General features: G+C 40.7%; 1 pseudogene; it reads right to left on the bottom strand.

Annotated features, from left to right (window-relative positions):
- Window positions 1-6,542: 6,542 nt before the first annotated feature.
- LOC148015142 (uncharacterized) lies at window positions 6,543-100,316 on the bottom strand (annotated as a pseudogene).
- Between the last annotated feature and the right edge of the window lie 43,863 nt (window positions 100,317-144,179).

Below are 144,179 nucleotides of genomic sequence, written 5' to 3' on the forward strand. Positions count from 1 at the left end.
GGGTACCACACTAGGTGTGGGCAAGTACACTATAGACACTTTTTTAGTACTCACATCACAGTTTAATAGTCTAATGTACATGTAGCGTGGGATAAGTAATACACTCATTAGGAAGCTATAATGCATGCAAAGTGTTGTTTCCACACTAGGTCATGCTAGGTTTTCAATAACACAATATGGCCAATCACATAGCACACATTCACCCTAGTCATGTACATCCAATGCTACTCACACATTAGACATACTAGTTAGGGAGTGTAGCATTAGTTACAATACTCATACCTAATCAATTTATGAATGCTCACATCCTCTTGCCATCTACCATCTAGACTAAAGTTATAGTCCATGAATGAACCTCATGAGTTGATGAGGGGTCTCATGAGATGATCCTCAAGGTCTCTCAAAAGACAATACCTTGAGCTTACCGCACTTTGACTTTTGATATTCCCTCAATCTTGTATCTTGAATCCAAAGTCACCCACACGTTCTACCGAGCTCGGGATAGAGGAGTATCCATAGGGTGCATTTGAGCCATGCCATTCAAGCATTGATAAAATAATTGTGAAGAAAAATAGAAGGACCCCTCAAGATATCAATCTTTTGACAAAGTATAGCCTTTCTTGAACATCATTGGAAGGCCGCCTTTCTCATCAAGGAAAAATACCCTACCAATCATTCACCTAGTTGGGAGTCACATACAAGGGGACTCTTTTTGCAATAAAAGATAAAGTTCCCTTGAGTGCATATAGTAAGGAATAGCAACCAGGTGTCATTTAGCCACTAGGACCAAAGATAGTGCTACATTCACCCTTGTCATTGCCCATGTAGGATCATTTTTCCTCCATCATGCCTTACATAGGCATGTAACACACTCCATCACATGGAAGCATAATCATCTAATGCATTGCACCTTAGTTCCTACACAACACCCTAGCCAGTTACAACATGCACACTACATACACTCTATTCCACACATATACAAAAAAACTTCCATTGCTCCTTGTGCACTAGAATCCTTAAGCCAATATGTCTCTTTGTAAACACAAGAACAATCTCTCTGAACCTCACCCCAAAGCTTAATTGGAAGGCCTCCTCAACAATTTCCATTAGCATTCCATAAGATGAGTGCAAGCACTCTTTATGACTACTAAAGAGCAATTAATAAACCACAACTTCCTAGATAGAACCTCAATAGTTGAATTATCTCCTACCACCCAAAAAGTACTTGGTGATTGGAAAACTATTGAGGACTTATACATCAGACTGAAGAGCATTAGATAGGGTGAACATAATATAGTTTCTCACACTAGCCTAGACCTTTGCATATGATATGCTCAAGGCAACAAGACCAAAGATGAGAGTATATTCAAATGTCCTACCCTTGCACCTTAGAAAATGGGGCTAAAAATACTTTGAAATATCATAAAGAAGTTTCACATCATTGTATCTATACGTAAGAGATGAAAAGTGATAGGCTTAACCTAGAGTATGGATCACAATGCAGTCAATGATAACTTTAGGAAAAATAGCATACCTTACATTTACTTAAGCACCTTCAAGCATGGAAACACATTGGAGACACATTATTGGCACAAAAGAACTCTAATAGGAACTAGAACTCTCTTTCAATTGAAAATCAAGGGGAAGATTGCATGCACCTTGTGAATTCCACTACTTTATAAGAGATCCTCACTTAAAGCCCTACTGCCTTGGATAGCCCTACATTGAGCCCAACATTGAGCCACAAACCATGGCACAAAACCAATGCACACCTGCAAAACATTATCCACATCCACAACTAGGACATTACACTCAATCATCATGGCACCTTGATTAGCCACACCAGCCATTGGAGATATTTCATTGCATGTAGGGACCATCCAACTTTGATGAAAGGAGCCAATGAGGCCATAGGAAATGTACCCAAGATGTTAAATTATATTAAAAACTTAGCACCAACATCTACATCAAAGGAGAAGTTAGTCTTATGGAACATGAAGTGGAGAAATGAGGGGGTATGCTCAAAGAGGGCAACACACTTATATAGTGTAATTTGTTTGCCAAAGTGTCTAAAGACCAGCATAGGTGTAAATCCTAGTTTTGGTCCCACCAAGGAACAAGGCGATCTATCAAGGGCACAAACTATACTATGCACATTGAGGAATCACAAATATGCACTAACAATTGGCATTTCCTACGATGCTATCAAGCCAAGGAGAGTTATTGACCAAGGTTCACCTTATCAAAGCTACTATAGAAAATATTTTTTTTCCTTTAAATTTGAAATATTGCACTAAAATATGAAAGAGCTCTAATAATGCAAAATTATAGAAATTTCAAGTGAAGCGTGGGATGCAAAAGGCTAATGCATCAATTTCCAGCTCATTGCTTTTACGTTTGAGCCCTCTTGGGTTACAGTCTACCCCTTTTTCAATGGTGATACATTGAATCATATATTGATGTGGGGCAATTTTCAAGAATGTGAATATAAAGGAATAATATAAGGCCTACATAGGTCATCAATAGGATTCTGACTTGGTCCTAACATGGTGCCCAATGCAAAGGAGATGGCTAAAATTGTAGGCGTCATCAATAATATTTTGAATATTATTCATATATTAGTAGATGGGATGAAGGCCATGTATAGTGCTAGCATCATCCATTCAAATTTTCATGCTAACAATATGGTATTGGACCTCACTATAGATTACACCCTTAGGGCGGCTATCATGGACTAGGTCTACAACCCACTATAGATGACTATATGGGGGGTGGATGACTATAGATGAGCGTAGATGGAAAGGAGTGCTGAAAATGAAAACAAGGCCATGGATTGCACATGAGATCTTTGACCCACTATGCCAATTGTATATGGCACGGAATCAGATGGATATGTAGTTGGATGGATCATAAGGGATCGCATGTTGGTAGATGATAAGGTTGTGTGAGTGTCATTTGCAAATCTTGATGGCTTTTTTAGGGTAGATTGTGGCACTGATCCTACAAGGCACAAAGACTACTTGTAGAGATTGGCCCTATCCTAGCTCACTCTTTTTGAATATTCCATATCTTGCAATCTATTCCTATATTTTGTAAAATAACTAATCGAGTTTTATTAGTCTCTATGACTCCTGAATTAAAAATTTCCTAAAAAAGGATCGCAAGTTTTTGTAGAACTCTATGGAATAAACTTCTGGTTTGTTTGTAATATGGAATAGGGCTTGAATTTGTAATATGAAACACCATCTCATGAGCACCATAATACTATGGATTTCCTCAAGTCATTTCACTCGTACATGAAGTTTACTATTAGTAATCACATATTGATATTTAGACTATACATCCATAATCTCCCCACAATGCTTATTAAATATAATTCATCAAGATAACACTTAAAACTTTCACTTTTTCTCATTCAATTAAGATATGCTCTCGTAACAATTATCTTTTAATGTTGAATAAAATTTTTACAATTGAACAAGAAACTTTTCATTTGGATTTCATGGAATCTTTTTACAAGAGTGAAGCAATCTTGGATGATATGCAACAAGATCTACATCTTGTGATATTAAGAAAAGATGGATCTAAGCCTACATTTTCTCAAATTCATGAACAAACTCATGAATAAATTGAAGGTGATGAGCTAATAGATGGACCATTTGACTTGATTGAGAATGATTATATTATTAAAAAGCTATAAGAGGGGTTGTGGAATATTAGTGATAATCTTCAGGTTTGCATCAAGAGGTGTGGTAGTATGATGATGATGAATGAACCTTATTCTTCAAATAAGTCATATTATTTAGAACAAGTTGGAGAGGAACAAAATGAAACTTAAAGAAACCTCATTTCAAAGCTAAAAACAAAATTGTTAAGTCCAAAAATGCTCGAGACTTGAAACCATGAATATAATAGAATAAGGCTAAAGTTAAAGCAATTAAGAATCTCAAGGGATGATAGGTTTGAATTTCATAGTGATGATATCAATGGAGAACCATGAGTTTGAGTTTGAGTTTGGTGTAATGAATGTAAATCATTGTATAGGAAGGGCTTAGTGGAAGGGAAGCGTGCCACATATACTTGTCTTTCTAACTTCATAAAACCATACACTATGCAGAATAAAATCATGAAAATTTTTATCTTACATTTCAAGGGATTATAAATGTGAATATACAACATAATACTGTAGTGGATCAAGAACTAGATAATAGGAAAGAAATAGGGACTTCAATATAGAGAAGTTACATTTTTACAGGGAGAAACATGAATGTATTATTTCTTTCTTTGTTTGGGTTTATATATTCAATTTTTTCTTTTGAGAAAGATGTTGTGCATTAGATGTGGCTTTTTAATATCAAACTCATTATATAATATAAGTCTACTTTAAATGTAGGTTGGGATTTTGAGGTCATTGAAGCAACATTATATGATTTCAAAGAAAAAAGCTTTACTTATGTAAGGTACAAGTAGGATGAAACATGCCTAGATTTGTGTCCTCTAAGGTCTAATCTATTATATAATTTTGATAGAACATACAAAATCAATCTTACATATAAAGACATTTTTGAAGGAGGAGAAAAAATCCAAGCCATTACTTATACTGACTTCACCCTACTTTTTTTGGGTAATGGCATTAATTGGAATGGGTGTCACATTCTCATCATTCAACATTTCGATTACAAAGAGATTTAAGGGAATAGTGGGTACTATAGCTTTCTTGGAGCTAGCTTTCTATTTGAGGAAATCGGGTTACATGTGAGTGATTCCACATTTGAGGCACCTTTGGTTAGCTTCATTATCCTTCGGTAGTTTTTCTTTTAGAGGGTATAGTGTAGAGAGGTGACCAAAATGGCTACAAGTTTTTTTAGCAAGAAAGGGTCTCACAAGGTTGCATCATGCCACACCCTCCTTGACCTACTCCTAACATCATGATTGAGATTGGTTTATAGTCCATAAGCATTGCATTTCCTTCTTTGTCAAAACAAACAGAACTACATATGCATCTACATCATACTCATTCAGAGCTTCAATATGCACTATATCATCTGAACAATATTGCTTTGCATCAATCCTAAATGATATAGCATATATCTCCTGACTTTCAAGTCAATTTTCAAGTTTTTGAAAAACTTGATCTTCAAGTTGCTGCTGTACTTGTTGTTTTCCAGCTTGTTATAACACTTCGTGTTGCATTTCTTGTTCATTTGGCTGCTGCCACATGATATCTTGCTGTAGGAAACTAGATTGCTGGTGTAGGAATTCAAGTTGCAAAAATTTACATTGTAGGGATTCAAGTTGCTACAATCCATATTGTAATTCTAACATTACTAGCAAACCTGAACAATCCTGAGTTACTGAAATCTATTGTAAACCTGAAAATTTCAGCAAACCTAAAAAACAATCTTGTAGGCAAAGGATTTGAATACTTCATGATGGAGAAAACCACAATACACTTTTGAAACTATCATCTAACTCATCCAACATCCTCGTAGCCATGCTCAAAAACAGATTGATATGACCCATATCAACCATTCCTTTTGTAGCATCAAGTGCATAGATATCAACTATTGTAGGTACTTGCATGATTCTACTCACTTCAACCTCATCTCCAAACTAATTAGAATACTCAAAACACCATGTTATTGGGGAATATGGGAATTTTCCATAAGTTTGAGACATATGGTCAAATCTTTGGATTTGTCATAACTTGAACACTATAACTCCAAATCGAGCACGCTCTATAGCTCAAGAGATTCGATTTTTCAAGCCCTTTCCAATGATAGGTCACATCATATGGTTTTAAGAAACTTATGGGCATGTTATCTGGGTGCCACCTTTTTAGTATTCAAAAAATGGGAATTGGGAGATTCCCAAACTCACTAATATTGTGTTTCAGAAACTTCAAAAATATCAGACTAAACTGAGATATCAACGGCCTGATCATTATCTTGATCATTCACCTTTACATTGTTCATTATAGACTGAGATGCTTCCATATCCTTATCTCTAGATTTTGCTTGCTACTCAGGATAAAGTTGTATAGATTCAAAATCCTGAAATAATTTATCCAATTTAGTTCCTAAACTTCCCTGAAATTTAAGCAACTCTTGCTCAACCAAAAAGTCTTCAGGATGTTGTCATGAATTATCATAAATTGTAGAAAGAGCAATTTGCTGTGTAGGAACTTCATTTTCAGCCATGTTGGGCTGCTCCTAATTTCTCTGAATCAAGATATCCACATCCATTCAAAACATTGGCACTATGGATAAATTTTCCTGAAGAAAAAAATCCTTCTCATAACATCATATTGGGGAATATGGGAATTTTCCATAAGTTTGGAACACATGGCCAAATCTTTAGATTTGTCATAACTTGAACATTATAACTCCAAATTGAGCACTCTATAGCTCAATAGATTTCATTTTTCAAGCACTTTCCAATGATAGGTCACATCATATGGTTTTGAGAAACTTATGGGCATGTTATCTAGGTGCCACCTTTTTAGTATTTAAAAAATGGGAATTGGCCGGAGATTCCCAAACTCACCAATATTGTGTTTCATGAATACTCACTATAATAGGCTTGCCTTCTTCTTGCTCATTTAGGTTAGCCTTCCAAACTTCATCTTCAACGTCTCTTACAGATCCTCTCATATTGTGCTCATACCTATGCTCAACTTGAAGAATAACCTTTTGTCATTCCTCCTGCATATCAGAGTCATCCATCTACTTAGAATCTGTAGAATGCTAATTTTCAGGTTTCCTATTGAGTTCATTTTCAAGATAACATGTTCTTAAGTCCTAAAATAATTTATTCAACTAATTCCCTTACCTTTCTTGAAATTCATGTTGCTCCCGATCTTCAAGAAAATTGCCCGACTGTTTTTCCTGGTCTGTAGGAAAACTGCCTGAATACTGCTCTTGATCCACAGGAAAACTGCTTGCATGCTTTCCTAACAGGTTTTGGACTACAGAATGAATAGTTTGTTGTTTCAAAACTACATTTCCTTAGATTATGGGAAAACCCTGATTCTGTTGAATGATGCCCATAACATCTATCTCCAAGATAGGGACCACAGAAATATTTTCTTGCATGCATAATTCTTCCTCATCTTCTTCCACTTCATCAATCATATTGACTATTTGTGCATACCGATCCTCAAGAATAACATCTTGACTGGGAATACAGGAATAAGCCAACTGAGTATGCAAGTTAGCAATTTCATTACCCTTCAGTAAAGCAAATTTCTCAAGAGCATCAATAACCTATGAACAATGAGAAACTTGCGAATCCATTGCATTCTTGACATGAGAAACCTCTTGTTAAAGCAATGCTTTCTCTTGTTGAAGCCAAATAATGATAGATAAAGCTTCAACTGCTCCAATTTCAGTTGTATTCCTCTCCTTTTCAAACTCAGAATAAAGACATTGAATCATCTCAGTTGAAGATTGATTCATAAACTATAACTCATTTAGATCATCATGGAAACCACACGAAATTGAGTAATCTCTGCAATTCTTGACTTTCAACCTACTATTGTAAGCCTAGACATTGTTGAAAACTATTCATTTGTTGCTTGGAAACTTGTTGAAAACTGATCACTTGTTGTCCTAAAGCTTGTTGTCCTGAAAACTACTCATACGGAAAATTAACGTAAGAGTTTACAACAACAGTAGCTTGCTAAATTTCTTTAGATTGAATAGTGATATGACCTAGAATAGTATTCAGCATACTATAAATATATGTATCCTGCAAAAATGCATCCTGAAATGATGGATTTTGTCCTACAAGTAGTGGCATTTCAAGTACTTGTAAAGCCTCTTCAGTGAAATTTGACTCCGTGGTTGGCTGCATAATCTTCCTCAAAACCAGTAAAAGAATCAAGAAAAACATCCATAACAGCATCCTCATTGAGAAAAACATTAGCCTCATGCTTGTTATCCATGGTAACAACATTTTCTTAAATATGTAATTGATCTTCTTGATCAATAAACTGATCAACTTCCTTGATGATAACTTCATCAGTTCTTTCTTCTTTAGTAAAACATATTTGAGATTGATTATAACAGCTGGAAAGACTCCAAAGTATGGAAAATACCTTCAAGTTATCAATCAAGCAACGGTTGGGGAATTTTCATAATTTTTTCGTTTGCTGGAATTGAGGATAATTCTGCCCTAAAAGCATCTTAATTGAATGGTGCATCTTTGTCAATTGGAAGGAAGACAAGCAATCCTTACAGGCCTCAGTTTCCTTATTCACTCTGACATAGATCTTGGTGCTTTGATTGTGGTACTCATAGCTCCTCCAAATTCATTATGGCTTATGTGTAGCTTTGCCTTGAAATCTCTTCAACTTCATAAAACATCCTTGCAGCTCCACTTTGTTGATCATGTAGCTGCTCTCTCAATCAAAACAACTTCATAGCATTTAGAAATAGTATCACAATTTACTTGTTGGCTAAGGCTTTGGTCTTGAGCACAAAGATGCCATTTTTCAACTAATGTAGGGCACTTGGCTCTACCATGAAGTTCGACTTAAGGGGTGCACCATTCTCATCTTGTGCCACCTTGCTATTGGATCTCTGTATGAGCACATTGACTCAATTTTGCGTGTCCTTGAAGGAACAGTGTCCCCCCACATCCATCTTACCTAAAAGCCTCAGCTCTCTGTTTGGTGCCCCTCAAGAGTAGTAGAGATGCCTAACTCTCCTTCTTGACTCCATAGATTGGCCTTCCCTACTCTTCCAGCAACCTCCAGGCCCCTGTCTGCACTTGAGAAGCCATCCCCTTTTCTTCTCCAAAGAGAAATTTTATTGCCCACCCTTCTTTGTCATGCTGAGGAGAAGACAAATGGATAGTTAATAGAGAAAGAGTTGTGTGGAATCTATTCCATGAAAAATGGTGGAAGAAGGTAGGTCCTCAGAGTTGTTGCTAGATGCCTCTTCCTCATTGCACTATGTGGCTTTGCAAGAGCTAGCCTTTTGTGTGTGTGTGTGTGTGTGTGTGTGTGTGTGTGATGGAGAGAGAGAGATGGGAGTATCCCAACTCCTCTTTGAGACTTGTAGCCTATGTCACCCCTCCTTGATAGTTGCTTATTGCTCCTATCGAAAACCACTGCCCCTTGCACAATCTCTCTTTCTTCTCGCATGTAGATCTGAGAGTATCCACCTCTCCCTCCACGTGAGTGGTGCCTTTGAGGTACTCTAGTTTTGGCTCCCATCATGATACGCTCCATTTTTTCACAAACAAGAGCATTACAAGCCTTGAAGTACAATTTCCAAGTGGAAAACCTCCATCAAATAAAGCATAAAAGCCCCACCCTTTTGTTTTAACGCCTCCTTTTTTCCTTGAGTAGCTCCTCCAAAATAGGGCTCTCCACCCCCTCTCTTGTAAGCAAAGCCTAAATCCAAGATTTTTCTTACATGCAATATTAGTCTTCTTTCAAGGCTATCTTTGTCTCTCTTTCCCTAAAGCCCTCCTCCCATTGCATTGTTTCCCATACACTTTAACTTGTCTTTATCTTCAAATAATCCATGTTTTCTATATCTCTAGACCCATTAATAGTAGTGAGCTATCAACTCTAGAGCCAAGAGATGTTGTTACTCTACTCGATGTAGCTACACATTTTATTTTGAACCTATCCTCTAATATCTTTGTCACATTATTCCCATAATCTTATAGTTTCCCTTCACATGCAACATTTGAAGGTTTTACACAATGGATGTTGCTCAACACAATAGTGTCTAAACAACCTTAACAAGGATTGGCCAATGAGCCTTTTTCAGTAGCCCAATCGCCTATTGGCCTTCCAAACAATTGAACATCCTTGGAATTGGCCAATTTTAGAAGAAAGAAATTTAAAAAAAAATTCGACCTTGCTACACTTGCTACAAGGCATAGGGTACGGGGACTGGTTTGGTGATAGCTACCACCCCCATAAATCTCCCAAAAGTATCACTTAATGGGAATTTTGCCTATTAATCTTCCTTTCCAAGCTTCAATCACACTAGGGAAAAAATTTTCAAATGTTATCAATCAAGTTTTGCCCCTTCATGGCTCTTGAAGTAATTTTGCTTGTCGCAAAATTTTCTTGCAAAAGTGTGACAATAAGGAGCCTAGAGAAAAAGGTAGCAATGGCCTACTTCACTGGTAGCTTATGATGCTTTAACCCCTTCAATCATTAGTCTACATGGTTAGCCATGGCCTACTTTAGTGACAGCCTATGAAACTTCAAACCCTCCAGTCATTTATTGGATCCTCATCTCTTCTTCCTAAAAAAAGGTATGTTTTATACACTTAAATTGGCATGGCGGTGTGATAAAGAACTGTCACTAATTTGGGGGCCATCACTTCATTAGCTCCCTTACTATATATGCCTTCAGAATAGCCGATGGCCTTGAAAATGGCATTTTAAAAAAAACTCAGCCTTACCCAAGGCCTATTGGCCTTTTAAAATGTCAAATGGGAAACTAGCATGCACCCTTAGGAATTTTCCACCCTACATGCACTAAGTTGTTCTATTTTGCATCGAGGATATCTCTTGATGACCTGAGTCCTCTTGAACAATGGCTCCAAGCCATGCAACAAACTCACATGACCTTGAGCTAGTCCATTGATAGCACTTTGCACAAGTGCTCTAGGCCATGGCCTAGAGATCTCATGACAATAAAGCCAACAATAGCAACACTTAAGCGCAAAACCCCCACACCCAAATTAGGGCCATGATTACTCCACATCTAACACGAGGCCACAAAATGGCCTCTTGAGGCACTAAGCATTTGTGTCCTTCTTCTTGGGGCATCTGAGGACCATGCTTGTTAGATAGACTCTATAGGGTTGTTGCTACATGTAGATTATACAAGTCAATGAAGCATGAGACATCATAGTAGTTGCTCGAGTCCATATGATGTGGGCATGTGAAATATCTAAAGAGTCACCCCCTATAACAAATAGTCATCAAGTATCTAAGTTCTTGCTACACTGATCCAAGATACATGGGCACATGAATCATTGCACCTCGACATATTGTCATAGTGCTTTTGTACGAGGGAATAAACATGGAAGTATTTGTGTACATATGTGGACACCCTACGGACACCTATTATTGAGTACATAATGATAGGCACACATGCATAGCATTCATGATCATAAATGAGCATTCTTAGGTCTACACCAAAGTAAGTTCACCCATTGCACAACCAAGTTTAGGTACATGACTATAATGAAAACTAAGAACCACACATAAGGCATATAGGGTACCACAATAGGTGTGCACTTCTTCAGCACACACATCATAGTTTAATAGTCTAATGTACTTGCAAGGTAGGATAAGTAATACACTCACTAGGAAACTATAATGCATGTGGAACATTGGTTCCACACTAGGTCATGCTAGTTTTTTAATAACATAGCATGGCAAGTAACATAACACACTTGTACCCTAATCATGTACATAAAATGCTACTCACACATTAGACATACTAGTTAGGGAATGCATCATTATTTACAACACTCTCGTACCTAATCAATTTATGAACACTCACACCCTCTTGCCCTCTCCTAGAGGGGCTAGAGCTTGATTCCGTGAAAGAACCTTATGAGTGAGTGTATGAGGGGTTTCATGAGATGATCCTCAAGGTCTCTCAAAAGTCAATACCTTGAGCTTATTGCACTTTGACCTTCAAGATTCCCTCAATGTTGTTTCTTGAATCAATAATCACCCACGCATTCTTGTGGGCTTGGGATAGAGGAGTATCCATAGGGTGAACTTGAGCCATGTCATTCAATCTCAAGCATTGATAAAATAATTGTTAAGATAAAAAGAGGGACCCCTCAAGATGCCCATCCGTTGAAAATGATAGCCTTTCTTGCACATTATTGGAAGGTCTTGTTTCTCATCAGGGGAAAACACTCTACCAACCATTAGATAATTGTACCTAGTTCAGAGTCACATACACGGGGACTCTTTTTGCATAAAAGAAAAAGGTCCCTTAAGTGTGTGTGGTAAGGAAGCACAAGTAGGTGTCATTTTTCCTCTATGTCCAAAGCTAGTGCTACGCTGACCCTTGCCATCACCCATGTAGGATCCTTTTTCCTCCATCATGTCTTACATAGGAAACTAATACACTCTAGCACATGGAAGCACAGTTACCTAATGCATTGCACCTTAGTTGCTACACAATATTCTAGCCAACATGCACACTACATACACTCAATTGCACACACATACAACAAAACTTCCATTGCTCCTTGTGCACTAGAACCCTCAAGCCTCATTGTCTCTCTCCATAACCATAACAACAAGCTCTCCAATTCAAACCTCACCCCAAATCTTAATTGAAGTGAATCCTCAATAGTTTCCATTAGCATTCGATGAGACGAGTGCAAGCACTATTTATGACTACTCAAGAAGGATTAATAAACCCTAACTTCCTAGCTAGGACCACAATATTTGAATCATCTCCTACCACCCAACTACTTTGTAGTTGGAAACCTAGTGAGGACTCATACATCCCACTAAAGAGAATTGGATAGGGTGAACATAATGTAGTTTCTCACTAGCCTAGACTTTTGCATACGATCTACTCAAGGGAGCAAGACCAAAGATGAGAGTAAAGCCAATTTTCTTGCCCTTGCATCTTAGAAAATGGAGCTAAACACACTTGGCAATATGTAAAGGAGTCTCACATAATTGCATCCATACGTATGACATGATGAGTGATAGGCTTAAGCTTGAGGATGGATCACAATTCACTCATCAATAACTTAAGGGAAAATAGAATATCTCACATTTACCTAAGGACCTTTAAGCATGGGAACACACTAGAGACACATTATCTGTATAAAAGGACTCTAGTAGGAACTAGAACTCTCTTTCAATTGAATTTTAAGGGAAAGATTGCATGCACCTTGTGAATCCCACAACTTTATTAGAGAGCTTCACTTGAAGCCCTAGTTCCTTGGATAGCCCTACATAGAGCACAAGATTTAGTTACAAACCATAGCACAAAACTAGCACATGATCACAAAATTTTATCTTGATGCCATGAGGCATATTCCACGGTGGATTCCGTGAGGTTTTGGGGTGGATTTCATAAAACCTTATTACCGGGGCTCATACACAAGGTGGATTTTGCGGAATCACCCGCTATGGAATCACCCACTTACATATTAAATTAACAAAACACCCGAAAAGGATAGGAGTCCCCATCGATTTAAATTAATAAACGTTTATGAGTTTAGAGTGTGCACTCGTAATAAATTAAGGTTAGGATTGAGTTCTAACCAATTTATTTTTGTAGTTGAAGACTGTTAGATATTCACTTTTGTCGGTTTAATTGTATTATTTTTCTAACAATTGTGAATGCTTCAGTTGATGTGTAGAGCAAGCAACGGTGGCATTGGGAAGCATTGGAAGATAGCGAGTATTGAAATTATCATCAATTTTTTATGGGCTCATATCTTAGGCATGGCGCCCATATTTTGTCGCGCTTATTTACTAAAGCGCTTGATATTTATTTATTATTTTTGTATGTGCATGGGTGCACGATTTAAATATTTGTATTGGACATTGTATTTGGGTACCGCCTGACTTCTTGGGTGCCCAATAGCTTTAATTCTTTAGTGGCACAAAAGCAAACACAAAAGCAAAAGCGTGCTAATTGTAAATTGGGCTATTTCTTGAGCTTGAAGATGAATAATATATAAAATACATGCTTTGTGGAGTGCTCACACAAGGCATGGGGGGAGATTGCACCCAATTTGTCTCTTGCTTCATGTCGTGCAAGCTTTCTTCATTGTTTTTTGTGTAAAAAGTAGAGTTCTTTTGTTCTTGGGGACCTTCTGACGCTCAGTACGAACAGAAAGAAATTCAAAACCAAATAGAAGAATTGCTTAACAGAGGATTAATTAGACCTAGTAGTTCTCCATTTGGTGCACTTGTCTTATTTTACTGAAAAAGAAAAATAATACCTATCGCATGTGCATTGATTATCGTGCCCTAAATAAAATTACTGTTAAGAATAGATACCCAATTCTTAGGGTAGATGATCTTATGGATAAGCTACAAGGATCTGCCATATTTAGTAAGATAGATCTTAAATCTGGATATCATCAAGTAAGATTGGACAAATCTGATATATTCAAAACTGCATTTAGAACACAATTTGGACACTGTGAATTTCTGGTTATGCCTTTCGGTTTAACTAATGCACCAGCCACATTTAGTCGTATGATGAATCGCATATTCCTGAAACATTAGCATTGTGTCATTGTTTTCTTTGATGACATACTAGTTTTTAGTAAAAATGAGAATGAGCATTATGAACATTTGTCTTTAGTTTTTAAGTTATTAAAAGACAATCAAGTATATGCTAATCCAGAAAAGAGTGAATTCTTCCAAACAGAAAGTGAATTTCTAGGACATATTATTTCATCAGAATGTATTAAAGTCGACCCTAAAAAGATAGAAGCAATTTTAAATTGGCCGATACCCAAAAATGTGTATGAATTACGTTCTTTTCTAGGTCTTGCTAGTTTTTCCATCGGAAAGGATGTCTAGAAAGTTCCGCCTAGCAGTCCCATGGAATGTTACGGGGTTTGCGATCTAGGACTTTCCGCGTCTGCCATGTAGCGGAAGTATTCCGACCGTTCCCACTTAGGACTGACCTGAATTAGGGTTTTCCCTATTGGTCATTTCCTAACGGCAACTAGCGTCGAACCCAAGCGAACTACTTTATGCAGAAACGCCACGTCCGAGGTGGATTCACGTTGCACTTGGTTCAAGGAGAATGGAAAACGAGAGGGATGAGAAGCTCAACCTCTCTGCCAACCATAAGGCATAGTCCCATTCCGTTCTCCTAAAACAGTGTAAATCAAGATCAGTTATAACTCTAGGTCAACACTCTAGTAGTTCGTGTTCTTTGAACGATCTTCCTGCTGTTCATCTTGATTGAGAAAAGTCCCTAGCCAACCAAGACCACCCATCCGTAGGACGGACCTATGGCCACATCCACCGCACTTTCCTCAGGTTGTTTTAGTTATTTAATTACCTAACACATTTAGTTCAACATGTATCAATCAGCTTCCTTAATTAGCCCGTTAGGTACTGGTTCCTTCACGTCATCATAGCACTTGACATAGAAAAGCAATGTCAAACAAGTTCCTTTTTAACAGGTTATCATATTTATCTTTAAAACACATAAAGTCTAGCCCGTAGGATTATCCACAATCTGCTCGAAGGCTATCCAACAATCCACAGGGATCACTAATCCAAGATTCTGCCCGTAGACTAGTATGCGGGCCTCGAGATTCAATCATGAGTCACGTTAGCCTCTTGTCCAGGGATTGGAAGGCGAGGAATTTATGGCTAGAGCCCCCCCTGTCACCCAAGCGTCCTCCAGCTCCAAGTAGCGCTCAACAGAGAGACCTCTCGCAGCGGGTTCGGTCTACTTTCCCGACGCGGTTAACAACCCCCTTGGTTAGGGTCAGGCAGGCAGGCGGGGGTAATTGAAGCTGCCTCTCCCTTCAAGCCTTCAACCTGAAGCATTAGATATCCATTTAGCCTTTCATTCTTTGATCAAACAAAGCAAAACAATGCTCTTAAATCTGTAATCAAGCACAATCATTTCCATTGGTCGTTATTGTTGGCCAACTGCTAAGGAGTGAATCCTTCTTTCCAAATGTATCTAGCACTCGATCCAGGATTACTTCTTACTTGGCAAGATCCCTTATATCTTGGGTTAGGGCGTATCCTATTAGCTTGACTTGATCAATACCTTAAGTTCATATGTTATTCCAATTTATTGGCTTATCCTTTACTTCCAAGCAATTATCTTTACCCAAGAAAGATACTATATTAGGACCATTATTCATCCTCTTGCAAGATAACTTGCGTAAGAGTCTGCCAACCTCATTCCGAGGAATTTGGCCATTTCCTTGTGATCAATTCACAAGATCGTGCGACTCTACTACTTATCGCACAAGTGTCACATCAAGCTATGGGACTATTTACCCTTTGAATGGAGTCACGAAACACTCTATTCATGATTGCATTAGGCTGACGTTGTCAGTCCTAGGGTTCCAAGTTCCATCTTTTTATAGTGAGAGATTCCCAGGGAAAAACCCTAGATCACTTCTCAAGTATGTTCCAATGTCCCTACTTTCTGTGAATGTGGGCAACTCTTTAGGGTATAGGAGTTTCAGCCTTGGTAATACGAGCGACTAGGTCACGTGTTAAATCCTAGTTAGTTCTTTGGAATTGAATTAACTCTTCCTAAATGAGTCCCTTTGCGGTTTTTAGGTGTTTAGGTTTAAGCCAACTTGTCTATTCTTGAAGGTAATTATACTATCATTTCCATAATCACATGACTCATTGTCTACACGTAAGTTGATTTTCAAACTCTAACTTTTCGGTTTAGGATAAAGCATAGGTTAGGTTATAGCCTAATTCCAATTAATTATCGAATAAGATTCATGCTAAAACTTGCAGCCTTTTACTAATAATTATGCAGTTGAAAAACGATATTTATACCAATTGACTAGAGTTATGGAACTTAAGAATCATTTCATGCCTTGCTATTTCCTATGGATTATTAGCACTTTCCTTAATGACTTATTGCGAAGAAGATATGTCCTAATAATGCGACATGCAATTTATACTCCCATGCCTAAACGGAGTGCACTATCTTAATTCCGTTTTGTAAATATGGACACTAATCTAAGTTCAATTCATTGAAATGCACAAAAACTACTTGCTAGAAACACATACCAATCTTCTACTCACTTTATTTTGTTCGTTTTATTAAAAATACTAATCGCCGAACTCTTCCGTCGTGAGCTAATTCTTTTAAATTAACCAAAGCATTTAAGACAAAAAATACATCCTATCTCCAAAAATCATCTACGCATGATTAAATTATAACGGCATATAATAAAAATTAGGAAGAAAAACCTAGACTTGTGGTGAGATGTCCACGTGGATGCTAGGAGATGATCCTCCTGCGGTTGCGCCTTGGGCTTTCTTAGGAGCCATTTCAAATTCAGCCTTTCCACCTTGGGCGCAGAGTTACGATCTTGTCCGTCTCCTTCGTACGCAAACTCCCTTTGTGAATTGGCTCTAGAAGGCCTTAAAATCAGCTAGCGGAGGAAAAATCCACAAGAAGGCTTTGAGGACTTGTGGGAAACCTTACGGGAAGGGTATTAGGTGAAATGCGCACAGAATTTGGTGGAAAATTTCCAAAGGCTAGTGGGTATAAGAACCATGATAGGGCTTTTGGGAAAGGCTCACAAGAAAGGATAAAGGCTTTGGATTGCGGGGGTGGGGTAAACCCAGGAGGAGGGTTTTAAATCCCGGGTAGGGGGATTCACTTTGAAAGGCCTTTTGAAGACCCACAAAACAAAGGGGGAAAAAGGTGTAGAAGACCGTTTTGGATATAGGGGATTGTGTGTGGGGGAAAAGGAGCTTAAAGAGCCCTTAGGAGGGGATCTCGCATGTGGGGGGGAAAAAGGGCTTATAGGGCCCTTAGGAGGACTTTTTGTGTGGGGGGGGGAAGGGGCTTTAATAGTCCATATGAGGGGGGCTTCTTAGGATGCTTTTAGAAGCTTCCTAAGAAGCTTCTGAGCTTCTGAAAGGGGACGTGGATGCTCCACATGGCAACCTGGCAGATCGACGTGTCCATGGACAGGGCGGACTGAACGGTAGTTGCTAGCGGCATGATTGCGGGCAGGGGGTCGGACTGCAGCGGCAGCTACAATGGGACTGGGCAGCGTCTCGTGAGATGGCTCCTCCTCTGTCTCTTGACAGCAACTCAGTTTCTCCACTCCCCTCTCTCCTTCATGACCACCCTCTCTCTCTACCTCACGGTCGCCCAGCAGCAGAGTATCTCCTCTCCTCTCTCCCCTACACAGTTAGACGGCGTCTCTTCAAGCTCTAAGGCAGCACCTCCATGTAAAGTCGAAATTCTCGATTCTCCCTCCCTCACTCCTCAACAACAATATCCTATCTATCCCCTCCCTCAACGGCCCCTCTGAGGGAGGGGATTCTTCCTGCCCCCACGCGGCCATAGTGCATGGCCTCCTTTCCTCAGCAAGCTCCAGCAAGGAGCTTGCTCATACATGCTATTCCCCTCCCCTCCAACACGACTGTCGGCGGCTGGGGGGTAAGGGGAAATAATTTAAAAAAATTTCCATTATCCAATTCAATTATCCTTTATAGAGGCGGTTCACACGTGCTTTTGGAGATTCGGAATGTTACATTCTCTCCCCCTTGGAGGGATCGAGATGTCCTCATCTCGAGATAAATTGGGGATATTGGTGGTTGAGAGTGCTTTCATCTATCCAAGTGGCATCCTCTTTGGGATAATCTTTCCACTAGACGAGACATTCTCTCAAGGTTCTGGTTCTCAGTTGTCTCCACCTAACATCTAAGATCCTGTGAGGCCTTAGTTCAAGGATTCCCTGACTAGGCATTACAACTTATTGGTCATCAAGTACATGTTTAGGATTAGGTACATACTTCTAATTCAATAGGCTAATATGGAATACATTATGAACCTTTAGGTTCTCAGGAAGTTGCAATCTATAAGCATTAGGTCCTAGGCACTTGAGGATCTTGTATGGTCCACAATACCTTGGACTTAGCTTCTTGCAATCTCCTAAGGATAGGGAACTCATATTTGGACATACGCGAATGAAGACCATATCTCCTTCCTCGAAGATTCTATCTTCACGCTTCAAATCCGCATATGCCTTCTGTCTATCCTTGGCAGCTTGGATATCCTGTCTTATTGACTTTATTTGGTCATCCATCTCTTTTGAAGGACATCTTTGGAATATCTTAGTCCTTGATTCTTATCTGATAGTAGCCAGACCTAAGATCAATCTTGGAGAAGACCTTCGCACCCTAAAGACGATCAAGAAGCTCATCTATTCTAGGAATAGGGTACTTGTTTTTGACAATTGATTGATTCAACCCTATGTAATCAATACATAGTCGAAGCGTTCCATATTTCTTTTTCTGGAATAGTACTGGAGCTTCCCATGGTGAACTGCTAGGACGGATGTAGCCCTAGTCTAGCAATTGCTTGAGTTGTTCCTTCAGCTCAATTGCTTCCGATATAGACATCCTATAAGGTCTCTTTGCAATTGGCACATCTCCTAGTACTAGCTTAATCTCATGATCCACTTCTCTTTGAGGCGGGAGTTCTATCAACTCTTCAGGAAATACATCCGTGTATTCCTTTAGCCATGAAGGTCCTTCACTAGACTCATGCTTCTGATCTAACTTGTTGAGCTTAATCAAGTAGACATGTAATCCTTTTCTGACTCCTTTTATGATCCGAGATGCTTTGTCCAATTGGATTTTTGGATTTCGAGCCTCACCTTGAGTTGTGACTAATTCCCTTTCAGAGTTTCAAAAGGAAACTTTGCCCTTTCCACAATGAATGTGGGCATCATTAGGTTTAAGCCAATCCATTCCAAGTAGACACTCATGGATACCTAAATTCATGACTCTGAACTTGACCAAAGTCGTCTTTCCTCCTAGAAAGAATTCCACCTTAGCAGTTTGCCTGGTACAAGTAACCTCATGACCATTTGCCAATTCCACAAGCAAGATAGGTGCATCTACTATGGCTATTACTAATCTTTTTGCACAAGATGGTGAGATAAAGAAATGTGTACTGCCACAATCAATCAAGGTCTTGAAACTTTTACCTTGATAGTCCCACGGTGTCTGAATCATCAAGAATTGGCGATTTGGCCCTTCCTTGTGAAGAGCGGCATGGACTGTCGCCCTTTCAAACTCTACTTCCATGTCGAATCTTCTTCTTCTTCGCACATTTGCCTATTGGCAATGCAGGCAGTTATACCTCTGCCTCAGGTAGCGGCTCCCTGACCACGGCCAGTTCCTTGGAAAGGTGCTTGGCGATGTTCCCCTCCAAGCTCGGGACATTGCATCTTGAAATGACTGGGCTCGTTGCAGTGAAACAGTGGAGATTTCGGCCATTGCTTTAAGTAGGAACAAAGTTGTTGACATTATTATTTTTTGCTTTCTTTCTTTGTCCCCAATTCTGACCTTGAACTCTCTTCATCTGAAGCCTGAATGCTCCTCTGTTCGGGTCATTATAAGACCAAGTTTTATTATCCCTTGGTCTAGCCTGCACCTCCTGAATTATAGGCGCAGCTTGAATGAGAGCGTCTTGAAGATCTGATGGATGCATAGATTCGAGACGGGTATTTACTGGTGGATTTAAACCAGCACAAAATTTTGATACCTGTTGTGTCATGTCCATCTGTGGCGCATACTTAAGAAGTGGGACAAATTTGGAATAGTATGTGTCAAGAGTGAGTCCCAGCTGTTTTAGCTCGTAGAACTCATTCATTTTCTGCGTGCGATACGCTGGTGGTAAGTATCTTCCCTGCACGGCTTTCTTCAGCTTCTCCCAAGTAATGGATCCTTCTGCGATCCCTTGATCCCTGCACCATTGCTTCCACCAAAGCCTGGCTTCGCCAGTGAGCTTCAGCTTGGCGAGCATAGCCTGATTGGCAGGGGTAGTACCGGCTGCTTCAAAGTAATCCTCCATGGATTCAATCCAAATTTTAGCATCTGCTTGAATGGATCTGCCTCTCCCGTCAAATTCACGTGACTTAATTTTTTTGAGAAGAAACTTCTTCTCCTGGATTACAGCAGTACTTGATGTAGGAGGCGAACTGGGATTCTGTGCCTGGGGTTGTGCCTGGATAAAGGTTTCTTTATTAATCAATAATCATTACAATTTATATTTCATTTCGATTTCCACTATCAATCAAGCAATCTAACCACTTAACTTTTATCAATTCTCATGCACAAATAGACATTGATAAAAGGAAGTCTTATTGTATTTATATGGGCATAGCCCTTTCGGAATACAACATTTCTTGCGATGATAAGCCAACTGTTTACATTTAGTTTGGGGAGAATAATGTTGTATTACATTTATCTATAGGAACTAGATAATAGTATGGTTTTGGGTCATGGATCTTTAGGAATCGGTAATTCATTGGAAGATCAGGATATCCTTTCCTTTGGACATTCTTCTCATGGCGCCCCAACACCTTGATCCTGTCGGTGGGGATTACACGAGTCACTTCCTCATATACATATGAGTTCAGATCAACCCTCCGACCTTAAATATGTAAAATTGAATTTACTTGAGCTTCCACAAAAATAGCTTCACAACTTTTAGGTCTTTCAACCACTTGATCCTCTTTAGGTTGGTCTGTAGGTATGCAAACCGGTGGGCAGCTATATAGTAGATTCCTGAGGTACCCATCCATCTTTGTTCCATGTACAAAGGCGATGGATTAAAGATACGTTCTAGGATGTTCATCATCTCAACCCTTTGTCGATAATGCGGGGAATGCATCATAGTCATAAACATGACTCAAAATACCAAGAACCTGTTCCATGCTTCATAGTTCTGCAAGACAGCATTGAAAGTAAGGAAATGTTTGGACAGCAACATTTGCTTTACTTTATCTTATTAAGATTTCATAAAAACAAATCCTTTGTTGGCTCGCTCTCATACCAACTGTAACGTGCCCACTTGTTATCTTCAGGAGACGTCTTAGCATTCCATTAGAAAGGATGTCTAGAAAGTTCCGCCCGGCACTCCCATGGAATGTTACGGGGTTTGCGATCTAAGACTTTCTACGTCTGCCATGTAGCCGAAGTATTCCGGCCATTCCCACTTAGGACCGACCTGAATTAGGGTTTTCCCTATTGGTCATTTCCTAACAGCAATTAGCATCGAACCCAAGCGAACTACTTTACGCAGAAACGCCAGGTCCGATGCGGATTAAAGCTGCACTTGGTTTAAGGAGAATGGGAAAGGGGAGGGATGCGAAGCTCAACCTCTCTGCCATAAGGCATAGTCCCATTCCGTTGTCGTATTGCTGCGCATTCGAGGTGTGTAAACCACCCAAAAGTTGTGCGTGTGATTTGATACTTTGTACATACTTAGTTGTTATGTTTGCTCTTTCATTCTATGCTGAAGACAGAGAAGAACAGGGATTTTTTTTTATATTTTAAGATATGCCGATTATGGGTTTTGTGAGGAAGTACTAAACTATTTCCAAGAGATGCAAATCGAAGTACATTGGAGGATAAATATGCCAAATGTGGGAGTTTGCCTGATGTTCAGCACATGTTTGACTGCATACCATAATGTAATGAGTATTTTTTGGAGTTTCCTCATCCTTGGCTATGTTGACAAGGGAATTCAGCTATTTGCATCCATGACGAGGGTACATGACACTATGGTGGACTTACTAGGATTTTGGCTTGGCAAATGGGAACAACATTAAGCCTATTCCTTTTCATTTGTGTGCAATACACCACATGTAGAGTATTGTAGCAAATACTGAAGGCAAACAAGCTGATGCACGTGCGAGTTATCCTGCTTTAGGTGAAAGAATTAAAAGGTTGCAGAGGATGGTAAACATATACTTGGTAACACTGTTTCTACTAGTTGTAACGGAACTGCAAAAGAATTGCCAAGGATAGAGTCTTTAGAACAAGGGGATAAAGAAGATGTGGATCAGGCTGGAAAGAAAAAGCTTTTGAGCTATTTTTTAAAAGGAGGTATTTTGGGCGGGACGAACAGGCTGAAACAGGAGAGAGAGGGAAAATAGAGAAAGGAGGAAAGAAAATAGACAAGGAGAAAAATAGACGAGGGAAAGCAGAACAGAGTATAGGGGAGAAGGGGAATATGCAGGTTTTACTATTTTTTTTTATGAACTTCATGAAGAAAGAAAAGCACATGGCAATTGAGGTCTGAAAGCCGCAGCCTCTCCGTAACCGATGGCATCCCAACATTCCCCCTGTGGCTCAAGTGGCAGCCGGCGAGGTCTTCCGCGTAGAGATACTTGATTGGACTGGAGGTCAAATTGCAGACAATGATTCTGCTGAAGATGTCAAACACATAGATCTCTCCCAGGAGACGAATGGGGATTTACAGGCACTTTTGACCGAGGGAATGGTGGTGGTTTCTTGACTGACCACTTTCCTCATGCTACCAAGGCAATTTGGTATTTTGAGGGAATTTACGCACATTCTCGCCATATCCCTGGTGTTCGCTTCCCAGGTCTGATGGCGTTTTGACACGAGGGACGGAGACGCAGAATCGAAGACGTCGTGATGAAGAATAGTGCCTACGAGTGATGACCGCTCCTGCTGGATTCTCAATAGTATGGAGTGGAGAAGACAGCAGCACAGAAGGTGAAGCTGATTTGGAAGACAGCAACAAATTCGTCGAAGCCTTCTGAGGTGGACAACTGCAGGCAGAGGAGTGAGCCCGAATTGCATGTTTCAAGCCTTTATTAGAGAAATTCACTTGTCAGGTGGAGGAAGTCGTGAACTGCGGAGAGGAGGACTTATTAATCGATGACGGATTGCATTGCCAGAGCGACACACCACAATAGTCCACGAAGAGGAAAGAGTACTCCTACTCCTTGCAGCCATAACCGCCACAAAAATGACAGGAGATTAAGTTTCTTATCGCATACAGGAAGAAGAAACACCAGGGTTTGATCGAAGGCACCATATGTGGTCATCGTTTACAGATTTTGATATACTACTGTAGTCTGCACTTGATATTGCCATCAAGCCCTTGACCCATTTGTTACAGAGCTGCACGATAGTTCAGATATTCACTTTCAGAATTTTGGACCAGTTGGATCGATTAGACATTTGAATATGATTGCAATGCCCATGTTATTCTGGTTGCAGTCTCCTATGGCTACTCAGAAAATGCTCTCTATCTTTAAGAAAATTTGGACCTCGTGAGATGAGGCTGAAGGAAGGGTACATTAGAGGAATGAGAATATTGTCATGATTATACTTCCTACGGTGCCTGTCTCTACTGATTGTCAGTGGGAAAGATATCTTCTTCCAACGATGATGGATGGGATTATTTTGAGATGTCTATCAGACCCCACAGCATTAATTCATATCCTGATTTGAAGCTAAGATCAACCGCAATATGTCACCTTGAAGTACCAACATTACTGTCGCTGACCAGAGTATAGTGGCCAAGTTTTTTATCCTTAACAACATCACATCATCATAATTGGTTCTTGAACTTCGCTCCCTTGATCCTGAAGACCCAGCTAACAGCCTTTAATGAAGACACAGAGTGTATTACAGAAACTGAGCCTATTTTGGCCTGCAAGTTACAGGACTACTTATGATACTCAAGGGAGGACACCATCAACGGAGGTTCAGGACCACTTTCCATCTCTATTATGATGAGCTGAAGATGAATATATGGAGGCAAATAATATAGATCTACTAGAATTATGGAGAATTATGAGAAATAAAATTTTCCACATATCATTAGGTAATGACAGAAATTGACATGCTAGTCTATCTTGAAGAGTAAAGCCACATCCTCTCTTGAAAGTAATGACCAATAAAAGAGTTCTACCACAAAAAGGCTGCAAAAGAAAAAGTTAAGGACATGTCTATTACATTTGAAGGACTGAATACAAGTGTTCTTCTAGATGTAAAGAATGGATTCAGAATTTTCAAAAATTACATGCATCTTCTAAAGAGTTGTTGGAATGTAAATATGATCCTTTGTGAAGACTGTCACTGTTGACCTTCTATCCTGAAATTGTTTAAGGTCGTCTGTGGATGCGACATTGTTTTCACAAACCCTTCGACACCGTTCTCCTAAAACAGTGTAAATCGGGATCAGTTATAACTCTAGGTCAATGCTCTTGTAGTTCGTGTTCTTTGAACGATCTTCCTACTGTCCATCTTGATTAAGAAAAGTTCATGGCCAACCAGGACCACCCATCCGTAGAATAGACCTATGTCCACATCCACTGCACTTTCCTCTGGTTGTTTTAGTTATTTAATTACCTAACACATTTAGTTCAATCAGCTTCCTTAATTAGCTCGTTAGGTATTGGTTCCTTCACATAATCATAGCACTTGATATAGAAAAGCAATGTCAAACAAGTTTCTTTTTAACAGGTTATCATATTTATCTTTAAAATACATAAAGTCCAGTCCGTAGGCTTATCCACAATCTTCCCAAAGGCTATCTAGCAATCCACAGGGATCACTAATCCAAGATTCCACCTGTAGACTAGTATGCGGGCCTCGAGATCCAATCCCGAGTCACGTTAGCCTCTTGTGCAGGGCTCAGAAGGCGAGGGATTTATGGCCAGAGCCCCCCTGGCACCCAAGCGTCCTCCTGCTCCAAGTAGCGCTCAACAGAGAGACCTCTCGCAGCGGGTTCGGTCTACTTTCCCAGTGTGGTTAACAACCCCCTTGGTTAGGGTCAAGCAAGCAGTCGGGGGTAACTGAAGCTGCCTCTCCCTTCAGGACTTCAACCTGAAGCATTGGATATCCATTTATCCTTTCATTCTTTGATCAAACAAAGCAAAACAATGCTCTTAAATATGTAATCAAGCACAATCATTTCCATTGGTCGTTATTGTTGGCCAACTGCTAAGGAGTGAATCCTTCTTTCTAAATGTATCCAGCACTCGATCCGGGATTACTTTCGACTTGGCAAGATCCCCTATATCCTGGGTTAGGACGTATCCTATTAGCTCGACTTGATCAATACCTTAAGTTCATATGTTATTCCAATTTATTGGCTTATCCTTTGCTTCCAAGCAATTATCTTTACCCAAGAAAGATACTATATTAGGACGATTACTCATTCTCTTGCAAGATAGCTTGCGTAAGAGTCTACCAACCTCATTCCGAGGAATTTGGCCGTTTCCTTGTGATCAATTCACAAGATCGTGCGACTCTACTACTTGTCGCACAAGTGTCACATCAAGCTATGGAACTATTTACCCTTCGAATGGCGTCACGAAACACTCTATTCATGATTACATTAGGCTGACGTTGTCAGTCCTAGGGTTCCAAGTTCCATCTTTTTATAGCGAGAGATTCCTAGGGAAAAACCCAAGATCACTTCTCAAGTATGTTCCAATGCCCCTACTTTCCATGAATGTGGGTAAGTCTTTAGGGTATAGGAGTTTCAGCCTTGGCAATACGAGCGACTAGGTCACGTGTTAAATCCTAGTTAGTTCTTTGGAATTGAATTAACTCTTCCTAAACGAGTCCCTTCGTAGTTTTTAGGTGTTTAGGTTTAAGCCAACTTGTCTATTCTTGAAGGTAATTACACTATCATTTTCATAATCACATGACTCATTGTCTACGCGTAAGTTGATTTTCAAACTCTAACTTTTCGGTTTAAGATCAAGCATAGGTTAGGTTATAGCCTAATTCCAATTAATCATCGAACAAGATTCATGCTAAAACGTGCAACCTTTTACTAATAAATATGCAATTGAAAAACGATATTTATACCAATTGACTAGAGTTATGCAACTTAAGAATCATTTCATGCCTTGCTATTTCCTATGGATTATTAGCACTTTCCTTAATGACTCATTGCGAAGAAGATATGTCCTAATAATGTGACGTGCAATTTATACTCCCATGCCTAAACAGAGTCCACTATCTTAATTCCGTTTTGTAAATATGGACACTAATCTAAGTTCAATTCATTGAAATGCACAAAAACTACTTGCTAGAAACACATACCAATCTTCTACTCACTTTATTTTGTTCGTTTTATTAAAAATACTAATCGCCGAACTCTTCCGTCGTGAGCTAATTCTTTTAAATTAACCAAAGCATTTAAGACAAAAAATACATCCTATCTCCAAAAATCATCTACGCATGATTAAATTATAACGGCATATAATAAAAATTAGGAAGAAAAACCTGGACTTGTGGTGAGATGTCCACGTGGATGCTAGGAGATGATCCTCCTGCGGTTGCGCCTTGGGCTTTCTTAGGAGCCATTTCAAATTCAGCCTTTCCGCCTTGGGCGCAGAGTTACGATCTTGTCCGTCTCCTTCGTACGTGAACTCCCTTTGTGAATTGGCTTTAGAAGGCCTTAAAATCGGCTAGGGGAGGAAAAATCCATAAGAAGGCTTTGAGGACTTGTGGGAAACCTTACGGGAAGGGTATTAGGTGGAATTCGCATGGAATTGGGTGGAAAAATTCCGAAGGCTGGGGGGTATAAGAACCATGATAGGGCTTTTGGGAAAGGCTCACAAGAAAGGATTAAGACTTTGGATTGCGGGGGTGGGATAAACCCAGGAGGAGGGTGTTAAATCCCGGTTAGGGGGATTCACTTTGAAAGGCCTTTTGAAGACCCACAAAACAAAGGGGGAAAAAGGTTTAGAAGACCGTTTTGGATATAGGAGATTGTGTATGGGGGAAAAGGGGCTTAAAGAGCCCTTAGGAGGAGATCTCGCATGTGGGGGGGAAAAAGGGCTTATAGAGCCCTGAGGAGGACTTTTGTGTGGGGGAGGGAAAGGGGCTTTAATACTCCATATGAGGGGTTGAAAGGGGACATGGAAGCTCCATGTGGCAACCTACGGCGGTAGATCGATGTGTCAATGGACAGGGCAGACTGAACGGCAGCTGCTGGCGGCGTGATTGCGGGCAGGGGGTCGGACTGCAGCGGCAGCTACAATGGGACTGGGTGGCGTCTTGTGACGGCTCCTCCTCTGTCTCTTGACAGGAACTCAGTTTCTCCACTCCCCTCTCTCCTTCACGACCACCCTCTCTCCTACCTCATGGCCGCCCAGCAGTAGAGTATCTCCTCTCCTCTCTCCCCTACGCAATTAGACGGCACCTCTTCAGGCTCCAAGGCAGCACCTCAATGTAGCGTCAAAATTCTCGATTCTCCCTCCCTCACTTATCAAGAGTAGTATCCTATCTATCCCCTCCCTCGACGGCCCCTCTTATGTCTTTATAGCTGAGGGAGAGGACTCTTACCACCCCCACACGGCCATAGTGCATGGCCTCCTTTCCTTAGCAAGCTCCAACAAGGAGCTTCTTGTTGGAGCTTGCTCATACATGCTATTCCCCTCCCCTCCAGCACGACTGTCGACTGTGTGGTAAGGGGAAATAATTAAAAAAAATTGCCATTATCCAATTCAATTATCCTTTATAAAGGTGGTTCACGCGTGCTTTTGGAGGTTTGGAATGTTACAAATGGATTTTATCACTAGTCTACCTAACACTAAAGCTAATCATGATATGATTTGGACTGTTGTAGACAGGTTTAGCAAACAAGCATATTTTATTCCATGCAAGAAAACTTTAACTGCATTTCAAGCTGCTCAATTGTTTTTCAAAATTGTTTTCACTAACCATGGTTTACCAAAAGTCATTATTTCTGATCGTGATTCTAGATTCTGCAATAATTTTTGGATTACTTTGTTTGCTAACTTAGGAATAAAGATTGATTTTTCATTTGCATTTCATCCTGAAACAAATGGTCAAACAGAAGCTACTAACATTACTATTTTAGATCTTTTGCATGCCTACACAATTTCAAAACCACACACCTGGGATACATATCTACATTTACTTCAGTTTGCATATAATAACACAACACATACAGCTACAAAGAAAGCACAATTTGAAATTATATATGGATATCAATTGCCTACACCTGTTACATCATTATCAAACAAAATTCAAACTACTGATGATATTGCTAACATGCACGATACTATTTTTTATGAAGTTAAAGATATGATTGCCAAAGCCCAGCAATCATACACAAAACAAGCAAACAAGAAAAGACAAGCTATGAATTTTCAAGTTGATGATTATGTTTGGTTATGAATTGAAAAACAAAGATTACAAAGTGTAGATAAACATCCCGTTGTAAAATTAGCACCTAGATTTTATGGACCATTCAAGATCATACACAAAATCAACGACAATGCCTTTAAACTAGAATTACCACAACATTGGAAAATTCACAACACCTTCCATATCAGTTTATTACGATCCTTTAGAGGACAATTACCTGTACACCCTATCTATGAAAACCCTCATTTTCTAGATGATGAAACTGAAATCCTTGAGCTTGAAACTATTATAGATACTGACTTTATGACCACTAGAACTGGCTGTAGATATTCTAGATATTTGGTCAAGTTTAAAAATCATCCCGTTGAAGAGGCCCAATGGATGTGCACTAGAGACCTAAGTGCTTTCCCCACACTGTTAGCTCCACATTGAGCTAATAGCAATTGAGAACAATTGCTATCCCATCCCGGGGGTATGATGCTAGGAGGCATATTCCACGGTGGATTCTGTGAGGTTTCGCAGTGGATTCCGTAAAATTTTATTACCGGGGCTCATACACAAGGTGGATTCTTTGTGCCAAAAGTCAATGGGGATGCCTATCCTTTTCCGGTGTTTTGTTAATTTAATGTGTAAGTGGGTGATTCCATAGCGGGAGTCCGCAAAATACATATTTAAATTAGTAAATGTTTATGAGTTTAGAGTGCGCACTTGTAATAAATTAAGGTTAGGATTGAGTTCTAACCAATTTATTTTTGTAGCTGAAAACTGCTAGGTATTCACTTTTGTCGGTTTAATTGTATTATTTTTCTAACAATTGTGAATGCTTCAGTTGATGTGTAGAGCAAGCAGCGGTGGCATTGGGAAGCATTGGAGGATAGCGTGTATTCAAATTATCATCAATTTTTGATGGGCGCGTATCTTAGGCATGGCACCCATATTTTGTCGTGCTTATTTACTAAAGCGCTTGATATTTATTTATTATTTTTGTATGTGCATGGGTGCACAATTTAAATATTTGTATTGTGTTACAACTATATATATCATCTTTGACTTGACTTGGGTCTCATCTATATATACTAACTCTACATCAATATGAATCATTCTTTGGGAGCATGTCTTGTGTATCTCTCTCGTACTCTCTCTCTCTCTCAACATGGTATCAGAGCTATGGATGCGTAGCAACAACAAGGAAGATAAGTTGTTTATACTTGATTGAATTCTTTGCACAAGTGATGATTTGATACATGAACTTGTTTAAATTAGAAGTATTAGTTAATTTTATCTTTAAAAACTGCTTGTTGTCAATCGGAGTTCTGGATCAAAAGTTATGACAGTTCAAGATTCAAAACAACAATTCTGCTCAAATCTACGATTCTTTATTTAAAACTGTAATTCTAATTACAGTTCGTTAATCCCCAATTACAGTTCGTTAATTGCTTGTCTTCATTAATGACATTGATTATGACATGCAAACATCTTGCTATTTTTAGCGATGTTTTATTATCGTTCACGTTCTTTGCTCGACCGAAATAGCACTTTTCTTATACGCGTCATCTCGTCTTGCACGTTACGTCTCTCTATTTCGGGCTTCTTTTTAGTCACTCAATACTTTTCATCGTTCTTACGTGCATCTCCCTATTTTGATTGTCATGCGTCTCAACTACGCTCGTCTTGATCATGGTTTGCAGATTCTGCGATCTCATCTTATTTGTTTTCTCTCGACATATAGGCATGGCCAATTGCATAATTGTTAACGGATATCCGTCTAGCCAACGTTCGGTTCCCTTCTTCCAAGGACAAGGCTTTCCTGGGTGGAAAGCAAAGATGATGCTAATTCTTGAAGGTGACAAATTATTTGATATTGTTTTGGGCGACCTGTCTTGCCCAGTTCAACCTATTGATGTGATGAATAACAATTCTGTGATTACTCATGGCCCATTATTTGAATAATGGAAAATTGATCATACTGATTGGATTCGTCGTGACAAAGCGGCTCGTTGTTATATATTGTCCGCACTTCCTGACTCACTTATGTTGGATGTCTTTCATCTGGAAACCTCTCATGCTGTTTGGGAGTATCTTATCTCAACGTTTGAGAAAAAATCGGTCACCGAAATTTTATATCTCCAAACTTGTTTGAAGAATCTTCAATATAAGGTTGGTACTTCTATGCACTCTCATATCAAGGCTTTTAAAGATATTATCAATCAGCTTGGTGCTGCCAGCGCTCCTGTTGCTAAAAATCAAATTGTTACTCAACTTCTTCATACTATCAAAGATCCTTTATATGACAATATGATCACTATTTTGTCTAACAAGGATGATATCCACTTTGACAAAGCATGTATATCTCTTATTGAATATTCTCAACGTCATGAGCATCATTTGGAACAATCTTATGTTGTTTTGGTCACTCGTGAACAAAGGGTTTTTGATGTTGCTTTTGTTGCTCGCAAGCATCCCGCTTCACGTTTTCAGCAGGGTGGACGCTCTAGTCAAGGTAGTAAATCTTCTCGTCTTGCTTATCCTAACAAACATTGTTTTTATTGTGATAAGAAAGGCCATGTGGCTTCTGATTGCTGGGCACGTCAATATGATGAGGAGCATGGAGTTACTACAAAGCAACCTCGCTTGTTCAAAAGTTTTCCTCCTTGTGATTATTGTGCATATACAGATCATCCATCTCGTCGTTGTTATAAATGTAGATATGATGAAGAACGTTCTCGAGCTTATATTGTTCAACAAACTACAATTGATGATAATCATACTCATCAAGAGCTCAATTTCTTCCATCATGATATCTCTCTAGAAAAGGTACTTCATGTTCATGATGGTTCTCTATTCATTGTTGATTCAGGTGCCACCGGAAGCATGACATACCAATCGCGACTTCAAAATTATCATTCTCTTCCTGTCAAGAAGTTTGTTTACCTTGCGGATGATACGACTTGTCAAGTCAAAGGAGTGGGTGATTTATATCTGGGGACTGTTTCATCCACTAGAATATTAAGAGGAGTTCTTCATGTTCCAGATTTCTTTGCAAATCTGGAACATGAAGAACTCCTCTTAATATTCTAGTGGATGAAGAACTCCTCGACATGGTAATCTATAGTGGATGAACTAGTTGATCTTGGTTTGTTTGTTGGCTTTGATCATAATCAATGTCTTATAGAGAAAGGCGAACATACTATAGTAGTGGCTCCTCAACATGGTAATCTATTTTAGCTATCATTGAATGATACAGTTGCAAATGTTGTTACTACCCCTGGAGATGCAGATTGCAAATTATGGTATCAACGATTTGCACACTCCGATTTTGCCAAAATTCTTGATCTTCATGGTCATGGTCTTGTGCAAGGTATGGATCTTAAATCTCATCCACGTATGGGAATATGTGAGTACTGTGCACTTGGAAAACACCATCATTCGCCTTTCCACACTTCTACTTCATCACATTCCTGTGCTCTCTTGGATTTGGTTCATATCGATATTTGCGGTCCTTTTCCTACCTCAAAGTCTCAATATCGATATTTTATAACTTTCATTGTTGATTTCTCACGGTACACACATGTCTATCTTCTTCGACATAAGTCTGAGGCTTTATCTATATTTAAACAATACAGATAAGTGTGGAGCTTCAAATTGCATTCTCTATAAAGACGCTTCGCAGTGACAATGGCGATGAATATGTATCCAATCTATTTGATGACTTCTGTAAGGATCAAGGTATTCATCATGAGTTTACACTTCCTTATTCTCCTCTGCAAAATGGTGTTGCTGAGCGCAAAAATCGCACTATTCTTAATGCTATACGTTGCATGCTTATACACTCTGGCTTGTCTCAAAAGTTTTGGACTGAAGCACTTCTAATAGACGTTTTTATTCAAAATCATCTTCCAACAAATGCACCTGCTGGTAAAATTCCTATAACAATCTGAGGGAAGACACCTTCAGTCTCTCACTTTCGCACATTTGGCTGCATTGCTTATATTCATGTCCCCAAGGACACTCGAAATAAGTTGGATCCTCCAAGTTTGAAGGTTATTTTTCTTGGTTATTCAGATCATTCCAAAGGTTACAAATTTTATGATCCTTCTACTCAAAAGGTTATCATTGGTCGTGATGCTATATTTGATGAGAAGACTATGGGTGGCACATGGTTGTCAGATGTTTCACATGATACATAGTCTTTGCTTAGTGCATTTTCTTACTTGCTTTGTGAGTCTACTAATTTTGATGATCATAAACCTCCTTCACCTCCAAAGAAGATTGATGAAAATTTGGAGATCTATGTCGATCTTCCTATTGAGATAGAGCATAGATTCTATTCTATTGAATATGATGTAGTTGATGATGTTATGTCTGTCCAAGAGGATCCAATATCGTATATGGAAGCTATCAATTCGTCTCAAAGGGATCAATGGTAAGAAGCTATGCAAGCTGAGTACGATTCTTTAATCTCCAAAGGTACATGGATTCTTACTGAACTCCCGCCAAATCGTGTTCCTATCAAATGTAAATGGGTTTATAAAACCAAGACCAAAGCTGATGCCTCGTTTGATAAGTTCAAAGCACAACTTGTTGCAAAAGGTTACTTGCAAATTGGAGGAGTAGATTATCAAGAAACATTTTCTCCCGTTGTGCGCTCCACAACTGTTCGTATGATTTTGGCTTTTGCAATACTATTTGATCTAGAAATTCACCAAATGGATGTTAAAACGGCTTTTCTCAATGGAGATCTTGAAGAAGAAATCTATATGGAGCAACCTGAAGGTTTTATGATTGCAGGAAAGGAGCATCTTGTATGCCAACTTCATCGTGCATTATATGGATTGAAGCAAGCCTCTCGTGCTTGGTATATTAAGATTGATCAGTTCCTCACACCTAAAGGTTTTGTTGCATGTTTTGCTGACCCAAATCTTTACATCAAAAGGGAGGACAAATTTTTTATTGTTCTTGCTCTATATGTTGATGATACTATTCTTGTGTCAAATAATATTGCTTTCTTGGATGCAATGAAGAAGCTTTTATCGATTGCATTTGAAATGGTGGATCTTGGTGAGATACATTCTTGTTTGGGTATTCAAGTTCAACAACACCGACAACAAGGCATTCTTCTTCTTCGCTTGACAAAGTTTATTAATGATATTGTTAAGAAGTTTGGGTTGACAAATGCGCATTCTGCCAACACTCCCATTCTTTGGAGCTCTACCGAGGGTACATCTACAACACACAATGAAGAATCAACCATTCATCAACCTTTTGCTAATCTTGTTGGTTGTCTTCAATTTATTGGTTTAAACACAAGACCAGATATTTTATTTGCAGCTAACTTTTTGGGACAATATCTTTCTTCCCCTTCCACTATTCATTGGAGTGCTGCAAAACGTATTCTTAAGTACCTCAAGGGTACTAAGGAATTTGGTCTTATTTATCGTCGTCGAGAGGATTCTTCTTTATCTTCTTCAACTTCTCTTGACCTTATTGGATATACAGATGCTGATTGGGCAAGTTCACACTTATCCATGCAATCTACAAGTGGGAATTTTTTCTTTGTAAATGGATGTTTGGTTTCTTGGTCCAACAAGAAACAACGATATGTTGCGGTTTCTACAACTGAGGCTGAATATGTTGCTGCATCTTAGCAGCTCGCGAGCTAGTTTGGCTTCGACAACTACTTGCAGATTTGGGACATCCTTCATCATCTAGTACACCTCTTCGATGCAATAACCAAAGTTCTATTAGTCTTACCAAAGACTATATACAACATAGTAAATCAAAGCATATTGCTATTCATTATCATTATGTTCGACATGAAATCAAGAAAGGTTCTATTATGGTGGAGCATTGTCCCAGTGATCAAATGGTTGCAGACATCTTCACAAAAGCTCTTAGTGAAGCTCGCTTTAGTTCATTAAGATATGCACTTGGTATTGTTCCAAATTCTTGTCTCACTGATTGAGGCATGTATCATTGTATTCAAGAAAACTTTATAGTAAATCATTTTTGTATTGTAGGTATGTGTAGGGGCTCAGTTTTTTCCCTTGTTCTCCCGAAGGGTTTTTTCACTCGCAGCCAGAGACCTTTATTTGAGTGGGGATGTTACAACTATATATATCATCTCTTACTTGACTTAGCTCTCACCTATATATACTAACTCTACATCAATATGAATCATTCTTTGGGAGCATGTCTTATGTATCTCTCTCGTACTCTCTCTCTCTCAACATATTGGACATTGTATTTGGGTACTGCCTAACTTCTTGGGCGCCCAATAGCTTTAATTCTTTAGTCGCACAAAAGCAAACACAAAAGCAAAAGCATGCTACTTGTAAATTGGGCTATTTCTTGAGCTTGAAGATGAATAATATATAAAATACATGCTTTTTAGAGCACTCACACAAGGCATGGGGGGAGATTGCACCCAATTTGTCTCTTGTTTCATGTCATGCAAGCTTTCTTCATTGTTTTTTGTGTAAAAAGTAGAGTTCTTTTGTTCTTGGTGACCTTCTGACGCTCACTACGCGCGCATACGACGTCCGATCTGTGCACCATATCTACATTCACAACTTTGACATTGCACTTAATCACATCGTAGCACCTTGATTAGCCACACTAGCCATTAGAGGTATTTCATTGCATGTAGGGACCATCCACCTATGAGGAAAGGACCAAAGGAGACCATAGGAAATGTACCCAAGATGTTTGAAGATCTTAAAGAGTTAGCACCAACATTTACATTAAAGGAGAAGTTAGTCTTATGAAATATGAAGTGAAGAGACGAGGTGGTATACTATAGAAGAGCAAAGGACTTGTTTGGTGCAATTTCTTTCCTAAGGCCTCTTCTAACCACCATAAGTGTAAGTCCTAGTTTCAGTCCCACCAAGAAGCAAGGTGATTTATCAAGGGCAAGAACTATATTGTGTAGATTGAGCAATCAGCAATGTGTACCAGCAATTGGCATTCCTTTTTATGCGATCAAGCTAGGGAGAGTTATTGACCAAGGTACCAATGGATAGTGTGTTGAAGCTACCTTAGACAATATTAGTTGTTTTCATTTGGGCTTAAAATATTTCACTAAAACATCCAAGAGCTCCAGTAATTCCAAACCATAGAAATTTCAAGTGGAGCATGGGATGGAAAAGGTTAATGCATCAATTGTGCAATGCATTGCCTTTACTTTTAAGCGCCCTTGGGTTATAATCATTCCCTTTTTCAAGGGTCGTACATTGAATGATATATTGATTAGGGTCCCTTTTCAAGAATATAAATATAAAGAATAACCTTTCGCATACATAAGCCATCAATGGGATTATGACCTAGTCTTGGCATCTCACCCAATGCAAAGGAGATGGACAAAATTGTGGATGTCATCAATAATATGTTGAACATTATTCATATATTGGTAGATGGGGTGAAGGCCATGCATAGTGTTGGCATCATCCATTCAGATTCGCATGCTAATAGTATGGTATTAAACTTCAATAGAGATAATACCTCTAGAGTGGGTATCATGGAATAGGATCTAATGCTTATTTTTGGCATGACAAGACTAGCCCTCAATTGGAAATGTGGGGTGGGGGAGATGAGCCCATGCACATTATAGATGAGCTTAGATGGAAAGGAAAAGAAGGTCATGGATTGCACCCAAGATCTATGACCCACTATGCCAGTTTGTATATGGAAAGGAGTTTGATGTGTATGCAATTAACTAGCTCATAATTTGGCTTGTTGAGTTTTGGCACTTAGGCCAATGCTTCTAGTTACATAGTAAGCCAAAGGATGCTCTAGATAAAGTGATCATGCACCTAATAGAGTTTAAGGCAAGGGATCGTATGTTGGTAGATGATAGGGCCATACAAGTGTCATTTGTAGATCTTAATGACTTTTTGAGGGTGAAGTATGGCATTGATCCTACAAAGTTATGAAAGACCTCTCATAGAGCTTAGCATCCATATCATGTAATCTCTTCTTATATTTTGTAAAACAACTAATCTAGTTTTACTAATCTCTATGACTCGTGAATCCAAAGATGCCTAAAAAAGGATAACATTTTTTTGTAGAGCTCTATGCAATAGACTTTTGGTTTGTAATATGAAATATGACTTGTAATTTCTAATATGGAATATCATCTTAGGAGTGCCATACACCATCCTCACACCATCATGCAAAATACAAATTCTCCACATGCTTGAGCAATATTAGTATGGCTTGCTTCACGTCATTTAACTCGTATATGAAGTTTATCATTATTAATCAAATATTGATATTTAGATATGTAGATCCACAATCTTCCCACAATGCTGATTATGATAACATTGAAATGGATCATACTTAAAAATACCAGGTTTTCTAATTTAATTAAGATATGCTCTTGTAAAAAACTTGGAATGTTAAATGCCAGTTTTACAATTGAATAAGGGACTTATCATTTGGATTTCATGGGATCTTTTTACAAGGTTCAAGTAATCTTGGATGATACTCAACAAAATCTATGTCTTGTGAGATTAAGAAAAGATGTGAATCCAAACGTATGTTTGCTCAAATTTGTGAAAAAACTTGAGGGAATGACTCATGAATATATATTGTATCATGTTAGTTCAAAATAAGAAATTTTTAAAATAATATTTTTATACATTTTCTACTTATAGAAGGGTTTCATATTAAGGGGTTCTTGATACATTGAATAGCAAAAGTTTATGTTTTTTTCAAGGAAAATTCATAGATAAAGGTATCAGTGAAGGTAGCTCTACAATAGTGAGCTCCACTTTACGCTTGCAAACTTCTATGACCTTTTGCTTTGTGTGAGATCATGCATATCCTCTATAGCTAGTCCTAAATAATATTGTTCACACCTAAAATAGCAAGCCTCAATTCATGCATATGTAGAGCTGCATCATCAAGGTAGAACAACTAATACTAGTAGCCCATCCCTACAATTCTAGCATATTTTTACTTGGAAAGTAGTTTATTTCATGACCTCTTTTATGGGCAAAATCTTCTAAACAAAGAGAAATATGAAATGTAAAGAGTTGTGTAATATATGATCAATGCCTCTAACTTTGGCTTTCATTAGCCTGGTTTGTAAGATAACTAAATGTTGAGTTGGCAGCTTATCAAACGTCTTGTGCTTTTGCAAGCAAGCTAAGTTCAATGCATATATCTACCAATACAATTCCACAACTACTATATCATGTGTATTTCTTAGCCCTTCTATGCCACTTCTATGCATCCACATGCCTTGAAGATGCAACCAAAATTGACTAATAAGCCCTAGCTTATGTACCTTGGTATGTATCTTTTTCCCCTTCTTTGATACAAGATTTCATAATGCAAGTATGGGTGACCAAATTTGTAGAAAATATCCTCTAAGATGTTGCCAAAACATCTCAAAGCTTCAGCACCATGCCCATGCTTTGCATATCTCTAGTGATCAAGGGACTCCAAGAGACTCTCTTTGGTACTGGGAACTTGTCAAACACTTATTTTCCTTTCGCAAGTGTAACACACTTGGAATACACATAGAGTTGGGCAATACCAACACAGATGTCCTTTTTAAAAAACCTTATCTTGATGATATCTATATGCATCTTGCTACCTCAATGGAGGTCCTACAAAGCTTCTTTGGCTTCATAGCTAAATAGGTAGAAAACATGCAAAACCCTACTAGCCATTTGTAAAACCTCTTCTTCCACACTGTCTTTCATGTGCTTATTCTTCTAATCCCCACTGAAATCAATAGATTGCATGGTATATCTTTTCCTATAACATTTGCTACTGTGAAGGGTTCCTAATCTATAAGAGAGCTATATCATATTCAAAAAACCACATACAAGCTTGAAGAAGAATTCAAATAAAATAAAAGTGTGTTCTACACAATGCATACCATATGTTCTACACAAATGTACTCGTGTGTCCACACTCGCACAGAGTTTCTTTAGACATGATATGTACAAGTGGACTAATGTATTGTGTCTTACTCTCACACATATACAAAGTGCTCCAAAGGTGTTGTACCCTAGTTCTTATCCTAAGGTACTTGAAAGTGTGTGTACAAATGCATCTACAATAATGTGTGAAAGTGCTTACACTCTTCTCCAAGTAGCATGAAAATTTGGCCTTATACCCGGGGGGTTCACTATAGATGTTTTATGGTATCACGTGAGTGTAAGGGAGGGGGGGTTTTGGAAGGGGACACTTAAGCGTATACATTAGAGGTAGACCCCTCTTAATTTCCTATATTGAGCTTAAATTTAAGTAGGGATAGAGGGAAAAAACAAGGGGGGGATGCATTTGATCACCTCTCTCCAAATATTGGTTTATCCATGGTATACAAGAGACCTTGACAAGTAAGGTTAAAAACCTAAACCCTCACATAGTAGGGTTATTGAATTAATAGTGTGGGAGGGGGGGAGTTAGCACTCTCCCATGGTTTTGGTAGAGAGATTCAACTCCCCTTCTTTCAAAGAGAGCTTGGTGTCCGCTTGGTGTAGTCACTTTAAGTATAAAGGGGTTCGATTCCCCTACTCTCTCTCCTCATGTGATAAGGGGACAGGGGAATTCAAAAACATTGCAACAAATACTTCAATGGTATCCAAGTGCCACTACATAAATCACTTTGTGATATGACCATTTTGATACTTTTAATTGCTTAGGATAATTCCAACTTTTAAAAAGAAAGTTAGTATATGTTCTATGAAGACTTACATTTAAGAAATGGGACACATAAAAAGTCATACGTGTATATATCTTATAATCTTAAATAGGGGGATATATTAGTCTTACAAGCTTCATAAATAGGGGGTTTTTAGAATTCCTTGCACATAGGTGACATGTCTTCTTTACTACGAGTGAACCACCCGTGGCCTTATATATTATCGAAGTGCATAAGATAATCATCTGCTTAAATATGTCTAAGTAATGGAGTGGCTATATTGTTCTTTTAGTAAAATGCTATGAGCCATTATGACATGGGATGGCCATTTTCTAGCTTGCCATTCTAGTCCTAGCTTATCCTCAAACCAACCGACATCCCAATCCTATCCACTTATAAGATCCCTCTCTAATGGTGACAAAGGAGGGCAATTCTAGTCTGCATCCCCATTCCCAAAACCATCCACATCACTATGCTATGAGCACTAAGCAGTAGAGTGTGATGGTGTTATAGTGTCTAAGTATTGTATAATCATGTGCTAAGGCTACCTAATGTGATTCATGAGTGCCTAATGTGGTATAAATTGTTGAGTGAGGCTATTGTGATCAGAAAAACAAAGATCTAGATGTGGTCACAGGGTGCCTCATGATCAAGGGTAAGAGAGTGAAGATAGTCAAGTGATTTGAAATAAAGTGCATGATTGTGCAACTACATGACTATGTGATTGAGAATGTGCATGTGGAAGAGTGTGCTTGATTTTTTGCCTAATTAAACATGTGGCCAAAGTGCTCCAAGGAGCTAAGATGTGTTTCAAGTGATCGAGTGCTCCAATGTGGCTAAACAATCATGTGGCCTATCTGCATAGTAGTTGAGTGGACTAAGGTGCTTAAGTGGTTGGGTGAAAAAGGCAATGTGTGATTTGCATGATGAAGAGGGAAAAGACAGTGTGGTTCGGGGGTATTAACCAATGTAGTGAATGCTCATGCATAGCCATGGTTGATGCAAATATATACCTATACAATAATGATAGCTTGTAGATATGCTACAAGGGGAGACTCATGTAGGTACTTATGATATAGGGGAGATGCCATGTACACCTCAACCTATAGCCAAGTGAGAAAAATTCTACTTGATGCAATGGCAACAATAGGCCATTTGTCAATAAGCTAGTTACTTGTGCACAAGTGAGAGATCAACTTCTTCAACTAATCTTGCTAATGCTCAATCTCCTAAGATAATCTCTGGAGTATGTGGTGTAATATTTTAGTGGTTCACTATCAATAATTCAACCATTACTTTGCTGCTCTGATCATAGGCCATATGTAAGAATCAACTCGATGGTATCAGAGCGATCATTACAATGGAAAATTGAGCCTAATTAATTACAAAAGCATACAACTAGAAAATAGTGTAAATGAGGATGACTCAATTGCACTCAAAACGATTAGTTCTAACATAAGCCTCAACTTAGCTTATATATTTTATTTTTAATATCATAATTATAATTAATTAATCAAAAATTTAATGAATATGAATAACATAAAAGAAAATAGAGACAACAATATACTCTAAATAGATTAGTACAATCACTTTAAAGCTAAAGTATATAAATAGCTTCGTGTGATAATAGTCTCCATAATAATAATAATTTCACATTGCACTCCACTAGTGATCAATATTGCAATCATTACATCTCCGTATTTGTCTAGTTATTTGCTCACCAAAAGTACAAAATAAATTAATTGCCTATTATCATCTCTTTAGCACAATACGATCATCATCACACATATAAAAAGTTAGAATTGTACTACAAATAGGCCAAAATTAATGAGAATCCACAAAATAACTAAATACAACTTATTCTTAAAAATGTAACACATAATGTGTAAGCCTATCTTACTCTCTATATTCTTTACCTTAAATTAGAATTAGACTCAATATATACTAGGCTTAGACTATATTAAAGGTTGGTGTTAGGGGTAGGCTTGTAGTAAGGTAGAGCTTAAGCTTAGGCTTAGGCTTAGATTGGATTAGTGATATAGGCAAGGTATATGCATAGGCTCCTCATATGAATAAACTAATAGAGGTTATAGAGTGGCTAGACATAGATATACCTAAGATACACAAAGGGTAGGCATAGGGTACACATATAGCAAGTTGAGGCAATAACTTGGCATACCATATTAAGTCAATCCTATGCTTATACATAGTCTAAGCTTATTCTAGAAAGAGGTTAAGACTATCCTATGTTTATGAATAATCTAGACATATTTTAGACATAGGGCAAGCATATGCTAGGAGCCAACACCTACACAACCCTATCCTATTCTATGCTTACCTTGTGCCTATAAAATTTCTTATATAAGTTATATTATAATGCATAGCATATCGAGCCAATGCCTAACCTAGCATATGCTTATCCTATGCATAATGTATAAGCTAGGCTAGGTATAAGCTATGGATAGGATAGACTACACACACTCATGAGTATAGCTATAAGCTATGGATAGGATATACTACACACACTCATGCGTATAGCTATAAGTGTGGAATCAAAAGCTTAGCTCATAGTGACTAATATACAAATGTAATTTTCTAATCAACTAATATTTATTTTCTAGTTACACTTAGCAAAGTCGCGAGTCTAAGTTAACTTGAAAAACTATCCATAATTTCCTAGTTAGATAATAGTACTTGCAAGTTATATTGATATTGTTACTGGATATACAAAGTTAGAAAGTAGGTGGGGGGGCCCTTATACTACCCCTTCCCGGGAGGTCATCCATTCCAATATTTTTCACCCCAATGCGTGCTTAACTAGAAGTTTTCCATAATTGAGCTAGCCATCTAGCCCCCAAAACCTTGAGGTGATGTGCATCGATAGTGAGCTAGTTTTCTCTAACAAGTGCGGATTGCATTTCAAACACCTTCCATAACTGAGCTAGCCTCGTAAGTTGCACCTAGACAATGCCCTAACCCTCAAATCAAAAGTAGATATGAGCATAATGGCAACTTCAGTGGTGGGTGGACTACGAAGAAAGAAGGGGAAGATGAAGATGACGAAGAGGAAGAGGGGATGATGAAATCATTTCAAAGAAACTCTGAGACTCCATTGTAGCAATGCTACTGGTAGAGGTGTGGATGTCTTTTCCACCTTCTTATATATATATATCTCTATGTTTGTGTGTCCCTCTCTTTCTTTGACTCTGCGTGTGTTAAGAAGGTTTTGTCTTCTACATTTGACATGGTGGATCTTGAAGGCATACACTCATGTCTTGGTATTTAGATTCAATGTTATCAAGAAAAGAGTGTTTTATTACTACATCAAACAAAGTTCATTGGAGATATTATTTAGGATTTTTGTTTGGAATTTGCACATCTTGCTACTACTCCTTGGAGATATTATTTAGAAGTTTTGTTTCGATTCTCCACATCCTGTTACTACTCCTTGTTTTGTGAGCTCTACAAAAAACTCTCACTTCTCGCAGAATGATGGAGATTTAGCATTACATAAACCTTATTCTAATCTTTCTAAATGTCTTCAATTTGTTGGCTTAAAACCTTTCCCTGACATTCCTTTTGTTGCAAATTTTATTGGACAACATCTTAGATCTCTATGCCTTAAAAATTGCACTAGAACTAAATGAGTTTTGAAGTATTTGAAAGGTACTAAAGATTTTGGGTTGGTTTATCATTGCCAACAAAACTGTGATTATCTGCATTCACTTTAACTTTTAAATTATACATATGCAAATTGGGCAAGTTTTCACTTATCTTTACCTTCTATAAGTGAAAATTATTTCTTTCACAATGGTTGTCTTGTTACTTGGACTAGCAAGAAACAACATTTTGTTGTTATTTCCACTACAGAGAGGCTAAATGTGTAGATGCATCTTTAATAGCTCGAGTTAGTATGGCTTTGACAAGTTCTATTAGATATTGGCCATCCTCCTCTCTCTGGCATACTACTTTGATGTGATAACCAAAATGCTATTAGTTTTGCTAAAGTCTACACTCAACATAATGAGTCTAAACATATTGCAATGCATTATCATTATGTTTGATATGAAGTAAAGAGAGGCATAATCATGATTGAACATTGTCCAAGTGATCAAATGACTACATATATATTCACCAAAGAACTCCTATTGGCGCCCGACTGTTTGCCTTTACTTCCGTCCGAAGCCGCACCATGATATGGCAAAAGCGTGATGGTTACTCTGTTGCACTCATAACTTGAAGTGGTTTCAACTTCAATCTTTGGGAATTAATCTACTACTATGACATTATAGTGCCATTCTATTAGATATTGGCCATCCTCCTCTCTCTGGCATACTACTTTGATGTGATAACCAAAATGCTATTAGTTTTGCTAAAGTCTACATTCAACATAATGAGTCTAAACATATTGCAATGCATTATCATTATGTTTGATATGAAGTAAAGAGAGGCATAATCATGATTGAACATTGTCCAAGTGATCAAATGACTACATATATATTCACCAAAGAACTCGGTGAAGCATGCTTTACTCTGTTGCACTCATAACTTGAAGTTGTTTCAACTTCAATCTTTGGGAATTAATCTACTACTATGACATTATAGTGTGATTGTACACACTCCTTGTGCACTATACACTTCACACATGCACATACACCGTAGACATCTTGGTCATCTTTGTACAGGCATATTCAGTTTCACTTCACATGCATTGATTCAATTTACATACACATAATAAACCTTCTTGATCATGTTTGTACATTTGTATATAGAAGCTTCGGTTTTTCAATTGTGCTCCTCGAGGACTTTTTCATCCGCAGCTAGAGACATGTATTTGAGTTGGAGTGTTAAAGCTATATATAGTTCACCCTATCTAGACTAGGTCTCACCTATATATATGTAGATTGTGATCAATATGAAATAGTCTTTGGAAGTGTACATGGTGTGTCTCTTCTCTCTCTCACTCACTCACTTGCTCACTTTACATATTTTCTCTCTTTACATCTCAACATGGTATCAAAGCTATCATGATTGACTACAACCATTTTCTTAAAGAAAACAATCAAAAAGTATACCTATGTAGTATCTTCTCACTTCTTGATTCATGTTCTTTTCATGCTTATATTTGATGTATTATGTATATTATGAATTTTAAGCATAGAAGAAGTTTACGTGATCATCATTTAGATTGCAAAGCTCTTGATTTATAGATATGCCTTGCTTGAACACCCTAAAAGTTTCTATTTGGGAAACTCTTTAGGAAACACCTTTCTCAAGAAAATCACTATTTGTGATGTGCTAGGACTCACAAGCTTTCTTAATATCAAATCTATGCTCAATTTCGAGTTCTATGTCAAAAGTTATGTCAATTGAGGTAAATTGGACTTGAAACAGAAAAACAAACAGGACAATAGCTTTTTGTGCAGACTTCCACGACATATGTTTCATCAAAATTACTCACTCTTGCATTTCTGTGTTTCTGCCAAAGTTAGCTAGATCTTCATCTATTCTTGGCCAAAAAATAAAGTGATAACATTTTGAGTGTTGTCCATTTTTCTCGTCTATATTGGACCAATTTCTTCTCCCACACATTTTTTCTATTTCGGGTAACTTTATTCTTGTCTAGGTTTCATCTATCTTGGGTCTCTTTCTTTTGGAGTATGCTTGTTGAACTAAACATCTTTCCTTATAGCATAGCTTTTGTGTACGATTTCTTGTGCTAACTACACTTTTATCTCATTTTTTCGTATATGGTGTATAGATTCTTTGATCTCATATTATATGTATTCTCTTAGACAGCTATGACAAATTCTATAATCATCAATGGATTTCCTTCCCGAAAACGTTCTATTCCTCACTTCGAAGGACAAGGATTCCTTGGGTGGAAACTAGTAAAGATGCTGCTAATTTTTGAAGGCGACTACTTGCATGATATTTTTCTTGGTAACTATGAATGTCCACCTCAACCAATCAATCACGCTCATGATAATACCCTTGTAGCTGAAGGACTTGTCTTTGAAAAACGGCAACCTATTTATAATGAGTGGGTGATCATACGTGACAAAGTAGCTAGTCGGTATATTCTTTCTACTCTTCAAGAATCTCTTATGCTTGATGTTTATAATCTTTCAATCTCACAAGCTATAAGAAAGTATTTGATAGCAAATTTTGAGAATAAATCTATTACATAAATACTTCATTTTTGTAGTCAGCTCACTGAGTTACAATATAACATTGGAACTTATATGACAACACATATCACATCATTCAAGAACATTATCAATCACTCAACACACATTGAATCATTCAAGAACTTTATTAATCAACTTGCTATTGTTGGTGATGCTATTCCATGAAAGCAATTGGTAACATAGCTTCTTGATATTGTAAAGGATCCTGCTTATGATAATATTATTACCATATTATCTAACAATGTTGAGATCAATTTTCATTAAGCTTGTATATGTTTGATTGAATATTCACAATGATACACAAATGAAGAAACAATTATAAACTCACAAGAGCATACACAATTAGAACAAATCAACCAATCTTTACTTGCTCGAAGGTTTCCTTTTCCACGCTCTACATGTAGTAGGAGTCATTGTAGTGGTAACTTCTCTCATCTCAAGTTTCCTAATAGACATTGTTCTTATTGCAATAGAAATGGTCACACTACAGATGATTGTGCTAGGCAAAATAATATGATGAAGAACATGGTATTACAAATAAACAACCATGTTTATCCAAATATTATTCTCCTTTTGACTTGCAAAAAGTGTGATCATCCAACCCGTCTATGTTTCAAGAGGCATTTTGATTTTGATCATAATAGAGTAAATGCTACTACACATGACAACACTGCTAAAGAAGTAAAATTTGTAAGTTGTTTTATCTCTCCAAAAAACATACTTCATATTTGTGATGGATCTCTTTTTATTATTGATTTTGGTGCTATGAGAAACATGGCATATGAATCCCAATGGTTATATAATTATGTAACATGCCTATTGGTTATCCAGGCATGTTTTAGCAGTCCATTGAGAAATGAATCTAAGTGCCACCGCCCGGCACTCCCATGGAATGTTTTGGGGTTTGTTGCCTAGGATCTCTTGATTTTTCCTCGCAACGGAATGTTCGTAGCCAACAAACCCACTAGGATCGACCTGAAACTTGAGTCCGTGGGGGTCAAGCTCTCCTGACAATATTCTAGCATCAGATTTTGGTCGTTCCATTTTACATAGAGATACCCAGTCTGAAGCAGACCCATGCCGCATTTAGTTCAAAGAGAATGGAAAATGAGAGGGATGCACCGCTCAACCTCTCTGCTCGTAGGCCATAGTCCCATTCCGATCCCCTAAAATGGCATGAATTGGGTTCTAACCTAACCTTAGCCAAGGGTCAAACGATGGTAAAACATTGTGAGAAGCCTCCCAGTTCTCCTGGACCACATTGCCGTAGCATAGACCCGTCGAGGTTCTGGCCACCTGCTTCCCTTGATAGGTTTAGTTTTCTAATTAGGTCCTATCACATTTATGTGTGACATTCAAAATCAGCTTCCATAATTAGGCCTTTTAGGGAACAGGGTTCATTTGCGTAATTTACAGAACTAACACGAAAACAAAACAAGCAATCCTTTCGACAAACAAGTTCCTTAACTTATCTTCGAGTTAATCTTTGTCTCTTGCCCATATAAGAGAAATTATGTATCCCTTCTGTCCAACAGAATTACCCGGTCCAAATCACATGGCACCATAATTTTTGAGCTCTATCTAGAATAGGATCTTCCAAAGCCCTGGATGTTGGGCTCAGGGCAATCTACAACTCCGTTCCACACTCGGCAAGGGGTGTCGAGAGCTCCTTTGACACCAAGTGATCTAGGATTGAAACACTTTCGGTGGTTGGCCTTTTCACCACTCGAACTTCAGCCCGTGAATCAAGCAGTGCCCTTTCGGGTTGAGATGCCACGTGCCCTTGGAGATGATCCACCAGCATAAAATATCCTTCTTTAATTAATACATTTAAGCATCAAGCACGATTAAGGCAATCAGACTAATATCATCTTCCAAAGAAAAATTCCCTAATTTCTCATGGTAACTTGCCATTATTGACCCCTGCCATGCATTTAATCAAACACAAGCACTTGGAATAATCATCCAGATCACATCCCAACAATGAGTCTAATGCAAAAGCATTTAGAGCAATATTCGATCAATCAACAAAAAACAATGCTATCCTTTTCTAAACATTGCATGAATAGTTACGTTAACCTTCCACTGCGTGTTTGCTCTCCCCATTGGGATCTAAGAAATTCCATGCAAAAGTTACTTAACACTTCCTCCATTTGGCTAGGACATATGTCGAAGTTTCAACATTGTTGAAGACATGAGTTCTATTAATCCCTTACTTTGATTGATAACCAAACCTTCTTGAGTAGAAAAGCATGTGTTTCCTTTGACTTAGGGTTTCCTAAGTCTTGAGCCCTTCATTTGCCTTTGAGGCCTAGAGTTGTTTGTATCCATTCCAATCCCTAAATAGTATTGATAACATTGTAGCTATCAGATGGATCTCAAGGCATCTCAGTTTTAGCCCTTATGATCACTGTTTGTGTTAATTACGCATAGCTTTAAGATCCCAATGGACTAATAGTTCAGGATATTAACAATACTTTTAATGTAAGTTCAACTTGTGTACCATCGATGCATGTGTCATATAACCTTTCCATACATGTATTGTCTATGTGTATACCCCTTAAGTAACCTTTATGCTCTTTATGCCATGTATGACTTTGTCGCGTAGCACAAGGATGTAAAGTAATTCACTACATGAGTTTGTCTAAACCTCAATGCGCCAAATGCATAAATCTATGCGAGGCCATCTATGGTCGTGGAAATAGTTAACTTATGATTCCCTATGAGTTGTTTAATTATCAAAAAGGATAAATTCAAGCTACTTGTTGAATTTGAATTCACGTGCATACCTATGCCTCAATGAATAGCAGAGATGGAAATTTGTACCTAGATATTCGAATATGAATTATCCATACCCAACGTTGTATTCATATTTGTAGAAATGCCTTGGGCGGTGGCTCCATTGTTGGGGATGCAGGATTACTGCTAATGCGTGTCTCTCTTTGTTTGGGGGCCATACTTCTAGCCTATAAATCACTCTTTTCTTTGGTTGGAGAGATGGTGTGCTGGGGTGATTCTTCTCGAAAGGATTAGAGTCGCAAGGAGATGTGGATTAGACTTGCGAGGAGATGAGGAGAAGAGCAATGTGTGTGGTCACCCTCTAAGGAGGGGAAGGGCTTCTTCTTCCTCTTCTTCTTCTTATTCTTCTTCTTCTTCTTTTCTCTTTCTCCCTCTCTCTTCCTCTCCCTATCTCTCTGTCTTCTTCTTCTTCTCTCTCTCCCTCTCTCTTCCTTTCCCTATCTCCCTCTCTTCTTCTTCTTCTTCTTCTTCTCATTTTCTCCTCTCCCTCTTTTTCTCTTCTTCTCTTCTTCTTCTCCTCTTCTTGTCCTCCCTCTCTCCCTCTCTCCCTCTTCTTTACAATAGTAGAGGAGCCTAGAGGTGGTCTCCCTTTGGCAATTCGACAATGAAGGGAGGTGGGGGGAAAGAAGGAATTAACGCATGTTCTTTAGGGAGGGGGGAGGTGGGGTTCATAAGGGTTTGGGAGGGGGAAATGTGGAGTGGTGATGTGGTCTTCCCACCCACCACCTACTGCACTACATGGCGGACTGATTGAGGAGTCATGGGGGGTGTGTGACCACGTGGCCTCCCCCTTGAAATCATTGCCATGACATCCCCATCACAGGTGTTGTCACATTCTTCCTTCACCATGTCATTGCATGGTCCTTCCTTTGTCGACATCTCCTTCTCCTCCACGTCACATCGTCTTCCCATCGATGCCACTCCTCTTCTTGTTGGCAATTGACATGGGGGATGGTAACAAATTTTTTTTTCAATTAATCATAATAATAAGGGCGGGCTCCTATGTCCGTGGTGGGACATTACATCCTCTCTCCCTTAGAGAACTCAAGATGACCTCATCTTAGAAGAACAGGGGAAGACAAGCAATGGGGCTAGAGGCTTGTGGTTAGGACCCACCATGTGTCCGCTACTGCGCTACTCTAATCACTCATAAGCATGCGGTGTTCTAAAACACAACTTATTGTATTGGATATATCCAAGTCTAGATTACAAGAGAAACGTTTATTGTAGTTACATCTCATGAATATCCTCTAGGTCTTTCTTAAGTATCTGGTATATTTTGGATCACTGGAACTTATATAATTTCATTCCTTGTAGGTTCAAGTTCTCTTTGAGTCTTGTTGGGACAATGGGTGTGGTTATGTTCAATTTTGTTGTGCTCAGAGCGTTGGTGTTTAGGGTGCTTTGGACATTCCCTTTTGAAATGACTTACCTCCTTGCAATAGAAACAATACAAAGCTTTATCTCTTGGAGTCACAAGATTTCTGCTAGTTCTTGGTAGGATTTTCTTCTTTAGGCCAAATTGTCCTAGGATTCTTTCAGCAGACTGAAGTGGTCCTTTACCGTGAAAACTTTGTTTCCAAATTGTTCTCTTCTTAGATCTGGACTAAGGTTTAGATCAACTTTGCTTAAGTATTAAAGAATACTCCCAAACTTTGACATTCTGGCAAGACCCAATCTATATTTTTTTATAAGAACACTTAGGGAAAATTAATTGCAAGTTATAAGTGTCATTTCTTGCTAGAGTATCTCTAATCATTTGCAAGTTGTAGGCCCAAAATAGATGCAACTCATAGTACTTAGGTTAACTATAGTTACAAGAGTAAAGTTTATTCCAATACAAGTTGTATTTCATGTTGATAAAATTTCTAGGACTTCTAATCATCCTAAAGAGGTGTTGTAGATTCTAGGTCTTCGTCTTCATCTGATCCCTCTATAGCTTTGTTTCCTTGGAGGCTCCATATCTTCTAGTCTTAAGTCCGAGCAGTCTATTTGGATGTGCCCTAGGTCATTGCAGTGGAAACATCACTGGTTTGGACATCTCCTACAGATATGCCCTATCTCTCCACACATGTGGCATTTCTTATCCTGGTCTTGGGAAACATCTTTGCCTGATACAAGTTCTTGGATGATTGGCTTTGCTTGAACTAATGCATCTTGCATGTCCGTTGGATGCATTTCTTCAAGACGGTGGTTTGGAGGAGTGTTCATGTCATGACAAAACTTGGATACTTGTCGTGCAATGCTCATAGGTAGTGCGTATTTTAGTAGGGTTACAAACTTCAAGTATTAAGCTTCCAGGGTTAATTCCACTTGCTTGAGCTTGAAGAATTCATTCATCCTCAAAGTCTAGTAGGTTGGTAGAAGGTATCATTCACATACAACATCTTTCAATTGAGCCCAAGTGACAGCGGCTTCAAAAATACCTCTGTCTTTGCACCATTTCTTCCACCACATCCGAGCATGGCCAACTAATTTGAGTTTGGCTATCTTTCAATTGAGCCCAAGTGACAACAGCTTCAAAAATACCTCTGTCTTTGCACCATTTCTTTCACCACATCCGAGCATGGCCAACTAACTTGAGTTTGGCTATCATTGCTTGTTTTGTACCAACAATTCTCAAAGTAGAGAAATAATCATCCATCGACTCAATCCATATCTCTGCCTTTGCTGTGATGTCTATTCCCTCTCCATCAAACTTAGGTGCCTTAATTTACTTGAGAAGGAATTTCTTCTCTTACATGTTAACATTCGTGGTTGTAAAAGGTGCTTGATAACTCAATCCATACTACTCAAGTTATTTCTATTTAGGATATGCGTATGAAACAAACATTAATCAATCACTTGTCATTATGAATTTTTGCTATGATACCACTGTAACGTGCCCACCTATCGGCTATCCCGACATGTTTTAGTGGTCCATCAAGAAATGAAACTAAGTATCACTACCCAACACTTCCATGGAATGTTTTGGGATTTGTCACCTAGGGTTTCCTGAGTCTGCCTCGCAATGGAATGTTTGTAGCTGAACCCACTAGGATCGACCTGAAACTTGAGTCCGTAGGGTCAAGCTCTCCTGATAATATTCTAGTGTCGAATTCTAGACGTCCCACTTTACGTAGAGATACGCAGTCCGAAGAAGACCCATGCCACACTTGGTTCAAGGAGAATGGGAATTGAGAGGGATGCACCACTCAACCTCTCTACCCATAGGGCATAGTCCCATTTCGGTCCCCTAAAATGGCATGAATCAGATTACCTAACCTTATCCGAGGATCAAACAACGATAAAACCTTGTGAGAAGCCTCCCAATTCTCTGGGACCACCTTGTCGTAGGACAAACCCATCCCGGTTGTGCCCACCCGCTTCCCTTGATAGCTTTAGTTTTCTAATTAGGTCCTATCACATTTATGTGTGACATTCAAAATCAGCTTCCATAATTAGGCCTTTTAGGAAACATGGTTAGTTTGTGTAATTTACAGCACTGACACAAAAACAAAACAAGCAGTCCTTTTGACAAACAAGTTCCCGAACTTATCTTCAAGTTAATCTTTGTCTCCTGCCCATACAAGAGAAATTATGTGTCCCTTATGTTCAACATAAGTAGCTGGTCCAAATCACATGGCACCATAATTTCTATCCTTTATCTAGAATAGGATCTTCCAATGCCCTAAACGTTGGGCTCACGGTAGTCTATAGCTCCATTCCACATTCGACAAGGGGTGTCCAGAGCTCCATTGACCCCAAGTGACCTAGGAGTGAGACACACTTTTCGTGGTTGGCCTTTCCACCACTTGACCTTCGGCCTGTGAATCGAGCACTGCCCTTTTCGAGTTGAGATGTGCCCTGATCATGGAGATGATTCACCCATGTAAAATATCCTTCCTTAATTAATCCAATTAATCATCAAGCACAATCAAGGAAATCAACCTAATATCATTTTCCAAAGAAACATTTCCTTATTTCCCATGGCAAATTGTCATTACTGACCCCTGCCATGCATTTACCATCAAACACAAGCACTTGGAATAATCATCCATATCACATCCCAACAATGAGTCTAATGCAAAAGCATTTAGAACGTTATTCGATCGATCAACAAAAAAATGCTATCCTTTTCCAAACATTGTAGGAATAGTTGCGATAACCTTCAACTGCGTAATTGATGTCCCCCTTGGGATCTAAGTGATTCCATGCAAAACATACTTAACACTTCCTCCATTTTGCTAGGACATCTGTCGAAGTTTCAACATTGTTCAAGACATGAGTTCTAATAATCCCTTACTTTGATTGATAACCGAACCTTCTTGAGTAGAAAAGCATCGGTCTTTCCTTTGACTTGGGGTTTCCTAACTCTTAAGCCCTTCATTTGCCTTTGAGGCCTAGAGTTGTTTGTATCCATTCGAGTCTTGAATAGGATTGATAACATCGTAGTTATTGAATGGATTTCAAGGCATCTCAATTTTAGTCCTTACGTTTGCCATTTGTGTTGACTACGCATAACTTCAAGATCCCAAATGGAATAATAGTTTAGGATATTAGCAAAACCTTTAATGCAAGTTCAACTTAAGTACCATTGACACATGTGTCATATAACCTTTTCATACATGTACTATCAATGTGTATACCACTTAAGTAACCTTTATGTTCTTTATACCACGTGTGACCTCCTCGTGTAGCACTAGGATGAAAAGTATTTGAGTACATGGGTTTGTGCAAACCTCAATGTGCCATATGCATAAATCTATACGAGGCCATCTATGGTCAAAGGAAGAGTTAACCTATGACTTCCTATGAGTTTGTTAATGATAAAAAAGGATAAATTCAAGCTACTTGTTGAATTTGAATTCACGCATATACCTATGCCTCAATGAATAGCGGAGATGGCAATTTGTACCTGGACATTCTGATAGATATGAATTATCCATAGCCAATGTTGTATTCGTATTTGTAGAAACGCCTTGAGCAGTGGCTCCATTGTTGGATGCGGGATTGATGATGCGTGTCTCTCTTCCTTTAGGGGCCATACTTCCGGCCCATAAATCACTATTTTCTCTGGTTGGAGAGATGGTGTGCCAGGGTGATTCTTCTCGAGAGGACTAGACTCGTGGGGAGATGAGGATTAGACTTGCGGGGAGATGAGGAGAAGAGTAATGTGCGTGATCACTCTCTAAGGAGGGGGAAGGGCTCCTTCTTCTTCTTCTTCTTCTTCTTCTTCTTCTTCTTTTCTCTTTCTCCCTCTCTCTTCCTCTCCCTATCTCTCTGTCTTCTTTTTCTTCTTCTTCTCGCTCTCCCTCTCTCTTCCTTTCCCTATCTCCCTCTCTTTTTCTTCTTCTTCTTCTTCTCTTGTTCTCCTCTCCCTCTCCTTCTCTTCTTCTCTTCTTCTTCTCCTACTCTTCTTGCCCTCCCTCTCTTCCTCTCTCTCTCTCTCCCTCTTCTTTACAATAGTAAGGGGGGGCTAGAGGTGGTCTCCCTTTGGCAATTCGACAGCGGGGGGAGGTGGGGGGGAAAGAAGGAATTAACGCATGTTCTTTAAGGAGGGGGAGGGGGGGGTTTGTAGGGGTTTGTGAGGGAAAAATGTGGAGTGGTGATGTGGTCTTCCCACCCACCACCTACCGCATTGCATGGCGGACTGATCGAGGAGTCAGGGGGAGTGTGTGACCACATTGCCTCCCCCTTGACATCATTGCCAAGACTTCTCCTTCTTCCACGCATCGTCCCTTCCATCACCATCGACTTCATCATTGTCTTCCTCCACGTTATTAGCGGCATTGTCACATTCTTCCTTCACCATGTCATCCCGTTCTCCCCCGTCGTCGATGTCTCCTTCTCCTCCACGTCGCATCATCTTCCCATCGACGCCACTCCTCTTCTTGTCGGTGATTGACATGGGGTGGTAACAAAAAATAATAATTCAATTAATCATATTAATAAGGGGGCAACCTATCAAGTCCAAGGTGTAGATGATTTATATCTTGGTACTCTTTCTTTAACAAGAATTCTACGTGGAGTTTTGCACATTCTAGATCTACAAATGAATCTTCTTTCACTTGCAAGACTTGTGGATCTTGGTCTCTTTGTTGGTCACATCATTCAAAAAGACGACCAAAGCATAGTTGTTGCTCCTCGAAATGGTATTTTTTAAATTTATCTTTAAATGAAGATGTTGCAAATATTGATATAGCTCCTAGTGATATGAACAGCAAAATATGGCATCATCGCTTTGTTCACTCTGATTTTTCTAAGCTTGTCGATCTTTATCGGTGTGATCTTGTTCAAGGTATGGAAAGGTCATCCTCATATGGGTATTTGTGAATATTTTGTACTTAGAAAGTATTTTCGCAAACCCTTTTCCATTTTCCACCACAACTCATTCTAGAGATTTGTGTGTTCTTATTCACACCAATATTAATGGACCTTTTCCTCCATCGAAATCTTAATATCAGTATTTCATGACATTTATTAATGACTTGCCATGATACACCACTAGTTCTCTCTTGTGACACAAATTAGAAGCTTATTTATCTTTTAAGAAATATAAAAAAGGTGCAGAACTTCATACTTCTCATCGCATTAAGAAACTTTGCAGTGATAATGGTGCAAAATTGATGCCAGGAGGCATATTCCATGGTGGATTCGATGAGACCATGGTGGATTCCGTGAGTTTTTTATTCCACGGTGGATTCCGTGAGGTTTTGCAATGGATTCCATAAAACTATATTTATTTTCCAAGGCTCGTACACAACATGGATTCCTTGTGCAAGAAGTTGACAGGGACACCTATCCTTTTCAGCATCCTGTTAATTTAATGTGCACATGGGTGATCCCGCAAAATAAATATTTGAATTAATGGACATTTATGAGTTTAAAGTGCACTTGTATTAAATTAAGGTTATGACAGAGTACCAACCTATTTATTTATTTTGTAGCTGAAGACTACTAGGTATTCACTTTTCTCGATTTTTTTTTATTATTTTTAAAAAAATTTGAATGCTTCAGTTGATGTGTAGAGCAGGTAGCAGTGGCATTGGGAAGCACTTGGCGATAGCGTGTATTTAGATCACCTCGAAGAAATTATCATTTTTGATGGGTGTGTGCCTTATCATTAAAGGCATGGCGCTAATATTTCTTTAGGCACGCTTATTTATTGAAGCGCTTGACAAATATTTATTATTTTGTATATGCATGGGCGCTCAATTTAAATATGTCATTGTTGGACATTGTATTTGGGCACAACCAGATTGTCCAACTACTTTATTCTTTATTTGGATAAAAGTAAACACACAAGCCAAAGCATGCTAATGGTAAAATTGGGCTATTTTTTAGCTTTAAAATGAATAAATTTATAAATGCATGCCTTGTGAAGCGCTCACAGAAGGTATGGGGGGTGATTGTACCCAATTTGTCTCTTTTCTTCATGTCGTGCAAATCTTCCTTATTGTTTTATGAGCTTTAGTAGAGTTCTTTTGTTCTTGGGGACCTTTTGACGCTTGCTATGTATGCATCCAACATCCGATTTGCACACGAGTGGTATCAGAGGGAAGATGAGAGCAAGGGCTTCCAATCACTTATCATCTTGCATGAAGGTGGAGCTCCTGGAATGAACGGGCTATACAGTCTCGCGAGGAACTATCAATACTAGCGTATTCTTGGCGATGAAGAGCTCCCTGTTGTGCTGTTGGATCGCGAAGGACCACTCTTTGGCGATGAAGGACCACTTCCAAAGCTCATTTATCAAGACATTTTTCTTTCTAGTGAGCAAAGAAGGAAGATTATGAATTTCATAATCAATATGCTTAATAAGCTTAAAAGAGCTTAAGCTCTTCTAAATTTGACAAATTGTCCTAAATCTTGGAATAAAGTAGAGCCTTGTGCCTCTCTCGATGACTGGAAAAGATGCCTTAAGGAAGCATGGAAAGCTAACCCTTCCTATAAGGTTAATGCTATCCTTTAGAAGAGGATTGTTCCTAACAAACTAGTTCCTCGAGATAAGATCTCCAAGTTTATTAGGGTTTCCCCTCTTTGTACCTTTTGTGGAAGGCATAATGTAACATTCAAGCACATATTTTGGGAATGCAATGAATTCTAGCCTCTTTGGCGGAAAACGAGAGTCTATGTGGATAGGGTTAACCCACACCAATTTTCTAGTCAGAAGTAGATTCTCCTTGAAGATTGTGGGAACTTCAATGAGTCTCGCAGAAATTTTGGTCCATTGTGCATAGTGTATCTCTTCTAAACTTATGGTCCCTTAGGAACATCCTTGTCTTTGGAAGATTAAAAGTTATCTATGCCTTGCCCATCAATCTACATGCCTCTATCATATTAGGTAGCTACCATTTTGCAAAACGAAAGCTGAAAATTAGATAGTGATCTCAATCCCATTTCCAAGATCTCCAAAACCATGTCACCTTAAGGGTGGATTTTACAGTTGTGTGGTCTTGTACACATTCAACTATCATCAAAATATTTTGTGCATTTAAAAAATGGGCTTAGGATTAAGGTTTAAAAGCCTATAGAAAGGCAAGGTAGTCGAGAGGCCTTGGCATAAGGCCAATTTAAGGGCCCATTGACATGTTTCAACTGACCTTAAGGCCATAAATAAGGCAAGGACCCTTGGGTGTTGACACTTGGCCAATCAAGTCAAATTGGTTTTTAAATTAGAAAAAAAGCATCGGCAAAATGTGCTCAACAACCCCCAATTGGTAGTTATTGAGGTAGTGCCCCCAACTTGTAGATTGGGCAAGGAAAAATCAATTAGATGCTTAATACAAAGAAGATTAGGGAAATTCTACCAAATTAGGGCTCCATCCAACCCTATAAATGGATGAAGTGGAAAGTACATGCCTCGCATGAGGTGATAGCTCACTGTCGGGAGCACAACTAGAATTTGAAAGTACACCAATAGGACCGAGTTATATTGGAGAGTCATGTTAGAATTAGTCTTAACATGCCAAGTTTAGGAAAAGAGGAACTACAAATGGTTTATGCAGTTGTGGCTTAGAAGAGTCACTAGAACATCTCTTTTGAAATGGGTGTGTAGTCAATTATCTTTGGCTCACTACAGGTCATCAACCCTATGGAAAAAATTGGAGGAGATGACAACATGAACAAATATAGCTATATCTTTGGGTTTTCAGAGGGTATGAACAGCTTAGAGGAGATTACTTTTCACTCGGTTAGAGTTTTAACCCTTTAATCTATTTGGCATGCTAGAGTGGAGGTACTTTGAATTCTTGCCAAAATAGTGCTGACTTCGCATCAAATTTTATCCCAAGTGATGTGCTTTTGGAAAGTTGCAATTAAATTGGAAAAAGTCACGGAAAATTAACTTGCTTATATCCTTAGAATGCTATGCAGTAAGATTTTGTATATCTAATCTCATTTTTCAATTAATATATATTGTTATGTCTAAACAACCTTAACAAGGCTTGGCCATTGAGCCTTTGTTAGTAGCCAAATGGCCTATTGGGCTTCCAAACAATTAGACAACAATAGACTTGGCCATTCAACAAGAAAGTAAGAAAGAAAAAATTAAGCCTTACTACATTTTCTACAAGGAAAAGGGTAAGGGGAGCGATTTATTGACACCTATAGCCCCCCCCCTTTAAATCTTAGAAAAATCTCACTTAATGGGGATTCTACCTTTTAATCTTCCTTTACAAGCTTCAATTGCACTACATGAAAAAATGTTAGATTCTACCAATCAGATTTTTGCCCTCTTAATGGATCTTGAAGTAATTTTACTTGTTGCAAAATTTATCTGCAAAAGTGTGACCGTTTAGGTCCTTTAAAAAAATGTAGCCATAGCCTATGTAGCACGGGTAGCCATGGCCTACTTCAGTGATAGCCTATGATGCTTTAACCCCTCCAATAATTTGTATGTTTGTGATATCTTCTTCCCATAAGGATGTCTTAATTTGCACTCTTAAGTTGGCATGGGGGTGTGACAAAGAATTGTCACTAATTTGTATGTTTGTGATATCTTCTTCCCATAAGGATATCTTAATTTGCACTCTTAAGTGATGGCCTTTTAAAAACATTTAGCATTGCCTTAAGCCCTACTAGCCTTTTAAAATGTCAAATGGGTAACTATCATGCACACTTAAGATTGGCTTTGTGGCCTTAAGAATCTCAAAGTCACTTAGCTACATGAGGACACACTACTATGATTCACTTACTTGAGGTTTTTTCCACCCTTCATGCCTTAAGTTGTTCTATTCATTGCTTTGAGTACACACTACTATGATTCACTTACTTGAGGTGTTTTGCCACCCTTCACGCCATAAGTTGTTCTATTCATTTCTTTGAGGGTATCTCATGATGACCTCAGTCCTCAATGATGGCTCCAATCCATGCAACAAACTCACATGAACTCAAGCTAGTCCTTTGACAACACTTTATTTCTTAAGTGCTCTAGTCCACCACCTAGAGATTTGTCACAATAAAAGCCAATCGTAATAGTTAAGAACAAAACCCCCACAACCAATTAGGGCCATGATTTCTACACTACTCAAGAAGCCATGATAATCATCTGACATTAGGACACACAATGCCCTCTTGAGGTAGTAAGCATCTATGTCCTTATTCTTGGGGCATGTGAGGACCATGCTTGTTGTATATACTCTAAGCAACTATTGTTGCATGGAGATCACACATGTCAAAGTATGAGACATCATAGTAGTTGTTCAAGTCCTTATTATGTGGGCATGTGAAATAGATGAAGAGTCACTCCCTATAACAAATAGTCTTCAAGTTTCTGTCCTTGCTACAATATTTCAAGATTCAAGAGCACATCAATTGGTGCACCTGGATAGATTGTCATAGTGCTTTTCTACAAGGGAACAAATCTTGAAGCATTTGGGTACGTATGTTGACACCGTGCAGACACCTTTCAATACATAATGATGGGCTACATCAAAGTAGGTTCACACATTGCACAACCAAGTTTAGGTACATGATTATGGGATAAGGTAGCTAGTATGCATATAGAAAACTACAACCACACATAAGGCATATAGGGCACCACACTATAGGTGTGGGCACATACACTATAGACACTTCTTTAGCACTCACATACTAGTTTAATAGTCTAATGTACATGTAGGGTAGGATAAGTAATACACTCATTAGAAAGAAATAATGCATGTGATGTGTTGTTTCCACACTAAGTCATGCTAGGTTTTTCAATAACACAATATGGCCAATCACATAGCACACATGCACCCTAGTCATGTACATCCAATGCTACTCACACATTAGACATACTAGTTAGGGAATGTAGCATTAGTTATAATACTCATACCTAATCAATTTATGGATGGTCACATATGTTCACCCTATCCAATGCTCTTCAATGGGCTGTATGAGTTTTCATTAGGTTTCCAACTACAAAGTAGTTGGGTGGTAGGAGATGATTCAACTATTGAGGTCCTAGCTAGGAAGTTAGGGTTTATTAATCCTTCCTAAGTAGTCATAAATAGTGCTTGCACTCATCTCATCGAATGCTAATGGCAATTATTGAGGATGCATTTCAATTAAGCTTTGGGGTGATGTTTGGAGAGCTTGTTGTTATGGTTATGGAGAGAGACGATGAGGCTTGAGGGTTCTAGTGCACAAGGAGCAATGGGAATTTTGTTGTATGTGTGTACAATTGAGTGTATGTAGTGTGCATGTTGCAGCTAGCTAGGATATTGTGTAGCAACTAAGGTGCAATGCATTATGTGATTATGCTTCCATGTGCTAGAGTGTGTTAGTTGCCTATGTAAGACATGATGGAGGAAAAAGGATCCTACATGGGTGATGGCAAGGGTCAGCGTAGCACTAGCTTTGGACATAGAGAAAAAATGACACCTAGTTGTGCTTCCTTACCACACACACTTAAGGGACCTTTTTCTTTGATGCAAAAAGAGTCCCCCTATATGTGACTCTGAACTAGGTACAATTATCTAATGGTTTGTAGGGTGTTTTCCCTTGATGAGAAACAAGACCTTCCAATAATGTGCAAGAAAGGCTATCATTTTCAATGGATTGACATCTTGAGGGGTCCATCTTTTTATCTTAATAATTATTTTATCAGTGCTTGGGATTGAATGACATCGCTCAAGTTCACCCTATGGATACTCCTCTATCCCAAGCCCACAAGAATGCGTGGGTGATTATTGATTCAAGAAACAACATTGAGGGAATCTTGAAGGTCGAAGTGCAAGAAGCTCAAGGTATTGACTTTCGAGAGACCTTGAGGATCATCTCATGAGACCCCTCTTCAATTGACTCATAAGGTTCATTCACGGAATCAAGCTCTAGCCCCTCTAGGAGAGGGAAAGAGGATGTGAGTGTTCATAAATTGATTAGGTACGAGGGTGTTGTAAATAATGATGCATTCCCTAACTAGTATGTCTAATGTGTGAGTAGCATTTGATGTACATGATTAGGGTACAAATGTGTTATGTTACTTGCCATGCTATGTTATTAAAAAACTAGCATGACCTAGTGTGGAAATAATGTTCCACATGCATTATAGTTTCCTAATGAGTGTATTACTTATCCTATCTTGCAAGTACATTAGACTATTAAACTATGATGTGTGTGTTGAAGAAGTTCACACCTATTGTGCTAGTATTGTGGTTCTTAATTCTAAGCATGCGCATGACCTTTATAGGGTAAGAAAATGGCTCTTGTCGATATGAATGAGTGGGCATTGTTTGCTTGGGAAGCCCAACACATGTACAACCTTGAGAATACCCTTAAGCACACAAAGGAGGAGGGCCTTGTGGACCCATCACAGTGTGGTTCATGACTTGCAATAATTGAGATGTGTTACAATATAGGCATGGAAATTCACCCTAAACAAGGGTATATGAGGGCATATGGATGTGAATGGCCTTAAGAGGCAGGAAAAACCCTAACCCTAGCTTGGCAAAGGCTATATAAATAGCCTATGGGTCACTATTAAGAGCGAGATAGAGTGTACCCAAGTTGTACCTTGAGCAACTTAGTAAACAAGATTTTGTTCTTGTACTCTCATCTCCCTCTTGTGCACATTCTTCTTGTTGCAACTCTACTTTTCTGCATGGTATCAAAGCCTCCTATAATCCTTTCATCTTCCTCTAACCTCAGCTTCACTAAGTGAGCTTCATTCTCTCATCTTGGACCTTCAACCTTCATAGCCAGCTTGACCCCCTGACCTTGGAGGACCTGGGGAAGCCAAAGGAGAGCATTTCAGCTCCTCACTTCAACTAAGAACTTCTTCCCCAACACAAGGTGACTAGTCCTGGCACATTAGAACTAGTAGTGGTCTTAGAAGGTTTGGCTCTCATGTGAGAAGCATGATTGTGGCATTCAGTGGATTGGAGGTGGTGGTTGAGCATTGGTCCTCATAGGCCATTGGTCTTGAGCTTGCACAATTAACCACTACAAGAGGGCCATTTTGATTATTGGACTAGTTTGTTAGGGCAATACATAGGAGTACTCATTATGGTGGGCCATAGAGTTAGTTTCCCATGGCTAAAGTCAGAGATGATGCTTTCATGATCTCTTGAGTGCTCCATGAGCTAGTTTGCCTCACACACTTAATCAAAATACTCTATAAAGCTATAAAGATCATCCCTCACTCTATATTTTTCCAACTTGGCTACCAAAGGAATATTATCTTACTCTTTGGTTACAAGCATGATACCAATTATGCAAGGATTGTGTTAGTTACATGTCTTCCAACCTATAGAGCACTTCACTTATGGAGAAATTTTCTTTGTACAAGGTCAATTATGGAATCATTTAATGATCTTGCTAGACATGTGTTAACTATGAGGTTCCTTCTATATGTTGCATGTCTTCTCTCCCCTATTGAGCTAATATAGCCAAATTCATAAGCTTGTTTAGGGTGTCCTTACTCTCATCAACTAACATTTGGTACTAGCATCCCAAATGCAAATGTGTCAGTTGGCTTCATCCCATTTCTATTATAGCACAACACTACCCAAATGACTTGCACATGTCCTTTGCGACATTTTGCAAAAGTTTTTCCTTCTTTGTACTATGAGTTGTGTCTTTCTCTTTGTCTTGTTCTACCAATCAAATTACTCTCTTGATAAGAAGAGATATGGGTATATGTGTGAAATCTACCTCCCTTAAGATTTATGGGTGTATGTGTGACTGTGAATCCATTCAGATGTATAGATGTATGTGTGAGATCTACCTCTCTTGATTAGAAGAGGTATCGATATATGCTCCATATATGTGTGAGCTCTACCAGCCTTAATATGTGCTTCGGAGGTATTATCTTGCTATCATTAGGAGCTAAGTTTTCATGACTAGTGTGCAAGTAAATACACTTGTGTCTTCGTGGTCCTTAATCACCTCATTTTACATTTCAACTTGTCTCCCTTATGAGGTTCCCATTTTCTATGATTTACTTTGTTATTATCTTATGCATTCTCTCAATTCTGTGTCAAAATTTTCTAGTTTCCAAAGTTCTATTATTGAGATCTTTGTTCCTCTCTAGTTGGTCTTTATTTGTCTCTATACTTTCTTTGGTTTTAGCATGATCACTTTGATTTGAATATCCTGTGTATGCGTACCCATGCATAAATGTATTTTACTAGTTTTTGAAATAAATCAGAGATGTGCACAAACAATTCATTTCAATAATTTTCAATTTTGTCTCTAAGGGATAGTGGTTGGTTTAAGTTACTCTTTTTATTTGCTTGTTTGATCCTTGGAATTCAAGTCACATGCTGCTTTTTTCCCCCAAAGCTTTATAGAGACATTTTTGCCTCTAAAGTTTTTTGAAGTCTTTCCATTTCTTTCTGTCAAAATAAGCTTTGAAAATTGCATCCAAACTCTTATTAAAAATGGAGAAAAAAAATTTATTGTATTCAATGCCTATTTTTATATTCAACAATCATATAGAAGAGTGAAATAGTGAGAAATTTTTAAGAAGCCTTGATTGGAACTTCTCTCCCACACTCCTTAATACTATTGTATCTCTTTTAGCTTTCTCACCTTTCCCACATGAGCTTCTTTTGCTTTTAAATAGTTGAAGACTTTCCATTGCTAGATGTGTCAAAATAAGCACTGGAAATTGAACCAAAAATCTCATTAAAAATAGAGCAAAAAAAGGCTTGTCATGTTTTTAATGCTTGTTTTGACCTTCAACAATCATATAGAAGAGTGAAAAAGAGAGTAAATTTTAAGAAGCTTCATTAGATCTTCTATCCCACCTCTCTCATAGTGCTCTCTGCATCTCTTTTAGCTCTCTCAACTCTCCCACACCTTTTTGAGCTCACCTACCACTTTTGATCAAGTCTTCAAGAAAACATGCTTGATATATTTTGACTTTTATGTCTTGTCACACTTATCTAGACTCAATTTTCTTGTGCATGATTGGTTATGGATGAGCATGTATTTGTATTTATTGATTTTATAAGCATCCCCTTCATCCTGCTCTCGATTCTATGACATAAGTGATGTTCATGTCTTCTACCATTTTAAAAAAATATATATCTACGTTTGTTTTTGGTGTGTACTAGTTGCATAGATTGATGAGTCATACCCCTCTTCCAACATAGATCTCCCTATCTCTCAAGAGCTGAGTCACACACATCTAGGGCATTTTCTAGCCCATGCATTGCCCCATCTAAGTCCACATCACAACTCAGGGCCATGAGACACATACTTTCTAAGACTCTATACAGTCCTACCACAAGAATAAATGAAAATAAGAATATGTTCTAACATATTTTGGTAATGTTTTGGTGCATGTGGTTAACCCACCAATATGCCTCCATCTTTTGATAATGTGATGTATGTTTTTGAGCCTTGTATACAATGACCATCTTATAATTATGTGGGGGGGAAATCTTTCTCTCAATTCCCTAGGCAATATGATGCATGTAAGTGTGAAGGTAAAGCGGGGAAGTGGAGAAAGGATATTGATGTAGCAAAGGCAGTGGGTTAGATTAGGAAGCTAAATGGATAATCATGTAGCAAAGGCAATGAGAAAGTGTAAGACTTGAAGAATATCTTCAAGAAGGTTCAAGAATGGATATTGAATGAAAAGCAAGAGGCACAGTAGGGAGCTCTATTATGTGCCTTCATGAATGAGGTCATAGCAAGCTCTAAGAACCTTCAAACAAGGAAGAAAGATTGTGTCACTGAAAAATTTCAGGTTTAAAGCAATGATCAGGAGTGAGGTGGTTCAATGAAAGTGTATTTTTCTATATTAGTTGCAACAACATGCACTTTGTTATTCTACAACTGATCAAGAGATAGCATACACACCACATCTTGAGAAAGGAGGTGAGCAACAAGGAGGACGAGGATAAGGATGAGGAGTAATGATTACACATATAAGTAATGAATCAACAATTTAGTGTACATATGCACATTAATCATGGAATCATAGTATAGTTTCAAGTGTAAATTTTCCCCTAGTAGCATAGAATGACACTAAAAAGAAACTCTATATCCATTGAAAATATCTTGCAACTATTTTTGGCTAGTATATCTCGAAAGATATAATTGTACCATGTTTGCTAAATATAAGTATTATTTTATTAAGTAAAATTGATAAGATATACATTTATAGAGTGGTACTTTTAAGTTACATTTGGAAAAGAAACGATAAGTTTCTTAAGGAAAAGAGGTCATTTCAATACATTAAAACATGTAAGTAAAGGGTATTTCCTAACACCCTTTGAATGCACATTATATGGATGATTTATTATGGATGCATCTCCTAAGCGACTATTAGATTAAGTGAAAAAATTATCATATAATTATTTAAATGAGCATAGGAAATAGTACACATTTTCATGCTTAATTTTAAGCTTTTTTTGATGGATCTATTTGAATAATTATTTTAATAATAAATTTGGAAATTTAGACCTACACTATATAAGCTCCTTGCTGGAGCTCGCAAGGGGGTGGAGGCCATGCGTAATGGCGCGTGGAGGGAGGGAGGTACCTCTCCCTCTCCCTATAAAACCCATTGCCATGGGAGCTTTGGGAAGGAAGGAGGAAACTGTCACACTACCTAATCGCTGCCGTAGAAAGGAGCTGACACACTCTTGATGCTACCGTTGAGAAAGGGTGTAAGGCTGGTCGTGAAGGAGGAGGGAAATTTGCACTGCAATCTAGAGCCGCCGCCTGAAGCCGCGTACGATGTCCCAAGTCACTGATTCGGTCTGCCTCCTGGCCGCCATCATTTCTCCAATAATCATCCCCTTTTTTTCCCCACCTGGTTATTGAAACCCTCAAAAGCTTCCAAGAAGCTTCTTGGAAGCTTCTAAGGGGAGGAGCTAAGTCCCCCCTTCATGTGGCTTCCTTAAAGCCTTCCTTTAGAAGGTCTTTTACACCCCTTGCTTTTCCCCCCCCCGGAATCCAAAAGCCCCCTATTGTGGTTCTTATTGTTGAGAGAGAGAGAGAGTATGAGAGTGATACATAAGACATGCTCCCAAAGAATGATTCATATTGATGTAGAGTTAGTATATATAGGTGAGACCCAAGTCAAGTGAGAGATGATATATATAGTTGTAACATCCCCACTCAAACAAAGGTCTCTGGCTGCGAGTAAAAAAACCTTGGGGAGAACAAGGGAAAAACCCGAGCCCCTATACATACCTACGATACAAAAATGATTTACTATAAAGTTTTCTTAAATACAATGATACATGCCTCAATCAGTGAGACAAGAACTTGGAACAATACCAAGTGCATGTCTTAATGAACTAAAGCGAGCTTCACTAAGAGCTTTTGTGAAGATGTCTGCAACCATTTGACAACTGGGACAATGCTCCACCATAATGGAACCTTTCTTGACTTCATGTCGAACATAATGATAATGAATAGCAATATGATTTGATTTACTATGTTGTATATAGTCTTTGGTAAGACTAATAGCACTTTGGTTATCGCATCGAATAGGTGTACTAGATGATGAAGGATGTCCCAAATCTGCAAGTAGTTGTAGAAGCCAAACTAGCTGGCGAGCTGCTAATGATGCAGCAACATATTCGGCCTCAGTGGTAGAAACCGCAACACATCGTTGTTTCTTGCTGGACCAAGAAACCAAACATCCATTTACAAAGAAACAATTCCCACTTGTAGATCACATGGATAAGTGTGAACTTGCCCAATCAGCATCTGTATATCCAATAAGGTCAAGAGAAGTTGAAGAAGATAAAGAAGAATCCTCTGGACGACGATAAATAAGACCAAATTCCTTAGTACCCTTGAGGTACTTAAGAATACATTTTGCAGCACTCCAATGAATAGTGGAAGGGGAAGAAAGATACTGTCCCAAAAATTTAGCTGCAAATAAAATATCTGGTATTGTGTTTAAACCAATAAATATAAGACAACTAACAAGATTAGCAAAAGGTTGATGAATGGCTGATTCTTCATTGCATGTTGTAGATGTACCCTTGGTAGAGCTCGAAAGAATGGGAGTGTTGGCAGAGTGCGCATTTGTCAACCCAAACTTCTTAACAATATCATTAATAAACTTTGTCTTGCAAAGAAGAAGAATACCTTGTTATCGGTGTCGTTGAACTTGAATACCCAAACAAGAATGTATCTCACCAAGATCCACCATTTCAAATGCAGTCGATAAAAGCTTTTTCATAGCATCCAAGAAAGCAATATTATAGGACACAAGAATAGTATCATCAACATATAGAGCAAGAATAATAAAACATTTGTCCTCCCTTTTGATGCAAAGATTTGGGTCAGCAAAACATGCAACAAAACCTTTAGATGTGAGGAACTGATCAATCTTAATATACCAAGCACGAGAGGCTTGCTTCAATCCATATGATGCACGATGAAGCTAGCATACAAGATGCTCCTTTCCTGCAATCATAGAACCTTCAGATTGCTCCATATAGATTTCTTCTTCAAGATCTCCATTGATAAAAGTCATTTTAACATCCATTTGGTGAATTTCTAGATCAAATAGTGTTGCAAAAGCCAAAATCATACGAACAGTTGTGGAGCGCACAATAGGAGAAAATGTTTCTTGATAATCTACTCCTGCAATCTGCAAGTAACCTTTTGCAACAAGTCATGCTTTGAACTTATCAAATGAGCCATCAGCTTTGGTCTTGGTTTTATAAACCCATTTACATTTGATAGAAACACGATTTGGGGGGAGTTCAGTAAGAATCCATGTACCTTTGGAGATTAAAGAATCGTACTCAGCTTGCATAGCTTCTTGCCATTGATCCCTTTGAGACGAATTGATAGCTTCCATATACGATATTGGATCCTTGTAATATTTCAGCTGAAAATATTACAAGGCCGTGTGAAGTCTCGAGCAAATGACAATGCCGGCATTGTGGTCACGGACGGTGCGGTCTTTAAATGGTACACTTTCCACTAGCCAATCGAGACTTAGGACTAAGAAACCCGCATATCTTCATAAGAACCACCTCTTGGGAGGAGGTCAAGAGATTAATGTCATAATTAGTGCAAATTTTTTTTATTATTTCCTTTTCCCAGCCGAAGCGTGGCTGAGGGAAGGGGATGACTGAAATGGAAAGGAGAGAGGTGGCAGGGAGGGGATAACCACGCAAGGCAATTACGTGGTAGGAAAGCCTTACCCCCCCTCTTCCTATAAAAACCCTTGATGATGCCGTGAGGAAAAGGGGAGGTGGAAAGGCCGACGGGAAAGAAATTGTCGTGAAGAGGAGGACGCAGAGGGCCACGCTGCGTGATGAGAGAGGGGGAAGACTGTGATGTCGCAGTGTTGCGAAGGTGGAAGGTGCCACTGATGCCGTGAGGAAAAGGGGAGGTGGGAAGGCTGACAAATTGAGATTGTCGTGAAGAGGAGGACGCAGAAGCCATGCTGCGTGATGACGCCGTGTTGCCATACTACATGGAGAAGGACTGGGAAGCCAGTGGCATGTTGCGCCGTGAGAAAAAGGGAGGTGGAAGGCGCCGCTGATGCCGCTGCCAAGACCACTGCCAGCTGATCATTCACACTCCTCCCCATTTGACATGTACGCCATGTTAGAAGCTTCTTTAAGAAGATTCTAAGGAGACTTCTATAAGGCCCTTTCACACAAGCCGCCTTAAGCCCATTTCCCATAGACTTTTCCCGCAGCTTCATTCACAAGAGGCCTTTTTCGCAATTAGGCTTCAAAGCCCACAAGCCATCCGTAAGCCCATTCCTAGCCACCCCAGTTTCCCCTAAAGAAGCTCATAAAGCTTCCTTTCCCACAAGCACCATTCGTAAGATCCTTTCCGAAAACCCCTCGAATCCATACATCCAAATCCCATAAGCCCAAGTCTCACAAGACCAATCTTTTAAAGATCCGAAGTTCCGCGAAGGTATCTCCTACATACGAGGGAGAAAGGCGAAGATCTTGAGGCTGCGTACCAAGGTGAGAAAATTCACCGATCATGTGAGGGCAACGACAACCCAGAAGTCCGAAATTATGTCCACAATGGCCCAAGAAGTTGCAAGTCGCGCCTGCGTCGTGGGAGGTTCTTCTCCTAACATTCACGTGGATATATCCCTGAGCCCACAAGTCCAGGTTTTTACTATTTTTGATTCATCGCAAAAGTAAGGCATTATGCACGATAAATTCATGGACTAGGAAGCACCTACGCATGTCAAATTCACCTAGCCTAGTTAAATGCAATTGGAAATAGATTGACTATTTGAATAATTAGCTCATGACATGAAGTGGTCATTGGTATTTCCAACATGATGAACAAAATAACGTAAATTATCTATGCATCTCACGACCTCATTAGTAGTTTTCCTTGCATGCATATCAAAGTGACGGCCTAGAACACCTATTGCCTATCCTTATAAGGTCAAAAATTATTAAAGTGCACCTTTGATTAGACATGGAAAGATTAATCCCATGTTGCATTTTTTAGAAAATCTTCATTGAATGATTCATTAGGGAAAGTCATTAATCCCGTAGAAAATAGAAGAGCCTAGAAATGATTCTAGAAATTTGTGTGTGGCATGGATTGTAAATTGGAATAAGTTAACTCTAGTTTTTTTTTGGCATAAATCTCAATCAATTACGTAAGTAGTTACGAAAGTTGGTGTAATGCTCATTTAGCCTACGAATAATTCATTCAGAAATAAAATTAGGAAAAGGCTGCATGGTCCATTTTAACATAAACCCCCAAAGCCTAGCAACATAAATCATGAAATGCATGTTTTAGAAGGGTCAATGAAAATTATGCCGTAACTTAACCTACGCTTTGATCTTAACCCGAAAAGTTAGAGTTGGTAAATCTAATCATATGTAGGCAATGAATCATGTGATTATGAGAATGGTATCGTAAATATCTTCAAGAATAAAAAAGTTAATTGGTTCACCCTAAACACCTAAAACGCGAGGGACTCGCTTAGAAATGGTTAAATCAAAGCAACATATCCCAAGTGCTAACTAGGATTTAGAACGCTGAGGACGTAACCTAGTTGTTCTTATTGCCAAGTTGAAACTCTCATACCCTAAAGACCTGCCCACATTCACAGAATGTAGCGACAATAGGACATACTTGTGAGAAACGATCTAGGGTTTGTTACCCTAAGGGTCGCTCACTAAAAGGATGAAACTCGGTTTGAATTGGAACCCTAGGACTGACAAGGTCGGCCTAGTAAAATCAGGAATGGATTGGATATGAAGACACCCTAACCCTAAATCTATTAATCATGATTTCATGACTAGAAGACGACATTCGATGGGAAAAATAGTCCCATGGATTAGATGCGACATTTGTGCAACAAATTACAGAGTTGCATGACCTTGTGGGTTGACCACAAGGGAGTGGCCAATTCCTCGAAATGAGATTGGCAGATTCTTGCGCAAGTTTATCTTGCAAGAGGATGAGTGGTCATCCTGATATAACACCTTTCTTGGGAAAGGTGACCAAGATAAGTGGATTAGATAATTGCTTGGAAGCAAAAGACCAATTAGTAAATGGGAACAACATATTTACTGCCAATAGAACTTAAGGTATTCGTTAAGCTGGGTTAATAGGGTACGGCCGTAACCCAAGGACATAAGGGTTAACAAACATACCCTTGGGGATCTGGCCAAGTCGCAATTGATCTCGGATCGAGTGCTGGATGCATTTGGAGAGAAGGATTCACTCCTTAGCAGTTGGTCAAATAAATGACCACTGGAATTGATTGTGCTTGTAACAGTTTAGGAAGCACTGTTTGCATTGTTTACTCAAGGAACTAAAGGATGAAAAGATATCTAATGCTTCAAGTTTAAGGCCTGAAGGGAGAGGCAGCTTCAGTCACCCCCGACTGCCTACCTGACCCTATCCAAGGGGGTTGTTGACCGCGCCGGGGATGTGGACTGAACCCGCCGCGAGAGGTCTCTCTGTTGAGCACTACTTGGAGTAGGAGGACACTTGGGTGCCAGGGGGCTCTGGCCGTAAATCCCTCGCCTTTCGGGTCCTGCACAAGAGGCTAACGTGACTCAGGATTGGATCTCGAGGCCCGCATACTAGTCTACGGGCAGAATCTTGGATTAGTGATCCCTCTTGATTGCTGGATAGCATTCGGGCGGATTGTGGATAAGCCTACGGGCTGGACTTTATGTATTTTAAAGATAAATATGATAACCTGTTCAAAAAGAACTTGTTTCATATTGCTTTTCTATGTCAAGTGATATGATTACGTGAAGGAACCTGTGCCTAACAGGTTAATTAAGGAAGCTAATTGATACATGTCCAACTAAATGTGTTAGGTAATTAAATAACTAAAACAACCTGAGGAAAGTGCGGTGGATGTGGCCATAGGTCCGTCCTATGGATGGGTGGTCCCGGTTGGCTAGGAACTTTTCTCAAATCTCGAAGAACAGCGGGATGATCGTCAAAGGATACGAACAACGAAAGCATTGACCTAGAGTTATGTCTTACCCGATTTACGTTGTTTTAGGGGAATGGAATGGGACTATGCCTTATGGCAGAGAGGTTGAGCTTTGCATCCCTCTCGTTTTCCATTCTCCTTGAACCAAAGTGCAGCGTGAATCCACTTCGAACCTGGCGTTTCTGCGTAAAGTAGTTCACTTGGGTCCGACGCTAGTTGCCGTTAGGAAATAACCAATTAGGAAAACCCTAATTCCGGTCGATCCTAAGTGGGAACGGCCAGAATACTTCCGCTACGTGGCAGACTCGGAAAGCCTAGATTGCAAATCTCGTAACATTCCATGGGAGTGCCGGGCGGAGTTTTCTAGACATCCTTTTCGATGGACTGCTAAGACGTGTCCTGGATGATACTAGTGGACACGTTACAATCCTCTTGGACAGACATAGCATCATCAAAGACATCATATTCAATAGAATAGAATCCATGCTCTATCTCAATAGGAAGATCAACATAGATCTCCAAATTTTCATCAATCTTCTTTGGAGGTGAAGGAGATTTATGATCATCAGAATTAGTAGACTCACAAAGCAAGTAAGGAAATGCACTAAGCAAAGACTGTGTATCATCTGAAACATCTGACGATCATGTGCCACCCATAGTCTTCTCATCAAATATAGCATCACAACTAATGATAACCTTTTGAGTAGAAGGATCATAAAATTTATAACCTTTGGAATGATCTGAATAACCAAGAAAAATAATCTTCAAACCTGGGGGATCAACTTATGTCGAGTGTCCTTGCGCACATGAATATAAGCAATGCAGCCAAATATGCGAAAGTGAGAGACTGAAAGTGTCTTCCCTATCCAGATTGTTATAGGAATTTTACCAACAGGTGCAGTTGTTGGAAGATGATTTTGAATAAAAACGGTTGTTAGAAGTGCTTCAGTCCAAAACTTTTGAGACAAACCAGAGTGTATAAGCATGCAATGTGTAGCATTAAGAATAGTGCGATTTTTGCACTCAACAACACCATTTTGCTAAGGAGAATAAGGAACTGTAAACTCATGATGAATACCTTGATCCTTACAGAAGTCATCAAATAGATTGGATACATATTCACCGCCATTGTCACTGCGAAGGGTCTTTATAGAGAATCCAATTTGAAGCTCCACACTTATCTTGTATTGCTTAAATATAGATAAAGCCTCAGACTTATGTCAAAGAAGATAGATATGTGTACCATGAGCAATCATCAATGAAAGTTATAAAATATCAATATTGAGACTTTGAGGCAGGAAAAGGACCGCAAATATCGGTATGAACCAAATCCAAGAGAGCACAGGAATGTGATGAAGTAGAAGTGTGGAAAGGCGAACGATGGTGTTTTCCAAGTGCATAGTACTCACATATTCCCATACGTGGATGAGATTTAAGATCCATACCTTGCACAGGACCATGACGATGAAGATCAAGAATTTTGGCAAAATCGGAGTGTGCAAATCATTGATGCCATAATTTGCAATCTGCATCTCCAGGGGCAGTAACAACATTTGCACCTGTATCGTTCAATGATAGCTCAAATAGATTACCATGTCGAGGAGCTACTGCTATAGTATGTCCGTCTTTATCTATACGACATTGATTATGATCAAAGCCAACAAATAAACCAATATCAACAAGACGAGCAACAAAAAGAAGATTTCTTTGCAAATCTCGAACATGAAGAACTCCTCTTAATATTCTAGTGAATGAAACAATCCCCAGATATAAATCACCCACTCCTTTGATCTGACAAGTCGTATCATCCGCAAGGTAAACAAACTTCTTGACAGGAAGAGAATGATAATTGTGAAGCCACTGCAATTGGTATGTCATGTTTCCAGTGGCACCTAAATCAACGATGAATAGAGAACCATCATGAACATGAAGTACCTTTTCTGGAGAGATATCATGATGGATGAAATTGAGCTCCTGATGAGTATGATCATCATCAGTTGTAGCTTGTTGAACAATATAAGCTCGAGAACGTTCTTCATCATATTTGCGTTTATAACAACAATGAGATGGATGATCTGTATGTGCACAATAATCACAAGGAGGAAAACTATTGGACGAGCGAGGTTGCTTTGTAGTAACTCCATGCTCCTCATCATTTTTGGCGTGCCAGCAATCAAAAGCCACATGGCCTTTCTTATCACAATAAGAACAATGTTTGTTAGGATAAGCAAGACGAGAAGATTTACTACCTTGATTAGAGCGTCCACCCTGCTAAAAACATGAAGCGGGATGCTTGTGAGCAACAAAAGCAGCATCAAAATCCCTTTGTTTGCGAGTGACCAAAGCAACATCAGATTTTTCCAAATGATGCTCATGATGTTGAGAATATTCAATAAGAGATATACATGCTTTGTCAAAGTGGATATCATCCTTGTTAGACAAAATAGTGATGATATTTTCATATAAAGGATCTTTGATGGTATGAAGAAGTTGAGTAACAATCTGATTTTTAGCAACAGGAGTGCCGACAGCACCAAGCTGATTGATAATGTCTTTAAAAGCCTCGATATGAGAGTGTATAGAAGTACCAACCTTATATTGAAGATTCTTCAAACAAGTTTGGAGATATAAAATTTCGTTGACCGATTTCTTCTCAAACATTGAGATAAGATACTCCCAAATAGCATGAGAGGTTTCCAGATGAAAGACATCCAACATAAGTGAGTCAGGAAGTGCGGACAATATATAACGATGAGCCGCTTTGTTACGACAAATCCAATTAGTATGATCAATTTTCCATTGTTCAAATAACGGGCCATCAGTAATCACAGAATTGTTTTTCATCACATCAATAGGTTGAACTGTGCAAGTCAATCGCCTAAAACAATATCAAATAATTCGTGAGCTTCAAGAATTAGCATCATCTTTGCTTTCCACCCAGGAAAGCCTTGTCCTTGGAAGAAGGGAACAAAATGTTCGCCAGATGAATATCCGTTAACAATTACGCAATTGGCCATGCCTGTATGTCAAGAGAAAAAAAATAAGATGAGATCACAGAATCTGCAAACCATGATCAAGACGAGCGTAGTTGAGATGCATGACAATCCAAATAGGGAGATACATGTAAGAACAACGAAAAGTATTGAGTGACTAAAAAAAAAGCCCAAAATAGAGAGACGTAACGTGCAAGTCGAGGTGACGCATATAAGAAAAGTGTTGTTTCGGTCGAGCAAAGGACATGAACGATAATAAAACATCTCTAAAAATAGCAAGATGTTTGCTTGTCGTAATCAACACCATTAACAAAGACGAGTGATTAACAATTGTAATTGGGGATTAATAAACTGTAATTAGAATTACAGTTTTAAATAAAGAATCACAGATTCGAGCAGAATTGTTGTCTTGAATCCTGAACTGTCATAACTTTTGATCCAGAACTCCGATTGACAAGCAGTTTTGACAGCATTCGAGAGCATGACGAGAGCTACACAATAATTAACTAATACTTATAATTTGAACAAGTTCATGTATCAAATCATCACTTGTGCAAAGAATTCAATCAAGTATAAACAACTTATCTTCCTTGTTGTTGCTACACATCCATAGCTCTGATACCATGTTGAGAGAGAGAGAGAGAGTACGAGAGAGATACACAAGACATGCTCCTAAAGAATGATTCATATTGATGTAGAGTTTGTATATATAGGTGAGACCCAAGTCAAGTGAGAGATGATATATATAGTTGTAATACTTATACCCCCCCTGCTCCCCGAGATTTTTCCACCCATTTCCTTGCAAATTCCACCTAACCCCCTTTCCATGAGGTTTCCCACAAGTCCTCAAATCCCTTCTTGTGGATTTTCCCTCCCCTAGCCGGTTTTAAGGCCTTTCATAGCATTCCCCTAAGGCTATTTAACTCGGGTTCCTTTTAAATCCTCCCCACACAAATAGCCATTTTAGCAATTCCCGTGGATTTTCCCCCCCTCACACATCATCTTAAAGGTCCTTCCCAAGGACTTTTATAAACCCTTTCAAAAGGGGTCTTTATAACCCAGATTTCTAAGCTACCTTTTCCCCTATTTTGTATACCACAAAGCTATTTCCTTTTCCCCCTTTCCGTGTAGACAATTTCCACCCCCAAAGCTTCTCCCTAAGGAAGGGAAATTTCATAAGTTCCATTTCTAAGGTTCGATTCTGAAGGATAGTGGAATCACAAAGGGAGTTTTGCGTGCAAAGGAAATGGCCAACATCATAAATCTGCATCCAAGGCGGAAAGGCCGCATTCGCGATGGCTCCTAAGAAAGCACAAGGCGCAACCGCAAGAGGATTGTCTCCTAACATCCATGTGGACATTTCACCACAAGTCCAGGTTCTTTTTCCTAAATTTGATTAATGTCATAATATTTCAATTATGCATGGATCATTTGAGGAATAAGGATGTATGTTTTTTCGATTGAAAATACTTTGGCTAATAGATCACAATTGAGAGATTCAGCCGTTAGTATTTTTCAATAAAACGAACAAAAGAAAATGAGCATAAGATTTCTATGCATTTATAGCAAGTTGTTTTTATGCATTGCAAAGTAATGAAATTAGATTAATTAATGTCCATTTTTTCAAAACGGAATTATGATAGTACACTTTGATTAAGCATGGAAGGAATAAACCGCATATCGCATTATTGAACATCTTTTTCGAAATGATTCTTAAAGAAAGTTACTAGCAACGGTAGGAAATTACTAAGGCTGCATGAAGAAGATTTAACTCTAGGCAAGTGTCCTAAAAACTCAAATCAAAGAAAGGTTATGTAAGTTCAGCATACGACAAATTCATTCAAAAATGAAAGTAGAAAAAGGCTGCTTGTTTAAACATAAAATCCTAAAGCTTAGTAGCATGAATCTTGTTGCATGTTATAGGATGATAAATTGGAATTATGCTATAACTTAACCTATGCTTTGATCTTAACCCAAAAAGTTAGGGTTTGTAAATCAACTTATACGTAGGCAATGAATCATGTGGTTACGAAAATGGTAGCGTAATTATATTCAAGAATAGACAAGTTAAATTGGTTTAAACCTAAATACCTAAAAACCATGAGGGACTCGTTTAGAAAGGGTTAATTCAATGCAACATATCCCAAAGAGCTAACTAGGATTTAACACGTTGAAGACGTGATCTAGTCGCTCTTATGGCCAAAGCTAAAACTCCAATACCCTAAAGACTTGCCCACATTCACGGAATGTAGAGATAGTAGGACATACTTGCAAGAAATGATCTAGGGTTTTTACCCTAAGAATCTCTCGCTAAAAAGATGAAACTCGGTTTGAACTTGGAACCCTAGGACCGACAATGTCGGCCTAATGCAATCAGGAATGGATTGTCATATCTAATCATGATATTGTGACTCCATTCGATGGGTAAATAGTCCCATAGTTTGATGCGACACTTGTGCAACAAGTTGTAGAGTCGCACGATCTTGTGATTTGATCACAAGGGAATGGCAAATTCCTTGGAATGAGATTGGCAGATTCTTACACAAGTTTATCTTACAAGAGGATAAATAATTGTCGTGATATAGTACATTTCTTGGGTAAAGTGACCAAGATACGGGGATTAGATATTTGCTTGGAAGCAAAAGACCAATCAATGAATTGGAATAACATATTCACTGCTAATAGAACTTAAGATTTTGATTAAGTCTGGTTAATAGGGTATGGCCCTAACCCAAGGATATAGAGTTAACAAACAAACCCTTGGGGATCTTACCAAGTCGCAATTGATCCCAGATCAAGTGCTAGATGCATTCGGAAAGAAGGATTCACTCCTTAGCAGTTGGCCAAATAACGACCAATGGAAATGTTGTGCTTGTAACAGTTTTTAGAGCACTATTTTGCTTTGTTTGCTCAAAGAATTAAAGGATAAATGGATATCTAATGCTTCAAGTTGAAGGCCTTAAGGGAGAGGCAGTTTCAATTATCCCTAACTGCCTGCCTGACCCTAACCAAGGGGGTTGTTAACTGTGCCGGGAAGGTGGACTGAACCCATCGCGAGAGGTCTCTCCCTTGAGTGCTACTTGGAGCAGGAGGACGCTTGGGTGCTAGAGGGGGCTCTGATCATAAATCCCTTGCCTTTCGGGCCCTGCACAAGAGGCCAACATGACTAGGGATTGGATCTCAAGGCCCACATACTAGTTTAAGTCGGAATCTTGGATTAGTAATCCCTATGGATTGCTGGATAGCCTTCGGGCGGATTATGGATAAGCCTAGGGGCTAGATTTTATGTATTTCAAAGATAAGTATGATAACCTGTTGAAAAGAAAATTGTTTGACATTGCTTTTCTATGTCAAGTGCTATGATTACGTGAAGGAACCAGTGCCTAACGAGCTAATTAAGGAAGCTGATTGATACATGTCTAACTAAATGTGGTAGGTAATTAGATAACTAAAACAACTTGAGGAAAGTGCGGTGGATGTTGCCATGGGTCCGTCCTACGGATGGGTGGTCCCGGTTGGCCGGAAACTTTTCTCAATCATGATGGATAGCAAGAAGATCGTTCAAAAGACACGAACAGCAAGGGCGCTGACGTAGAATCTAAGTTATAATAATCCCGATTTACGCTGTTTTAGGGGAACAGAATGGGACTATGCCTTATGGCAAAGAGGTCGAGCCTTGCATCCCTCTCGTTTCCCATTCTCGTTGAACCAAGTGCAGCATGAATCTGCTTCGGACCTGGCGTTTCTGCGTAAAGTAGTTCGCTTAGGGTTCAACGCTAGTTGCCGTTTAGGAAATGACCATTAGGGAAAAACCCTGATTCGGGTCGGTTCTAAGTGGGAACGGCCAGAATACTTCCGCTACATGGCAAACACGAAAAGGCCTAGATCGCAAACCCCATGATATTCCATGGGAGTGCCGGGTGGAGCTTTCTAGATATCCTTTCCGATGGACTGCTAAGATGTGTCCTGAAGATTACAGGTGGACACGTTACAGTTGGTACCAACAAAGGATTTGTTTTTATGAAATCTTAATAAGATAAAGTAAAGCAAATGTTATTGTTCCAAACATTTCCTTACTTTTGATGCTGTCTTGCAGATTTATGAAGCATGGAACAGGCTCTTAGTGTTCGGAGTCATGTTTATGACTGCAATGCATTCCACGGATTATCAAAAAAGGGTTGGGATGATGAACATCCTAGAGCGTATTTATAATCCATCATCTTTGTACATGGAACGAAGATGGACAGGTGCATCAAGAATCTACTATATAGTTGCCCACCGGTTTGCATACCTTCAAACAAACCTAAAGAGGATCAAGTGGTTGGAAGACCTGAAAGTCGTGAAGCTGTTCATTTTTGTGGAGGCTCACGTAAATTCAACTTTACATATTCCAGGTCGGAGGGTTGAGCTAAACTCATATGTATATGAGGAAGTGACCCGTGTAATGCCCGCTAACAGGATCAAGGTGTTGGGGCGCCATGAGAAGAATGGGTTCCAAAGGAAAGGATACCCTGATCTTTCAATGACTTACCGATTCCTGAAGATCCATGACCCGAAACCATACTATTATCCAGTTCCCATAGATAAATGTAATACAACATTATTCTCCCCAAACTAAATGTAAATAGTTGCCCTATCATCCCAACAAATGTTGTATTCCGAAAGGGCTATGTCCATATAAATACAATAAGACTTCTTTTTTTCAATGTCTGTTTGTTCATGAGAATTGATAAGAAGTTAAGTGGTTAGATTGCTTGGTTGATAGCTAAACGGAGATGAAATATAAATCGTAATGATTAACGAGTAATAACGTTAAGAAACCTTTATCCAAGCACAACCCCATGTACAGAATCCCAGTTCACCTCCTACATCAAGTACTGTTGTAATCCAGGAGAAGAAGTTTCTTCTCAAGAAGATTAAGCTGCCTGAATTTGACGAGACCGGTAGGTCCGTCCAAGCAGATGCTAAAATTTTGATTGAATCCATGGAGGATTACTTTAAAGCAGCCGGTACTGCACCCGCCAACTAGGCTATGCTCGCCAAGCTGAAGCTCACCTACGAAGCCAGGCTTTGGTGGAAGCAATGGTGCAGAGATCAAGGGATCGCAGAAGGATCCATTACTTGGGAAAAACTAAAGAAAGCTGTGCAGGGAAGACACTTACCACCTGTGTAACGCATGCAGAAAATGAATGAGTTCTACAAGCTAAAACAGCTGGGACTCACTCTTGACGCAACCTATTCTAAATTCGTCTCACTTCTTAAGTATGTGCCACAGATGGACATGACACAGCAGGTGTCAAAATTTTGTCTGGTTTAAATCCACCAATAAATACCCGTCTCGAATCTATGCGCCCATCAGATCTTCAGGACACACTCATTCAAGCTACATCTATAATTCAGGAGGTGCAGGCTAGACCAAGAGGTAACAAAACTTGGTCTTATAATGACCCGAACAGAGGAGCATTTAGGCCTCAATTGAAGAGAGTTCAAGGTCAGAATCAGGGACAAAGAAAGAAACCAAGGACTAATAATGTCAACAACTTTGTCCCTACTCAAAGCAATGGCCGGAACTTCCGTTGTTTCCATTGCAACGAGCCCGGTCATTTCAAGAGGCAATGTCCCAAGCTTGGAGGAGGACATCGCAAAGCACCTTTCCAAGGAACTGGTCGTGGCTAGAGAGCCGCTACCCGAGGTAGAGGAAGAACCGCCTGCATTGCCAACAGGGAAATGTGCGAAGAAGAAGGAGATCTGACTATGGAAGCAGAGTTTGAAAGGGCGATAGTCTATGCTACTCTTCACAAGAAAGGGCCGAATCGCCAGTTCTCAGTGATTCAAACATCGTCGGACTATCAAGGTAAAGGTTTCAAGACCTTGATTGATTGTGGCAATACACATTCCTTTATCTCACTAGCGTGTGCAAAAAGATTAGGAATAGCCACAGGAGAAGCACCTATCTTACTTGTGGAATTGGCAAATGGTCGTGAGGTTACTTGTACCAAGAAAACTGCTAAGGTGGAATTCTTTTTGGGAGGAAAGATGACTTCGGTCAAATTCAGAGTCATGAGCCTAGGTATCCATGAGTGTCTACTCGGAATGGATTGGCTTAAACCTAATGATGCCCACATTCATTATGGAAAGGGCCAAATTTCATTTCGAAACTTTGAAGGGGAATTGGTCACAACTCAAGGGGAAGCTGGGAAGCCAAAAATTCAATTGGCCAAAGCATCACAGATTATAAAGGGAGTCAGGAAGGGACTACCTTTCTACTTGATTAAGCTCAGCAAGTTAGATTAGAAGCATGAGTCTAGTGAATGACCTTCTTGGCTAAAGGAATACACGGATGTATTTCCTGAAGAGTTGACAGAACTCCCGCCTCAAAGAGAAGTGGATCATGAGATCAAGCTAGTACCAGGAGCTGCACCAATTGCAAAGAGACCTTATAGAATGTCCATACCAGAAGCAATTGAGCTAAATGAACAACTCAAGCAACTGCTAGATCAGGGCTACATCCGTCCTAGCAGTTCAACATGGGGAGCTCCAATACTATTCCAGAAAAAGAAAGATGGAATGCTTCCACTATGTATTGATTACCGAGGGTTGAATCAATCAATTGTCAAGAACAAGTACCCTATTCCTAAAAATAGATGAGCTTCTTGATCATATTCAGGGTGCAAAGATCTTCTCCAAGATTGATCTCAGGTCTTGTTACTATCAGATAAGAATCAAGGACGAAGATATCCCAAAGACAGCCTTCAACACAAGATATGGGCACTTTGAGTTCCTAGTTATGTCATTCGGGCTTACGAATGCGCTTGCCACCTTCAATAGGTTAATGCATGATATCTTTAGGCCATATCTTGATGACTTCGTACTTGTCTTCTTCGACGACACTTTAGTCTATTCCAAACAGGAGGAAGATCATGAGACCAACTTCGGATTGTCCTTGAGACAATGAGATCACATAAGTTGTATGCTAAGATGAAGAAGTGTGCATTCTTCAAATGTCAGATTGAGTATCTGGGATTCATCGTATCAGCGAAAGGAATCTCAGTAGACCCAGCCAAGGTCAGAGATGTGCTAGAATGGCCAATACCAACAACCGTCAAGGAAATACACAGTTTTCTTGGATTAACAGGATGGTATAGGGTCTTCATAAAAAATTATGCTTTGATTGCAGCACCTCTGACAGACTTATGAAGAAGCAAACATCCATTGCATGGTCAACTCCCGAACAAACCAGCTTTGATAGATTAAAGAAAAGTTTGGTATCAACACCTATCCTAAAACTCCAGACCTCAGTAAGGAGTTCGAGGTAATAAATGATGCTAGCACACTTGCCTTAGGATGTGTGCTCATGCAAGAAGGTCATCCTATAGCATACTCTTCAAGGAAATTGAAGAGTCATGAGAAGAATTATGCTACCCATGATCTAGAATTGTTAGCTGTCATCCATGCTCTAAAGCTTTGGAGACACTACCTGCTCGGTATAACAAGTTTACTCTAGTGACTGATCATAAGAGTCTCAAGTGGATCTTTACCCAGAACGAGCTCAACATGAGGCAACGTCGGTGGATTGAAGTACTGGAGGAGTATGACTTTGAAATCAAGTACCGACCAGGGAAAGAGAATGTAGTTGCCGATGCACTTAGTCTCGCAAGGCATTCCTTAATTCTCTAATCTTGAAAAATCCATCAACAGCTAGATCTCTAGCCACAAAGGTATCCATACCAAACAACCCAATACTTGAGTTAGCTAGAGAGGAAGCATGCCATGATCCAGCCTATCAAAAGATGCTAAGGGAGATCTCTATCAAGGATCAGGACCAAAAGCTGTAGGCTAAGTATCATGAATTCTCTATCAATAGTGGACTTGCCTACTATAGAACGAGGCTATGTATACCGGCAAGCCAATCACTTAAGCAGAAGATATTGTAGGAAGCTCATGATTCCCCTTTCTCAGGACATCCTGGCTATGCCAAGACTCTCAATGCAGTTAGGAAGAGCTACTATTGGGAGAGGCTTAAAGGTGATGTTCTTAAATATGTCACTGAATGTTTGTCTTGTCAACGTATCAAAGCCAAACATGTCAAAATGAAATGGGAATTCATCACTATGGACTTTGTTGTTGGCCTATCCCAAGTTCAAGGAGGATACAACTCCATCATGGTTGTGGTTGACATGCTAACTAAGGTTTCTCACCTTATTCCAGTAAAGACAAACTATAAAGCCTCAGACATTGCAAGATTATTTATCAAGGAGATATTCAAGCTACATGGGCTACCCAGAAGAATCGTTAGTGATCGTGATTCTCTCTTCACATCACACTTCTGGAGAGCCATCTTTGAAGCCATTGGGACTCAACTCTGTTTTAGCATAGCTTACCATCCCCAAATGGATGTCCAAAAAAAGCGAGTCAATCAAGTCATCGAGGATATGCTTAGGGCATACTGTTGTCGTGAACCAAAAAGGTGGATTTAATACTTGCCTTTGGTTGAATTTGCCTACAATGCTTCTTACCAGCAGAGCATTCAGATGACCCCTTTTCAAGCATTGTATGGTCATGACTGTCAAAGTCCCCTAAGCTTCTCAGATCCAACCTTGAGGGTTGAAGCTTCAAGACAGATGTTGGAAGAGATGGATGACCAAATAAAGTCAATAAGACGGGGCATCCAAGCTGCCAAGGATAGATAGAAGGCATACGCAGATTTGAAGCGTCAAGATAGAATCTTCGAGGAAGGAGATATGGTCTTCATTCGCATACATCCAAAGAAGAGTTCTCTATCCTTAGGGAATTGCAAGAAGCTAAGTCCAAGATATTGTGGACCATACAAGATCCTTAAGTGCTTAGGACCTAATGCTTATAGACTGTAACTCCCTGAGAACCTAAAGGTTCATAATGTATTCCATATCAGCCTATTGAAGAAGTATGTACCTAATCCTAACCATGTACTTGATGACCAACAAGTTGTAATGCCTAGTCAAGGAGTCCTTGAACTAAGGCCTGACAGGATCTTAGATGTTAGGGAGAGACAACTGAGATTGAGAACCTTGAGAGAATGCCTTTATCCAGTTGAAAGATTATCCCGAAAAGGATGCCACTTGGGTAGATGAAAGCACTCTCAACCATCAATATTCCCAATTTATCTCGAGATGAGAACATCTCGATTCCTCTAAGGGGGAGAGAATGTAACATTCTCGATTTTCTAAAACACGCATTCTTCATATGAACCTCCTCTTAGAAGGCCAAAAGGATAATTCATGGGGGAATAATGGCAAATTTTTTTAGTTAATTATCCCTCTCTCCTCTAGGCGACTGTCGTGCTGGAGGAGAGGGGAATAGAAAGGGAAATTAAGCTCCTTGCTGGAGCTCGCAAGGGGGTAGAGGCCATGCGTAATGGCGCGTGGAGGGAGGAGGTACCTGTCCCTCTCCCTATAAAACCCATTGCCATGGGAGCTTTGGGAAGGAAGGAGGAAATCGTCACACTGCCTAATTGCTTCCGTAGAAAGGAGATGACATAATGCTGATGCTGCCGTTGAGAAAGGGCGTAAGGCTGGCCGTGAAGGAGGAGGGAACTTCGGGCTCAAGTCTAGAGCCGCCGCTTGAAGCCGCGTACGCTGTCCCAAGTCACTGATTCGGTCTACCTCCTGGCCACCATCATTTCTCCAATAATCATCCCCTTTTCTTTCCCAGGTGGTTACTGAAACCCCCAGAAGCTTCCAAGAAGCTTCTTGGAAGCTTCTAAGGGGAGGAGCTAAGCCCTCCTTCATGTGGCTTCGTTAAATCCTTCCTTTAGAAGGTCTTTTACACCCCTTGCTTTTCCCCCCCCAGAATCCAAAAGCCCCCTATTGTGGTTCTTATACACCCCTGCCCCTTGGGATTTTTCTACCCATTTCCTTGAAAATTCCACCTAACCCCCTTTCCGTGAGGTTTCCCACAAGTCCTCAAATCCCTTCTTGTGGATTTTCCCTCCCCTAGCCGGTTTTAAGGCCTTTCATAGCATTCCCCTAAGGCTATTTAACTCGGGTTCCTTTTAAATCCTCCCCACACAAATAGCCATTTTAGCAATTCCCATGGATTTTTCCCCCCCTCACACGTCATCTTAAAGGCCCTTCCTAGGGACTTTTATAAACCCTTTCAAAAGGGGTCTTTATAACCTGGATTTCTAAGCTACCTTTTCCTCCCTTTTGCATACCATAAATCTATTTTCTTTTCCCCCTTTTTGTGTAGACAATTTGCACCCCCGAAGCTTCTACGTAAGGAAGGGAAATTTCATAAGTTCCATTTCTAAGGTTCGATTTTAAAGGACAGTGGAATCACAAAGCGAGTTTCGCGTGCGAAGGAGATGGCCAACATCATAAATCTGCGTCCAAGGCGGAAAGGCAGCATTCGCGATGGCTCCTAAGAAAGCACAAGGCACAACCGCAGGAGGATAGTCTCCTAACATCCATGTGGACATTTCCCCACAAGTCCAGGTTCTTTTTTCTAAATTTGATTAACGTCATAATATTTCAATTATGCATGGATCATTTGAGGAATAAGGATGCATTTTTTCTCGATTGAAAATACTTTGGCTAATAGATCACAATTGAGAGATTTGGTCATTAGTATTTTTCAATAAAACGAAGAAAATAAAGTGAGCATAAGATTTCTATGCATTTCTAGCAAGTCGTTTTTATGCATTGCAAAGTAATGAAATTAGATTAATTAATGTCCATTTTTTCAAAACTGAATTATGATAGTACACTTCGATTAAGCATGGAAGGAATAAACATCATACCGCATTATTGAACATCTTTTTTGAAATGATTCTTAAAGAAAGTTACTAGCAACCGTAGGAAATTACTAGGGCTACATGAAGAAGATTTAACTCTAGGCAAGTGGCCTAAAAACTCAAATCAACGAAAGGTTATGTAAGTTCAGCATATGGCAAATTCATTCGAAAATGAAAGTAGAAAAAGGCTGCTTGTTTAAACATAAAATCCTAAAGCTTAGTAGCATGAATCTTGTTGCATGTTATAGGATGATAAATTGGAATTATGCTATAACTTAATCTATGCTTTGATCTTCACCCAAAAAGTTAGGGTTTGTAAATCAACTTATACGTAGGCAATGAATCATGTGGTTACAGAAATGGTAGCATAATTATCTTCAAGAATAGACAAGTTAAATTGGTTTAAACCTAAACACCTAAAAACCATGAGGGACTCGTTTAGAAAGGGTTAATTCAATGTAACATATCCCAAAGAGCTAACTAGGATTTAACATGTTGAGGACGTGACCTAGTCACTCTTATTGCCAAAGCTGAAACTCCAATACCCTACAGACTTACCCACATTCACGGAATGTAGGGATAGTAGGACATACTTGCAAGAAATGATCTAGGGTTTTTACCCTAAGAATCTCTCGCTAAAAAGATGAAACTCGGTTTGAACTTGGAACCCTAGGACCGACAATGTCGGCCTAATGCAATCAGGAACAGATTGTTATATCTAATCATGATTTCATGACTCCATTCGATGGGTAAATAGTCCCATTGTTTGATGCGACACTTGTGCAACAAGTTGTAGAGTCGCACGATCTTGTGATTTGATCACAAGGGAATGGCCAATTCCTTGGAATGAGATTGGCAGATTCTTACGCAAGTTTATCTTGCAAGAGGATGACTAATTGTCGTGATATAGTACCTTTCTTGGGTAAAGTGACCAAGATACGGGGATTAGATATTTGCTTGAAAGCAAAAGACCAATCAGTGAATTGGAATAATATATTCACTGCTAATAGAGCTTAAGATTTTGATTAAGTCAGGTTAATAGGATACGGCCCTAACCCAAGGATATAGGGTTAACAAACAAACCCTTGGGGATCTTGCCAAGTCGCAATTGATCCCGGATTGAGTGCTAGATGCATTCAGAAAGAAGGATTCACTCCTTAGCAGTTGGCCAAATAATGACCAATGGAAATGATTGTGCTTGTAACAATTTTTAGAGCACTGTTTTGCTTTGTTTACTCAAAGAATTAAAGGATAAAAGGATATCTAATGCTTTAGGTTGCAGGCCTGAAGGGAGAGGCAGTTTTAGTTACCCCCAACTGCGTGCTTGACCCTAACCAAGGGGGTTGTTAACTGCGCCGGGAAGGTGGACCGAACCCGCCGCGAGAGGTCTCTCCGTTGAGTGCTACTTGGAGCAGGAGGACGCTTGGTGCCAGAGGGGGCTCTGGCTGTAAATCCCTCGCCTTTTAGGCCCTACAGAAGAGGCCAACGTGACTCGGGATTGGTTCTCAATGCCCGCATACTAGTCTAAGGGCGGAATCCTGGATTAGTAATCCCTGTGGATTGCTGGATAGCCTTCGAGCGGATTATGGATAAGCCTACGGGCTGGACTTTATGTATTTCAAAGATAAGTATGATAACCTATTGAAAAGGAACTTGTTTGGCATTGCTTTTCTATGTCAAGTGCTATGATTACGTGAAGGAACCAGTGCCTAACGAGCTAATTAAGGAAGCTGATTGATACATGTCCAACTAAATGTGGTAGGTAATTAGATAACTAAAACAACTTGAGAAAAGTGCAATGGATGTGGCCATGGGTCCGACCATCCTACGAATAGGTGGTCCCGGTTGGCCGGGAACTTTCCTCAATCATGATGGATAGCAAGAAGATCATTCAAAAGACACGAACAACAAGGGCGCTGACCTAGAATATAAGTTATAATAATCCCGATTTACGTTGTTTTAGGGAAACGGAATGGGACTATGCCTTATGGCAGAGAGGTCGAGCCTTGCATCCCTCTTGTTTCCCATTCTCCTTGAACCAAGTGCAGCGTGAATCTGCTAGTTGCCATTTAGGAAATGGCCATTAGGAAAAAACCCTGATTCAAGTCAGTCCTAAGTGGGAACGGCCAGAATACTTGTGCTATATAGAAGATGCGGAAAGGCCTAGATCGCAAACCTCGTGACATTCCATGGGAGTGCCGGGCGGAGCTTTCTAGACATCCTTTCTGATGAACTGCTAGGACGTGTCCTAAAGATTACAAGTGGACACGTTACAATATAGGTGAGACCCAAGTCAAGTGAGAGATGATATATATAGTTGTAACATCCCCACTTAAACAAAGGTCTCTTGCTGCGAGTGAAAAAACCCTTGGGGAGAACAAGGGAAAAACCCGAGCCCCTACACATACCTACGATACAAAAATGATTTACTATAAAGTTTTCTTGAATACAATGATACATGGCTCAATCAGTGAGACAAGAACTTGGAACAATACCAAGTGCATGTCTTAATGAACTAAAGCAAGCTTAACTAAGAGCTTTTGTGAAGATGTCTGCAACCATTTGATCACTGGGACAATGCTCCACCATAATGGAACCTTTCTTGACTTCATGTGGAACAAAATGATAATAAATAGCAATATGCTTTGATTTACTATGTTGTATATAGTCTTTGGTAAGACTAATAGTGCTTTGGTTGTCGCATCGAAGAGGTGTACTAGATGATGAAGGATGTCCCAAATCTGCAAGTAGTTGTGAAAGCCAAACTAGCTGGCGAGCTGCTAATGATGCAGCAACATATTCGGCCTCAATTGTAGAAACCACAACACATCATTGTTTCTTGCTGGACCAAAAAACCAAACATCCATTTACAAAGAAATAATTTCCACTTGTAGATCGCATGGATAAATGTGAACTTGCCCAATCAGCATCTGTATATCCAATAAGGTCAAGAGAAGTTGAAGAAGATAAAGAAGAATCCTCTCGACGATGATAAATAAGACCAAACTCCTTAGTACCCTTGAGGTACTTAAGAATACGTTTTGCAGCACTCCAATGAATAGTGGAAGGGGAAGAAAGATACTGTCGCAAAAAGTTAGCTGCAAATAAAATATCTGCTCTTGTGTTTAAACCAATAAATTGAAGACAACCAACAAGATTAGCAAAAGGTTGATGAATGGCTGATTCTTCATTGTGTGTTGTAGATGTACCCTTGGTAGAGCTCGAAAGAATGGGAGTGTTGGCAGAGTGCGCATTTGTCAACCCAAACTTCTTAACAATATCATTAATAAACTTTGTCTGACGAAGAAGAAGAATGCCTTGTTGTCGGTGTCGTTGAACTTGAATACCCAAACAAGAATGTATCTCACCAAGATCCACCATTTCAAATGCAGTCGATAAAAGCTTTTTCATAGCATCGAAGAAAGCAATATTATTTGACACAAGAATAGTATCATCAACATATAGAGTAAGAATAATAAAACATTTGTCCTCCCTTTTGATGTAAAGATTTGGGTCAGCAAAACATGCAACAAAACCTTTAGATGTGAGGAACTGATCAATCTTAATATACCAAGCACGAGAGGCTTGCTTCAATCCATATAATGCACGATGAAGCTGGCATACAAGATGCTCCTTTCCTGCAATCATAAAACCTTCAGGTTGCTCCATATAGATTTCTTCTTCAAGATCTCCATTGAGAAAAGCCGTTTTAACATCCATTTGGTGAATTTCTAGATCAAATAGTGTTGCACAAGCTAAAAACATACAAAATTGTGGAGCGCACAACAGGAGAAAATGTTTCTTGATAATCTACTCCTGCAATCTGCGAGTAACCTTTTGCAACAAGTCGTGCTTTGAACTTATCAAACGAGCCATCAGCTTTGGTCTTGGTTTTATAAACCCCTTTACATTTGATAGGAACACGATTTGGGGGGAGTTCAGTAAGAATCCATGTACCTTTGGAGATTAAAGAATCGTACACAGCTTGCATAGCTTCTTGCCATTGATCCCTTTGAGACGAATTGATAGCTTCCTTATACGATATTGGATCCTCTTGGACAGACATAGCATCATCAAAGACATCATATTCAATAGAATAGAATCCATGCTCTATCTCAATAGGAATATGGACATATATCTCCAAATTTTCATCAATCTTCTTTGGAGGTGAAGGAGGTTTATGATCATCAAAATTAGTAGACTCACAAAGCAAATAAGGAAATGCACTAAGCAAAGAGTGTGAATCATCTAAAACATCTGACGACCATGTGCCACCCATAGTCTTTTCATCAAATATAGCATCACGATGAATGATAACCTTTTGAGTAGAAGGATCATAAAATTTGTAACCTTTGGAATGATCTGAATAACCAAGAAAAATAACCTTCAAACCTGGAGGATCCAACTTATGTCAAGTGCCCTTGGGCACATGAATATAAGCAATCCAGCCAAATGTGCGAAAGTGAGAGACTGAAGGTGTCTTCCCTGTCTAGATTGTTATAGGAATTTTACTAGTAGGTGCAGTTGTTGGAAGATGATTTTGAATAAAAACGGCTGTTAGAAGTGCTTCAATCCAAAACTTTTGAGACAAACCAGAGTGTATAAGCATGCAACATATAGCATTAAGAATAGTGCGATTTTTGCACTCAGCAACACCATTTTGCTAAGGAGAATAAGGAACTGTAAACTCATGATGAATACCTTGATCCTTACAGAAGTCATCAAATAGATTGGATACATCTTCACCGCCATTGTCACTGCAAAGAGTCTTTATAGAGAATCCAGTTTGAAGCTCCACACTTATCTTGTATTGTTTAAATATAGATAAAGCCTTAAACTTATGTCAAAGAAGATAGACATGTGTGTACCGTGAGAAATCATCAATGAAAGTTATAAAATATGGATATTGAGACTTTGAGGCAGGAAAAGGACCGCAAATATCGATATGAACCAAATCCAAGAGAGCATAGGAATGTGATGAAGTAGAAGTGTGGAAAGGCGAATGATGGTGTTTTCCAAGTGCACAGTACTCACATATTCCCATACGTGGATGAGATTTAAGATCCATACCTTGCACAAGACCATGACGATGAAGATCAAGACTTTTGGCAAAATCAGAGTGTGCAAATCGTTAATGCCATAATTTGTAATCTGTATCTCCAGGGGCAGTAACAACATTTGCAACTATATTGTTCAATGATAGCTCAAATAGATTACCATGTCGAGGAGCCATTGCTATAGTATGTCCGTCTTTCTCTATATGACATTGATTATGATCAAAGCCAACAAACAAACCAAGATCAACAAGACGAGCAACAAAAAGAAGATTTCTTTGCAAATCTGAAACATGAAGAACTCCTCTTAATATTCTAGTGGATGAAACAGTCCCCAGATATAAATCACCCACTCCTTTGACTTGACAAGTCGTATCATCCACAAGGAAAACAAACCTCTTGACAGGAAGAGAATGATAATTGTGAAGCCACTATGATTGGTATGTCATGTTTCTAGTGGCACCTGAATCAACGATGAATAGAGAACCATCATGAACATGAAGTACCTTTTCTAGAGAGATATCATGATGGACGAAATTGAGCTCCTGATGAGTATGATCATCATCAGTTGTAGTTTGTTGAACAATATAAGCTCGAGAACGTTCTTCATCATATCTGTGTTTATAACAACGACGAGATGGATGATCTGTATGTGCACAATAATCACAAGGAGGAAAACTTTTGGATGAGCAAGGTTGCTTTGCTTTGTAGTAACTCCATGATCCTCATCATATTGACGTGCCCAAAAATCAGAAGTCACATGGCCTTTCTTATCACAATAAGAACAATGTTTGTTAGGATAAGCAAGACGAGAAGATTTACCACCTTGATTAGGGCATCCACCCTGCTGAAAACGTGAAGCGGGACACTTGTGAGCAACAAAAGCAGCGTCAAAATCCCTTTGTTCATGAGTGACCGAAATAGCATCAGATTTTTCCAAGTGATGCCCATGACATTGAGAATATTCAATAAGAGATATACATGCTTTGTCAAAGTGGATATCATCCTTGTTAGACAAAATAATGATGATATTGTCATATAAAGGATCTTTGATGGTATGAAGAAGTTGAGTAACAATCTGATTTTTAGCAACAGGAGCACTGGCAGCACCAAGCTCATTGATAATGTCTTTAAAAGCCTCGATATGAGAGTGCATAGAAGTACCAACCTTATATTGAAGATTCTTCAAACAAGTTTGGAGATATAAAATTTCGGTGACCGATTTCTTCTCAAACGTTGAGATAATATACTCCCAAACAGCATGAGAGGTTTCCAGATGAAAGACATCCAACATAAGTGAGTCAGGAAGTGCAGACAATATATAACGATGAGCCACATTGTCACGACGAATCCAATCACTACGATCAATTTTTCATTGTTCAAATAATAGGCCATCAGTAATCAGAGAATTGTCATTCATCACATCAATAGGTTGAACTGAGCAAGACAGGTCACCCAAAACAATATCAAACAATTCGTCACCTTCAAGAATTAGCATCATCTTTGCTTTCCACCCAAGAAATCCTTGTCCTTGGAAGAAGGGAACCGAATGTTTGCTAGAGGGATATCCGTTAACAATTATGCAATTGGCCATGCCTGTATGTCGAGAGAAAACAAATAAGATGAGATTGCAGAATCTGCAAACCATGAACAAGACGAGCGTAGTTGAGACGCGTGACAATCAAAATAGGGAGATGCACATAAGAACGATGAAAAGTATTGAGTGACTAAAAAGAAAGCCTGAAACAGAGAGATGTAACGTGTAAGACGAGATGACGTGCATAAGAAAAGTGCTATTTCGATCGAATAAAACATCGCAAAAAGTAGCAAGATGTTTGCTTGTCGTAATCAACATCATTAACGAAGACAAGTGATTAACGAATTGTAATTGGGGATTAACGAACTATAATTAGAATTACAGTTTTAAATAAAGAATCGCAGATTCGAGCAGAATTGTTGTCTTGAATCCTAAACTGTCATAACTTTTAATCCAGAACTCCGATTGACAAGCGGTTTTTAAAGACAAAATTAACTAATACTTCTAATTTGAACAAGTTCATGTATCAAATCATCACTTGTGCAAAGAATTCAATCAAGTATAAACAATGAAACAACTTATCTTCCTTGTTGTTGCTATGCATCCATAGCTCTGATACCATGTTGAGAGAGAGAGAGAGAGAGAGAAAGAAAGAAAGAAAGAAAGTTATATTAACGTCTTCTAAAGACCAAAACTGGCCTATGAGACAAACTGTGATACAACTGATGAGGTCTAGCTATCCAAAATAAAAGTGCTGAATGAAAAGCTAAAAACTGGAAACTGAAAATACGGTGCTGTGAGTGTGATAAGTGTCGTGTATGTGTATGTGCATATGTAGCTCTGGTACTCCAGATAATGGCTACAAGAGGGGAACAAATGTCGGCTGTGATAGGGGAACAACTGTCGGCTGTGATAAAGTGGTGCGATGTGTATATGTAACAAATGCAGGGAGATATACTATCCTGGGATGTAGTAGCAGTCGTCGAAGTCGCTAATAGCAGGTGATCCCTCCTGGATGTAGGATGTGGTACATCGGTGGTGGAGAAAGAGCAAACTGGAGATGTGAGATCCAATGTGTCGAGTGTCGTCGAATCTCAGTCTGCTGTCGATGTAGATCAAGAATCCTCCGCATCTCCTGTCGGTGTGGTTGTGGGGTCCGAAACCCACGGATCCTCGTGCGACATCGGGTACGTTGGTCCTCAGCCTGCTGTAGTGTGAGCCCGGAGGTCTGGCTGGAGGCTGGTACAGTAGCTCTCACTCTGTCTGTCTGAAAGAACTGTGTAATAGTCATCTGGGTGGGCCCCTCTCTGACTGGGACCCGCTGTGTGCTCTGCTCTCTGATGTGCCATGCCTCTCCCAGAAAACGGCCAAATGATCTCTAATCCATATCAGTCATACATCCCTGAAGTGAGTTGCTCAATGTGTATCTAGATCTCAACTCTGAGTATGCCTGGCATCTGAGAACAAAATGCTCCTCACTCTCCACCTCTGATCTGCAAAGGGGGCATATCCTCTCCTCCCGTGGGATGCCACTAGCTTTGCCACTCTCAATCATAAGCTGATGTGATGATACCCTGAGCTGTCCAATAAGAACTCTCAATCGATGTGGCATATAGATCTGCATATATCTCGGAATCTCTATGAATCCCTGCTCTGATATGCTCAAGAACTGTGTATAATAATGTGCCATCTTCGATGGCAGTGGCTGTGTAGGGCTGACCCATGTCCTCTGTATATAAATATGCCATATTTCCTGTCTGATGACTCTGTTCCTCTCAGAGAGAGAGAGGGTGTAAGTGGGAGCCTGAGTATCATATAGAAGAGATGGGAGTCTATCAATGTCCAGCCCATGTCTGTCAAACCAAGCTCTAGTCTGTGCATACCATGATGTGGTATCCCCCGCCCGAGCCATCTCCTGAGATGCCATATATGCTCTGTATGCAATGCGATCTCTGTCCATATCCTGAAATCTGTGTAGGAAGCAGACTGTCTGAAATAATGCCTCGACTAGCATGGCCGGTGTGGCAAGCTCTGCTCCCACAATGTCATGTGGGACTGAGGCCTTGTTGCGAATCAATCTAGATATCATGATCACCTGAGGTCTCTCCATCAATGTCCATACATAATCGGCAAGGCCTGGCCCCCATATAGCTACTCCATACATTAGTGCTGGAGTGACCAGAGTATCAAAGAGCCACCCCTTGGTGCGGGGCTCCTGGAAATGTGCCTGATGACACTGTCGCTCCATAAGAGCCAATGCTGAGTATCCTCTAGTGAGGCAGTCACAAGCTGCCTGTGTCATCGAGAAAATCCCTGAAGCTGCTGTAAAGGTGACTCCCAAATATACATATGATCCAGTGACCTCAATACTCCCTCCTGTTGCCATGAAAATACTCTGTCTGCGTATCTGAGCTGATGTATGGAATATAAGAACCTTGGTTTTACCAAGGTTCACTGTCATGCCTCTCTGTATGCAAAAATCATCCAATGCTAATAGATGCTGTTGTAATCCCTGAGCTGAATCTGAGACCAACACAATGTCATCTGCATATAGTAAGATATGAACTGTGGTTCCACTGAGATCTATACCTCCACCGGCTCGCTGTTGAATAAACTCTGCTATCTCATCAACGTATAGCCCAAATAGAGTCGGTGAGAGTGGGCATCCTTTTTTCACACCAATGGTGCTCACAAGGAGATCTGATATACCTTCCGGACATCTGACTCTGCCAGTAACCCGCTCATATAGTGCATAAATACCCCACATCATGTCATCGTCCACCCCCAGATTGTAACATTCCCAATTACCAAGTACGCGTTCTTCGCATGAACCTCTACTTAATAGGAGATCATTAATTGAATAAAGATAAAAAAAAATTAATTATCCCTCTCTCCTCCAGCCGATTGTCGTGCTGGAGGAGAAGGGAATAGCAAGAGCTATTAAGCTCCTTTTTGCTGGAGCTCGCAGGGGGGGCCGAGGGCATGCATGATGCCACGAGAGTGGGGGGGGATCCCCCTCCCCTCACCTATAAGAGCCCTGTGCCCTGGTCGTAAGGGGTAGGGGGGTAAGGCTGCCGTGGAGAGCCGCGCCACTCTGCTGGCCGTGAAGGAGGAGGCGGCCGTAGAAGAGGAGAGGGCTATGAGAGAGGAAGAGCTTAAAGACATGCTAGCTGCCGTGAAGGAGGAGGCCGTCAGACTGTCGACACTACCATCGAGGGGGAGGAGCCAAGACACAGCTGCTGTCGAGCAGGACGCTGCCGCTGCTGCCATCGAATTTCACCTGTGCCTCCATTCCCTCATCCACCTAGGCTCCCATGCCCTCCAGAAGCTTCCTGGAAGCTTCTTGGAAGCTTCTAAGGGAACTCTCCAAGCACCCCTTCCCATGGAAATTCCCAGCCAAGTTCATATTGCCCCCGGGTTTTTTTAAAAACCCCTTTTTCATTGCATCTTTACACAAGGGGTTTTACCCCCGGGAATTGAGCCTTCCCCTTGCATCCCCCAAAATTCATTTACCCAATCATAAACCCTTTTCATGGATTCACTTAAAGCCACACTAGCAGGTTTTAAACCCCTTTTTCCTCCCCGGGTTCCAAAGCCCCTTTCCCGTGGGCTTTTCCTTTTTCCCTTTCAAGTGGGTTTAATAACCCTTTTCCCCCTCGGATTTAACCCTTCTCAAGCAGTCTTTTACACCCCCTTTTCCCCTTTTTTTTTTCAAATCCACTAAGTCCATTTAGAACCCCCTTTTTCGTGGGATTCCATCCAATCCCCTCTAAAAGCCCAAGTCTCACAAGTCCAACCTTTTAAAGATCCGAAGTTCCACGAAGGCATCTCCTACATACGAGGGAGAAAGGTAAAGATCTTGAGGCTGCGTACCAAGGTGAGTAAATTCACCAAATCGTGTGAAGACAAAGGCAACCTGGAAGTCCGAAATTATGCCCACAATGGCCAAGAGGTTGCAATTCGGGCCTACACGGGAGGTTCTTCTCCTAACATTCATGTGGATATCTCCCTGAGCCCACAAGTCCAGGTATTTACTATTTTTTTTGATTCGTCGCAAAAGTAAGGCATTATGCACGATAAATTCATGGACTAGGAAGCACCTACGCATGTCAAATTCACCTAGCCTAGTTAGATGCAATTGAAAATAGATGGACTATTGAAATAATTAGCTCATGGCATGAAGTGGTCATTGGTATTTCCAACATGATGAACAAAATAATGTAAATTATCTATGCATCTCACGACCTTATTAGTTGTTTCCCTTGCGTGCATGTCAAAGTGACGGCCTAGAACACATATTGCCTATCATTATAAGGTTGAGATTATTAAAGTGCACCTTTGACTAGGCATGGGAAGATTAATTGCATGTCGCATTTTTAGACAAATCTTCATTGAATGATTCATTAGGGAAGTCCTTAACCCCGTAGGAAATAGAGGAGTGCGGAAATGATTTTAGGAATTTGCATGTGGCATGTGATTGTAAAATGGAATAGGTCAACTCTAGTTTTTTTTTGCATGAATTTCACTACGTTGTAGTCAGGAAAGGAGTGCATGTTGCACATTTTTCATATGAAAAAATTCATTCATCAAGAGTTGTATTTAGGGAAAGGCTGCATGGTTTAGTGAAGCATGAAATCTTAAAAGCTTAGAAAAAGAATTGTGGGTATGATTCTTGAATGCAAGTCCTAGTAGGATCAATGGAAGTTATGCCGCAATTTAACATGCATTTTGATCTTAACAAGAAAAGTTAGGGTTATTGCGAATTTAGGGGTACGTAAAAGCAATGAATCACGCGTTTAGGTGAATTGTGAGATGTTACAACTAGCTTTCTCCTTTAAGATCAAGTTAACATCTCTAGGGATGGTTCATCCTTGTCTCAAGACAAGTAGATCGAATTATCTAAATCGCCTAACCCACAAGGGATTCGCATAGGATGGCTCAACCGATATGATAAATAACTCAAGTGCTAACTAGGGTTTAGCACGTTAAGGACTTGACCTAGTTTCACGCACTTGTTACCAAGACGAACCCTTGAACCAAAGGTCCTACCCACATTCACGGAATGTAGGGACAATTGGACGCTCAAGCATAAAACGATCTAAGGTTTCTACCCTAAGGATCACTCGTTCAAATGATGAAACTCGGATTGAGTTGGAATTCCTAGAACCGAACGTTGTCAGCCTACTGTAATTAGGAATGGGTTGGGTAAGAAGACACCCTAAACCCTCCTTCTCGTCTGGAGATAATTCCGCGACCAGAAAATGCCGTTCAATGGGTGAAATGATCCCATGGAATAGGTGCGACACTTTGCAATAAGTTGCAACGTCGCATAGACTTGTGGTTTGTTCACAAGAGAGTTTTGCCATTTCTTGAAATGAGGTTGGCAAGTTCTTGCGCAAGTTTAACTTGCAAGAGGATGAGTAGTCATCCTGTTACATCACCTTTCTTAGGGAAAATTTGCCAAGTAAAGGGAAGTTAGGTATTTACTTGGAAGCAAATGATCAATCAATAAATCGGAGCGACATGGTCGCCACGATTTACTGTTAATGAAACCTAAGGTATTGGTTAAGTTGGGTTAACAGGGTATGACCCTAACCCAAGGACAAAAGGGTGAACAAACAAACCCTTGGGGATCTTGCCAAGTCGCAATTGATCCCGGATCGAATGCTGGATGCATTCGGAGAGAAGGATTCACTCCTTAATAGTTGGCCAAATAAACGACCACTGGAATTGATTGTGCTTGTAACAGTTTAGAAAGCACTGTTTGCATTGTTTGCTCAAAGAACTAAAGGATGAAATGATATCTAATGCTTCAGGTTGAAAGCCTGAAGGGAGAGGCAGCTTCAGTTACCCCTGACTGCCTGCCTGACCCTAACCAAGCGAGTTGTTGACCGCGCCGAGAATGTGGAGCGAACCCGCCGCGAGAGGTCTCTCCGTTGAGCTCTACTTGGAGTAGGAGGACGCTTGGGTGCCAGGGGGGGCTCTGGCTGTAAATCCCTCGCTTTCCGGGTCCTGCACAAGAGGCTAACGTGACTCGGGATTGGATCTCGAGGCCCGCATACTAGTCTACGGGTGGAAGCTTGGAATAGTGATCCCTGGCGGATTATTGGATAGCCTTCGGGCGGATTATGGAGAAGCCTACAGGTGGAACTCCTTGTATTTCAAAGATAAAATGATGAAATGATAATAAAGAATTTGTCTGATATTGTTTTTCTATGTCACGTGATAAGATTACGTGAAGGAACCAGTGCTTAACAGGAGTAATTAAAGAAGCTGATTGTTATATGTCAAATTAATGTGTTAGATAATTACATAACTAAAACAAACCGAGGAAAGTGCGGAGGATGGGCCATGGGTCCGGTGGGTGGTCCCGGTTAGCCGAAAACTTTTCTCGAAAATCTTGAAGAATAGCGGAATGATCATCATCATCAAAACGAATAACGAGAGCGATGACCTAGAGTTACGTCTTACCCGATTTATGTTGTTTTAGAGGAACGGAATGGGACTATGCCTTATGGCAGAGAGGTTGAGCCTTGCATCCCTCTCGTTTCCCATTCTCCTTGAACCAAGTGCAGCGTGAATCCGCTTCGAACCTGGCATTTCTGCGTAAAGTAGTTCGCTCGGGTCTGATGCTAGTTGCTGTTAGCTAATGACCAAATCAGGAAAAACCCTAATTCAGGTCGATCCTAAGTGGGAACGGCCAGGATACTTCCGCTACGTGGCAGACACGGGAAGACCTAGATGGCGAATCCCGTAACATTCCATGGGAATGCCGGGCAGAGCTTTCTAGACATCCTTTCCGATGGACTGCTAAGACGTGTCCTGGATGATTCTAGTGGACACATTACACAGATCAAGTAGGCGTCTCAAAAGCCTCTCTCTCGGAACCATGTCAAAGGCTTTGCGGAAATCCACAAAGTAATAATACAATCTCTGTTTCTTCACTCATGTCTGGTCGATCAGACAACGGAGAGTAAAGATGTGGTCTATGGTAGAAAATGCCCGTCTGAACCCTACCTGTCCGGGTGTGCGCATGCACTCTCTCTCTGCCAGCGTGCTGAGCTCCTCCTCCATCACCGTGCCATAAAGTTTGGCCAAAACTGGCCCAATCATGATGGTCCTATATGTGTTAGGATCCATAGGATCCCCTGACTTGTGGATAGGTACAATGGTGTGCTCTGTCCACTAGTCAAGGAACCCCTCAGACAATGCACAGTTGAAGAGGTGAGCAATGAGTGGAGCCAATGTGTCTCTTCCATATATAATATGCTCTGTCTGAAGATCTAACTGGTCTCGATTGCGGCCATGCTGTAACCGTGAGATAGCATGTTTCACCATACTAGTGGTGAAAAAGGATGGAATACCCGGTCTCAGTGTACATGGTGTGGGTATCAGCGGCTGTTTGGGTACATGATATAAACTCTGTGCGTATCCATGCCATACTGCAGGGTCATGTATCGGTATGGGTGAGCGTGGTTCTCTGATCTGCCTCCATGCCTCTGCACAATCTCTGCTCATAAGAAGGTGGTATATATCCCAATATCTCTCCTCCTCCCATTCCCGCTTTTTACGGCGGGTCAAGCAGTGCATGCGTCTCTGCGCTTGTCTGTGTGTGATCTCTCCTCTGGCCTCCAAATCACGTAGCTGTCGACGTAGATCTCTGCACTCATCATCATACCGCCTGTTCTGTGGCATGGTACCGGTCAGAGGGGGGTGCGTGTATGTGTGATGTGGAAAACTAAGTGTAGCAGAATCATGCAGAATGCGTGTGATATCAGTGGTCAGTGTATCAAGGGGTGCATATGGATCAAGTGACGTGATGTGCTCCTCCAGATGTTGTGAGTAAACATGTGAAAGCTCATGAGTGAAGTGTATGGCAGTATGCATGTGGGGTATGATATCTGCAGGTGGTGATGGTAATGAGGTGAGGAGTGAGAAACTGAGAAAGGTGTAATCGGCACCAAGTGGAAGTCTCCCAAGGTCGAAGGACTCGATAGTATGCATCCCATCGATCGGTCTGAGCAGATAATCTATAGTACTCTCGCCCCTCCCATGTGGAAGCATGTAAGACCTCCTGAATATGGCCATCGTGCCATCCCGTTATAAATAACGAGATGATGTCTACTACCAAGCTCAAGTAAATGCCCTCCATACCCTGTGGCGTCTGGCCCAGTATCTGCTGACTCCCGACTAATCCCCAACTAATACTCTCATGATCTCTGGCTGCTCCATATCAAAACTCTCACACTGTCGGCTCTGTGTGCGCCCGTTGAAGTCCCCCATAAGGAAGACCTCACCCAAACTAGAATACAGAATAATGTCCTCTAAGAGCTGTGAATAAGGGGAGGGGGAATCTCTGGCCTGAATATCACCCTGCGTAGTAGCATATCTGGACCCTCGTGGTGAAAAGTAGCATACTGCCATATAGATCCATCTCTCATCTGATATCTGCACTCTGATCCATATGTAATTGGCCTCCTCATCTCGTCTCACTAACTGGATATGTCTCTGTATCCCCTGACGGAATAGAACTGCCACCCCTCCTGAGCCCCTAGATGTACTCTGCCTAGTAGTAGCCCTGTATGCAGATACCCACTCAAATCCTATAATGCGTGGAAGCCCTCTCTCTGGGCTCTCATGTGTCTCTGTGAGGCATATAACATCATGGTCGGGTAAAATCTCCTCAAGTCTGTCCGGTCGTGACCATAGGGAGCCGTTGCACTTCCAAACTGCCACACGTATCGGGGTCTCCTGTACAGTCCTCTGCCCTATCTCATAGGCCATGCCCCCCTATTTGGTGGGGCGTCCATCTATAAAAATCCGGCTATCTCGATAGAAGGCCTTATGGCCTTCTCTACGTGCTTGGAGTATCTGTGGCATGCATGCTCGTCTGTGTGCAATCTGCATCTGAGTCAGGTCCTCATCCATGAAGATGGGAGCCCCAGTCATCCCTCGGAGCGAAATCCGCTTCCGAAAGAAAGCGGCTCTGTCCTCCAGTGTGCTCATATGTAATATCAGAGCTCCGACCCTGGTAGTATCTCGTTCTGCATGCCATGCCTGAGTAAAGGGCATGCTCGTGTACCCTAGTCGGGTGCATAGCCCGCGTGCGTCCTCCTCCGAAGAGGCCCCTTCAGGGAGCCCGGTAATACGCACGTTCAATCTATGCGCGTTCGTGAGCCTCTCCTCCTCTAAGGTCTCCTAAACCTGGACTACCTCCTCCTTTTTATTTTCTTCCTGGACCTCCTTCTTAATGTTCTTCTTCACTACCTCAATCCACCCCTCCTTATTCCCTTCTAATTCTTCCTTCATGTTTGCTTTGATTTTTTCCTCCCATCCCTCTCTCGAAGGCTCAACTTCGGTTTTAATGCATACCTGGAGGTCCTCTCGGCATTCCTTTGTGATAGCCTCTCGGAGGTCCGCTTTGAAATCTGCGTCCTCTCTTGCCTCCCGTAGATGTGACACTTCTGTTTGTAGCTTGTCCAAGTCATTTTTGAGATCCCTCTTCTCTTCCGTGAGTGTCTTCGCCATCTCCCCTAGTCGCCGGATCCTCTCATGGAGCCGGCGGGTTTCTTGGTTCAAGGCATTATCCGCATCCTTCTTGAAATCTTTCTTCGCCTCCTTGATAGCCTGGCTGATTAGAAGCTCCACGTTATGGAGCTCGAGCGGCATGTAACCTCACTGGGAAAAAGCCCCCTCCTGGTTCGAGGATCGTGGGCATTTTGTGGGATTGGGGGGACTGTGGCAGCGGGTCTGTGGGGGGTTGCGAGCAGAGCAAGCGTAGGGGGGGAAGGGTCACAGGCAGCGGGGTAGGCGAGAGAGAGAGAGAGGTTCAAAATTTCAAAATTATGTTTAAGGTAGATACCTTAGCTTTTGTTTGTTCGCAGGGCAAGGAAAAGTTCCTCCCTCTCGGCTTCCACCTCTGCGAACCGAAGGCTCATCTGCGAGTAGCGGTCTTGTATGTCCCGCAGCTCCTCCTCCAGCTCGATGCTTCTTGCCCTCAGCCACGTCAGCTCCCCCACCACATTTGCGAGAGAGAGAGAGAGAGAGAGAGAGAGAGAGAGAGAGAGAGAGAGAGAGAGAGAGAGAGAGAGAGAGAGAGAGAGAGAGAGAGAGAGAGAGAGAGAGAGAGAGAGAGAGAGAGAGAGAGAGAGAGAGAGAGAGAGAGAGAGAGCACGAGAGAGATACACAAGACATTCTCCCAAAGAATGATTCATATTGATGTAGAGTTAGTATACATAGGTGAGATCCAAGTCAAGTGAGAGATGATATATATAGTTGTAACAGGGTGAACATTATGTAGTTTCTCACTAGCCTAGAATTTTGCATATGATGTACTCAAGGAAGCAAGACCAAAGATGAGAGTACAGCCATTTGTCCTGGCCTTGCATATTATAAAATGGGGCTAAAAAATCTTAGAAGCATCATAAAGAAGTGTCACATCATTGCATCTATACCTAGGAGATGACCAATGATAGGCTTAATCTAGAGGATGGATCACAATGCGATCCTTAAGGAAAACTAGAATGCCTTGCATTTACTTATGGACCTTTGAGCATGGGAACAAAGTTGGAGACACATTATTTGAATAGGAGGACTCTAATAAGAACTAGAACTCTCTTTTAAATTTAATTTCAAGGGGAAGATTTCATGCGCCTTGTGAATCCCACAACTTTATTAGAGTGCCTCACTTGAAGCCCTAGTGCCTTAGATAGCCCTACAAAGAGCCCAACATTTAGCTACAAACCATAGCACAAAACCAATACATGACCACAAAACATTATCCACATTCCAAATTTGATGTTGCACTTAATCACATCATAGCACCTTGATTAGCCACACTAGCCATTAGAGATATTTCGCTGCACATAGGGACCATCCACCTATGATGAAAGGAGCCAAAGGGGCCATAGGAAATGTACCCAAGATGCTAGAAGATGTTAAAGAGTTAGCACCAACATCTACATCAAAGGAGAAGTTAGCCTTATGGAACATAAAGTGGATAGAGGAGGTTGTATGCTCAAAGAGGGTGAAGGACTTATCTAGTATAAAATTTATTTACCAAAGCATCTTAAGAGCACCATAGTTGTAAGTCATAGTTCCAATCCCATCAAGGAGCAAGGTGATGTATCAAGGGCACAAACTATACTACGCACTTAGAGGAATCACCAATGTGCACCAAGAATTGGCATTCTCTTTGATTCTATCAAGCTAATGAGAGTTATTGGCCAAGGTGCACCTTATCATCGAAGCTACTATAGAAAATATTAGTTGGTTTCCTTTAGATTTAAAATATTGCAGTAAACATTGCAATATTGTTTATCAAGGAGATATTCAAGCTACATGGGTTGTCCAAAAGAATCATTAGTGATCGTGATTCTCTCTTCACATCACACTTCTGGAGAGCTATATTTGAAGCCATTGGACTCAACTCTATTTCAGTACAGCTTACCATCCCCAAACTGATGGTCAAACGGAGCGAGTCAACCAAGTCATTGAGGATATGCTAAGGGCACACTGCTGCCGTGAACCAAAAAGGTGGATTCAATACTTGCCTTTGGTTGAATTTTCCTACAATGCTTCTTACCAACAAAGCATTCCGATGACCCCTTTTCAAGCATTGTATGGGCACGATTGTCGAAGTCCTTTAAACTTCTCAGATCCAACCTTGAGGGTTGAAGCTTCAAGACAAATGCTAGAAGAGATGGATGATCAAATAAAGTCAATAAGACAGGACATCCAAGCCGCCAAGGATAGATAGAAGGCATACGCAGATTTGAAACATCAAGATAGAACCTTCGAGGAAGGAGACATGGTCTTCATTTGCGTACACCCAAGGAAGAGTTCCCTATCCTTAGGAGATTGCAAGGAGCTAAGTCCAAGGTATTGTGGACCATACAAGATCCTCAAGTGCCTAGGACCCAATGCTTATAGACTGCAACTCCCTGAGAACCTAAAGGTTCATAATGTATTCCATATCAGCCTATTGAAGAAGTATGTACCTAACCCTATCCATGTACTTGATGACCAGCAAGTTGTAATGCCTAGCCAAGGAGTCCTTGAGCTACGGCTTGACAGGATCTTAGATGTTAGGGAGAGACAATTGAGATCCAGAACCTTGAGAGAATGCCTCGTCCAGTGGAAAGATTATCTTGAGAAGGATGTGACTTGGATGGGAGAAAGCACTCTCAATCGACAATACCCCTAGTTCTTCTCGAGATGAGGACATCTCGATTCCTCCAAGGGGGAGAGAATGTAATATTCCTGCTTGTAAATATTGACTCCACGCACGCTGCGTAAACCCTGTGCAAGGTTATCTTCCGCATTGTAATTGCTAGCAGTTTAATCTGGAACCTGCACATGAGAAATCGAGACCTCCGCATTGGCAAAGCGATCCCGAGGATTCAAATCCGCATAACCGTGGGGAAACACCCTCTTGGGAGGGGATTAAGTGGATAATGTTCAATTAATTGCAACTTTTTTTTGCTAATTTCCCCCAGTCGATTCGTGGCTGGAGGGAAGGGGATGGGCTAGGTGGGAGAGATGGGTTACATGAGAGAGCCGTGGGCTGCATGCATAGCCCACGTGGTGGAGGCCCCCTCTCCCCCCTTGGGCTATATAAACTCCCCCTTAGCCTTGTGGGGGGGTAAGAAGGAGGAAGCAGAGGACGCCGTGCTGAGTTCATGGAGAGAGAGAGGGAAGCTACTATTGACGCCGTACTGCACAAGGAGAGGTCGCCGCCCAGTCCAGTCCACCAGCACTATTGCCTTGGGCCGCCATAAGCCGACATGCGCATGTCGTCGCCATTTCCCTAACAAAGGCAGTCTCCCCCAATCAACATCATCTTCTACCCCATTATTACCCCCTCCCTCTTCCAGTGGGGTGTGACCATAGCTAGAAGCTTCTAAGGGGGCTTCCTTAAACCCTATTCCCATAAGGCCCCCATAAGCCCATTCCTAGCCATCCTGGGATTTTAAAGGAAGGAGAAGAAGCTCATAAAGTCTCCATTCCTGCAAGCCCCATTCGCAAGAGCCCCTTTCTGCGAACAAGCTTCAAATCCCACAAGCCTGCTCGTGAAAACCCCAATTCCCGCAAGCTCTCATAAAGTTCCATTCCCGTAGCTCTGTCGTAAAAGGCCCATCTCCACAATCCAAGCTCCAAAGGCCTCCCATAAGCCCAAATCCCGCAAGCCGGTATTCTCAAGGATCCGCACTTCGGAAAAGATCGCCTGCGTACGAGGGGGAAGGGCAAGATCTTGAGGCTGCTTACGAAGGCTGAGGAGTTTCACCGATCGCGTAAGGGAAAAGGCAAACCGAAAGTCCATAATCACACCTACGATGGCCCCCAAGAAGTCGCAAGTCATGCCGGCGGGAGGTTCTTCACCTAACATTCATGTGGATATTTCCCTGAGCCCACAAGTCCAAGTTTTTACTATTTTTGATTCCATGCAAAAGTAACGCATTATGCACGATAAATTCATGGACTAAGAAGCACCTACGCATGTCAAATTCACCTAGCCTAGTTAAATGCAACTGGAAATAAATTGACTATTTGAACAATTAGTTCATGACATGAATTTGGTCATTGGTATTTTCAATATGATGAACGAAAAAATGTAAGTTGTCTATGCATCTTACGACCTTATTAGTAAGTGGCCTTTTCGAGCATTTCAAAGTGACGAGCCTAGAACAACTGTTGCCTATCATTATAAGGCTGAATTGTTAAGTGCACCTTTGACTAGGCATGGAAAGATTAAGCGCATGTCACATTTTTAGGCAATGTCTTCATTGTAATGATTCATTAAGGAAAGTCGTTATCACCCGTAGGAAATAGAAAAGCATGGAAATGACTCTATGAGCTTGCATGGAATAGGTTAACTCTAGCTTTATTTGGCATGAATTTCACTACGTTGTAGTTAGGAAAGGATTGCATGTTGCACATTCATCGTATGAAAAATTTCATTCATCAAGAGTTGTATTTAGGGAAAGGCTGCATGGTTTATTAAAGCATGAAATCTTAAAAGCTTAGAAAAGGAATCATGGGTATGATTCTTGAATGTGAGCCCTGGTAGGTTCAATGGAAGTTATTATGAAACTTATCATGCGTTTTGATCTTAACAAGAAAAGTTAGGGTTATTGCGAATCTAGTGATACATAGAAGCAATGAATCGCATGTTTATGTGGATTGTGACCTGTTGCAACTAGTTTTCTCCTTTAGATCAAGTTAACATCTCTAGGAATGGTTCGTCCTTGTCGCAAGACAAGTAGATCGAATTATCTAAATCACCTAACCCACAAGGGATTCGCGTAGGATGGTTCAATCGATATGATAAATACCCCAAGTGCTAACTAGGGTTTAGCACGTTAAAGACTCGACCTAGTTTCGCACTTGTTGCCAAGTCGAAACCCTCATACCCAAAGGTCCTACCCACATTCACGGAATGTAGGGACGATTGGACGCTCATGCATGAAACGATCTAGGGTTTCTACCCTAAGGATCACTCGTTCAAATGCTAAAACTCGGATTGAGTTGGAATCCCTAGGACCAATTGTTGTCGACCTAGGACTGATCGTTGTCGGCCTAGTGCCATTAGGAATGGATTGGGTAAGAAGACACCCTAAACCCTGCTTCTTGTCTAATCAAAATTCCTTGACCCAAAAACACCATTCAATGGGTGAAATGATCCCTTGGAATAGATGCGACACTTGTGCAACAAATTGCAACGTCGCATGATCTTGTGGTTTGATCACAAGAGAGTTGCCATTCCTTGGAATGAGGTTGGCAGGTTCTTGTGCAAGTTTAACTTGCAAGAGGATGAGTAGTCATCCTGTTATATCACCTTTCTTGGGAGATTTGCCAAGTTAAGGGAAGTTAGGTATTTGCTTGGAAGCACTTGGAAGCAAAGGATCAATAAATAATTTGGAGTGACATGGTGAACAAACAAACCCTTGGGGATCTTGCCAAACAAACCCTTGGGGATCTTGCCAAGTCGCAATTGATCCCGGATCGAATGCTAGATACATTCGACGAAGAGAAGGATTCACTCCTTAACAGTTGGCCAAATAAACAACCACTGGAAATGATTGTGCATGTAATAGTTTAGGAGCACTGTTTGCATTGTTTGCTCAAGGAACTAAAGGACGAAAATATATTTAATACTTTAGGTTGAAGGCCTGAAGGGAGAGGCAGCTTCAGTTACCCCCGACTATCTGCCTGACCCTAACCAAGGGGGTTGTTAGCCGCGCCGGGAACGTGGACCGAACCCGCCGTGTGAGGTCTCTCTGTTGGGCACTACTTGGAGTAGGAGGACACTTGGGTGCCAGGGGGCTCTGGCCGCTGTAAATCCCTCGCCTTCCGTGCCCTGCACAAGAGGCCAATGTTACTTGGGATTGGATCTTGAGGCCCGCATACTAGTCTACGGGTGGAATCTTGGATTAGTAATCCCTGTGGATTATGGATAGCCATCGGGGAGATTATGGAATAACCTGCGGGCTGGACTTTATGGATGTATTCCAAAGGTAAATAAGATAATCTATTGTAAAGGAACTTGTTTGACACAGTTTTTCTATGTCAAGTGCTAAGATTACGTGAAGAAACCAGTGTCTAACTGGCTAATTAATGAAGCTGCTTGATGCATGTCCACAACTAATTGTGGTAGGTAATTAGACAACTAAAGCAACCTTGAGGAAAGTGTCGTGGATGTGGCCATGGGTTCGTCCTACGGATGGGTGGTCCCGGTTGGCCGGAAACTTTTCTCAATCAAAATGGACAGCAAGGAGATCTTCTCAAAGGACATGAACAGCAAAGGCGCTGACCTAGAGTTTAGGTTACTAGAATCCCGATTTATGCTGTTTTAGGGGAACGGAATGGGACTATGCCTTATGGGCAGGGAGGTCGAGCCTTGTATCCCTCTCATTTCCCATTCTCCTTGAACCAAGTGCAGCATGAATCTGCTTCGTCCCCAGTATCTCTGCGTAAAGTAGTTCGCTTGGGGTTCGAGACTAGCTGCCATTTAGGAAAATTACCATTAGAGGAAACCCTCATTCAGGTCTGTCCTAAGTGGGAATGGCCGGAATACATCCGCTACATGGCAAAGGCGGGAAGTCCTAGATCGCAAACCCTGTAACATTCCATGGGAGTGTCGGGCGGAGCTTTGTAGACTCTCTTTCCGATGGACTGCTAAGACATTGTTAGCTATATATAGTCTGTCTATATATAGCACCCCAGGTCCCCTCTATATATTCCTATCATGTGTGCTCAGTTGACACACTTCTGGGGTTCCACTTCCGGTGTCTCATATCTCTCTTCTCTCCTCTCCTCCTTTCGTCTCTCTCATCCAACATGGTATCAGAGTGCACAAATACGCCCAAGCTGGAGGAGAAGGAATGGGTGCTCTCCATCAAGGGCATGCTTGACACCTGCTTCTGCGGGCCTTGGGACTCCTCCCCCTCCATCTTCATGGCCTCCAGCCCCCTTCGTAGCCTCAAGCACGATGCCTTCGTTCCCTAGGTTGTCGCCATTGCACTCTCCTTCACAATCACGGTCAAAGTCACAGTCTGTGTCCCCTATAAGGTATTAGAGTAGACACTCTATCTCTCCAATTCGCTAGTGGCATGACTATCATTCACCATCACGGTCCATGTCCCCTATAAGGTATTGGCGTGGACGCTCTGTCTCTCCAATTTGCTACAGGCGTGACTATCATCCACCATCTCAAGCAATAGATTATCACGGGTATAGAAGTCGTGGCTACATGAACTATTACAGGGGAAGTCATTTTGATTATGCATGCTACAGGTATGGAAGGGACAGAGATTTTTACTACCGCAGGTGGAGTAGGAGTAGTCCAAGAAGACAGTCAAGAACCAACTCTAGATCTCCTGTGCAGAGCAAGAGTAGAGGTAGGAGGAGGTCCCATAGTGTTTCTACGTTCCCCAAGAGGAGATCTCACTCTCCATCCCCTAACCATCGAAGAGAGAGAAATAATTCTCCAAAGCAGGAAAGGGATCAAAATAAAAGGCACATGGCAATCAGAGGATCTGCGTCCAGAGAGAAAGCAAGAAGTCCTTCACAAAGTAGTGCAAGTATTAGTCTTGGGAAAATGGAAAGTGATAGTCCTGGCATTAAGAAAGCAAGGTAGAGCAATGATTATATTGATAATTTCTCAGAAGAGGGAAAAATAAGACCATCTATGGAGCACAGTAATCAAGGCAGGAATCATAGCAGTCCATCAAAAGGAGAATTACAAATGAAAATTTCAATCAAAGAACCGGTTTCAAAGCTCACTGAAGCATGCGATGGCTAGAAGAAGAATGACTACCCCATGTTCAAATGCGAAATACAGTTTTCTCTCAAGCAAAACAGGGCTAGATAGCCTGCTGTTCTTCCTAATTCCTTTTTGGATGAGGAAAGTGAAAGTGATACAGTTTTGGATGACTGGCGAAATGATTTGAGACGTATCAAAGGGAAAAAGGAGTCTCTGCCCGTAGAAGCAGTGAGCTTGACAAGAAAGAAGACAAGCTTGATAGGAAAGGAGACAAATTGGAAGATATAGTGATTAATGTACATATGACTGATTTGCACGGTACGGATTACCACTTAGGTGATTCTACTACAGGGCACAATTTGAAACAGGGAATTACAATTGTGGTATCAAATTCCAACCTGTAGCACCAGGTTACATGAACTCAGTCAGTTTCGATGCTAAGAAGGGCATTCTGTATTTGCCCAAAATAAGAGTGGGAGATGATACAAAGAGGTTGTTTAGAAACCTGGTAGCTTACAAGAGCCATTTAGCAGATAAGCTTCCTCTCTCTCTCTCTCTCTCTCTCTCTCTCTCTCTATGTTGATATTGCCATGCTTCATGATGATTGTCCTCGTTCGTTATTCCATTGATGAGCGTCTATATTCTAGCTGATGATACATTATTTCGTTTATATACTTTCCAGCTGATGAGGGTCTATATTCTAGCTGATGACACATTATTTCATTTATATTATTTCCAGCTGATGAGCATCAATATTCCAACTGATGACAAATTGTTTTATTTATATTCTATTCATGGGGACCCACATGTGTTATGTTATCTATAGAGTGGCGTCGCGAACCGTCTCTATAGACCTTGTGTTGTTCTAATGTCACTGTAACATTTTTCTTTAAGTTTTGATGTGACAGATATACTGCTTAGATCCCAAGTTCAGTTGAAGGAATTTCTTGGAGATTTTATCTTTTGCAGTGATGTTGCTTATTGAAGGAATTTCTTGGAGATTTTATCTTTTGCAGTGATGTTGCTTATTGAAGGAATTTCTTGGAGATTTTATCTTTTGCAGTGATGTCGCTTATCCTTATTTTACATGTTGTATATTTAGGAGTGATAAAGCTCTTTTGATGTGGCTGTTGTAATTCAAGAGTGATGTAACTCCTTCTCCGTTGATGTTGTAATTCACGAGTGATGTAGCTCCTTTGATGCCTATGAATAGGCTCTTGTAAGTTCAACTTTGTAATTTTATATTTTGAATATTAATATAACGGTAGGCCTATATAGAGCTGTGGGTTTTTCCCTTGAGCCCCCAAGGGTTTTTTCATCCATTAGTAAGGGACATTTATTTGAGCGGGGGTGTTAGCTATATATAGTCTGTCTATATATAGCGCCCCAGGTCCCCTCTATTAATTCCTATTATGTGTGCTCAGTTGACACACTTCTAGGGTTCCACTTCCGGTGTCTCATATCTCTCTTCTCTCCTCTCTTCCTTTGTCTCTCTTGTCTTCCTCGCAGTTTCCAACAGACGTGTCCTCAAAGGGAACAGGTGGACACGTTACACAAGCTCAAGCCATTCCTCATCTGGCATAGTTGCAAGCGGATGCCCGGTTAACCTCAAAGGTTTGATCTGCGATTTTTGCACCAACACCTGCCAAATCTGGCTTTTTCAATAAGAGTAATTCGTACCATCAAGCTTAGTAATGTTGAAAATAGCATGATCAGTGGACGAACTCGCCATAATGCAGGTTGGAAGATTGTAGACAATTCAAAACTGCTTGCTGTTTACTGCAGAAAATGACAAAAAAATCACCAAAATCAAGGGAAAATGGCAAGGAAAGTGGAACCAAAGCTGCTGCCCACCAAGTACTAATGAAAATACATCATTTCAGAGTGTTTCAGCATGAAAAATCCATGTCAGTCCATACATATATGCTTGGTATAATAAATTTCATATTGCAGTAAAAGAGAGCTAACAGTGCCAAAATCAGATCCCAAGGCAATCAGATACTACCAAGACCAAAGCCGGCATCATGTGGGGATAGCATAAGCATATGACAGTTGATAAGCATGAATCCAACACCCAAGTATGTCATACAAACATTTGCCAGTGAGTAGGCACACCCCCCAGTCAACGGGGCAAAGTGTTCCTGCCACTACCAAAAGTTGACACAAGTAGGTGTCAGTTCACAAAGATACGGATCCAAAACTGAGACTTAGCTCATAAGCATACAGTGAACCAAGACATATAATGTATCATCCCAAAAGGTAAGAAGTCCCAAAGTCTCAAGTGTCTGTAACTGCTCAATAACATGTAACGGCTCAATGCATAAAAGTACCACCTGCTCAATGTCTGATAAGCATTCAAGAATGCTCCACTGGCACAAAAGCCATATGTATGAGCTCAAGAACTCAAATCAAGGCAAGACACAGTGCCAATGACATAAGTCCAAGATAGTACATCCCAATCCAAACTCTCACAAGCCAAGTAACATCCAAGACAATTCCAGATAATCCAAAATGCATCCAAGGTGGAGCTTCAATGAGCACTCAAGCTCAATGTATGCATAGGGTAATCAACCGTGACATTTGCATCAAGTCGTAGGCAACGGGTATGCATAAACCCAAGGAGCATCACTGTCAAAGCTTGTACCATTGTCAAGCACGAACCATGTCAATAAGTGCATAATTATCTTTAACCAAATTGATTACATTCTTCATATTCATCTTATAATCCATTAAAAAACTACAAAAATACAAAATAACACTCCAGTTTGGATGGAATTTCATCATATATTATTCATCTTCAAAGTCTTCAAAGTCTTCTCTCAATCTAATCTTACTTCGACAGGTAGTAGCTAAATGGCCAAACTTTCCACAAATATCACATTTGACATTCTGAAAAATCCTGGGAAATGTTGGCTACCACACCACTTACAGCTGAATCTTGAGGGGGTACGCTCTTTAAGGCATCGACTCCCTATCAAATTCTGCTACTTCTTAAGAAAATTGACATCCACAGCTATTTGTCTATATTATTTAGAAATCATACTAGTGTAGTGCTTCATCATGTCCTTAACTTTGCCTGGGACATTAGAATTACTTGACTCATAGTTGTAATCATCCGTCTGTCGTCCCATCCGCCTAACCACTTGATTAGGAATTGGCCATTGATCTACTGGGGCAACATTAGGATTCATTGTTTGGTCCCCACTATTTAGTGAGGCCACCTGACTAGCCATAGGCATAGTCATACTACTGGGAGGAGCTGGTAACATAGGCAGATTTGGCATGATACTCCCTTTGCCATTCACATTCGACATGGGGTCCCCTTGACTCTCGTTGGTTAGTGCCAAATTATTACCATTCCAATTTATCATTGCTGCATAAGCCGCTTGCAAGCACGACTCTACTCCTTTTGCTTGGGTAATAGCAGTGTCAATGTCAGCCAAAGTGACACTACTCAGCTGCACTTGGATATTGAAATCTAATCCATGTAGGAAATATTGGAACTCTGCAGCACATGGAATGGGAATATAAGTATTAAGTTTGCGAAGAACTTGCTTTAGCTTCTTGGCATAGGCCTGGACATTCTCATTTGGCTCTTGGCGTATTACATTCAAGACATGCAACCAATATTGTCAACCCCTCTCAGGAGCAAACTCTCTACAGAATGCCATGAAGAATTGGTCAGTGCTAGTTATGGTTCCGACCTCTAGACCATGATACCATACTACTTCCCTTCCTTTTAATGTCATATTGAAGAATATCATTAGGTGTCCTTCGTCTTGGATTCCATAGTTGAACATGAGCGTTTGAAACTCCTTAATATGGAATTCTCCATCTTCTTCTGCTAACCCATGGAAGATGGGCAAAGGTGCTCCTAATGCTGGTAAATTCGGTGTCCCTGCTGGAATTGCGATGGGTTGTGCAATGGCTATGATCAGATTGACAACAAGGGTTTGTGCAAGTAAAACTACACCCCCACTTGAAGTGGGTTGACTGACTAGAAGTGGGGAAGTACTAAGACTTCCGCTTGTGGTCAAAGGGCTACTTATGACACTTAGGTTATTAGAACCATTTCCGCTTATGCATAGTGGGTTGTTTCTTTGAGGAGAATAGTGCCTTACAATCTCCAACCATTGTCTAGCCCTCTCAGCACATTCCGCTTTTTGTATTTCGACTTGATAGTTCTTATAAGAGGACATAAACCAACTATTTGGTCCCTAAAAACCCTAGATTCAGAACCACCACTTTTTGGTGGCTCCCAACACGGCGCACCACTAATGGGACCTAAAATGGGCTGGCATTATCTATGGCACTAGCCGGACCTCACAACAGATAACCCCACCACACTGCCTCGCAGGCCAGGAGCATCTGTAATACACTAATGTACACTAGATAGACTTATTTATGAATTTGTAGCTGATATGTAGTCCAACATTTACCTTTTCTTCTCCTCAGAGGGAGATCCCATAACATATAGGCATACTGCCTCCTAACACAAACATCAGGAAGCTCCTCTCGATTGATTGCTGCGGCTCCATTGTTACTCTCCTGCACCTCGGGGATTGGCCCCAAGATGCGTCGCTTCAACATATAAAATAACACACAAACTCCACTCTTTCTTGTTTTGTACAATCCAAGAATATATAGATCCTCAACCAACAGTCCCAAGGAAAGTGTTCAACTGCCCTATAGTAAAGACTCCTTTCCATTCAACATATAAATCATATCCTAGGAAGACAATTGCTATGCAATCCAGGACTGATACCATGTCATGTGTCATGCATAGTGCATATGATCCTGGTGCACAAACAATATTTATCAAATCAACATTTTATGATGTGGAAAAAAGAGCTCTTTCATGATTTTCACTAAACGTATGCTTTGATGTATGGAGACTAGCACCGATTTCTCGTGCTACTAGCCGCTTAGACTAAAATATAGCAGTTCTAAATGCAATGCACAATCAAATATTTCAAATATTTAAAACCTCCCAGTCCTCTCAATCTCTTAACATGACCCTTTCCCTCTAACGTTTAGGTTATGCGATATTGAATAGGTGTAGGGTAGTATTTTGTATGTATTTTTCGCTTAAAACGGAAAAACCATGAACTATAACACATAAAAAAAGCTTAACTAAAACCAAAACTCATGCCTTAGCTTTTTTATACAGCCACAATCACGAATCATAATTTTCTAGATTTTTATAATGCAAAAATCCTTTTTTTTTTCTATTTTTAGCTATTTTTCTCTATTTATTTGTGAATAAAAATAGATAAATTTCTGATTTATGATTAATGACTGATTATGAAAGATGAAATATATTTCTTCTCAGAATTTTATCCCATGCGCATCTATTTTTTCCACCTGAAACTAATAAAACCTTCATTTTTACACTTAAAAGGTGCTTTTTGGGCTATAATTTAATTATTGTGACTATTTATTATTATGGATCTGCGTTTCTTTTATGCACAACCCTCAATCATAATGCAAACAAGCTTCCAATTTTTTTTCCCCATATGAATTCCATTTCAACCATCAAACATAAAAAAGAAGCAAATTTCTTTGTAAAAATGACGCATACCGCTTACTTGCGTGTTGTGGGTTTTTTTATTATTTTTTCGGGTTACCAATGGACCAACTAGTAGAAATCTTCAATGTTGAGGATCTCCCGTCAGCCTCCTCTTGATCTTGGAGCAATCAGGTTTATGCCGGACAAGACAAGCATCTGTCATCGCATTCACTTCTTGATTCTTGCCATGTGAAGCACCATTTGGAGGAGAGAGGTGGAGGAGAGAGAAAGATTGAAACTGGTTCTTCATGTTAGGGCAACCATTGGATATGTGAAGAATGGCGATGGAGAGCATGGAAAGAGTGCACATCAGGGATATAATTAAAATGGGGGGTTGTTCTCAGCCATAGCCCCCTCTCCCTCAAGATCACGTTGCTTGCAACAATGGTGTTTCTTTTCTTTCATCCACAAACCCCCCCCCCCCCCCCCCCCACCCCCCCACACAAATTCAAAAATTTTAGGGATCCCCAAAGGGAGCCCCCAAGGGTCACACCCTTTCTCCCCTAAAGTCCATTTATACTTGGCCTTCTTTGGTCTTTGGACCCCAAGCACTCCCATTTGATTGTCGGGCATCGTAATCGAAAGTTGAAAATTTTTGCACACTCATCTTGAAGTCCCACACTATTCGACATCTCCCAGAGTCTCATCTGACATGCCAAGAAATTATGAAAATTCCCCAACCATCACTCGGTGGGTCTTTAAATCACTTTAGGGGCTTGCCGCTTAAAACCGTACTCATTATAGCTGTCGCCTTCAACGAAGTCTATTTTTCCCTTGAAATTCAGATTTTTTGGCTATTTTTAAGCACTTCTCAGAATCAAAAAATGAGTTGTCACCACTTGGCTACATGAGGGCACATTGCTACATCTCACTTACTTGAGGTATTTTGCCACCCTACACACACTAACCTATTTTCTTGACTGATTTGAGGATATCTCATGATGACCTCAATCTTGAACAATGGTTCCAATCGATGCAAGAGACTCACATGACCTCAAGCTAGTCCATTGACAACACTTTGCACAAGTGCTCTTGGCCATGGCTAACAGATCTCATGACAATAAAGCCAACAACAGTAGTTAAGCACAAAACTCCCAAACCCAAGTTAGGGCCATGATTGCCACACTACTCAAGAGGCCATGATAATCATGTAACATGAGGCCACACAATGGCCTCTTGAGGCATTAACCATTTATCTCCTTCTTGGGGCATGTGAGCACCATGCTTGTTGGATAGAATCTACAATGACTCTTGCTCCATGGAGATCATAGAAGTCAAAGCACAAGACATCGTAGTAGTTTCTCTAGTCCTTACTATGTGGGCATGTGAAATAGGTGAAGAGTCACCCCCTATAACAAATAGTCTTCAAGCTTCTTATTCTTTGCTACAGTAATCCAAGATACATATGCACATTAATTAGTGCACTTGGACATATTTTCATAGTGATTTTGTACAAGGGAACAATTGTGAAAGCATTTGGGTATGTATGTGGACACCATGCAGACACCTATGAGTACATAATGATGAGCACTCATGTGTAGAATACATGATCATAAATAAGCATTCTTAGGGCTACACTAAACTAGGTTCACCCATTGCTTTTATTGACTTTATAAGCATTCTATTGATTGATTTTATAGCATCCCCTTCATACTTCTCTGGATTCCATGACATAAGTGATGTTCATGTCTTCTACCATTTTTCTTTTTAAATGTATGTTTGGATTTATTTGTTGGTTGGTATGCACTTGCATAGATTTCTTTGGGAAGTTACTATATGCATATCCTCTGTATCATGTGCGTTCAAGGCCTATCTATAAATATCCTTATCTATGAATTTTTCTTGAGTAAAACATAACCCTTTTCTATTCAATCTATAGATAACCCCTTTATATTACACCCTTCTGTTGTATGTAAACATGTATACAAATGGTATTTTAAGAATACCTTATTTTGAACCCACATGATGCACACATATACTCATCAGTAACTTACCTAAGTAGATTGACGAGTCATGCCCCTCTTCCAACATAGATCTCTCTATCTCTCAAGAAGTGAGTCACACACATCTAGGGCCTTGTTTGTTAGCCAATCTATTTCCCCATGTAAGTCCACATTACAACTCACCACCAAAGGAAACATACTTTCTAAGACTCTTATGTACTCCTACCACAAGAATAAATGAAAAGAAGAATATGGATTAACATATTTTGGTAATGTTTTGGTGTATATGGTCAACCCACCAATAGATCTCCATTCCTTGATAATATGATGCATGTGTTTGCGCCTTGCATAAATTGTCCATTTGTGAATTAGGTGGGGGCATCATCTCTGTATCAAACGGGATACATACAAACTAGGGGTTAGATGCCCAATCACACTGACCAGGGTATATAAGGTGTAAGAGTCCCATATTAGAGCAACTAGTTATTATTCTCTTCACCTTCATCTTCAGCTTCCATGGCTTCCTCCTCCCTTATTCTCTCTTTTCTATCTTTCTCTCTTCTCTTCTAGTCTTCTTCCCTCTTCTTCTTGCTCTCTTAAACTCTCCTCTCAACTTCATTCATTACAAGTGGTATCAGAGCTTTAGGCTTTGTTCCTTTTCTTCTTTCCCCAATTAGTTTAGAGCTCCAAGTTTAGAGTTCCAAGAGTTGGAAGAAGGCAAAACCCCAATTATTTTTTGCTTGAGCTTTCCCTTTCTCTCTCCTCTTAGTTGGAAGGCAAGTTGCCATAGCCACACAGTAGATATGAACCATTCTTTTCCCTCGGAGCAGCCATGGAAGTGCCCATTTGAAGTCCCAGGAGCCTTCCCCACTTGCCCCTGACCAAGGGCAATACCCTTGTGGAGGGTCATAGCTAGGAAGAGAGCCCAAGGAATAGCCTGCAAATTGTGATGCATTCTACGCTAGTGTTCCTTGCTCTGCCTACCCTTCCCCAACTCAAATCTCATCCCTCGTGGCCTTCCCCATGGCATTGAGAGCTCCCCCTGCTCCTCTTGGCCAAGTTTGGGCCTTCTTTCCCAAGATTTGATCCCCCTCCCCTCTAGCAAGGTTCAATTTGTTGTTGTACCTTGCCATGAACATCCATTGAAGCTCCACCCTAGCCCTGATCAACTGAGCTCGACACAAGATTACCATGGGGATATGCAGGAGGAAATTCCTGACATGGACCCATACACCACCCTACTCAATCATACCCTATGTTAGCATGGAACAACATAATGAGATGGTCACCAAGCACTGTGAAATGATGTTCAAGGTTAAGGAAGTAATTGAGCACATGGCCCTCTCAAACTCGAGGACTCAATAGAGCTTGGAGCACCTTACTACTCTTATTGCTCAATCAGCTACCACTTCATCCCAAGAGAAGGTCAATGACTCTAGGCATGAATCTAGATGTCCACTACATCAGGAGCCATTCCATAGTCCACAGGGAATACTTGTTGCTAAGGGAATCCTCCCTTCTACCTACAAGATTGGTGAACCCTCTCATGCACCTGAAGAGCCCCTATTGAACTCCCGTGTCAACCATGTAGCCAACACCCCATTGAGGCCCTCTCCCACCCTTGGTCAAAAATCACCCAATCTCCCTTGGAGCCCCCATGCACCCTATATGAATTAGCCTCATCATGGAAAATATGGTACCAATGGCCAGCATGGCAATCATGGGAAGCCTGGCTATGATGGACAGCATGGGATAAATGCACCACATGGGATATATGGATAGCAAGTTATGTATGGCCACCACGAGATATATGAGAAGCAAGGGTTTCATAGGCAACATGGCCCTCATGATCTCTGTGACAAGATCATCCTAACGAAGTACAAGGGCAATCTCCCTCACCATCTGACTTGGAGGAATGGATATCTAAGTTGGAGTTCTACTTCAATATCTACCCCTGCATTGATGATCAAAAAATTCTTTTGCTTCTCTCCACTGGGAAGGATATTCCCACACATGGTGGTGCTCTGTCAATTTTAAGAATCATCAGTTCATTGATTGGGAAGATTTTAAAATGCATATGGTCCAATTGATTGTGTCTCCTATGGAACAAGAGTGGTTGGCAAGAAGATGGTACACTCTTGACCAACATAACCTCAGTGTACGTGAGTACACAAATTAGTTCATGAACTTGACCATGTATGTGGAGAGCATTAGCGATGATGCTAAATTTCACAAGTATATCTATGGGATAGAACCGAGCCTATCAATAGATGTCATGGCCCAAAAACCTACCAAACTATTTGATACAATTGAACTAGTTAAGAGATATGCACAAAAGTACCGTAAGAATAAACATTTTCAGTAAGGTTCTGGACAGCCTAGCATCCCTTCATAATTGGCCCCATACAGAGGTGGTTTCTGAGGCACTTCTATGCCTTATAACAATCCCAAAGTACCCACTTACCCTGGCTTCCATGCTAAAAGAAAAATGACCACTTTTGGGACAACATTTGGCTCTAATGCTAAGAATAAGTATGCTGAAAATAAATAGTCCATTGCATCACCTTCCCATGGATCTAGTGGCCAATGCTTCATTTCTATGGATGTTGTGAAGAAACGGAAGGAAAAGGGCCTATGCTTTAAATGTGGGGATAATTACACTACTAATCATGCCTCCAAGTGTGCCTAAAAGGTAGCTAAGGTCAACATTCATAGTATGTATGTCATGGAAGATTGGCACAATGATGAGGATGACCTACTGCCATGGACCAAGCTGAGCTTGTGTAGGATGTTGATCATGAGCAATTCTATGACCCGGAGGATGGGTTTCCTTTTGACGCGAGTGGTGATGCATCATGGATACTTGACCTAACATCCCACCCACCTACCACTTCCATTTGCTCTATCTCCTTGGATGCTTGGATGTGTTCCCAAAGCCCTATACATTCAAGGAAGTACCATGTAAAGCATGTCTTCATCCTTATGGATAGTGGTAGGACCCATAGTTTTGTCAATAAATCATTCACTGATCAGTTGAAATGCACCCCAATGGAATTACACTACCCCTTGAAGGTCCAAGTAGCAAATGGAGAAGAAGAAATCAGCACACATGTATGTCCCGCAATCCCTTATGCTTGGCTAAAAATTACACTAGTTGATCTAATTGCACTAGATATGGGCCCCATTGATGTTTTCTTGGGTTGTGATTGGCTGAAACAATTGGGAAAAATTACTATGGACTTCTCTCAGCTCTACATGGAGTTTATGATACATGGACAGCCCATCTGCCTAGAGGGAGTTCAAGATCATGCTAATTATCAGCTCATTATAGCAAAGCAACTCAAACGAGAGTTTAAGAAATGCTCACAAATCTTTGTTTTGCAATTGAATATGGGCAATTGAAATGAGACATGAGTTCAAAATGGCCTTGAGGACTGATCATGGACTTTATCATTTTCTAGTGATGCCTTTTGGGTTGACAAATATTCCCGCCACATTTCAAAGCCTTATGAACAAAATCCTACAATCCTTTTTGTTCAAGTTTATGCTTGTTTTCTTTGATGATATCCTCCTTTATAGCAAGTCATCCAAGGAGCACTTGACATATGTCAAAAGGGTGTTTGACATATTGAGAGAGCATTGACTCTTTCCTAAGGAGAGCAAATGCACCTTCATGCAGACATCTGTGGAGTACTTGGGACACATTATGAGAAAAAATGGCATACATGCTAACCCGAAGAAGGTGCAATGTGTTAGGGACTCGCCCATTCCTTCCACCACAACCTCTTTGCATGGCTTCCTAGGTCTCTCTTTATTCTATAGATGCTTCATTAAGCACTATGCCACCATTGCAGCACCTTTGACTGATTACTTAAGAAATGAGTCATTCTTTTGGGATGCTAGTGGTAGGGGTATTGGTGCAATATTGTTAGAAGAGCATGGTGTGATTGCATTTGAGAGCTATAATCTTGATTAAAAGGAGATGCAAATGAATGTATATGACTAGGAGATATTGGCTATCCTCCATCCCATCAAGAAATGGTACCACTATTTGTATGGCAGCTGCTTCTAAGTAAGAAGGGACCATCAAGTCCTTCAGTACTTCTTGACTCATTCTACTTTGATTACTAAGCAAAGGAGATGGGTAGCAACCTTACAAAACCATGACTTTGACATTTCACACACTCGGGGCAAGGATAATATTGTGGCTTATTCACTCTCTCCGATGTGGGCATGCAGAGTATCCTCTACCTCAGAATTGCACAATGATTGGGTTGAAGAGCTTCAAGAGGCTTACTTGTTAGATGACCACTTCAAACACATATTCTAGAAATTATAGTATGGGGTCATGGCTGAAAACTCCCAATATCAGCTCAAGCATGGCCTTATTTGGTCCCATGGCAAGATTGTCATCCCACACACTTCCCCCTTCACATAGAAGATCATGGAAGAGATGTATTCTTGCCCCACTACTGGTAACTTGGGTGTTTTTAAAAAATATGATAGGATTGCCAAGATCTTTCATTGGAAAGGCTTATGGAGGGATGTAAAGGACTTTGTGACCAAATGTGTTCCATGCCAACAAAACAAGGACACTACACTCAGGTGCCCGCTGGCCTCTTATAGCCCCTCTCTATCCCTGAAGGGAAATGAACTCATATCACAATGGACTTCATCACTGGCCTTATCGCGACCAAAAAAGGGTGGAATAGTATCTGTGTGCTAGTTGATTGCCTCATCACAGCTGCCCACTTTATCCCCACTAAGACCCCCAATACACTACCTCTCAGGTGGCCGCTCAATTTAATATTGAAAATGTCTTCAAATTGCATGGGTTACCACAAGTCATAGTACATGATTGGGATGCAAAGTTTATGAGAAAATTTTGGTAGACAATTTTCACATCTATATCCACTGCATACCACCCTTAGACTGATGTCCAAAGTGAAAGAGTGAATAAATGCTGAGGCACTTTTGCCATGATGTACAACACAGTTGGGATACGTGTGGCTCCACTTGGTTAAGTTTGCATATAATAACTCCACACACTCTAGCATTGGATTTTCCCCTTTTTTGGCTTTATATAGGTATCAGGTCCCCCCCCCCCCCCCACAGTCTTATTTAATGATAAGATAAACCCTCAGAGTCAGGTTGAGTTGGATCACATGCAAGCCTTACTTCAGCAATGTAAAGTGAACTTTCAAAAGGCCCAAACACACATGAAACTCTATGTTGATGAGAAAAGAAGGCATTTGGAATTCCACGAAGGGGAATTGGTCCTTTTGAAAGTGCCTAAGTCTTGCTACTCCTCTCAAAAAGAGGGAAGCAATAACAAGCTAGCCCACCTCTTCTATGGCCCATATTGGATTCTAAAGAGAGTTGGTGACTTGGCCTACCACTTAGAACTTCCCCCTACCACCAAAATCCACAATGTCTTTCATGTCAACTAGCTAAAACCCTTCATGGGCTCCTCAGTGGACTATTTGGAAGAACTTTCCCCCATAGATGAAAAAGGCATCACTCAATATATCCTTGAGGCAATCATTGGGCAACAAGATAAGAACTCAAGGTCTCAATCCATTAAAGAATACCTCATCAAATGGCAAGGCCTACCCCTAGAAGAAGCCTCTTGGCACTCGGAAACCATTGTCAATGAATTCCCCCACCTCCAAGAGACCCAACGGACTAAAGACTAGCCGGTTATGCCCCATTTCATCACCCTCTACCTCTCGAGAGACTACACAATATTTTAGAATAGTTTTGTGCATATCCAATTCTCAAACATATGCATCCTACATAGACTGAAAGTACTCATCATAAGGTTCATTTTGACATGTGGCACGCGCCATTTGGAGTAGCCTATCAAAATTATGACCTGTTTACCTCAGCAGACCGGCCCTGGACATCATGCTATCCCTACTCTTTACCCACCCATTTCTCATTGTAAAAGGACTCAGAGTAGTACTCTGCAACCCTCCCTTAGCTCACCCATCACTCCCCTCAAGTTCTCTTTGTTTTTTAGGGCTAAAACCTTCAGGTTGGGGATGGATTGCAACAAGCCGGATACATACAAACTAGGGGTTAGACACCTAGTCACATTGACCAGGGTATATAAGGTGTAAGAGTCCCAGATTAGGGAAACGATTTATTATCAAGAACATACTCTTCACCTTCATCTTTAGCTTCCATGGCTTCCTCCTCTCTTCTTCTCTCTTTTTTGTCTTTCTCTCTCTCCTCTTCTAGTCTTCTTCCCTCTTCTTCTTGGTCTCTTTCTCTCTCTTCAACTCCTCTCCTCTCTCCTCTCAGCTTCATTCATTACAATCTCTCTCGCAATTCCCTAGTCACTATGATGCATGTAAGTGTGAAGGTAAAGTGGGGAAGTTGACAATGGATATTGATGTAGCAAATGCAATGAGAAAGTTTAAGACTTTAAGAACAGCTTCAAGAGGGTTCAAGAATCCATATTTATTTGAAGAGGCAGACTAGGGAGCACTATCATGTGCCTTCATGAATGAGGTCATAACAAGCTTTAAGAACCTTCGAACCAAGAAGAAGGATTGTGTCATTGATAAATTTTGAGTTTGAAGCAATGATCAAGAGTGAGGTGGTTCAATGAAAGTGTAATTTTTAAATATAAGCTCAAAAAATATGTAGTTTCTAATGGTACAATTGATCAAGAGATACCTTAAAAGTTGCAAAATGGGACCTAAAAGCTCATCATGGAACATGAGAGTTAAGAAGTTTATGTAAGTTGGTCAAAGAACATCACAAAGTGAACACACCACATTTTGAGAAAGAAGGTGAGCAATAAGAAGGAGGACCAGAGGCCAAGGATGAGAAGCAATGATTGAACATATAAGCAATGAATCAATAATGTAGTGTACATATCACATTAATCATGCCATAATGATATAGTTTCAAGTGTAGATTTTCACCTAGTAGTACCAAATGACACAAAAAAGAAACTCTGTATCCAAAAGAAAAAATATTGCAACTATTCTTGGCAAGTGTATCTCAAAAGATGTAATGATGCCATGTTTGCTCAATAGAAGTGTTATTTTTATTTAGTAAAGTAAATAATATAACATTTATAGGGTGGGATTTTTTAATAAAAATTTGAAAAATAAACATTAAGATTACATTTTTCAATGCTGCAAGAGTTCTCTAGTATACAATACTAGTTCTTCCACTAATGTGATTGGTTCCTCTTACCATTGAGTCATGGTTAACTCCCAAAAGAAAAGTCAAGTAGAAAGCATAGAAGTCCAATGCCAAAATTCAATTAAAAAATAAATAAACATATTGAGTGCTATCCATTCATAATGCACAATTCAAAACTATCACAATAAATATTAATATTATTTTTGTAAATATCTATGTGAGAGCTAGTTTTACCCTCATACAAATTTTAAAATCCTCCTAAAATTTATCCCATTGTTGAATAGGTGATTCCATCACTTTAGTCGGTTTTGGATAGGATTAACTTTAGAAGCATGCATTGAATATTAAAAGGGACCAACCAAAAATCCTCAAAAGTAGATAGGATGCCCAACAACGTTGGGTAAAAATGCTAATTCTATTCCCTATGTTTAAAAACTGAAAAGTGAATGGAAGAGTTGATTTTTATGTTTACCATTTGTGAATTCAAGCTCTCTTCATTCTTTGCTTCTTGTTTCTTTATTACTATTGAGAGAAAGAAGAAGGAAATAAAGACTATAAAAGGAAAATGTTTCCTATAAGATAAAACCAAAATATATTTATGCATAATATCATCTCATCACGAAAGTGAAAAGAATGTATCCTACTACAAGGTTAATATATAATAATATAAAGTTCTCAAAGCTTGACAACTGTATGTACAATATATGTAGATAGAGTAAGTGCTCTCTAAATCTCAAAGCAAATACATGATCTAGCCATGATTTGCTTTGTGGAAGAAATTTTTCGTTGCTAGGTTTCTCTGGGTGACTTGATCACTACAAGAGATTAGGGGATTTTGTGATTGGGGGAGGACTAGAGAAATTGGTGGGTGTTGCACTATGTAACTAACATTATGAGTGTCACATATGCGATCAATTTTGATATCATGTATATACTAAAAGGTTGAAAATACATAAAGATGGGTCATGCAATGTTCACAACAATATTTGCAAACTAGAATGCATCCCTTTTGAAATGTTTATGAATTTCATCACATAAGCGAGACTCAAAGTCAACAAATTTTTTATGTGACTATCCTATGGTGGGACTGGTTTAGTGACAACTATTGACACCCCCTTCAATCTCACAAAAATCTTGCTTAATGGGGATTCTACCTTCTTAATCTTCCTTTACAAGCTTCACTAGCACTATGGGAAAAAAAGCTGGATGCTACTTGTCAAGTTTTTCCCTTTTGATGGCTATTGAATTCATTTTTCTTGTTGCAAAATTTACCCACAAAACTATGACATTAAGAAGCCTTGAAAAAAAATTAGCCATGTTCTACTTTAGTGAAAGCCTATGATGCTTTAACGCCTCCAATAATTAGTCTACATGTCATCACTTCTTTGCAAAACGACATCTTCATACATTCATAAATTGGCACATGTGTGTGATAAAGAATTGTCGTTAATTTGGGGGCTGTCATTTTATCGGCCCCCTTGCCCTATATGCCTTCAAAGTAGTCAATGGCAATGAAAATGGCTTTTTAAATAGAAATTCAATCTTTTCTTAAGGCTTATCGGCCATTTAAAATGTTAAATGGGAAACTATCATGCACCCTCAAGATTGGCCTTGTGGCCTTACGAAGCTTCTAAGTTCCACCAGATTTTCCTAATACATAGGCTTCTATTATATTATTACAAAATCTCTTTACATATGCTGCTAGCGAAAGCTTATATTTGCATAATTTAAAAGTGAGTTCTCTTATACACTTTTTGATAACAAGTATTGTCTATCTAAGCTCTTCTCTAGTGAGATAATCTACTCTTCTACCATATCCAATTTTTGTATTCCCTCTCTTTGCTTGGGCTAACGTCTCCCTATATACTCTCATCCTAACAGTTGAGAGCTTAGATATATCTTTGCAATGAGTATAAGAGAATTTTGTAAATGGTCTCCCATTATTTAAAATACATGGATAGTCAATGTGATGAAAACAACCATATATTTGAAAGCATGCATTTCCACCATTTTGATTTGCCCTAGTAAAAGGCTTTGAAAACCAAAGTTTACCATTACATTGATCATCTAATAAAATTTTCACATTGATACTCTTCTTGTTCACCTCAATTTTGTGACTCCATAAACCCCAACATAACAAGTTTAAACTTACCAATGAATTTTCATTAACTTCATGGCCATTTAGAGATGACATCAATGGATCACCCTAAGCTGTGAATTACCAGCCTTCGTAGAGACCATGAACTTGCTAATAAATGTTTGCTTTGAATCATGCACCATACCCTTTCTAGGACTTCCATGTAATCCTATAAGCAATGGCTTGGATTTTTCCTCCTCTTTCAAAAATGCCTTTATGTGCAAGATTGGTTTTGTATGTTCTATCATAATTGTATATATATCATTGTACTTGTACCTTACAGAGAGCAAAGATCTTGTCTTTAAAGTCATGTAATGTAGCTTCAATGACCTCAAAATCCCAACCTACATAAAAATTAGACTTATATTATATAATGAGTTTGATATTTAAAATCTATATCTGCTTTTTTTTTTAAATTCAAAAGAGAAAATTGCATCTATACTCTCAAACAAAGAAAGAAATAATACCTTCATGTTAATCCATGTAAGAATATAACTTCTCTATTGAAGTCTCTATTTCTTTCTATCATCTAGTTCTTGATCCACTACAATATGTTGTATATTCACTTTTCTAAGCCCTTGAAATGTAAGATAAAACTTTTCATGATGTATGTTCTCATGAAGTTTGAAAGACAAGTATATACATCCTTCCCTTCCACTACACCCTCCCTATACAATGAGCTACATTCATCACACCAAACTCAAACTCAAGGTTCTTTGTTGATACCATCATTGTGTAATTCAATATCCCTTGAGATTGTTGATTGCTTCAACTTTAGCCTTACTCTATTACATTCATGTTTCCAAGTCTCGAGAGTGCTTGGACTTAACAATTTTCTTTTTGGCTTTGAAATGAGGTTGCTTAAAGTTTCATTTTGTTCCTCCCCAATTTGATCTAAAAATTGATGCTTATTTGAGGAATGAGGCTCATTGGTCAAACTAGAATACCTCTTGATGCAAACATGAAGATTATCACTGAGAGTCCACCACTCCTCTTGCCACATTTTAATAATATAATTGTTCAATGGAGTCAAAAGATCCATCTATGCTCATCACCTTCAATTTGTTCATGAGTTTGTTTAGGAATTTGAGGAAACCTAGGTTCGGATCCATCTTTTCTTAATCTCACAAGATATAAGTTTTGTTGAGTATCATCCAAGATTACTCGAATCTTGTAAAAAGATCCCATGAAATCCAAATGAAACATCCCTTATTCAATTGTAAAACTTGCATTGAACATTAAAAGATTGTTACAAGAGCATATCTTAATTGAATGAGAAAAAGTGAAAGTTTAAAGTGTTATCTTTATGAATTATAATGTAATAAGCATTATGGGAAGATTATGAATCTAGAATCTAAATAGCAAGATGTCATTACTAATAGTAAATTTCACGTATGAGTCAAATGACTTGAAGTAAATCCATACTAATATTTCTCAAGCACATGGAGCATTTACATTTTGCATGATGACATGGGGATTGAGTATGGTGTTCATGAGATGGTGTCCCATATTACAAATTACAAGTCATATTCCAAATTACAAACCACAAGTCTATTCCATAGAGTTCTACAAAACATTAGGATCCTTTTTAAGGCATCTTTAGATTCACAAGTCATAGAGACTACCAAAATTGGATTAATTGTTTTATAATATGTAGGAAGAGATTGTGAGATGTGGACTATTCAAAAAGGGTGAGCTGGGACAATCTCTACAAATAGTCTTTGTGAATTTGTAGGATTAGTGTGAGACTTTACGCTAAAAAATTCATCAAGATTTGCAAATGACACTTACATAGTCCTATCATCTACTAACATGTGATCCCTTGACTTAAACTATATTAGGTTCATGATCACTTTATCTGGAGCATCCTTTGGCTCCCTATGTAACTAGAAGCATTGGTCTAAGTGAAAAAATCAACAAGATAGATGATGAGCCAGTCAACTTCATATCCATCTAACTCTTTGCTATATACAAATTAGCATAGTGGGTCATAGATCTTGGGTGCAATCCATGGTCGTGTTTTCCTTTCCATCACTCCTTTACATCAATGCTCATCTATAGTATGCATGGGCTCATCTATCCCACCCCCCCCCCCCCCCAAATTACTAGTTGAGGGCTAGTCTTATCATGCTGAAAATAAGCATTAGAACCCAATACCATATTGTAAGCATGTAAATCTGAATGACCATGTGATAGCCACCCTAGGGGTGTTATCTGTAGTGAAGTCCAATACCATATTGTAAGCATGTAAATTTGAATGACCATGCCGGCATTATGCATGACCTTCATCCCATCTACCAATATATGAATAATATTTGAGATATTATTGATGGCACCCACAATTTCGCTACATTGGGCACTATGTTAGGACTAATTCTAAATCCCATTGATGGCTTGTGTAGGCGCTAGGTTATTATTTTATATTTACATTCTTGAAAATGAACCCACATCAATATATCATTCAATGTACCACCATTGAAAAAGAGAAAGACTGTAATCCAAGGGGGCTCAAAAGCAAAGGCAATGAATCGGATGACAGCTAACAATTCTAGATCATGGGTAGCATAATTCTTCTCATGGCTCTTCAGTTTTCTTGAAGAGTATGCTACAGGATGGCCTTCTTGCATAAGCACACATCCTAAGGCAAGCGTGCTAGCATCAGTTACTACTTCGAACTCCTTACTGAGGTCCGGAAGTTTCAGGATAGGTGTTGATACCAAACTTTTCTTTAATCTATCAAAGCTAGATTGTTCAGCAGTTGACCATGTAATCGATGTTTGCTTCTTCAGTAAATTCGTCAGAGGTGATGCAATCAAAGCATAGTTTTTTATGAAGACCCTATACCATCCTATAAATCGAAGAAAACTATGTATTTATTTGACAATTGTTGGTATTGGCCATTCTAGAACATCTCTAACTTTGGCCAGATCCACTGAGATTCCTTCCGCTGATACGATGAATCCGAGATATTCAATCTGATGCTTGAAGAATGCACACTTCTTCATCTTAGCATAAAGCTTGTGTGCCCTCATTGTCTTAAGGATGATGTGAAGCTGGGGTTCATGATCTTCTTTCTATTTGGAATAGACTAGGGTATCGTTGAAGAAGACGAGTATAAGGTCATCAAGATATGGCCTTAAGATATCCTGCATTAACCTGTTGAAGGTGGCAGGTACATTCCTCAGCCGGAATGACATGAGTAGGAACTCAAAGTGTCCATATCTTGTGTTGAAGGCCATCTTTGGGATATCTTCTTCCTTGATCCTTATCTAATAGTATCCAAACCTGAGATCAATCTTGGAGAAGATCTTCACACCTTGAAGACGGTCAAGAAGTTCATCTATTCTAGGAATAGGGTACTTGTTCTTAATCGTTGATTGATTCAATCCTCTGTAATCAATACATAGTCGAAGTGTTCCATCTTTCTTCTTTTGGAACAGCACTGGAGCTCCCCATGAAAAACTGTTGGGATGGATGTAGCCCTGATCTAACAGTTGTTTGAGTTGCTCCTTCAGCTCAATTGCTTCCGGGATTGATGCCAGGAGGCATATTCCACGGTGGATTCCGTGAGGTTTTACGATGGATTCCATAAACTTAGATGACCGAGGCTCATACACAAAGAGGATTCTTTGTGCGAGAAGTTGATGGGGACGCCTGTCCTTTTCGAGCGTTTCATTAATTTAGTGTGTACATGGGTGATTCCATAGCGGGTGATTCCGCAAAATGCATATTAAATTAATAAACGTTTATGAGTTTAGAGTGCGCACTCGTAATAAATTAAGGTTAGGATTTATTTTTAACCAGTTGATTTATTTATGTAGCTGAAGACTGCTAGGTATTCACTTTTGTCGGTTTAATTGTATTATTTTACTAACGATTGTGAATGCTTCAGTTGATGTGTAGAGATAGCAGCAGTGGCGGAGGAAAGCATTGGAGTCTAGCGAGTATTCGACCTTTGGATTATATTTTGATAGGCGCCACGCCTATATTTTGTTATGTCTATTGAGACATTGATTATTGATTATTATTTTGTATGCGCCTATGCGCACGGATATGTTATTTCTATTTGGACATTGAGATTGGGCGTGCCAAACTCTATGGGCACCGTCCATTAGCTTTACTTTCCTATTTTTGTAGAAAGCAAACTCAAAAGCTAAAAGCTTGTCATATTTTTGTAAATTGGGCTATTATTGAGCATGAAGATGGAAATATACATAAAATACATGCTTTGTGAAGCGCTCACATAAGGCATGGGGGGAGATTGAACCCAATTGGTCTCTTGCTTCTTGTCGTTCATGCTTTTACATTGTTTTTTGTGCAAAAAGGTAGAGTTCATTGTTCTTGGGGACCTTCCGGGATTCACTACGTGAGCATTCTGCGACCAATCTGCGCACCAGGGATGGACATTCTATAAGGCCTCTTTGCGATTGGCGCAGCTCCCGGCACTAGCTTGATCTCATGATCCACTTCCTTTTGATGCAGAAGTTCTGTCAGCTCTTCAGGAGAAATACATCCGTGTACTCCTTTAGCCATGAAGGTTCTTCACTAGACTCCTACTTCTGATCTAGCTTATTAAGCTTAATCAAGTAAATGGGTAGTCCCTTTCTAACTCCCTTTATAATCCGAGATGCTTTGGCCATTTGAATTTTTGGCTTTCCAGCCTCTCCTTGAGTTGTAACCAATTCCCCTTCAGAGTTTCAAAAGGAAACTTGGCCCTTTCCACAATGAATGTGGGTGTCATTAGGTTTAAGCCAATCCTTTCCGAGCAAACACTCATGAATACCTAGGTTCATGACCCCGAATCTGACCGAAGTTGACTTTCCTCCCGGGAAGAATTCCACCTTAGTAGTTTGCCTGGTACAAGTGACCTCACGACCATTTGCTAATTCCACAAGCAAGGTAGGTGCTTCTACTATGGCTATTCCTAATTTTCTTGCACAAGCTGATGAGATAAAGGAATGCATACTACCACAATCAATCAAGGTTTTGAAGCCTTTACCTTGATAGTCCAATGGTGTCTAAATACCCGAAAACTAGCGATTCGGGCCTTTCTTATGAAGGGTGGCATGGACTATTGCCCTTTCAAAGTCTGCTTCCATGGTCGGGTCCTCTTATTCGCACATTTCCCTGTTGGCAATACAGGTGGTTCTTCCTTTGCCTCGAGTGGCGGCTCCTTGGCCACAGGCGATTCCTTGGAAAGGAGCTTGACGTTGTCCTCCGCCAAGCTTGGGACATTGCCTTTTGAAATGACCGGACTCGTTGCAGTGGAAACAACGGAGATTGTGGCCATTACCTTGGGTAGGGACAAAGTTATTGACATTGTTGGTCCTTGCTTTCTTTCTTTGTCCCCGGTTTTGACCTTGAACACTCTTCACTTGGGGCCTATATGCTCCTCTGTTCTGATCATTATAAGACCAAGTTTTGTTACTTCTTGGCCTGGCCTGCACCTCCTGAATTATGGGCGCACCTCGAATGAGTGCAACGTGTAGATCTGTTGGGTGCATAGATTCGAGGCAGGTATTCACTGGTGGGTTTAAACCGGCACAAAATTTCGACACTTGTTGTGTCATATCCATTTGTGGCGCATCCTTTATAAGTGAGACAAATTTTAAGTAGTATGCGTCAAGAGTCAGACCCAACTATTTTAGCTCATAAAACTCATTCATTTTCTACGTGCGATATGCAGGTGGTAAGTATCTTCCTTGCACAGCTTTTTTCAGCTTTTTCCAGGTAACGGATCCTTCCGAGATCCCTAGATCTCTGCACCATTGATTCCACCAAAGCTTGGCTTCACCAATGAGCTTTAGCTTGGCGAGCATTGCCTGGTTGGCAGGTGTAGTACTGACCGTTTCAAAGTAATCTTCCATGGACTCTATCCAAATCTCAGCATCAGCTTGGACAATCCTTCTTTTCCCATCAAATTCTGGCGGCTTGATCTGCTTGAGAAGAAACTTCTTCTCCTGAATCACGGCCGTACTTGATGTAGGGGTCGGACTGGGAATCTGTTCCTGGGTTTGTGCCTCGGTAGAGGATTCTTAATGTTAACATCTCGCTAATCGTTATGATTATATTTCATATCCAATTTAGCTTTTAGCCAAGAACCTAGCCACTTAACTTTTTAATATTCAAGATAAACATTGATAAAAAGAAGTCTTACTTCATTCATATGGGCATATCCCTTTCGAAGTACAATATTTCTTGGGATGCTAGAGCAACTGGTACATTAGTTCGGGGAGAATGATGTTGTGTTACATTTAGCTACGGGAACTGGATAATAGTATAGATTTGGATCATGGATCTTTAGGAATCGATAAGTCATCGCAAGATTAGGGTATCCTTTCCTTTGGTACCCATTCTTCTCGTAGCGTCCCAACACCTTGATCCTGTCAGCGGGGATTATGCGGGTCACTTCCTCGTATACATATAAGTTCAGCTCGACCCTCTGGCCTTCGACATGTAAAGTTGTGTTTACATGAGCCTCAACAAAAATGAACAGCTTCACGATCTTCAGGTCCTCCAACCACTTGATTCTCTTTAGTTGGTTCGAAGATACGCAAACCGGTGGGCAGCTATGTAGTAGATTCCTAAGTCACACATCCATCTCCGTTCCACGTACAAAGGTGATGGATTATAAATATGGTCTAGGATGTTCATCATATCGATCCTTTGTCGATAATCTGAGAAATGCATCGCGGTCATAAACATGACTTGGAATACTAAGAATCTGTTCCATGCTTCATAATTCTGCAAGATAGCATCGAAAGTAAGGAAATGTTCTTAACAGCAACATTTGCTTTACTTCTTCTTTATTAAGATTTCTTATAAAGATAGATCCTTCGTTGGTTCGCTCTGATACCAACTTTAATGTGTCCACCTGTTCCCTTTGAGGACATGTCTTAGCATTCCATCGGAAAGAGAGTCTAGAAAGCTCCGCTCGCTGGCACTCCCATGGAATGTTATGGGGTTTGAGATCTAGGACTTCCCACGTCTGCCATGTAGCGGAAGTATTCTGGCCATTTCCACTTAGGACCTGAATCAAGGTTTCCCCTAATGGTCATTTTCCTAGACGGCAGCTAGCATCGAACCCCAAGCAAACTGTTTTACGCAGAGACGCCAGGGACGAAGTGGATTCATGCTGCACTTGGTTCAAGGAGAATGGGAAACGAGAGGGATACAAGGCTCGACCTCCCTGCCCATAAGGCATAGTCCCATTCTGTTCCCCTAAAACAGCATAAATCGGGATTCTAGTAACCTAAACTCTAAGTCATCACCTTTGTTGTTCATGTCCTTTGAGAAGATCTCCTTGCTGTCCATTTTGATTGAGAAAAGTTCCCGGCCAACTGGGACCACCCAACCGTAGGACGGACCCATGGCCACATCCACCGCACTTTCCTCAAGGTTGCTTTAGTTGTCTAATTACCTACCACAATTAGTTGGACATGTTTCAACAGCTTCATTAATTAGCCAGTTAGACATTGGTTCCTTCACGTAATCTTAGCACTTGACATAGAAAAACAGTATCAAACAAGTTCCTTTACAATAGATTATCTTATTTATCTTTGAAATACATCCATAAAGTCCAACCCGCAGGCTATTCCATAATCTTCCCGAAGGCTATCCATAATCCACAGGGATTACTAATCCAAAATTCCACCTATAGACTAGTATGCAGACCTTGAGATCCAATCCCAAGTCACGTTGGCCTCTTGTGCAGGGCCCGGAAGGAGGGAATTTATGGCCAGAGCCCCCTTGGCACCCAAGCGTCCTTCTCCAAGTAGTGCCCAATGGAGAGAGCTCACGTGGCGGGTTTGGTCCACGTTCCCAGTGCAGCTAACAACCCCTTTGGTTAGGGTCATGCAGACACTCGGGGATAACTGAAGCTGCCTCTCCCTTCATGTCTTCAACCTGAAGCATTAAATATCTTTCCGTCCTTTAGTTCCTTGAGAAAACAATGCAAACAATGCTCCTAAACTGTTACATGCACAATTATTTCCAGTGGTCGTTTATTTGGCCAACTGCTAAAGGAGTGAATCCTTCTCTCCATCGAATGCATCCAACATTCGATCCGGGATCAATTGCGACTTGGCAAGATCCCCAAGGGTTTGTTTGTTCACCCTTTTGTCCTTGGATTAGGACCATACCCTATTAACCCAACTTAACTAATACCTTAGGTTTTATTAACAGTAAATCCTAACGACTATGTCGCTCCAAATTATTGATTGATCCTTTGCTTCCAAGCAAATACCTAACTTCCCTTAACTTGGCAATTCTCCCAAGAAAGGTGATATAATAGGATAACTACTTATCCTCTTGCAAGTTAAACTTGTGCAAGAACCTATGTGGGAGCTTTCGCTCAACTGCCAAGACCCACGGACCGCTTATTGTTTCAAGCGTTCCAAGCCGAGCACTAATGGCTACCTCTCACATAGCCAATGCACCATCCATATCTACGAGTGTAGTGAGCTTACCTCCATGCCGTTCGAGTTACCTTCTCTCCCGCACACTCCGGTAGCTCCACGATCCAAATGCAAGCTTCAAGCAAGCTCCATCCCCAAGCTCCACACTCCAAGCTCCATCACCACGAGCAAGAGAAGAGAAGAGAAGAGAAGAGAAGAAGAGAGGAGAAGATGGAGAGCTTCTCCACCCCACGGTCCCTCACCCTCACACACTCACTCCCTCACACTCCCACACTCCCTCTCTCAAGCACAAGCTCAAGCAAGCAAGAACAAGAAGAAGAAGAAGAAAGCCACTTTTTGCCACACACAAGAATGATCTCTTATTCACTTTTTGAACTTTATATATACAAACCCTAAAATCGCATGGGCACCCATCCCTTTTTTACATGATCGGCCATTGTGGCAAGGTCCTTTTTCCATCTCCCTCTTCTAGCCTTGTGCCTCTAGCCTACACCCATCTAATATTTTACAATTGGCACAGGAGGGAGCCTGGCGCTCTTTTACAAGAGTATTTCGAGTTTTTTGAGGCGCCTTTTCATTTAAGGTTGCACTTTTTGCCCTGGTTCATCTTTAGAGGCCGCCTGCATGTCTTTGCTCTTTTTCTATCTTCCTTTTGCTTTTTCCTCCATTTTTCCACCATCTCGACTTGGGGTTAACATTACCCCCCTCCTAGACAGGTGTCAATCCCATAGCACTTCCGCGTTGGTGTAAGGGTGAGGGCCACATGTAAACTCAGGTACTTGAGGAAGCTCAAGAATGATGTGTGTCGGAGCAGCTCACTAGATGTCATGGGTGGAGGAGGGCATCCGAAGTTGGTGGTTTGGTGCTTTTGGAGTGCCTAAAGAAGAAGGTGCAGTGCTCTACCTAAGGGGAGTGCTTTCCTCAGTGTGTTGGTGTATTGTGCTCGTGCTAGTGGAATGGGGAGGTGGGTCTATCCCGGGTGATGTCCCACACTTGAGGACCCCATTCGTGCCAAGGGGGTACGGTGCTAGTGGCTTAGGGTGACAAGTCTAACCATAGGCGAGTGTTACCTCCCTAGGTGTGTCCTACCCTTGATGTGCCCTAAGCGTGACGTGGGGGATCAAAAAGAGCTAGGGGTTAGGAGCGGAGCCAACCAACCAAAGCCACCGGACATGCCTTACTTAAGGACCCCTAGGTGTAGTGATCGTGCTTTTATTTGCTTCTGTTCTTTTCTTTTTTTTTCGGATACATTTAGGGATAGTATTACATCAGGAGTATGATAGCCAAGTCTAATTCTCATCATCGGAATGAGGGGGGAAAGGAGGGCAGATGGATTTGCATAAAAATTGGTGGCTTTGCATGTACCCTTTCAGGTTCATGCGGACGTGGAGAGAGGTGGTGGATAGGAAGGGGTGATTACATCTAGTGAATTGGTTGTTGCTCATATCCTCTAGGAGAGCTAGGCAAAAGGAAGGTTGTAGGCTAGCTCTCATCATTAAGCGGGTCATAGCGCAGCTGTTAATAGCATTAGAATCAAAAAAGAGGGGAGGCAAGCCGTTTTCTTGTGGTGCTGGATCTTGCTTAAGTAGGAGCTTAAGGAGCCTAAGGTAATTACATGTTGTTATGAAAGCGGGATCAGGACAGGAGGAGAATTCAGCAAGGAAGCGCGTCACGGAGGCGGGTAGGCTTCCTAAATCAAAAAGTAGATCGTCCTCAAAGGAGGTGGCATTGGAATTGTAGATGACGGGGAAGTCATGCCTCCCATGGAGGGTGGCGACAAAATCCACATCTACCCTACAAGGATATGCCATGAATGTGAAGTCGTTCCTCTCGTAGGGTAGGGTGTTGCAAAATGCCATCCAGGCGAGCATGTTGGTATTGCATATTCGCCTTCTCCAGAGGGGTTGGTAGTCGTAGCCCCTTACTATGTGTGGCACTTCATACACTTTGTCTTTCCAAAATTTGGCTTCGTTTGTGCCCCATAGAGTGGGGGTCCTTGCCTTGTCATCCAACCATTTTTGGCCTAGTCGACTGCTAGCCGCGATCACCTCCTCCATTACTTTGATCGACAGGACCCTTCTCAGGCTGTCAGGCATAAGGAAGCTGAAAGAGAAAGGGTCCTTTTTGATTTCCTACCGTTCCAGACCCACAAACCAAAATGTGGGAGCTTTTGCTCAGCCGCCAAGACCCACGGACCGCTTATTGTTTCAAGCGTTCCAAGGGAGCTCTAATGGCTATCTCTCACCTAGCCGATGCGCCGTCGATCCTACAAGTGTAGTGAGCTTACCTTAGTGCCGATATGAGTTGCCTCCTCTCTCACACATGTCAGTAGCTCCACAATCCTAGATGCTAGCTCAAGCATCCTCAAGCCTCCTCCACCTCCAAGCTTCATCCTCCATAGCCGTGCGCACAAGAAGAGAGAAACGAAGAGAAGAAGAGAAGAGGAGATGGTGAAGAGCTTCACCCTCTTGATCCCTCACTCTTACACACTCACTCCCTCACACTCTCACGCTCCCTCTCTCAAGAGCACACACAAGCAAGAAGGTGAGAACGAGAGAAGAAGAAGAAGACTCCTTTTGCCACACACCAAAGAATGATGTTTTATTCACTTTTTGAACTTTATATATACAAACCCTAAAATCCCATGGGCACCCATCTCTTTTTTACATGACGGGCCATTGCGGCAAGGTCCTTTTTCCATTTCCCTTTTCTAGCCTTGTGCCTCTAGCCTACACCCATCTAATATTTTATAATTGGCACAGGAGGGAGCCTGGCACTCTTTTACAAGAGTTTTCCGAGTTTTTTGAGGCGCCTTTTCATTTAAGGTTGCGCTTTTTGCCTCGATTCATCTTTAGAGGCCGCCTGCATGTCTTTGCTCTTTTTCCATCTTCCTTTTGCTTTTCTCTCCATTTTTCCACCATCTCGACTTGGGGTTAACATTACCCCCCTCCTAGACAGGTGCCAGTCCCATGGCACTTCAGTGTTGATGCAAGGGTGAGGGCCACATATAAACTCAGGTGCTTGTGGAAGCTCAAGAATGATGTGCGTCGGTGCACCTCAGTGGATGTCATGGGTGGACAAGGGCCTCCGAAGTTGGTGGTTTGGCGCTTTTGGAGTGCCTAAAGAAGAAGGTGCGGTGCTCTACCTAAGGGGAGTGCTTTCCTCAATGTGTTGGTGCATTGTGCTCGTGCTAGTGGAATGGGAAGGTGGGTCTAACCTCAGGCGAGCTTGGGTGATGTCCCACACTTGAGGACCCCATTTGTGCCAAGGGGATGCGGTGCCAGTGGCTTAGGATGACAAGTCTAACCATAGGTGAGTGTTACCTCCCTAGGTGTGTCCTACCCTTGATGTGCCCTAAGCGTGACGCGGGGGAGCAAAAAGGGCTAGGGGGTTAGGAGCAGAGCCAGCCAACCGAAGCCATTGGACGCGCCTAACTTAAGGACCCTTAGGTGTAGTGATCGTGCTTTTATTTACTTATGTTCTTTTTTTTTTCTCAAATACATTTAGGGATAGTATTACATCAAGAGTATGATAGTCAAGTCTAATTCTCATCATCGAAATGAGGGGGGAAGGAGGGCAGATGGATTTGCATAAAAATTGGTGGCTTTGCATGTACCCTTTCAGGTTCATGCGGACGTGGAGAGAGGTGGTGAATAGGAAGGGGTGATTACACCTAATGAATTGGCTATCGCTCATATCCTCTAGGATAGCTAGGCAAAAGGAAGGTTGTAGGCTAGCTCTCATCATTAAGCGGGTCATAGCGTAGCTATCAATAGCATTAGGATCAAAAAAGAGGGGAGGCAAGCCGTTTTCTTACGGTGGCGGATCTTGCTTAAGTAGGAGCTTAAGGAGCCTAAGGTAATTACACATGGTTATGAAAGCAGGATCGGGACAGGAGGAGAATTTAGCAAGGAAGCATGTCATGGAGGCGGATAGGCTTCCTAAATCAAAAAGTAGAGCATCCTCAAAGGAGGTGGCGTTGGAACTCTAGATGACGGGGAAGTCATGCCTCCCATGGAGGATGGCAACAAAATCCATGCCTACCCTACGAGGATACGCCATGAATGTGGGGTCGTTCCTCTCGTAGGGTAGGGTGTTGCAAAATGCCATCCAGGCGAGCATGTTGGTATTGCATATTCACCTTCTCCAGAGGGGTTGGCATTCATAGCCCCCTACTGTGTGTGGCACTTCGTACACTTTGTCTTGCCAAAATTTGGCTTTCTTTGTGCCCACAGAGTGGGGGTCCTTGCCCTATCATCCAACCATTTTTGGCCTAGTCGGCTGCCAGCTGCGATCGCCTTCTCCATTACTTTGATCAGCAGGACTCTTCTCAGGCTGTCAGGCATAAGGAAGCTAAAAGAGAAAGGGTCCTTTTCGATTTCCTGCCGTTCCCGGACCACTAGCTCTGCATGGAATTGCGTTGGAAGGTCATCAGGGCATGGTGGGAGGGATGCGGATGGCCGCATGACTGGCTTGGCCTACAGCCTTTTTCTGGCTTCTTCCACCAGCTTTTTCCGTCGCTCCTTGAGGGTGGCTTGTCTGTCCAGGGGCGGGTCGAGTTGTTTCTATTCTTGATCGTGCGGCCTGGGGGGTTAGGCCGGCTAGTAGCAGATACTTTTTTTGTTCTTCTAAGCCTAGCCTAACCTCTACAGGTTGGGGTGGCATATGTAGCCCTACATATAGGGCTCTGCGTGCAATGCTCAATTTCTTCTGCACCACCTCCAACGGCTCCTTTCCCTCTAGTTGAGTTGTATCCAGTAGTGTGTTCAGGAAGGCCTATTGCTGGGTAGTGAAGGCTATCTAGGCGGCGTTTGCTTTGCTTTCTGCCAAGATTTTTTCTTTCTCCACCAAGGTGAGGCGCCGCGCCAGTGCCTTCACCCGTTTCTCATTCTACGTGGCCCATTCCGCGGCCCTTTTGCTCATTCCTTCCATGCTCTCCCCCTGCTTTTGTGCTAGGGTTACGAGCTTCTACTCCTGGGCCCTGAGCTCTTTGCTCATGTTGTCTTGCTCTTTCTTCCTAAGGCGTAGTTGATCGATCATGGACTCGATCTCTTTTCGTTGTTGCTTTCTCTCTTGTCTTCTCTCCTCTTCTTTGGTGTTTAGTTCCTCCATCATCTGCTCAATGGTGGTGGTCTTTGACTCCAGTTCCTTATATTGCATCAGGAGGAGCTTGTATTCCCGCTGCATCTGCACAAGTTCTTGATTCTTATCCTCCAGCCCCGCTATTTATAGCTTTCTTCTCTATCCTCTTTTTCTTTCAATTCCTACTTGAGTTCAATACGGGTTTTCTCCAATTGGAAGGCCGCCACTGACTCTTTCTCTGTTACCAACTCAGCCACCGCCATTCTTTTTTCCTCCTTTGCTCTCTCCAGTTGGGAAAGCAGCTCAGTGACGTATACATCGTAACTGGCTGGTGGTGTCATTGTTGCGTGGGTGGGGGTGGTTGAGGCCTCCATACGTGGACACTTTTAGTCCTGCCTCAATTTTGCATCTGCGACTGGCCTTTTTGGTCCCGTGGTCATGGTTTCCGTGCTCTTCCCTTGGGCCATTTCCTTACTGATGAAGTATTGCATCCAAGCCACCAGGTTGGACACTTCCAAGCTAGTGTGGATGCTAGGGGTGAGCGTAGTGGGTTCAGCGGGGGGTGCCATGAGGGTGGGGATAGGATGGAGGGGTGCTTTGCCTTTTCCTTCCGGAACTGCGGGGGGCGCGGGTTCTGGTACGATGCTGGAGCTAGGCCCTTCTTTCCTTGGCTGATTCCAGGCTTCTGGGTCATCCACCCTGCATTGCTGCTGGATCGACCCGCGTGTAGCCTCGGCCAAGTCCTCCTCCTCCTTTCTTCTTAACTCCTTTTCCTCCTCCGTGACTCTTATTTTCCTTTCCTCTTTGGCCTTTTTGTATTCTTCCTCTAGTTTCTCTTTTTCTTCCTACTCTTCTCTTCTTCTCCTTTCAGCCTCTTGCTTTGACGCCTTTTTAGCCTGCCTGACTTGCTCTGTTATTTCTTCTTATTCCTTCTTCCTCTTCCTTTCTCTCTCCTCGGCCTCCCTAAGGGATTGCCTTTTCACTTTCTCCAAGTCTTCCTTCTCCTTTGTTGAAAATTAGCATGGGATATACTTAGTCAAGGGCCCATAGGACTTCTTGACCTAAGCATTACCCTTGAGCATAGCAGAAATAGCATCTAAGTTGACTGGTGAGGTCTTCTAGGTGTCCATCTCTACTCTCACGGCAACCATCCTATTGCCAAGGAAAATCAAGCCGTTACGCCAATCTTCGATGACTCTCGCGTTGCACATCCAGGGGCAGCCTAATAGGATGTCATAGTCCACTCCCTTCATGACTATAAAGTCAACGGAGAACTGGACACCTGCGATCTTCACTGGCCAATTCTTAAGCACCCTGAATGGCTTGACTCTCATACCGTTTGCTAGTATGACATTAAACCTAGCAGTCTCAACAAGTGGGTTTTCTCAAGTCTGAAGCACTGTGTGGCTAAGCACACTAACCCCAGCCACCGTGTCCACGATTCCCTTCCTCGTTGTATCACCTAGGGCTAAAACCGGTAAGACCACATGCATCTCAAAACCTTCCCAGAAGGCATTGACGTGCAAGGATTTAGGCATAGAGTGCATTGTCAAACTCAGTATTTGCGTCTCTACATCATGGTCATGAGGGTCTGCCGTGACCTACTCTTGTGACCCTTCAACCCACTTCTTAAGATCTTGCCATAGGGTGGGGCGTTGCCTAAGCAGATCTCCCAAGCTAAGTGTTACAGGGGTAGTCACCAACGTGGTTAGGAGATCATTGGGTGTTCGTCTCTCTCCTAACCTAGATCGTCCTGACTAGTGGCCATGACTGAACCGCCGTCGTGTAGCAGCGTCGAGGCTTGGCCTTAGTGGCACCGCTTGTGGTGCAGTTGCTTCCCTTGACTTTGGTTGTGGAGGCGAGGTTGGCGTACTTATGTTGGAGAGATCATTGATCCTGTCCTCTATGATGGGCTCAGCGTCTTTTAGATGTTCTTGGGCTTCCTTCACCCATTCCTTCACCTTTTCTATGGCCTCTAATTTTCGCTTCAGATGCGGGTATTCCCCTACCTTAGCGCTTCCCTTTTCGGCCATCTTAGGGGCTGACGTCTCTGCCTCTGCGTCAGAGACCTTCTTTCCAGCAGGCAGAGTTGTAGCACTCTCCATTTTTAGTGTGATTTTAGCTTCCGACTTCTTCCTCTGCCGTCTACGGCTCTTCTTCCCTATCGAGGCTACATCGAGATTGCTAGGTCCTGGCAGAGAGATGCCGGCCTGCTTCGTTTGGGCACGAGTCATGACCCGCAATGGGATAGGCGTGGCCTCTCCATCATGGTTCTCGACACCAAACAACCCCAATGGGACAGATGGCTCGTTGGCTGAGCTAGACGACGGCTTTCGCCTTGGGCAATCAACGAAGAGATGGGTGATTTCGCACTCAGCACACCTTTGGTTAGCCTTGTCTCTGTTTTGCTACTCCCTTTCAGGGCAGCGTGATGAGACATGTCCTGGGTGGCCACAAGTCCAACAGGTGATTGGATCTTGTGTCTGCCCTCCTAGGCCTTTACCTCGTCCTCTTCCTAACGGCATCACTAGTACGGGGCAATAATCCATGAGGACAATGTTGCCCTCATCGTCATGCGAGACATAAGGGCATATGTAAGCTTCTTCCTCGTTTGGTTCTTCCACATAGTGGACAGGAGCGTCACTCGGTGGATGGATTACGTAAGGATCAGGCAGTCTAGGAATGCCTGTAGGATTTATTTCCATCCTAGGAACAGCCAGCTTAATGTCGTTAGGCGCAAGGAGGGCCAATGGGGCTCCCCTTCCGAAAAATGGCTGCGGCCTGTTCGCTAGGTAAGGCTGGCCCTATGGTTGTGAGTATGGAAGTCTCCTTGGCAATCTACAATGTGTGACATCATGACCGAACCTATCGTAGTTAGCGCAAGGTCTGGACCTAGGGTCTTGACACTCGGCTGGCAAGTGGTTTCCGCCACAGTACACGCATTGGACGTGTGGGCGCATTGGTCGTCTCAACATGTCTTGAAGCTTGGCTAGTTCCATCTTAACATCAGCCAAGTCGTGGTTCGTTTTGGTGGTTTTCCCCTTATCCTGGGATGGTGGGGCTGATCGCTCACTCGAGGCTGATGCTCTCTCTGAGCTTCGTGAGTTGGTCTCTTCTAGGTTCGCGCTTCTGGAGCTCTGCTCCTTCAGCTGATCGTCAACTCGGATGGCTTCCTCAAAGACCCTGGCTAGCATGTCTCACTGCAAGCTCGAGTTGCCTGCCAAAGCCTTGTATAGTTCCTCATTCTGAATCCCGCTAATGAATACAGTTGATACTGCTATTTCAGTCGGTCGCTCTCCAGTAGGGATTCTCTTGAAGAGACTCCGCACATGGGTCACGTAATCACGAATGTCCTCCTTCTATTTCTGCTTGACGTTCATCAAGTGTACTAGTAGATTATCGGAGTATCCGAGCTCGGCAAATATCTTAATGAAGAGATCCTTGAGGCCATCGAAGTTGGCTCGCTCTACGTTATCTAAGCTCATATACCACGTCCTACCCTTGTCGCCCAAGCAAAGCCCGAACGCTTGAGAGTGTTGAGTGAGGTCGTTGAGGCCATTGGCTTCGCAAACTTGCTCGAACTACTCAACAAAGCTGTATGGATCATCATGGGGTTGGTACTTATCGAGTTTCTTGGCAACAATAGGGATTTAGACTGGCTCTTTGAGCCCTGGTTTGCTCCTAATCCTGCTAGCAGCAATGTTGCTAGAGCCGTGGCACTTTGCTCTGCAGTCGTGTTATCGAGCAGCTGCTTCATGAGAAGCTCACTCAGCGTTAAGTCTCCTTCTAGTGCTCTCTCATGGTCCATTCAATTTCTGCCAGCCAAGTTCAGCACCCGTTGCACCTCTCGCAACTCCACGCTTTGCCTTTGCCTCCTAGCCTGTTGATCCCTATTGTATTCAACCATTCTTTGCAATGCTTTGCGGGCCAGCTTTCTCTCCTCTTCTAGATCTGCGATGATAGCGTCTGCTATCCTACCGCGGTGCTCATACCGAGCATAAGCGTTGTAACTGCTGACCAGTTTTGCTGAATAGCATCTGGAAAGGCTTCTAAGTTGAATTCCTCGTTAGATCTGCGGTCTAAACTTTCTTTTGCCATTGTCGAGTTGTCATGCTCCACCAAGCTATCGATCAAGTTCAGTAGACTTGTCAAATCCACTTCGTCGGTGTCCCTTGCTCAGTCCTACTTTTGCACGTTGATGGTTTGTCTATGTATTGGGTTCTCTCCTATTGGTGGGTTCCTTGAGTGGTTTAGCTAGTGAGTTCCTTCAGTTATTTAATACAGTCCTCAATTTATGGCCACTCAATGTGTCTTTCCCTGTGCACTTGTGCTCAATCAGGCTTTCAATTTCCTTAAGTGTACTTCAAGTGCGTAAATTTAGGGTGAGTACAGTAACAAATTTCTAGACGTTTTATACACTCTCGTGTTGTTTTGGGCTGAATTGGCTTGTTGGTCAATTTTCTAGCCGTCTTGGCAGGATTTCGGGTTTCTCTAATATGTTGCCTCGTTCTTTTTTAGTCCAATCAAGCTTTACAACTCAGCGGCTTTCATCTAAGTCTCTGAGTCTCGCAACTGCCCACTTCTAGCTGCTAAGCAGCAGCGCCCTACGATTTTACCTATTCCGTGTGCCAGAATCAAGTTCTGAGTGTCCTACAGGCTTTTGACAATTTACACTGCTGAGTTCTAGCCGGGTCAGGTTAAATTTCTAAAAATTTGGTAAAAATCTACACTCGGCCCAATTGGTCAAAATTGCAGGGTCCAAGTGGGTTACTCGGACAGGCCGAGGCGCATGGGCCGAGGGCCAAAATTGGGACTTAGACAGGGTGGACTCGGATGGGCTGAGGAGCGGACTCGGACGAAGTCACTCGGACGGATTGGCTCGGACGGCCGAGTGGTTGATTCGGACAAGGTTGCTCGGATGGGCCGAGGCAATTGAGCCGATGCAAGTGGACCGAGGGTCGAGTTTGACACGTGGTAGAGGACCGAATTTGTCCACGGTCTAAATGGTAGGCTCGGACGGGCCGAGTGGGCCAATTCTGGGACTCGGCCCAGAAGTGACCATTCGAATGGGCCGA

Source organism: Lygodium microphyllum, chromosome 24, assembly GCF_053477565.2.
Source record: "Lygodium microphyllum isolate KBCC chromosome 24, Lygodium_microphyllum_v1.1.10, whole genome shotgun sequence".
In the NCBI taxonomy this organism is placed as follows: domain Eukaryota; kingdom Viridiplantae; phylum Streptophyta; class Polypodiopsida; order Schizaeales; family Lygodiaceae; genus Lygodium; species Lygodium microphyllum.